At 34.4% G+C, this 127282-nt stretch overlaps 2 protein-coding genes and 2 long non-coding RNA genes across 7 annotated transcripts; all 4 read right to left on the bottom strand.

Annotated features, from left to right (window-relative positions):
- Window positions 1–16252: 16252 nt before the first annotated feature.
- On the bottom strand, window positions 16253–16999 carry LOC147384040 (uncharacterized). Its single transcript, XR_015172429.1, has 2 exons — window positions 16816–16999; window positions 16253–16499 (listed from the first exon to the last, which is right to left on the bottom strand). It is a non-coding gene; the product is annotated as an uncharacterized LOC147384040 (long non-coding RNA).
- A 9794-nt stretch (window positions 17000–26793) lies between these two features.
- AGT (alanine:glyoxylate aminotransferase) lies at window positions 26794–36350 on the bottom strand. Its single transcript, XM_086425564.1, has 6 exons — window positions 36194–36350; window positions 32861–33078; window positions 31266–31550; window positions 30114–30480; window positions 28991–29201; window positions 26794–27070 (listed from the first exon to the last, which is right to left on the bottom strand). The coding sequence occupies exons 2-6, from the start codon at window positions 33063–33065 to the stop codon at window positions 26933–26935; spliced, it is 1206 nt and encodes a 401-aa protein (XP_086281690.1). The 5' UTR covers window positions 33066–33078; window positions 36194–36350; the 3' UTR covers window positions 26794–26932.
- Window positions 36351–41040: 4690 nt separating this feature from the next.
- On the bottom strand, window positions 41041–43411 carry LOC147384038 (uncharacterized). Its single transcript, XR_015172812.1, has 3 exons — window positions 43263–43411; window positions 42294–42378; window positions 41041–41283 (listed from the first exon to the last, which is right to left on the bottom strand). It is a non-coding gene; the product is annotated as an uncharacterized LOC147384038 (long non-coding RNA).
- A 4261-nt stretch (window positions 43412–47672) lies between these two features.
- Window positions 47673–85967, bottom strand: CHR5 (chromatin remodeling 5). 4 transcript variants are annotated; one of them, XM_086425265.1, is made up of 31 exons: window positions 85603–85967; window positions 83246–84011; window positions 83012–83076; window positions 78771–79214; window positions 74970–75194; window positions 74705–74788; window positions 71433–71492; window positions 71239–71342; window positions 70098–70149; window positions 64847–64910; window positions 62622–62715; window positions 62426–62513; window positions 62194–62328; window positions 60887–61078; window positions 60689–60756; window positions 59989–60082; window positions 59742–59866; window positions 59586–59649; window positions 59171–59383; window positions 58542–58784; window positions 58267–58377; window positions 58061–58147; window positions 57647–57829; window positions 57423–57503; window positions 56725–56961; window positions 54719–54874; window positions 54429–54606; window positions 54149–54330; window positions 49366–49707; window positions 49183–49273; window positions 47673–48773 (listed from the first exon to the last, which is right to left on the bottom strand). In XM_086425265.1, exons 2-31 carry the CDS (start codon window positions 83952–83954, stop codon window positions 48301–48303), a joined length of 5244 nt encoding a protein of 1747 aa, XP_086281391.1. In that variant the 5' UTR covers window positions 83955–84011; window positions 85603–85967; the 3' UTR covers window positions 47673–48300. The 4 variants fall into 4 exon arrangements, with proteins under 4 accessions (XP_086281391.1, XP_086281390.1, XP_086281392.1 ...); XM_086425264.1 differs by having other exon boundaries at window positions 83012–83079; window positions 85603–85966; XM_086425266.1 differs by having other exon boundaries at window positions 83012–83079; window positions 83246–83940; window positions 85603–85966.
- Window positions 85968–127282: the final 41315 nt, after the last annotated feature.

Genomic DNA, 127282 nt, shown 5'->3' with positions numbered 1-127282 from the left:
AAAGGTCGTGAGGTGCTGCGAAGGGGGTTATTGGAAAGGAAAAAAAAGATAAAAAAAAAACCTTTCTCTTCGTTTAATAGTCTCCGTTTATTTTATTTTTTCATCAAATATGGAAGTGTCGTTCAATCATGTGATCAACTACAACATTGTCTTCGATTTATCTCCTCCCCTACCACCACCATTATCAACAACAACCAAAGCTCATCAAATCTTTATGGGCCCACGATACACACTATCAAAACCAAGCACTAAACTCCTCTCTTTCATCCTCAGAGGGAGCGTCATGACTTTCGTAATCTTTTTTTTTCTTCTTCTTTGTTGGTGTCGCAGCCATCGTTCTCTTCAACATCTTCATTGCTGGACGAATCATTCACCAACGCAATACCACCCAATACCCGAATTCCAATGAAGAAGAACAAATAGAAGAGAGTTCAGACAAACCTTTCATGGATTTTTCCCAACTTAGAGCAAGAACTGACCTTTTCTTGGTCTTCTGCGAATGTTTTAGCAGACTGAATGGAAATTTATTTTCAAATTCTGGAGGGATTGTTCTTGTAGGAATGAATTTGATGTTGATGGCAATATTAATATAAATGTGCATGCATATGAGATTAGGGACTTTGGAGAGGATCATGAAATTGAGGAATTGGTAGAAGCAATGAATGAATTTAGGATTGGGGAAGAATTTGCCAAATTGGGGTTTCTAAAAGAGCGAGAATTCCATTGCCTTGGGAGCTCTTACAACCCGTATTGAGAATTCTTAGACATTGCCTGTTGGTTCCTTTTAATTCATAGGATGTTAGGAATGCAAAGTTGGTTACAGTAAAAGCAGTAGCTGATGCCAATGCAACTTCAAATGTTAACATACCGAGCAAAGCAAAGAAACCAGAGATCTTTTTGGTATCAAAGGGGTGGAGAGTTCGCCAGATTTTTAATGATGCAACCAGGTTCACCATGTCCAAATGGTTTTAATGGCTCCCAGATTCAGGCCGTTTTCAAATAACCAAGACAGGTTGATTCTAGTTCAAGAAAGAAGATGGGAGTACCCTATTGCCAGTTTTTCAGGTCGATTCAACAATTTTTTGTAAGGTTAAAAAGTCAATTGCTCTTGGATCCGAGCATCACTCTATGAGGTGAATGATGCAAAAATCAAATAAGACGAGAAGGTCGGTTCCTCCTACACCCGGTTCCTCCTAGACCCGAGCATTACTCTATGAGGTAAGTAATGTGAAAACTAAATAAGGTCATCGATTCCTTTTGGACCCGAGCATCACTCTATGAGGTGAGTGATGCAAAATCTGAATAAGGTCATTGGTTCATTTAGGACCCGAGCGTCACTCTATGAGGTGAGTGATGTGAAATCCGAATAAGGTCATCGGTTCCTCTTGGACCCAAGCATCACTCTATAAGGTAAGTGATGCGAAATCCGAATAAGGTCATTGGTTCATTTAAGACTCAAGCATCACTCTATGAGGTGAGTGATGTGAAATTCAAATAAGGTCATCACTCTATAAGGTGGTTGATTATTCTATTGTTTATCAAAATCTTGAATCATTTTGGGATCCAAATCCGATCTGGGACTTCGGTCAATTCTTCTATTATCTAAGTCATCGATCATTCTAGGATCCAAGCCCAATCTAGAATTTTAGTTGGTTTTGATGTTATTTATCAAAGTCTTGGATCGTTTTGCGATCCAAACCCGATCTAGGATTTCGGTTAGTTCTTCTATTATTTATCAAAGTCTTGAATCATTCTGGAATTTCGATCGGTTCTTCTATTATTTGTCAAAGTTTTGATTCATTACGAAAATCAAACTCAGTTTGCAGTCAATTCTATTATTAAAACATGTACTTATGATGGGAGCTCAACCTAGTTAAATATCAAATTTGTAAAAAATAAGCTTAGGAAATCAATAATCATACTAGTTTGATGGTACTCAATAAAGTCAGAAGTATTTCTTGAAGGCAGATCTCGATACATCGATCTTCACCTTCGAAAGGGGGGTATGTGGAGGGATAAAATCGTCTCTCACCCTATTTATTCATCTACACTATCAACACATATCCTGCTGTAGACACATGATTTGAATAGTATTCTACCTTATTAAGGTAAATTTTCAATTTAAAAGAATTTTTCTCTTTTTTATGTAATTATTAATTTGGATAGGGGCAATGTGGTCAATTGAAACTTAATTACGGTTAAGACTCTAATTAGGGTTTTCTATTTAAAGGCCTTGAGGCCATTCTAAAGAGATGAAGAAGGTAGAGGAAGGGAGAGAAGGAAAAAGGGAAGAGAAGACTATGTAACCGTGAGATCTTATGAAACAGCTCCCCGAGCCCATGCACATAAGCACGTTTGCTGAACCATGTAAAAAATCTTTGTCTTCCCTATTATTTTCATATTTTTATTATTATTTTATAGATTGAATGTTGAAATCGTGATAGAGGCCGATCTATCACAAAATTGACCTCCACAGACACCACTAATTTTTGTTTGTATTTGGTCAAGAATGTGGTTTGAAATTTTTCTTTGAGAATTGTTATTGGCACCCCAATTTTTACTATTATACTCTATTTTCTTAAAATATTTATCACACTCCAATTAAATAGCAAGACACACTCTTCAAACATTACAAAGGGTTGGCTCAAATTATAATGAGTCGTGTTGGAGTGATCTCAAGATTGGATTTCTTATCACACATCTTGAAATGAAAGTGGATTGGAATCATAGATGTTTTTTCACTTGTATCGCGGGAAAAGCATATATGGTTCCCATTATACTTTCATGTCAGGGTATGCGATGTGAGATCCAACCTTGAGGTCACTTCAACATTAGTCAATTATAACATCAATATTATAAAACATTATGGCCGTGCTTGTTTGCAACCACGAGCGAAAGGCTGCAAAAATGCCTGCAGTTTTTCGCACTTCTACGTTTTGTGTTTTGCTTGGTTGTAGAAAATAGAAGTGGCCCCACCAAATTTTCTCTATTAAATCTAAGAAGAAATTTGATTTGTAAAAAGGATTCTCTCTCTCTCTCTCTCTCTCTCTATTTTTGTACATACAGAGAAGAGTATTTTTTTTTTGAAAGGTCAACAGGGTTAAGGCAGACCCAGACCAACTACAAACGAGGGAACGAGATACCACAGGCATCCTGATAAATAACAGAAACAAGGTCACTTGAAAGCAACCCACAATCTAATTCAGTACAACCAAAGTTATTCTGATAGGAAGCTAGCATATCGGCAGCCTTGTTGGCCTTTCTAAAGACGTGGAAGAAAGAGACTTTGCTTAAACTGTGGAGCAAGTTCCTTATATCAAGGACTATGTGAAGAACACTTCATGGGGGGTTCCACATACCCTTTAAGACTTGGATAGCTTGCAAGGAATTGGATTGGATTTGAATCTTTGAGCAACCTTTGGAGATTGCTAACTTGATCCCATGGAGAATGCCTCGGAGTTCATGGTAAATGACAAAAATCGGGACTTCACAACCTGCAATAGCTGCCAACACTTCTCCTTCACTGTTCCTAATGATTGCACCAAACCCTCCTCTACTAGTGGTGAAGGAACTATCTGAGTTAATGGCCCAAATGCCTCTATCTGGCTTAAGCCAAGTGCAATACCTTCTTGGCTTGTGGATAAAACTAGCTTGAAGGCCCCATGCATGAGTGAAGGCACGATTCACATCAGAGTCTTCAATATCTTCTAGAAATCCCTCGAAGTTGATCCTAATATCTTCAACAATCTTGCGAATAATCAAATCCGGATCAAGGCATTTATTTTGATAAATTCTATTGCAGCGCTCCCTCCAAATGTGGTAAATAAAGGCACATAAAGCCACTTGCTTCACCCTTTGAATAATCGACTTTCCTTTAAAGTTTTCAACCACCCAATCAATCTCTTCAACCCAAGTACCAGAGGCTCTTCGCAGAGACATTTCATGAGAATACCATTCCATACCCACCTCGAAAACGGGCAACCCCAAAAAATATGGTTTGAATCCTCATCTTGCACTCCACACAAGCTACACTTAGCTTCATTGATGAGACCCCACTCCTTTAGCTTGATCAAGGTCTTAAGTTTCCCTTTGAAAGCTAACCACGCGATGAAACTATGTCTAAGAATCTTGTTCTTGCTCCAAACTAGGTGAACCCAACTGATAGGAGTAAAAGGTGTAGAAGCAAGCAATGATCTAACCACTGAATTCACCGAGAAGGTACCATCCGAACGGCCTTTCCAAACCACTTTATCTGAGGACCTTCCCAAAATGGGGACTTGGGGAAGGAGCTGGATAATATCATGCATGAGATCTCCTCTTCCCCTTGGAAGCCTCCAATTACCATGTCTAATGATGGCTGAAACCTTAGCCTTCGGCCCAATTCTAGAGTCATTGATGAGTTCTTGAGGAAAATAGGTATTAAGAATCCCCAGGGGGTGCCACGGGTCATTCCAAAGATAGGTGGATGAGCCATTACCTATAAGATGAATTGTGTTACTCAATGCTAACTGCCTAGCCTTCAAGATTTTTCTCCAACTCCATGAAGCTTCTCTCGGGATCTTCATAGTCCAAAAACTCTTGCCCTTGATTAAGTGTTTTCTAACCCAGTTCAACCAAAGAGAGCTCTCGTTTGAGGCAATCTTCCAAGCAAAGCGGGCAATGGCAGAAGAGTTCCACTTGGAAATGCTCACCACACCTAACCCTCCCATCTTGAAAGGCTTGCAAACTTCCTCCCAACTGACCGCCCTGTTGTTACTCTGCATTTCTAGCCCAGACCATAAGAACCGAGTACAAACCCTTTCTAGCTCCTTCACCACCTTGGAAGGGAGAACAAAACAATTGCACCAATACACCTTGATACTAAGAAGAACTGATTTCACAAGCTCGAGTCTCCCTGCATAAGAAAGAAACCTTCCCTTCCACGAAAGAATCCTTTTGGACATTTTATCTACGAGGGGGAGACAATCTCTGTAAGAAAGCCTTGAAGATAGTAAAGGAAGACCCAAATACCTCACGCGCAAATTGCCTCTTCTGACACCAAGAGTTGTCACAGCTTCCTCAAGGCTCACCCGGTCATGGCCCACCATGAATAAGGAGCTCTTATCAAGATTGACCTTTAGCCCAGTAAGAGCAAATAAGTCCTTTACCACTGCTCGAATGGCTAAATTACTGGATCGATTCCCCTTGGAAAAAATCAACAGATCATCGGCGAAGCAAAGGTGGGTGATATTCTGGCTTTTGCACCTAGGGTGAAAAAGAAAATGCCATTCCGTTACTTTCTCTTGAAACAAAGGATTAAACGCTTCCATGATGAGAACAAAGAGGTATGGGGAAAGAGGGTCCCCTTGTCTAATACCTCTTTTACCCTCAAACCATCCAACAAAGGAGCCATTGAGCGAAATAGTGTAAAAAGCACTAGAGATGCACTTGAAAATCCAATCTATGAACCTTTGAGGAAATTTGAACGCCTTAAGGCTACCAACAACAGCTTCCCACTCCACAATATCATAAGTTTTCCTCAAATCAACTTTGACAGCTTCTTTCGGGCTAGAGTTCTTCCTATGATAATTCCTAACCAATTCATGAGCCAAGAGAATGTTATCTGAAATGCTGCGGCCTTTGATGAAAGTTGATTGGTTCAAGCCTACCAACTTGTGTGTCACCTGTCTGATTCTGTTAGTAAGGATTTTAGAAATAATCTTATAAATGACATTACAACAAGAGATCGTTCTAAAGTCAGCTAGTCCTGAAGGTAAGTCTACCTTAGGGATCAAGGATATAGCTGTGGCATTACAATCCTTAAGGAGGTTGCCACTTTTGAAAAAGTACTTAACAGCATCCAACAGGTCTACTTTAATGATGTCCTAAGCCTTTTGAAAGAAACACGCATTAAAACCAACCGACCCTGGGGCTTTGAAGGGGTCCATACTGAAGAGAGCACTATGGATTTCACTATTTTGGACATCACTAGCGAGGGCTTCTTGGTCACCTCTTTCAAGGTGGTTGGCAAAAGCAAGCTTATCCCACCCGCTGAAAGAGCAAGGGTGGTTGGCGGCCCCCAAGAAACTTTTATAATAACCGACTACTTCTTCATCAATTTCCATATGATCTGTGAGCGTCCTACCATCCCTCCCAGTAATAGTCCTGATCAAATTCCTCGATCTCCTAGCTTTAAGAGCATGGTGGAAGAAAGCACTATTTCTATCTCCCAGTTTGAGCCAGTTGACCCTGGACTTCTGTTGGAGTTCCGACTCTAGAATCTTTAGAGTTTGAGCATACCCCCTCGCTAGCCTCCTTTCCTCGTAGGTAGTAGAGCTAAATCTAGGATTAGCCTGACAAGTGACTTGGACCAAAGCGAGTCTGCTACGCACTCCATAATGAACCAGGTTACTGTAAGATCGTTTCTCCAAATTCCACACTCGTAGCCCAGCCTTAACAGCTTTGAGCTTCATTATGAATTTGAACAGCGGGTGGCCCTGAAACCTCGAGGTCCAGGCAACTCTAACCACCTCAGAAAAGTCTCGATCTTTGGCCCAGTGATTGAAAAATCTGAAAGGCGTTTTTCTCTCTGTGAAACCAAGCCCTAAGGTAACAATACAAGGGTTGTGATCCAAGAGACCACTCGGGAGAAATAACCCTTCAGCCTCATTAAAGGAGTCCACCCACTCTGAGTTCACCAAAATTCTGTCGAGCTTGCACCAAATCCTCCCATACTCTTTTTTGTTATTCCAGGTAAATCTGGCCCCAAAGGCTTTGATATCCATAAGGTAACTACAGGATAAACACTCAAAAAATTCTTTCGTAGCTGTAAGATTGATCCTCCTACCACCCACCTTTTCAAACTGGTTCTTGACACAATTGAAGTCTCCTGAAAAGACCCACGACATTCTAATAACACTAGCTGATTCGGTAATCTCATCCCATAACTTTCTTCTCTCCACTATAGAATTGCCCTCATAGACCACTGTTAAGAAAAAATCCTTATTTGTTTTGGAGTTAACAAAAACATGGATTCTTTGCTCAGTTTTACTTACTAGAAGAACATTAACCTCCAGAGGGTCCCAACAAATCCATATCCTGCCATTCATGACCGTGTCATAATTATCGAGCCTTATCCAAGAAGGACAAACCCTCCTCATCACTCTATCAGCATTCTGACTGTTCACCTTTGTCTCTACTAACCCAATAATCGACAACTTCTTCACCTTGATGAGGTCCCTGACCTCCCTATGTTTAGCGGGGTCATTAAGACCCCTTATGTTCCAAGTTGCTAGAATCATTGGGAAATAATCACAGAAGTCCCCCTGCCCCTGTTACTACCTCAGAGTAAGCTGTAACTCCTTTTGATTCTTGCATTTAACCTCAGGATTGCCCTTAGGCCTCTGTTCGTGCCCAGCTGTACTTGGAGGAGTGCACTTGCCTCTGCTTCTATCAAAGGAAGAGTCAATGGAGCCGGAAGAAGACCCCTTCTCTGGGTAGGACTTAAGCTTGTCATTGGCTTTGCCAACCCCTACTACTGATTCAGGAATGGCATCAGCAAAAACTTGGAATCTGTTGGCATTGGGGCTGCTTTTGTTCTTCTTCTTCCTCTTCTTTGGAGGGCCTGTGCGACCACCACTACCTGCAACAATATTAGTGAGGGACTTAAGAACTGAATTGGGAGGTTCGTTGTGCACACAGCCTTCAGAAAATTCAAGATCTTTGGATCCCTCTCCTTCCTCCACCTCATTCCATTCCATATCCTCATCTTCAGAAGCATCCACATCACCCTCTGACTGGGAGACAGTAGTTTCTAGCTCTTTCTCCAGCTGGCCTTCCTTGATAACTATCCCAATGTTCCTGTTAGACCTCTTCCTTTGGTGAAAGACTTCAGCCCAACCCTCCTTATCGACATGAGGAGCACAGGCTTCCACTCCACCTTCTGCATCATCTACCTCACTGCGATCATTAACCTTATTAGCATTAGCCTGTGAAGGTTTTTTAGTTTGGGTGCATTTAGTATTTGAGTGCCCAAAAGTTGAGCAAGTGCTGCATCTTGGGGGGTACCACTCATACTCGACTCTCACATCAGTCTTGAGGACTTCGTTAATCTTAACTTTAAGCACTCGGGGAAGTTCAGAATTTACCTTAACTTCGACATAAATCCTAGCAAAGGATAGTCTGTTGCCTTCATCTGTAGCATTGTCCATATACAGCGGCTTCCCCACTCTACTAGCCACATACCCCAGCCCTCTAGTAGTCCAGAACTGCTTCGGCAAATTGTACAGCTTAATCCATAAGGGAATTGATGCCTCTTCTTTTTTTTCCAGTTCCACTGTGGTGTCCCAGTGTTTGACCACCATGAGCTTCCCTCCTACAAACCATGGGCCTTTGTCCAGCACCCCAACAAGGTCCTCCTCCTCTCCAAATTTGAAGAAAAACAACCTATTGTCATCTGAGAAAACTTCAAAAGCCCTATTCACCTTCCATAGGGAGCTAACTGCATTCTTGACCAACATGTATGGAATTTTGGCATTGAAGAAGTGCCCAATCAAGCATTTGTCCCATTTGGAAACCCCTTCCTCTAGGACCTCATCTGGGCAATCTATTAGGATGTCCTTCCCTTCTCTTGAATGCTCAAAGAAAGGGATTTCTTTCAGGCTCTTAGTTGAAGCTGTCGAGCTGAATAACTTGCTCCAGGGCTTGGTAGCTCCCCCAATAGGCCCCCTGAATCCAGTGTTGCCCACTGTGCTTGCTGTTCCCTTTCTACCTCTAGCACCTTCTCTTGGAGACCTTTCAACAAACATCTTGTGGTTGCCTTTCCTGTCGGGCCCTAGCGTGTGTCTTGGCTGATGCGAAGCCTCTACAAACTGAGCATGGGGTCCCTCTCTGGCTGGACCAGTTGGGGGGTCAGCCTCTACAGCCCTTTCCATAGCAGTCGCCACTCAGATACAAATGCCCAGCGATCTCCCCACCCCAGAAAATAGGAACAAGAGGGAGAGAGATATATATATATATATATATAGAGAGAGAGAGAGAGAGAGAGTGTGTGTGTGTGTGTGTGCGAGATTTACCTAAAGAGATTCTATTCAGAAGAGACATGGCGGAGACGAGTCGAAAGTCGAAAGTTCTGTTCTGTGAGACATGGCGGAGCTAATAAGATTAAATTCTCTCTGTCGAGATCGTTACAGAGAAGAGTATATTATTATAATATATATTGATTTACAAGAGAGCATTTTTAGCTCTTTACAACATTATCCAAAAGTAATTTTAGATATTTATAACTCTATCCTAGATCTTTACAATTCTATCCAACCCACATCTCCTTCTAGAGAGGAGCATGGTAATTCATCGACTTCCGTTGTTTTGGCTCTTCATATCTCGTGGGTAGCAAGTATTTGTTAGAGTATTGCATGTCTCACACATCTTAGAGTGATACCGTGCATCTAACGGCTATGAGGCATTCTTACACCCCCTCAAACTGGGTTAAGGGCAATATATAAACCCAGTTTGATTCTTAAATCACAATATATATCTCTAGGTAGAGGCTTGGTGAAAATATCTGTAAGTTGGTTCTTGGAAGTAACAAATCATGTTACAAGCAATATAAGGGTAACCTTCTCTTGTATGATAATCAATTTCAATATATTTTGAGCGAGCGTAAAAAACAGGATTGACTGTCATGTAGAAAGCATTAATATTATCACAAAAAAGTAGTTGGCTGAGATAACACGATGACAATATCACGAAGAATAAAATAAAGTCACGTCAACTCAATAGTGGAAGATGCCATAGCTCGGTACTCAGTTTCAGCGGTGGACCGAGCAACCGTAGATTGGTTCTTGGCACTCCAAGACAAGGAATTGGAGCCACGAAAAGTACAAAATCTCGTTGTTGAATGTCAAGTAGTAGAACATTTTGCCTAGTCGGCATCTGAAAAAGCATATAGATCAAGTGTATTCTTAGCAAGTATCCGAAAATCAAAAGTTATTGTACTACTAACATACGGAGAATTCGTTTGACAACTTGATAGTGACCTATAGTAGGCTTGGCCATAAATTGGCAAGTAGTATTCACAAAGAAAGATATATCAAGTTGCGTCATAATTAAGTATTGAAGAGTACTGTAGACATGAGATTCTTGTTTTTGAAAATCTCTCCAACTTAGGCTTTGGAGTCGTCACCATTCTTTTTGGAAAAAAGGTGAATTGTCGCCCGAAAAATATTTTTGAATTTTTTTTTTTGTTAGTGACTCTCATACAAATAAGGTCCACCCTAAATCTAAGTAAGGGGGTCCATATTAGGGAGTAGGGAAGGTGTTAGGCACCCTACTCCCTCCACTATTAGTGATAACCTCAAATTTGATCTATTAAAAATAAATAAATAAGGTCAGAAAAATCGATTTTGTGCCCTCAAGTATGAGGGATTTTGATTTCGATTTAAATCAAAGAGGACTCCCTTATTGAAAAAGAGACCCTTCTATGGTACATACCTTCGAATAAATTTTGAAAAAAGTGTGGACATTTTAGTCAAGGGCCCAAGGCCTTAGTCTTGAAATTTTTGTGGTGTGTGCATTAGTGTAGAGATTTTAAAAGTGTTTTGTTTTGAAAAACTCCTCAACCTCTACCCTTTTGATCGAGCTAGATCCCAATATATCGGAAGTAGAGGAAGTTTTCTTGAAATGAAAGGAAAAAAAAAAAAAAAAAGTAAAAAAAACAAAATAAGGGAGAAGTAGAAGAAGGGTGTTTTTTTTTTGGGGTGGGAGGGGGGAGAGAGAGAGAGAGATAGAGAGAAGACTTTTCTTTCCTTTCTTATCCAAACCCTATCTTGTTCTTGATTTGACCTTATTTCCACTTAAAGGGATGAGTCTTCTTTGACTTCTCTTAGTGTACTTGTGTAGTAGAGATTAGATTTATACTTTATATACAACCCTGGTTATATGATTTTATACGAAAAGATAAATCAAATAAACTATAAATAATGATCTAGTTTCCTCTCTAATTATTTTTCAATAAGATAGATATTCTACCCCTATCTTGATGAAAAATAATCAATAGTTTGCTGCCAATGATTTCAAAAAAGGCAAAATTTTAATTTTTTATAAAACCCAAAATCAGCCCAACCCGAACCAGCCCTAGTGTAGCCAGTGTGTGGCCCTCAATAAATAATTATATAGAGAGAAATCTTACAAAGTGTAGTTGAACAGAATTGATTATCAAATTGGTAATCCAACACCACATCCCTCTAGACTTCATGGTAAAACTCAGTTTCAAAAAATAAAATAAAATAATTGGGGTTTGATCCAAGGTTTTGAAAATGAACGGCTTCTAAATTACCAAATTAAAATTTAATATTTAACTGTGAAAATAATCTTAAAAAAAAAAAAAATTATAGTTCATAGAAATTTTTTCTCTACATTCATGTGGCATCGGATCATGTTTTAAAACGTCACAAGGTGAATTCAACGACCCTCAGTAAGATTTAAAATCTTACCTAATAACGTAAAACTTAACCTTTTATATATACAATTTTGGGAAAGAAAAATTCTTTCACAGTTACACTAACGTATCATACACTTCAACAAATTGTAATTTGAAAATTCACTGATTTGAGACAACTTTATTAGGCAATTTTGAGATTCTGTTTTTCAAAATAAAAGTAATTTTCATCATAATGGCTGAGACTAATTGTTAGGGTTTATACTTAGTTCTTCTTCGCCACTTCTCCACTCTGAGAGTTTTGAGATGCAAGAAGTCAATAAACCATCATTTCTCCATTTTTAAAATCTTTCTTTAAATCCCCTTATTATTTCAAGGGCATTTTCATGGGCCCTCTGTATCAACCTCCACCTCACAGTCTCACCATCTCTAATCTTTGTCTCCACCACATTCAACTTCACCTAAACCAACCAGATTGAGAACAAGGCGACTGAACAAATACTAACTTAAATTTCATTTTATTTTTCTAAATTAGGTTCTCAAATTTTGAAGAAAACAATGGAAAGTTCCATGTTCGACCTCTCCATCTTCAGTGGAGACAATATTTTAGCAAAACTGATAGGTAAGTGTCAGGAGCAGGACAAGTCCCTTGCTCTAGACATATTTACTTATTTAGAAGATAGGGTTTTGAGACCCACATCATTTAGAAAAGACGGTGCAACTGTCACAGACTCAGCTATAAAACCTGCCTTCCAACAAGCATCCTCGAGAAGCTTCACTTGCGAGGGCCCATCGGGACACAAGGCAATAACAGCTCCTCCACTTCCAGTAAACTTTGATGCGGCACCTACCCTTCTGGCCACCTCCACCATCTCAATCCAAAACCTCTAACCCATATTTTGGATTGGGAGACAAAGTTTGTCCTATACAGCTTAAAAGCTTTGGATTAGGCTGATATTTTTGTGAGGATGATCTTTATGGAGAGGAGATCATCCTCATAAAAATCAGTCCAATCTGAAATTTCTAACTCCATCAAAAGTGATTTACAAATTAACGATAAAAAATGGACGGTCCAAGATTTTAAATTACTTTTGATAGGATTAAAAATTTCAGATTGGACTGACTTTTGTGAAGATGATCTCCTCACTATAGAGATCATCTTTGACCAAAAAAAAAAAAAAATCAACCCATTCCAAAATTGCTAATCCATATAAGACAAACGTTGTATGTTGAATAAGACCTATATATATAAGTCAGGTTCGATAGCCAATGTTAGGGAACCAACGATTTGTCCAATATCAGTTAAAAGTTTTGGATTGAATTGATTTTTTGAGGATGATCTATATGATGAGAAGATCATCCTAAAAAAAAATCAGCACAATCTGAACCTTCTAACTACATCAAAAGTGATTAGAGCAGTGGACTGTCAATTTTTACTAATAATTTGTAAACCACTTTTGATGGGTTTAGAACTTTCAAATTGGGTTGCTTTTTGTAAGTATGATCTTTGCATCATAGAGATCATCCTCACAAAAAAATGTATTATGAAAATATATGCGTAAAAGTCCTATGAAATTCTAGCAAAAATGTGAAATTTTAAAATTTTTAAGTAACTACTGATATTTGAGATATCTCCTATGTTTCATGATTTAAATGAGTTATATACGAGTCGAATTGTACTAATTAGGCCGAAAACACTACGTTAATGAAATAAAAACAGACAAGTAGGCCGACATCACTGACCTAGACATGACCTATTTAGTAAATGGGTTAGATAGACTGACACTATTATGAACCAAACATATATTAGGCTCAAATCGAACCCAGTCTTGCTAAAATTGTTACCTCTAGATAATATAGTTACAATTGAAGTGTTAGAGCTAAGTTGTCATCATGGGGAACAAATTTCCCTAGGTCTACACCGTTGGATTATTCACATGTTGAACATATCCAAAATAATGTCATCATCCGATCATCTCTTTCTTAGGGAGGACATTCTTGTCTTTATCGTTGGGTTCATGATGGTTTTGTTATGGAAAACTCATTTGAGGGATTTTTCAATTTTTTGGAGAGGAAGAAAGATCGAGTGATTGTGATCATGGTTTCCACATTAATAATTAGAGGAATTCATCATTCGTCCCTAGACGTAAGCAATCTTGACGAATCATGTAACGTCGGTGTCATGCTTTATTTATTTTTAATATGTGATTTTCTATTTTGATTATTACTTTCAATTTTCCCATAAGTTTTCTACATAGAAATATTTATAGAAGTCCAACAACTAGATATTACCAATCAAGTAGTCTATTTTTGAGAAAGACTAAGCTAAACATTCATGGAATTAATGGACCTCAAGAGTGTTATACATGACCATTTCACTTTACTAATGACCAACACCTTTGCATTGAATTGATTTCTTTTCTAATGTAGCATTTGATCGTTGCTTAGGAAATAGAATTGATCTATTTTTACTCCCTTTTTGTAATTCTACTTAGGGATCGAGATCACAAGATATATAGAACGGTGACAACTATTGGAACTTCCAACATAGGATGTTTAAAATTCCATACAATAGTAATGTTAGGAAGGATTGATTTTTTGAGAAATTTCCCAAAACATGATCAACTTTTAAAGAAATTCTTATTTTGGTTAACTGCTTGTTTTAATTCCCAAAACATGAAGAGTGAGATCGCAGGTTTTTCAATATGACAACTCGCTTGTTTAAAGTAATGAGGTAACTAATTTTTTTTAATTTTTTTTTTCAAAGTGACGAAAGCGATCTCGCTACTTTAAAACCTGCAATCTGACCTTTTATGTGTTAGGAATTAAAATGAACAGTGAGCGTAATTCAAAATTTCTTCATATTCAACTCACGAAATGGTAATATACCCTTGATTTTTCATGTCATAGTAAGAAAAACACACTATATAGATGGATTGGAACATCGAAAAAATGATATTTATGTATGCCCCACAAAGAAGTATATACTAAACGGGAAAAAAAACATATGTAATTATACGTATAAGACTACAAAATACTAGAGTATTGTATAATCTGAATGGAAAAGGATGAGATATAATCTCTTACACTATGTGAAAACTGAAAATTTTGACAAAGAAAATTCGACGGACCAAAGCCCACAAATTTTAGAAAGTGAATTTTGACGGCCTATGGGAGTTGAAATTTTTGATGATCCCCAATTCAACGGCTTAGAGCCACCAAATGTCTCTCATCCTCCATTAATTTAACGATTTCGGTTCGTCAAAAAAAAAAAAAAATTAACAATGAAAAATTTGACACTTTGGTCCATCAAATTTTATGAAATTCGACTATCTTGGGCTGTCAAATATAAGCTTTTTTTTTATATTGTGTTAGCTTGGAATGAAAAGCCTATTAATAGTTGTCAAAGAGGTAATGCGGCCGTTCATAACTAGTCTAGGCCTAGGGTTGTTAATAGGGCCCTAAATATGAATCATGCCCTATTTGGTATAGTACCTACATGGACTTATTTATACCATCCAAAACCGATCCATGTCCTATTTTAGGGATGTGGGGGTACCAATGTATCTTAAATCAAATCCATTATATGCAATGGTTTTGGTTTAGCTACTTGGAAAGGTGGATCAAGAATGAAGCTATTTGGTTATGGGTTAGGTTCCTTGACTCATGAGAAAACACATGATCCCAATCATTTAAACACAAAATTCAATGGTTGAGATTTATCCTCTGAAATATGTATTATTAACATACGCATAAATCTCAATTGTTCGATTTTGTGTCTAAACGGTTGGGATCATGTATTTTCTCACGAGTCATTCTTCTTGAGTCACTGCAACCCAACCCGTTAAGTCGAATACAAGGAAGACACGTAAAAATAAATAAATAAAGAACTAAAAAATGAGAAAGACTCTTATACTATTTTTGGATTGAGAGAAATGGAGAGAAGAGAAGAGAAAATAAATGAGTTTCTCTCCATTTATCTTCTTTGGATTGTTTTTTTTTTTTTTTAATTGGCAAGCTGAGGTTGAAGGGACCTCTCCATTAAGAAAACACTACCAATGTGTGTAAATACAAAATAGATCTTTTTCAAAAATTCTTAGAAGATCTTGAGGAACATTAGAACTATCATGAAATATAAAAAGACTATTCGAAACAGCCTCCAATTTCGCTAAATAATCTGCTGCTCTGTTTGGATTGTTAAGTGAGGAGAGAAGAGAAAAGAGTTGGAGAGAAAAAAATGTTAGTTTTCTTTTTCTCCAAAAGTAGAGAGAAGAGGAGAGAAATAGAGAGAAACCCTTATAAAATATTTTACAATTCCAATTCTGCCCCTAAATTTTTTTATGATATTTCAAAATTCCAAAACTGTCCCAACTTTTAATTTCTCCCATCAATCTAAACATGGAGGAGAGAAATTGAGTTTCTCTCCTCTCCACTTCTCTCAATACAAACATAGCCTTAAAAGAGAAAGTTGCAATCCTTAGCATCATATATGCATTGGTTTCAATTCATAGGAATTTCCCTTCCAATATTGAAATAGACATAATTAAAATTTGTAAAAGATCATGACAAGACCTTAATAAACGTGTTCTTAAAGGGAAAAAATGATTAAAATACATTATAAGTTTGGATTTTGTTAACATGTGCCCTTAGGGCACACGTTAAAGTGCAATTAATACACTTTGGAAATTGGAATGTGAGGGTATATTAATAAAAAATAAAATTTTAAGGGCATTTTCAATACAAAATCCAATTTCCAAAGTGTATTTATTGCACTTTAACATGTGCCCTAAGGGCACACATTAATAATACCCTATAAGTATTTATATTCAACAAAAATGAGATTAAAAAACATGGAACATGATAACAAAATTTAATGAGAAACCAATGTCTCAAAACAATTCAACCCATCAAACTCTAGTGCAAACCATGGTCGACTGTTTTGTAAATTCCTATCTTGCGTTCTCAACTTCGAGCTATTATTCTCTTTCTCCTCATTCGTCATTTTCATCAACTTCATTTCCTTCGATTCGCTCTCTAATTTAATACTCTCCTTTCTCAGTGAGGCATTACACTTATCCTGCACCTACCCAAACTCGATTAGATAACACTTTGTAGAAAATCTATAACAAGTTAAATATTATAAATTATTGTAAAATTAAAAAAAAACAACAACATTTGTTTGTTTTTTTGTTGGCAAAGTCTTTGGGTGATGCTATCAAAGATCTGGGTTCAAATCCCGTCGGCATTGAGTTACTGGACTCATTAAAAATAGACTTACCGATAAAATAAAATAAAAAATATTTGAGTGGTTTTAACTTAAATTGTACCATACGGAATTAAAAAAGATGAATTTGAGAGAAAATTATTTGATTCTTGCATTCCACAGAAACATGAAATACCTCGGTGGCATAGATTGACATAGCAGCGAAAGTACAAGAGAGCGACATCTGCGTGGAATCTCGAATAATCGCAAAAATACCTTATCGATTCCCTAAGAAAATAGAGATATTTTATTTTAATTTTCTTAAAATTTACATGAGTAATAGAATTTTATTTTGAGTGAGAGAAAAAAAATGCAATAATGGGTAGCGTTTTATAGGCAGGGGAGATGAGTGTGTGAAAGGGATGGATTTTAGGTTTTGAGCCAAACGTGTGTCAAAGAGCCAAACAGGAGTCAACTTTCACCTTATTTTAAACCTAAAATGTGAGATATCACGCCAAAAGAGAGGAATTATTTATAACATACACCCCTCCATGTGTGGGTAATTATTTTTAGCTACCATCTTTTCAAACTGATGACATACTCCTTGACCTCAGTCTTTTACGAGAGACTAAGATTATGAATTATTGCATGTTGAAAATGTAATTGAAAATAATTTTTCCTCGAGACTACAATTTTCAGGTGTATGATTGTGCATTTTCACTAGATCGAATTCAGTTTTTCCATCTGAAGTATTTTTCACCTTTGGAGGAAAAACTTTTCCCCACCTTACACCATGAAGAATGATTATCTTCACCCCCAAAATGAATATTTAAAAAAAAATATTTTCTTAGCAATCAATGGTGAAATTCATTTTCCATGGAATTCTTTCTTTACCCTTGAATATGTGCAAGTTTGTATATAAATATTGAATGGGAATTCGTTGGAAAATCTGTTAGGAAAAAATGAATTCTATGGAAAAATGAATTTTACAATTGATTGCACCTATGAAAATAACAAAAAGAGAGTGAGTTTTAACATAGTTTTAAAACTTGTCTAGTTGACTCGACTTGTTTGGAATGTGAGACAACTCAACCCTAGAAGTTGATAGGACAAACTTACCATATCAAGTGGGTTGAGTCAAGCCAAATACTCAATAGAGTTATTTGATTATGACGTGGATCTCCGAGGTGGGGTGCAAATCTCAAAATTTAAGTCTCACATGGGTGCTTGTGAAAGGCTCACTTTTGCTAAATTTTTATTTTATCTCTACTGTTGATTTGTGCCATTACTTCTTTCCATCTCAACCGCTACGAGTTCATGTGTTGATTGTTTGATTTCTCTAATATTCAGAAACGGGCTAATTAAGGCCAAAACAACATATCTACAATTACTACTGTGAACCGTTGGGCCTACTGCTTATAAAAATAGATTGTGTCTTAATATTTGAAATATATACAAAACTTTCTGATCTCTCTTCTTCTCTCCGATACACAATCTTGCTGCTTGTACACAGTTCGATTTAATTGAGTTCGTTGTAGACCTGCTATTTCAGAGTGCATGGTTAGCAGATAATGACTGTTGAATTTTGGAAACCAGACGTCTAAGACCGATTGCATTGAGGATTCATTCCTAAGAGGGCGAAATTGGTTTTAGGGACAACGACTTCTCCATGCCTCAGTCACCTATATGTTCTTCTAATTTCTTCGTGTTATTTACATTATACTATTGGTTATAATCTATTGTTTCAACAACACATAATCAGAATCAGTATTAACAACAGTTAAGTCTAACAATTATTAACCGATAAACTTGATTTCCTTCTATGCAAATGTTGGGTTCGTCACAACAAATGATTGTTGACCAATAATATCCATAAGAGTGGCAGAAGATTCTATCTAAAACCATAAATATAAGTATTTGTATTTATAAAAAAAAAAAAAACTCTTAGTTTTATCCTTAATATCTTAAAATTTTATTTTCTTCAACATTAAAATCTCGAATAAGAAAAGATTTGTAGAGAGTTAAAAGAGATAAATTTTGAAAAGAAATTCAAAAACATCCAAATTAACTAAATTTAAATCCCCTCCAAATAATTACTGAATCCGAACTTTGTTACTATGTGTTCTTGAGACTAAATAACGGTTGAAGGTGAGGGCTCATAAGTAGTTTAGGAAGATCAAGGCCAATGGATGCATGTCGTCAGATTGAAATACAAGGGTATTTTTAACATATAGCACGGGATGAGGAGCTAAATCACTAAAAAAATTTAAAGTTCAATGGGATCCCTGCAAGAAACACAAATCGATCAAAAGACGAGGGCCTAAATCACTTTCTTTTTTCAAAAAGTTGAATAGAAGTTGAAGGTGAGGGCACTTAAAATCATTTTCCATTGATATAGTCACACAAGATCGAGGCCAAGCTTGCATATCGTCAATTTGAAAAGCAAATGGGTCTCTCTAATATCGATCAAACCGTGAGGGGGCTAAATCACCATTTTTTTTATAAAGTTGAATGCCCAGTAAGGAATATGTATGGGGTTATTGTGAAAAACACAAGGGATGTATCTAATATCAATAAAAAATGAGGGGGGTTAATCGCTGACTTTAATTTTTTAAGCAGGAGAGATTTACTCGGTTGACCTAACTATTGCATTTTTATTACAAAATCTCCTATCGAGTTATGACAACTCCAAGAAACGTTACTTTATCAAATTTGTTACCCACCAAACCTTGGAGTGGGGTTCCACGTCATAAAATTCAAATTGACGGTTAGTTTGTTATTTAACATACACTCTAGGGAATCCTAACCGCATCAATTTGTAGCATCTAAAGATATGACCTAATCTAATACAACAGGGTTATAAAGGACAAAATTCTAAGAACTTTGAAAAAAATAATTAATTTTCATGATTGAATTTTAGTTTTAAGTTTGGGAGTTTTGCAGTTGTCCATTTTCAACACCTTCGATCAAGCCCAAAAAGAATTTTTGTTTTAGAATTTTTTTCCTTTTGAATACGAGTTTTTTCCATGAAATCTAGAAATTTGTAGTGTTTGATTGCCAATTTGATAATCCATGTGGATCCAACGACAGTTTGTAAGATTTGAAATCCTACTAAATTAGTCATGCTATCCCAATTCATAAAGTAAGGTTTGTTCGATAACTAACTTGACAAAGTAAGGGAGTTTTTGTATTAAAATTGCATCAGAGAGGTTTACTCGATAAATCTATTTTAAAAAATTCAATTATGTGGTTAGTCTAAAAATCATAGGGAGTATATCTAAAATTAAAAGAAAAGGAAGAGGGCTTATCACGAGTTTTTATAGCCCCCACTTATCTCTATGTAGCTCCACCCCTATGTACATACCCTTATGAGAAAATTTCCTAAACTGCCATAATTTTTAATTTCTAAGAGAAAACCCTTATTTTTCTATCCAAAATCAATCATCTTCAACATCAAACTTTTTTATCCTAATCTTCAACTTTTAGATCCTAACTTCTTCAATCTTCAAATCTCACGAAATAGATAAGATTTTATGGAAATAGAACACAATGGATTTGGTTTTCTTCAAGAAGTTGAAGATTGAGGTCAAGGGTGATGTCATCAGCTTGACAACAATGCTTTCTCAAAAATTCACCAAAACCCATGGGGTTAAATCACAGTTTATTATAGAGTGTAACTAACGCCACACCAAGTGTGCAAGTCTTTGGTGATTTACATAGGAATTGATGTGGCATTAGTAAAAATTGGTGTGGCAATAACAGCTCTCTAATTATATCATTTGTAATTAAATATGAGGCTTTATTTTTTTAATTGATGTCAGTGTATGTCTGGCCATGTATGTCTATCAGTTAAAAACAAAAAAATTGCAAAAAGTACAACTACATGCATTCCCTTTAGTATGGCTAATGATGTCAAAGAAGATCACTTTCTTCTAATATATCATCATCATCATGGGAGGAACAACTATAACTCGCCTTAAAATGGCTTGTATTATGTTGATGGTACGCTGAGTCGCGGGTTGTAGTGGGGAGTGGCCCCTGTTGGGAGTCCCGCTGCTCAGTCAGCGGGCAAGGGTGAAGGGGTGAATGCCTCTCAGGGGTGGAGTATCCTAACCAAAAAAATTAGGGTTACGAAAAAGGCAATTATGTAATATTTTCTGAAGGTTTTTTATTTTTATTTTTGGGGATTTCTAATTCTTTGGGAGATAAACATCTTTTAGCAACTCACAATTATATAAATAGAGATCTCTAGGTCTGTAAAACTCTGATGAAAAATAGTAATTGTTTTTATCTAATCTGTGGTGGTGGGCATATTGCCAAATCACGTAAATCCTTATGTTGATGCGATTTTTATTCTCTTTGCTGTTTCGTTTTTTCAAAGGTCCAATATGATCTTTATGTAGCCCTACAAGCAGACAAGTAATAATAGGGTATAATAATACATACCCCAAAAGAATAGAAGTTTAGAATCATCACTGACCTACAACTATTGGATCGGTGGAATGATTCCTAGATTAGATTAAACTTTGAAGTTAGATTAGGATTGCTTTTACCAGAATAAGATTATTTTAAAAATTCTAGTTAAGTTAGGAGTTTAATTTGGTTTCTATATAAAGAAACACATAGCCGTGAGTTAGTATGTGTTGAATTTTGCCTTAGAGAGAATAAAGTTTTATATTATTTTATTGTTCTTTCTCAACTTCTCTCCTTTATCTTTTACGTGTGATGTAGCATGTGATGTGCTTCTCTTTGTTTTATGTGTTCACAATAATAAAAGCTCAAGAACATGTCAATTCCACAGTGTAGAAATCTTAACAATTGGTATTAGAGTAGGACAATTCATTGGGAGAAATTTTTCGGCACAATTATGTAACAATTTTATTGAAGAATAAGATGACCAGTGACTCGGGTTTCTCGTTTTCGTGAAAATTCAACAACTCCAACTATGATTTATGGAAATCATGTAAGGAGTCGTACTGATGGGTCACGAGTCTTAGATATGATTTGTGCATACGACACGGTGCTGCCAGAAGACCCTACATCGAAGACAAAGTGGAACGCCAAGGCTAATAGAGATCTCTATACACTGAAGCAATTCATGGATGATGACATGCTAATTAGTATTTCAGATGCGAAAAATACCAAAAGAGGCATGAGATATTTTTGCAGGTCTATTCTCAAAGAAAAACATACATCGCCTTCAACTATTAGAAAAGGAGATTGGAAGTCTAGAATAAGGAAAATTCTTAGTAGTAGAGTATTTCCTTCACATGAAGACTATGTGCAAGGAGTTGTCCCTATTGGATCTAGAGAATAAAATCTCGGATGCCAAGATGATGTGATTCTTGATCAACAGTCTACGACCAAAGTACACGGCATATGTGGCAGTTATTGTTGGGTGGGCGACACAACCTTCTGTGGATGAGTTAGAAAATTTGCTCATTAGTCACGAGATGGTGCTCGTCAAAATTGGTACCTTAAAGATTGAAGACAAGAAATAAGCCATGTTTTCTAAAGACTCCAAAAGTAAGTAGCGAGGCAAATTCAAATCGAATCGCAACAAAGGCGGATCAAAGAACGGGAGAGATACCAATGTCAACGGAAAGAACAACAAAAAGGCAAGGGATAAGCAGGCCAAAAAGTCATATTATCGTTGTGGAAAACCAAGACATTTTGCATGTGATTATAGAGTGAAGTTGATTCATGCAGAAGTTAATGAAATCATTGAAAATTCTCGACATGCAAAAGCTAGTAAGCGAGGGGAAACCAGTGATGAGGAAGACTGGGATCCACAAGCAAACTATGCATCAACTACTGAAACGCAAGGTTTATCTGTAGCAACCACCACTGAGATGATCAAAGAGCATGCATTCACTGCTGTGGTGGAAGATCAATAAGATTAAGCTAATCTAACCTTAGTAAATTGCACATCTAAGTAGAATGCAACAATTGACTATGTTAAAGATTGGATCGTGGACTTGGGTTGTTCAAACCACATGACGGATGATGAAAAGATGTTCCGAACCATGCATTCATATGATGGAAATCAAGTGGATGTGACAGTTGACAACTCACAACATCCAGTAAAGCATGCGGATGATACGGAAATCGCAACGAGATTTGGCAAGGACTGATTATTACGAGGAGTCTACCATGTTTCTAACATGGTGAAAAATCTATTATCTATTCCACAAATAATTGGGACGGGATGATATGTCTTATTTAGACCCCAAGATGTGAAGATTTTTGAAAATGTTAAAGTAGATGGCGTACTTGTGATGAAAGGAATGTGAGTGAAGTCTATGTAAGTAATGTCAACAGAAGAGACGTACATAGAAAAGACCAGAAAGAATGAGACACCAGATCTTTGGCATGCATGGTTAGGGCACGCATGATACAAAAACCTTCAAGAAATGGTGAAACGTGAACTTGTTATAGGACTTCCAAAGCTTGATTTTCGTTCAGACACACTATGTGCAGGATGTTAGTTTGGCAAAATGCATCGACTACCTTTCGAAGAATTAAAGTTTCAGTCGAAAGAACCGTTGGAGCTAGTGCACACTGATGTATTTGACAAGGTGAAGTACAAGTCAATAAGTGGTAAGCGCTACATGAACACTTTCATCGACGACTTCTCAAGGTATGTTTGGGTGTACTTCTTGGGTTGAGTCAATGGTGATAACAATGTATGTGATTAACTGATTACCGCAACCTTGGCTCGGGTTTATTTCTCCGTACGAGTAACTACTTGGACAGAAGCCAATAGTAAAACATCTTCGTGTGTTTCGGATGTGTTTGTTATGTTTTTCTCACTGAAAATCTACGAACAAAACTTGATAAAAGGGCGTTGAGGTGCATCTTTGTGGGTTATGATTCCAAGAGAAAAGGTTGGAGGTGTTATGATCCGTCGACAGGGAAGATCTATGTTTCACGGGATGTAATCTTCAATGAAGTATCGTCGTGGTAGTCAAATTACAATGTTTTGTTACCAAATTCATTAGAATTTGAAGATGAAGTTCAAATTTATCTCAATAAAGATGAATCGAAGTAAGGGGAGGTTGATCAATCTAGATCTGGATCAGACACTCAAGTGACTAGAGTTGGTAATGCTATTAAGCCTGAAAGTTCTCCAAATAATATGACATTAGAAGAAAAATGTCCTTCACAACTTGAGATTGTGGAGGAAGATGCAGAACTGAAGCCTTGGAGATATTCACGTATAAGAAGACCTAACCTCAAATACGAAGATAATATTTTTGCATAAATCATTATGGGAGAGAAAATTTCTTGCAACAACTTGGAAGCCCAAAACTTAAAGGAACCGACTTTTTTTGAAGCAGCACAAGGAGTCAAGAAGTAGAAAATTGCAATGGGCGAAGAGTTTACTGGCTTAATTAAGAATGAAACATAGGAACTGGTCTCACATCCTCAAGGAGTAAAACTAGTTAAATGTAAGTGGGTATACAAGGTGAAGAGTTTGTTAGATGGAACAGTAGATCGTTACAAGGCACGTTTGGTGGTGCGCAGATTTAGTCAACAATATGGAATTGACTTTGATGAAACATTCAGTCCAGTTACAAAGATCACTTATGTATGTGTGTTGATTGCAATTGTAACGAGTAAAGGGTGGAAGCTTAGGCAATTGGATGTCAAGAATGCATTTTTGCACGAAGAAATTGATAAAGAGATATTTATGAAGTAGCCACGTGGATTTGAGGACCAACATCTATGTCTGTAAGTTGCGAAAAGCTCTTTATGGACTGAAACAAGCACCATGAGCTTGGTACGGCAAGATTGTAGAATTTTTAATTTTTAGTGGTTACGTATTAGCACCAGTAAATTCAAGCCTATTTATCAAGCAACAAAATGGGTTGATTACTATTGTGTTAATCTATGTGGATGATATCATCATTACTGGAGATGACACGGGAGAAGTTACATTAATTCGAGATAGTCTTTCAGTGAGGTTTGAGATGAAGGAGCTTGGGGAGCTCAAACACTTCCTTGGTTTAGAAGTAGATCAATGCGATAATGAAGTGTTCTTGTGCCAAAAGAAGTATTCTACAGACTTGCTAGACAAGTTTGGGATGGTGAACTGCAAGTTAATCTCAACCCCAATAGAAATAAATGGCAAGTTAAGAAGTGATGTGGAAGAGCTACTTGAGGATGGAACTATGTATCGACACTTAATCCGAGGAAACTAAACTTGGAAGCAATTCGTCGCATCTTATGATATGTAAAAGGCACAGTTGATTTTGGGATCCTTTATGAAAAGGGAGTCTCATGTGAAGTAGTTGGGTAATGTGATGTAGATTACGCAGGTGACTTATCAACACGAGATCAACTACTGGATATGTATTCAACTTGGGTTCAGGAGTAGTATCTTGGCGTAGCAAGAGACAACTAACGCTGTCACTTTCAACGATCGAAACATAATACAGAGCAGCAGCTACGGCAGCACAAGACTGTGAGTGACTCATGCAGTTGATGTCAGACATTAAGCAATAGAGTAACTATTCAGTTTGGCTACACTCCGACAATGAGAGCGTGATTCAATTGGCGGAAAATCCAATGTTTCACACTCGTACGAAGCACATTGAAGTGCATCATCATTTTATCAAAGAGAAGGTATTGAAAGGCGATATCAATCTTCTCCCAGTTAATATAGAAGAACAGACGACGGACATTTTCACAAAACGATTGTCTTTTCCGAAGTTCTCTAAATTTCGATGATAACTTGACGTTATGAGTAAAGACTCGGCGTTGAGAAGGAGTGTTAGAGTCATCACCGACTTACGACTATTGGATCGGTGGAATGATTCTTAGATTAGATTAAACTTTAAGTTAGATTAGGACTCTATTTGTATTAGATTAGTATTGTTTTTAATAGAGTTAGATTATTATAAGAATTCTATTTGAGTTAGGAGTTTAATTTGGTTTATATATAAAGACACTCATAGGCATGAGTTAGTGTGTGCTGAATTTTGCCTTAGAAAAAATAAAGTTTTATATTATTTTATAGTTCTCTCTCAATTTCTCTCCTTTATCTTCTACGTGTAGTGTAGCGTGTGACATATGTTTCTCTTTGTTTTATGTGTCCGCAATAATAAAAGTTCAAGAAAATTTCGACTCCGCTACGTAGAAATCTTAACATAGAATTCATAAAAAAAATCTCAGTATCTGGGATTCCCATAAATGGAAAGCATGAAAGGGATTAATCAAGACACAATATTAGACAATCCAAGTAGAGATCTCATATAAATCATTGCTCAATGTGGTCCAATGCTCTTAAAACATTTAAAAAAAAGAAAAAAAAAAAAAAGCCCATTAAAGTATTGGTTCATGGTCCTAACTTGGAGTTTTTTGGGTGTATCTTGTAGCCGGAGGTGCGGGGCCACAGGCCCACCCAGGATTGGCTTTTTTGGACATTTGTGCAACTTTTAAAAGGTTATTTTGCAATTATATATATTCCAACTATAGAAACCCTACAAAATTATTGTATTTTCATAGTTTTTATCAATAAAGAATTACCATCACTGCCTGTGGATGTAGGAAATTTTGCCGAACTACATAAATCTCTTGTGATCTTTGTTTTCTCTATTTTTATCTTCGTAGTTTATCAATCTTGACTGATCATTGGGAGTTTTTCCACAACAAAAAGTCCAGTTTGAATGCTTGTAATGCTTTCATGTTGCTGATTTTTGTCTTTGGAGAGCTATATGGGTCACTACTCGGTAATCTACAATCATTACACGTTAACCTACGATGTGAACCCCACCTATCCTTTACGTCTACAATGCTTGCATGGACGGGTCCAAGACAACAGCAATACGATATGATTATTTGATGAATGAAAAAATGGGTCTCCAATGTATTAATGCAATTTTCTTGCTCTAATATGAAATATCTTACCAAGACTTATGATGCCTTAAACCAGAGAACCCAAGTTACAAAATAAAATTAATTAAGACCTACAAACTCCAATTCATCAGACTTATCCTAAATATTTGGGTTATGCTGAATGCATTCTATTTTTTCATTTAAATCCATATGAAGGAATATCTTTTTGTCTAAACGCTGCAAACTTCATTTTAGATTTCAAAATATCATTTTTTTAAAATATTTCTAGGGATCAAGTAGACAATCCCTACCCATCTAGACATATGTAAGAATCTGATAAATATAACACAATACTTGATTATGCATGAAACAGTATGCCTCGAAAGAGTGCAAAGAGAGGAAATTAACCTTTTTTACATAAGTACTCGAGCAAATGAAGGAGGAAGAAGAGTTGTTACATAGCTGGATTAACATTAAACTCTAGACGGTATCATCGGGACTGTGTTCTGCAGGTATGCACAAGCCGCTGCCACTCCACTTCCAAGCTTAACCGGGTATCCCACATCCTTCAATATCATCTCCACGCCAGCCAGACAGCCAAGCAATTGCAACTGAAAATCGGGCAAAGAAAATTTTTGTTTTCCATCTCATAAACAAACTAGAGTTTGCCCGGGCCATTAAGAGGGTAAAAGAGGAGAAAAAAAAATTGGAGGGGTATTATTGGAAAAGCGGGGAGACGAGGAAAACCAATAAATTTAGAGGGGTATTATTGAAAAAAAGGGGGGAGAAGAGGAAATATAATAAAATTGGAGGGGTATTCTTGAAAAAGTGTAGAAGAGAAAATGTGATAAAGTTGGAAGGGTATTCTTGTAAAATAATAGAAAATAAAGAGAATGAAGTAAAAGTTGCCCTACCCTCTTTATATAGGGGATAAAGAGAGTGGGGTGTAGTGTTTTATTATATATAGATTATATTTATTAGAGTGAAACCCATAAAGAAACTTCTTCTTCTGTTTTTCATTTTACACATTAAAATGGGAACAAAAGAATGTAAATAGAAAAAGAAATGAGTTTGGGGATAGTATCCCTTCTATAATAAGCCACAATAACTTCATTATTTTCCAATCTACTAAGCAAGGTATTAAATATTTAGGAAATTTTCAGTAATTATATACAGAAGAGTCATGCTGGGGTGACACTAAGGGGGACAGATGGGTGACACAATGACGAGGTGGCTCGCACATAACCGTAGATTTTTTCTGCAAGATATGTGTAAAAAACCATCTACAGTTATGTGTGCGCCACGACGTCATTTGTGTCACCCGTGTTCCCCCTTGTGTCATTCCAGCATTAGTGTATACAGAATGGAAATGAAAAGTATTGTTTCTCTGTATGGTGGATGTATCTAAGATCCTAACGATAACAAATAACCATATTTTACATGACAATGAGAATAATAATATCACATAAACTACATATACCTTAATATGTAAAAACTTGTTCAAATGAAAAATTATTAAGTACTTTATTCATGGTTTGTTATATATAATTTTAAATACGTACAAATGAATTACTAATACACCAAAGAAAATATAAAAAAAGAAAGATTTTATGTATGCTTAACTGAACATGCTATATCCTATGTGTAAAATGCATCAAAAGTAAGACGATATATCAATACCAAACTAATTATAATTCATTTCTACTATCAATATATGAATATCATGTGTAACTTATAAGTCTTTTCTACAAGAATTTAGAACTTTTATTATTTTTTATAATGATTTAAAAAAAAATATATTTCAGTCAAATTTACTGTTTGTCGAAATATTTCCACCGAAATCATAAAATTTTATACTTGCAATTTGATTATTTTAATCAAAATTTATCGTTTACTGAAATATTTAGCAAAATAAATAATGATTTTTACTGCAATATATACAAAAAAGAAAATGCTGGTTAAATTTTGAGTCGAAGCTTTCAGAAATTGAAGTATCATGTATATTTCACGGAAATACAACAAAATTTAATGCCACGGTTATGGTTTGTCAATAAGAATTTGTATAAATGACAGGAAGTAGTAAAAGCATATAAACATGGAAGGGAGATGACGTGGTGGAACAACCTCCAGACATGCAATTTGTACTATTGGAGTGAGTTCGATAGTTAAGTGACCTTCAATGAAGATGGTCATAAACATAATTGCTTAGTACAAAGAAATGACCTCTTAATGAACAACAATCTACTCAAAATTGAACAGAATTCAATTTAATTAAAAACATGAATCATGATTGAAATCAACGAGTATGAAGTAAAAAACAAAATTGTCTAGGGATAAGTATGTACAAAGTTGAAATAAAGTAGGAACATTTTGTAGCAAAAAAAGGTATAATTCCATTTTTTTCGTTTTCTTATAATCCAACAGATAGAGTGTATTCCATTTCATGAAATAGTTTTACTTCTATTAAATTTTATTTAGTAACCCACTTTAACATGTATTTAAATTTTCGAGACGAGAAAATTAAACCGTACCTCATTTAGGTTGCCAAGATGCCCTATTCTGAAAACCTTTCCAGCTACTTTATTCAAGCCCAAACCTAAGCTCAAATTGTACCTCTTCCATCCTCTTCTAACAATTTCTGAACTATCAATATATGATGGAACAACCACTGCAGTGACAGTGTCACTAAACCATTCCTCCTTTTGTGTACAATTTTTCAAACCCCAAGCCTCAACAGCAAGTCTGCACCTCAAAAAAGATTGTATGGATTCAATATGCTTTAAGTACAAAACTAGTATGAGACTACGCTATAAGAGATCATAGTTTTAAGATTCGTATCATCTCAGAATGTTTCAGCCGAGATATTCCACCGGTATGGGCTGAGACCAGGATGACAGATTGATATCTTAAAGTTTCATAAAGTCTCGGTCGAGGCAGTCTCAGTTTTAGCAATTTGGAATACGGCAAAATTTTGACATGTGAAAATTGAGTTCTATTCAATTTCGAGTTGCAAAAATTCAGTGTTAAATTCCGAAAATGAAAAATATGCGGCATATGCTTTATACATATATTATACACTACACTTAAAAAAATTTGGTAAAATGGGGGTGATAATGAGGGCATTGAGGTTATTTTTCTTTGGTTTACAAAAAAAGACCAAAGTCAAGGGGCAAATCATCAGTTTGGAAAATTAAGGCGGTATTTCAAATAAATGTAAAGGGATCTATCATTATTTTTGAAAAGATGAAAGGGACACCTGTCACCTAAAAGGGTGGTTTCCTCCAAAATTTTGAAGAGTGGCTGCTTCAAAGTCGGACTTGTGTTACATGTTACAACTTACTAGTTTACACTTTACAATAGACAACATGTTACAATAGCGTGTTTTTTTTTTTTTTTTTTTTTTTTTGCTTTTAAACCAAATTTTATAAAAACTTGTAAAAACACGTGTTATTCCTTTTTACTTAAAATATGCAAGTTATTCTGAATAATTCAATAATTTGGATGAATAATACTTTCTTGAGAAAAAAAAATTGAAAAATTCCCGAGTTTGTCACGAATTAAATAGAGATAACTAACAAGGCCCGAGACAACATTTTAAACCTTGCAGGAGATAAATTCGCAGAAGCATTAACAGGAGGAAGACAAACAGCTTACCTTGTTGCTTTGGCTAAACGGCCGTGCCTTGCAATCACGTTATCGAGTCCTTCCTCAAATATGAGATCCAGAGCTGCTCTGAGGCCATACAATAGTTGGATGGAAGGAGTGTATGGCCAAAAAGTGCCCAACTTATAGAACTTCAAGTAGTCATTCCAATCAAAGAATACTCTAACTGATTTGGCCGTCTTCGATGCTTCTAGTGCTTTAGGGCTTGCACACAAAATGCCCATCCCAGTGGGGAGAGAAAGAGCTTTTTGTGAGCCTGTTAAAGCCACATCTATTCCCCATTCGTCCATGCGGAAATCAAGAGCACATATTGAGGACACACCATCAACAAGAAACAATGCGGGATGATTGTAGTAATCTGTGATTCCACATTTGAAACATTACAAATTTGCTCGGGAATATCGGTATGAAAAGGATCATTTATTGCAGTAAGCCAAGAAAGCAAATTAGACAAAGCCCGGGAAAAATAAAATAAAATCATTCAACACCATATTTCTAGGCCAGTGACGATGTAAATGCCAAAAAAATAATGTTAGCGATTTAAAATGTGGAAAAAAATTACTTCAAATTCGATAAATGTTGGTTGATCATATATTTCATTATAGTTCTACAATTCAGAGTATAATTTCCTATTTGATCCCTTTGAATTCCATATTCGAAGTTGCAATCGGATCTATTCATTAAAAAGAATCGATTTGATACATTTCTTATGTACCCATATCAGCTAGCAATGTACCTTAATAAGCATGCATGTTCCAATACAATGGTTCCTGCTATCAGTACTTCAATACCAGATGTAAAATATATACTGAAATGAAATGGTATTAGTGCATTATTGTTTTGAAGTGTAGTTCTCAATTTATGTTTATGGTTATAATGAGATTTTCCCTGTGTCATCTAAAGTTTATATATAACAAGTTGTCTGAAATTACTAATTGTGCAGTTTCAGTTTCACTACATGGAATTTTTCTCTCATTTTGAATACACCCGAATATGATTGGACAACTTTTTATATACTGCTTCAAGAGAAAAAGAAAAAAGAAACAAAAAAATTTATATCATTCAGGTTCAGCTTGAAGAAGAAAATAAGTCGATAATTTTTTTTTTAAATCATGATATTTGGTCTCTAGATTTTATGCTTACCGAGTATTTTCCTTACAGAAGCTAAATTATTGGTAACTCCAGTAGCAGTCTCGTTGTGAACAATGCAAACAGCCTTGATGGAATGTGCCGTGTCCGCTGCTAATTTTGATGCCAGAATTTCAAGATTGGCGCCTTGGCCCCACTCACTTTCTATGACATCGACATTGAAGTTGAGGCGTTGTTGTTGATCAATCCATAGAAGACTGAATTGTCCGATCAAGAAAGATATAGTCCGGTCACCGGGAGATAACGTGTTTGTAAGTGCACTTTCCCATGCACCAGTACCTAACAATGAACATTTACATCATCTTATATGAACTATTAATATGAGAACAAAGGAAAATTAAAGAGAACGGAACCATGTGCAAAATATACAATCAGCATATCTATCTGTCTTAAAGGGTGAGACTGTAAAATTGGTCATGATGAGTAAACGAAGATAGAAGTAGATTTTTAATTTATTAAAATATGGATAAAACTATAAATAAAAAATATATATGCCTAGATTAATTGACTACCTTTTCAATAAATCATACAAAGGATATAAAAAATTCAGCTATCGAAAAGAAATCAATTGTAGGATCTTAGAGACAATTCCATTTCATCTTCCTTCAACAATTATATCCATTATAAATATAACTTACAACCGTAACAATTATCAAACCAAACATGTTATGAATTTTTGAAAATGAGTAAGTTGAATATTGAATCCTTTTCTATGAGAATTGAAACAAATGATTAAAACATAATATTTAAATTGAAAATTTTAGCAGAGGACGTGACCATGGACAGAATTGAATGGAGGAACATAATTCTTTAAGCCGACCCCAAATCACATAAGGCTTCGGCAGTGATGATCTGATTTGTAAATTTTGGAATTTTATGTTTTTGAAAATGATGGTTACAAGCCTTTTCATCTGATTAACTAAACAGGACATGCACGAAGATGGAATTCTCAAGAATTATCATAATTAAGATAACCATAAGCGCATTACTATTCCTTTCATGCCCATGGTTTTTCGTCTGTCTCTTTTTGTGTAGGAATCAAACCAAGAATCAAACGTGTTTCATGATTCGCATTTTCAAATGAGATGATTCGATTGGGCTGGGTTCATCTCATTTGTATCAACCAATACATATCACCCATATCGGCCTCTTCTTGTTCATATTGAATTACAATTGACAATATTCTGATTAGAAGCTGGACACCTTCCCAATTGGCCACAATCCTTTATTTTATTTCCAACGATAATTCCACTCTTCAATCCAGTTGTCATTAACCATGCTATTCACATTCTTTATGCACAAAATTTACCTTCACCATAATAATTTCAAATACAAACAATTGGTTTATACCAAACAAGTGCAGATACTCCAAGGCAAGTAATAAATTTATAAGTACGAAAATACATAAGTAAATGCCCTAAAAACAATATGCATTACAGCTTTTCAATGTTTGTATTTTAGTTATTCCATAAAAGAATATTTCAATTGTTACTCTTCATGGAAATCTAATCTTAATTATTGATTAATTAGGACATAGATCAATCCCTGTTTTTGTTAAACAAAAAATGCATCATAATAGAAAAGGATACCTGTGGTGGGGATCATAAATGGAGTCCCTGATATCGTCTTGAAAATCTTCTTAACGTCCTCGAGAAGGGTCTTTGTCATGGCCGGCACAGCAGGGGAGCGGTAATCCTCATTGTTCCTGTTCATTGCCCGAATGACAGGTTCCGGGATATTGACGGGTCCCGGAACAAATAGATGGTTTCTCCCGGGTCCATATACGTAATCCATCTTCTCCTACAACCTTCACAACAATAGTAAAACAAAATGAAAATTTTAGGAGTTTGGGATGTGTTTTACATGCAAAACACCTCACATACACCTACCCACACCCATAAAGAAAATCAATCTTAATTTCGTTCTGTCCACATAATTCACCATGCATTTCAAACATTTTACAGTGTAAGAAAGACAACTCATGTCTATAACTTCATCAATTGCAGGAAAAAGGAGCTAGGGAAGGATAGAGTTTGTTTGGATACAGGCTTTTTTGTGCCTCCTTCTCGTTTTGGAGCCAACACACAACTGGATTTTACTGATTAGGAAATTGAAGTGTCAAACAATGAAACAGTGCCAAAAAAGAAAACATTGGGTTCAACCATTACCGAACTTTTTACACAACCTTATGGCTAAACACACAAATCGTACCCAAATCCAAGGACAAATTATAAGTAGGAAGGAAATGATCACACCAATAAAAGTTCAAATATGATCTCAGTCTACTTAGAAGATCATGCACAATGCATCAAACTCTAATGTCAAAATTGTGTATATTCGTATAATTTGTAGTTTGGCTTGCATGTAAGGATGGTTTGTGTTAGACTAAATGTAAGCTTAACCAAATAAGTTGTTATGATTCAACCAAGGCTGTATAATTTATAGACTTTACAATAAAGATTCAAACGATTACGTGGCTTCTTTTTTTCCGACATTCCGTTCCTTTCGTGGGGAAACAATTCGAGGTTCAAAATCTCAAGTGACTCTCAGTACTTTCAAAATCTCAATGTTGTCAAAGACAGAAACTATGGGCATAACATTCTAATGTGAGCCAGTCAATGACAGTTGAAATTGTGTCCAAGAAGTATTCCCATAAGTTTCAAAGTATAGGGATATTACTAGTTACTAAGGGGATGTTGTTATCTGTCCTTTGAAAGTTAACAAAACCAAGAAGTAGACTCAACCCTTTGACATCCTAAATAAAGGTTTGTGGTTCAATCTGCTTGTAAAATTACAGCAAAAGTTTATTTTATTTAGGGAAATTGTGTTAAAATGAAAGAAATACTCCAGTGACAAAGAAAGGAATGATGAATTGCTAAAATTGGTAATATAACTCAGCATTTGACTTCTTATTTCAAATTCTAGGAACTTTTACAAAAAAAAACCTTTTATCAGAAGAGAAATGTTCTCTAAGCAGTGGCTTCTTCAAAAAAAGTTTTTTTTATTTTTATTTTTATTTTTAAGCCAAAAGGTCACTGATTTAAAAGAGAAGGTATTTTCAATAATAAAAAAAAATTAATGGGTCAAAGACCCACACAATTTTATTAAAAAAATAAACTTTCTTTAAAAAAGAAGACAGTTATAATGAAAATTTCATGGTTGGGTAGGCATTTATTTTGCAAAATAAAAGAGCATGTAAATAGAATTTTGAAGGGGGGAAAAGAGAGATTCTATTGCCACACCATCTTTTTTTATGGGTAAGCTGGATTAAACCCATGACCTCAAAGTTGTTTTGTAATGTGTCAAACCAACTTAGCTATGAGTCTAAACCCTATTTTCACACCAACTTTTGCTAACAACACCCAGGGGCAGAGCTAGTAAGGAGCTGGTGGGGGGCAATTGCCCTTACAGGACTTCAAGATACCCTATGTTTTCAACTAATTACATGCCCCATCTGTCCCCACTCCCTCACCCAGGGGTGGATTTACAGTGGGGGCTGTAGGAGCACTTGCCCCCCACAAGAATTTTCAAAGTATATCAATTAGTGAACTATTGCAATAGATTTTAGCGGCGGATAAAAAAAAATCTACCACTATTGCCACCACAACTTTTTTTCCACTCTTAATTGTCCCCACAACTATTTTTTTCCACTCTTAGTTGCCCCACCCCCCAAATTTTTTTTTTTTTTACTCTTGGTTGCTCCCACATGAGCAAAATCTTGGCTCCACCCCTGCCCTCACCTCTCTCTCCCCATTTGCCCCCACACCCTCACCTCCCTCTAAATTTTGCCCCTCCCCCCCCCCTTCTTCTTCAATTTTTTGTTGGTGACATTGCCTCTTGACCGGGCCTTCTCATATACTAATTGGAAATGAACTAAATATCCTTTTCTTCAATTTTTAATAAAAAACCTCTGAAACCATTCATCTTCAAGTTCTTCAACTATACAATTAACCATAGTTTGCCCTCACAACAAGAAAATCCTGGCTCCGCCCTGACAGCACCCCAATTCATATGTAAATCACCAAACACACATCTTGGGGTGCTATAGTAAAAGTTTGTGTGGCAATAGAAGCTCTCCAAAAATAAATTGATGTAGAAATGGTTATCCAAACGGGCCTTAATTTTTCTATAACTAATATTCATTTTTTTTTAAGGAGAAGACATGCAAACAGACCTTAAACTTATCCAAGCTTGTAACCCATGTGGTAATAATTGAGAAGAAAACAAATCTCTTTTTCTATAAAAAAATTTCCCAGGAATTTGGTTTGGAACCACTTCAATAGTTTACACTTTACAATAGTCTGGAGTGACAGAACTACTTCAATCTAAACGATAAAACAAGTTTTCACACGTGGCAAAATGAGAAAGTATCGCTCCAGTTTAAAAATTCTAGGTATCTAACACGATGTACAAAGATGCTGTCTACGTGGCTAAATCCAGATGGCCATCTATCATCCCACGTGGCAAAAATTGTGTGTTTACAGGGTATGTACTCTGCAACGTCAGCACAAACTTCTTTTTTCGTCCAACGGCCAACCAAAGTTCTACAGACCACAAGCACCCGACACATTCATATCGTTAACTGTTCCCAACCCGAAACGCAACGTCACCATAACACCTTATCGTCAAATTATCTCGAATATATCACGATTAATTATTTCATCAAACTAAATCATGGAGAAGATAAAACCCGATAAATCCGAAAGGTAAAAAACGAAACGCTTCTACGGTTCAACCTACACCAATTCCGATACGTTACGGACCTTAACAATATATCAAGATTAACCAGAGAGAAGATATAAAAATCGAAACTTTTTCTAAATAAATTTAGGGAAACTCGGCTAAAATTCCTGCTAAAGCAAGAAAATCAGAAGTTTCAGAGACAAAAACTCAGAAAGAAAGAAAAATGAATTTTTATTTACCTCCTCGAATTTTCCTCGAAATTTGGTAACTGCGACTTCAACAAAGTTTTAGCAGAAACGCCTTCAAGTTTGGCGGATAAACTATGTGCGAAAGAGAAAAAATTTATAGGAGGAGGAGGAGTCCAACACGGTACCAGTGGGGACCACGATGTGTCCACGTGGCAGATTAGAGAGAACTAGTTGGAATCGTGCGGTGGAGAATGAAAGATTTGAAATTTGAAGTACAGATAATATATATGTATTTAGAGAGAGTTGATATTCTCACATCAACATTTCTTTGTAACACACCCTATGTGTGTGCAGGCCATTCAATGGATTAGAAGAGAGCTTCTATTGCCACACCATCTTTTTCTAATACCATCCCAAATGTGTGCTGATTCTCTGATTTGGGAAATTTAATAAAGAGAGTTTTTACAGCCAGACCAACTTTTACGATGAGCACCCCTATTCATATGATATTAAGAAATAATTAGCACACATCTTGGGGTGATCTTAGTAAAAATTGGTGTGGCAATAGAATCTCTCAATCATTCTTGCTTTTCTCTATTTATTTAAATAATCAAAATAACTTGATTAGATGATTTTTTTTTCTTTTTTGTGTAATATTTTCTTAAAAATTTTCTATTTTTTTGGGATTTTTATTTTTATTTTTTGTTGAGAAAAATATGTTTTAACAACTCCTGATTTTATAAATAAATATCTCTACAACTGTAAAAATGGAAAGAAAAATAGAAATTGTTCTCGATCTAATCTGTGGACTTAAACACATTATTAAGGAGTAACTACTTCGAGGAATTATGATCCTAAATATCTTTAAAAAGGGAACATAAATGAATCAAAAATGGTATTTTTCCCTTATTTAATATCATATCTAATGCTCCCATATGACAATTTCCTTGTCGGGAACAACTAGTGACCTAATAATAAAATAATTAATTAATTGCATATTGGGGGACTTGAGTATCAAATTTTCTTTGTAGGTACATGCCTTGGCGCTTTGAGAACTGGGATCGAGGTGGGATTGAGATTGAAGCTACATTGTAGATCTCTCAAGCCCTATCTTCAATCCCTTCCCAAAAATTCTTGAGTTTTTTCCTCCAAAAATCCTTAAGTTAAGCCCCTTCAACCTTTTTGGTAAAATCTTCATTTTATTTAACAACCCTTGATTTTTCTCGCCAAAAAAACAATCTTAATTTATTTAGTAAAGTTCATTAGGGTAAAAGCTATTTTATTTAATTTTAATTGATTTATTTCGTAGTTTTTAATCCTTATTTGAAATCAAAAGTTTTTTTTTTTTTTTTCTATAAGAGGTTGAAGATGAGAGTATTTCGATCATTGTTCTTTAATTAAGGAGTTTGTCATCAATTTGAAAACCTAGTATACAAAAAACTTGGATTAGAAAGTCAAAATTACCCTTTTAATTTCATTGTTGAGATGTTATTAAAAAAAATGGTGTGAAGAAATCAATTCCCAATATAATTTAGATGGTGTATTAAAATAATATATTATTTGAAAATAATTTAATTTAGAAAAGATGAGGATAAAAAATAAATAAAAAAACTGAAAATAGGGATAAAGTGATGAGGGCTTTTCACAACCACACCTTCTCTTGTGAGAGGCAAAACCACACATCCTTGTTTCTATTTCTATTTTGTTTTCTGTCTCATTTGCTTATTGCTTCTGATTGTGACCATCTTTCAAAAGTTGAACTGAACTATAGCTAGCTTTAGAAATTATAAAATCTACAAAAATCAACTTCTACCTTATGTATCTCCAATAATTTAAATTTAACAAAACCATGATGGTGCACCCTGACTTTCCTGGTGCATGTGATGTGCTTGCGTTGCACATGCCCTGAGACGAGTTCTTGGATAAGACGATGGTCTATGGACTGAGCAAATTCCAGATACAGACCTGATCCATTGTTTACGGGAATACCCACTTATCGAAAAAAAAAAAATTTACATTGAACAAAAGTATTAAATCCATAGAACTTATATGAAATGTTAACATTGTTTTCACACAAAAACAATCACAAATTTACGTGCATAAGTTTCACAATTGTTTCTGACGAGTTCTCATATTTTGATGACAAAAATGTGGCAACCAAAGCTTGGAATGGGGATTCATGTCATAAAATTCAAAATAATGTGATTAGTTTATTACTTAACATACCATGGAGTGGACTCTAACCACATTAATTTGTGGCATCCACAAACATGATCTGATACCACAGGGTTATAAAGGACATAATTCTAAAAACTTTGAAAAAAAATGTTAATTTTCATTGTTGGATTTTAGTTGTAAACTTGGGAGTTTGATAGCCATCTATTTTTAATACATTTGATTAAGCTTAGGAAATCATTTTTTTCTTTTCTTTTTGAATATGGGCTTTTAATGGAATCTAGAAGGCTGTGGTGTTGAATCTATATAGGCCCAACGACCCTTAGTAAGATTTGAAATCTTACTAAATTAGTTATGTTGGCCTAATTCATAAAGGATGATTTGTTCACTAACCAACTTGATAAAGCAAGGAAAATTTTGTAATAAAATTGCAAAAGATAGGTCTAACCAATAAAGCTCTCTTCAAATATTTTTAAATGATTCAAAAGTCCTAAATTAAAAAAAAAAATTGAGGGGAAAGGGGGTTTATAAATTTTAAATTATTAATAATCCATTAAGGTTTTTAAAATTCTTGAAGGGGCAATAAGAGCTTTTAGAAACTTTCGTGGGGGCAATCTTTGAGAAATCAATTTTCTTTTTAAATTACCAATTACTCCATAAGGTTTTAAGAAGTCTTGTGGGGGCAACTGCCCCCATTATAAATCTATCCCTTAAGTTGAGTTTGGTTCACAAAATTTTCATACATATTATAAATATACCAGAGTTTACTTGTGCCTACAACACAGGTATCCTCTTTGGGATTAAAGTGGTAAAAGTGAAAAAATAATAAAGTTAGAGAGGTATTATTAAAAAGGGAGGAGATGATGAAAGACAATAAAATGGTTAAAAGGTAAAAGAGGAAAGATAGCAAAGTTAGAAGGATATAATTGAAAAATGGAAAAAAAGAGGAAGATATTAAAATTAGAGGGATATTATTTAAAAGAGTCGTGATAAACTGACATGTTAAAAGTACATGGTTGACGTGGCAAGTGCATAAAACCATAGATCTTTTTCTTCGGGATACTCAAGGAAAAAAGATCCACGGTTTTGTGCGCTTGCCACACCAATAAAATACAAACCATGTACATTTTAGCGTCTCATTTGAAAAGGGGGAAGGGGGAGTGGGATTGATAATAACGTTAAAAGGGTAAAATGAAAAAAGTTAAAAAATGGTAGTGTGGACCCCACTCTATTGTATTGGAGTCATGGTTTTTAAATTCGTCCGAGACTGAGACGTATTACTCGAGTTAACTAGATTTTCGGAGTTGAACGAGACCAACTCACAAAGTCATTTTTTGATCGAGATTTAGGACTCATGTTCAATTTGTTGGTTTGTCTCACGAGACATCTCAAACGTATTGGAAAACTCTTCTGAGACGACTCGGTATCGGAACTGAACGAGACAAGACGTGATACTGAGTTTAAAAATCATAATTGGAGTGAGATGTTTTTATCTCCCCGCAAACTAAAATAGAGTGGAACCCATCATTGTATTTTATCATATAGATTAGAGTTTAACTTTGCCTATTGACACGAGTATCTTATTTGAGGTTTAGAGGCTAGAAAAGGAAAACGAATAAGGCAAGAGCCTTGGAGGGGTATTTTTGAAAAAAGAAGAAAAGAAAAGATAATAAAATTAAAAATTTTCATGTGAGATTAAATATCAACCCCTCTTTGTGAGGGGATAAAAATTGAGACAAATTGAAAGAGGAGGAGGGAAGGGCTGACTATCTTGTTTTATCATTAAATTATCCATACAAAGAATGTACATCAGATACCTATTTTATTAAAAATATAATTTTAAAATTAATTATACGAACTTTTTCATAGATATTAAATAAATAAAAAATGGTTGATTCAATAATTTTGGTAAAATGCATGGTGGGATTTGTCAAAATATGTATGAGGCTGAAATTACTAACATGGTCATGTTTTTAAAATATTTCTCAAAAGAGCCATATATCATGGTTTTAAAATTCGGTTTAGCACCTCGTCTTGTCCATGTCTGATACCGAATCGTCTTAGACGAGTTTTTTGATATGTTTGAGACGTCTCATCCAAAATTTTTAAAAATGAACGTGAGATATTAAATCTCATTCTAAAAAATGACTTGTGCATCCGTCTCGCTCATGCCTGATCCCGAGACGACTCGGACGATACGTCTCGGTCCCGGACGAGTTTTGAAACCATTTGTATCCAGAATCATTATAATTGGTTTTTTTTAATCAATAAAATCAACATAATTAGTTTGACCTGGATTGGTATCAGCTACTCTGCTATTGTACTAAAATTTTAAAATTTAAAGAAAAATGAGTATTAAACTACTCATAATCCGAACTTGTTATATTCCATCGGTTTATGTCCTTAATGGAGAAGGATTGTAAATTTGTTGGGATTATGTCTGTGCTAGTTCGGCCCAATAATTCGTCAACCCATCGTGAAATAATCTAACTAGTTTGTACTCCAGAAATATGCGATACAAAGGACTAAAGAAAAATAAAATTTGATGGATCTACATCTTCCTTGAATCGAATGTAATGAAGGGTAAATAAGTAAATTGCAAATGCGACCATTTTATATTTAACCAATTTGGAATTTTTTTTATTAAATTGGATACATGACCATTTTAGTAAATATTAATTTAGTCTAAATTTTTTCTACCAATAAAGCTAGTGGATCATATATCCAAAACCACTACATATATATATATTATTTCAATTAAATATCACTCACAAACAATTATTGTTACTAGGATTAAAGATAATACATAACAAGGCTAATAGAACTACTAACTCATTCCACACTCATAAACTGATTAGATGTCATCGCACTGTTAATTATCTCTCCTGCTGGTGATCAGTATCTCGAGGAACCCACCTCATCAGAAGCAGACCTCACAAATCCAACAGCAGCACAAAGCAAAGAGGCTGCATGAATTAGATTAATAGGAATTAGTTTACTTAAAAGAGTTGTAGAAATAAAATTTGATTCTTTGATCTGAATTTAATTGGGTTCTTGTATAATTGTAGATAAAATTGGTTTTCAGAAGAATAAATTTCTTGGGAAAATAATTATAAGAAAATGGATTTTCTAAGAAAAATGTTAGACTGTATTTGATTGAACCTAGGAAGTAAGAATAATGCTGAAGTGACCTCAGGCTGGAACCTCATATCGCACTTCTTGACGTGGAAGTGTATGGGAATCATATATATTTTCATCGAGATACGATTGAAAAAGTATCTATGCTTCCTATCCACTTTCACATCAAGAAGTGCAATACGAGATTCCAACTTGAGATCACTCCAACATGACTTAGGTCGTAATTGGTTACGTGGTTAGTAATGTTTAACAAACTGAACGGTCAATTGGACCGAATATTTGTCAAATTGATCTCACTAGTTCAATTAGGTTCGACCAAAGTTTGTTAAAATATCTTAAATTATTTATATATATATATATATATATATATATTTTTTTTTTTTTTCTAAAATACTTTTATTTATATTCATAAAAATAAAAATAAAAATAAAAATAAAAAATTATAACAAAAATTCAATAACTTCCGGTTTGAATCAAGGATTTGGATTCTGATAAAGATCTGATCCAATATCTTATTGGATCAGCCATGTCCCTATCCAATTTTGTATATCAAATTGGGTTTGACCTGATCCGATTGTTATTGAAATGGGTTCGGATCCTAAATTGAGAACCGACAAAAATCCAATCCTTGTCCGATATGATCTAACCCGGTCCATTGACAACTCCATTATTTCCATGAAAATTGGGCGATAATCACTCGATGATAAGTTCATAGACATCCTAAAACAAGTTTGCAATAAATATATATAGATCGGACGAAATTACTCCTTGATCAATATTCCATCTTACCAACAAAATATAAGGTACAAACATAAATAATAGAATGAAATTGACTTACCATCCCTCTATGAAACCTCTATCTCCTTTCTTTTTCATGGGTGGGCAACACTTTTTCTTCTTTGTAGGATTATCAGTTGGGTATCCTTAAAAACATATAAAAAAAAAAAGTGCAATTAATCAAAAATAGATTCAACAAAACTTTGTAGGTTTAAGAGGGAGCACTAGAGAATGAAATGAATTGTAATATAGTGCACGAGATATATCGACTTGTCATTATCCCAAGCACCATTACTAATGTCAAGAAAATTTGATATGTCATGTAATGAACTAGGGCATCTCATGCATGTAGGGTTTAAAATCTCATCTCGAGGTAATATTTCGAGATTACTAACATATATATATATATATATATATTTGTGAAAAATAACGAAATAACAAAGACAACAATCGCACAAAACACAAGAATTTATGTGGTTCGATAGTGTGTCTACGTCCATGAAACAGAACAAAAACAATCAATATTTCTCATAAGTTTTACAGTCCTAGAAATCTCTATTTATATAATCAAGAGTTACCAAAATATATAAAACTCCCCAACACAGAAACTCTTAAAAATTAGAAAAATCTTTAAGAAAATATTACACGATTATCTTTTTCGTGACTCTCGGAGGGGGAGCTGCTTCCTGCACCCTTACAGCTCTTTATGACGCAACAGAATACAAGACATTTACACAACATTTTTTACTAGATTAGGATGTTATTCTAATGTTTTTTTTTTTTTTTTTAATGGGGGATGTTTCATCAATTCTTCAAGAGTTAACCAGAATTATGATTGAGGATGTATGCTATAATTATTCTCGTTAAGTTAGTCTTTAGGGAGGGGTCCCTTCAACCCGAGCTAATCAATCAAAAATAAAAAATAAAAATATTTCATTCTAGTCTTGGCCGAAAATGAAATATCTCAATCGATATGTTTTGAGACTGAACAAAACTTATGGATCTTCATATTTTGAGAGAGTGATGATACCTGGTGGTAATTGTCCCTCATTGGGTTTCCCTCGAGTCTCTTTGTTTGGCATTTTGGACTTTGGAGTAGAGGCAGTTAAAACTGTTAATGAATGTTGTATATAAAAAACTCCACTGGGTATCAAATATATATACTTGAGATTTTGATGGGATCGGCATCGGCTCTCTTTTCAATTTTTAAAGTTGTAACCTTGTCATAGAGATTCCTTTTATATGTCCACTTGTCCATCCACTTCATTTTGATATTGAGTCGTATTTCAAGCTGAGTCAACTCAATCGATTATTTGAGTTGATGACTTGTCAAATAAGTGTTGATTGAATCAAAATGAACTAATAATTAAATAAAGAGTTGTAATCTAGAATGGTGTCCTGTTCTTATGGCAACATAGAGTGTCTAAACCCTGAGGGGGTGGCTCAAGGGAAATTTTAGATCCAATAAGTGGTGAGAATCCGTAGGTTGTAAGTTCGATACTCAGTATGAGTAGTATTTTCTCGAAGCCACCTGCGAGGGCACACCCTTACTTACCTTCACGTGCTAGGGGGAGGGACCCCTATGCCTTGGCTCCATGCCCGCATGTTTAAAACTCCAACCAAACGTGGCACGTGAAAAGGAAAGGGAGACCTTGATCTTGATTCTTAAATAAAAGGGAATACTAGTATCCAATGTTTATGAGATGTTACTATCATCTACAACTTTGATTTTTTTTTTTTCAAAAATTTCTTTTAAATGGATTTATTATGTTGTCTTTTAATGTCAAAAATAAGAGTATTTTGATATTAATGTGATAAATATTTTACAAAAGACTAATGATAATCTGACGCTCTTTTTTTTAGATGTCCCCCACATGCTCTCTGACCTGGCAGTTACAAAATCATAAATATTTTCGTGTGTATCCCAAAACAAAGGATCTATGGTTCTGTGATGGGTGCGTCTGAAGAAAGAACGTCAGATTACCACAATTCTTTATGAAATTCTCAATGAGGTTTTTGGTATTTGCAAAAATTCATGTACTAATGATAAAATGCCTATACCTTTTTTTTTTTAATTTAAAAAAAAAATTAATAAATACATTAAGAAACCAAAGTAATGAAAAATACTAACATACCTCGAAGCATTCCTCATAAATAAATAGAAAATAACTCAAAAATCTTTATATTGGTCTATATCACCTTATATACAAAATATGAATGAACTTTGTTTGTTATTTAAATAAAATTCACAATATAATTAGCGTAATCTCTCACATTTATTGGATCAAGGTCGTATTGAAACCTTATATATTGGAATCCAAATCCTCGATCCATATACGAAATTATTAGACCAGAATCGATCAGTTTTGATTTTGATCCAATCCACTTACAACCCCACTTGGATTAATATTAGACTTGATTCTAGACCGAATTGAATCAAAGAATATGATTCTTTCAACCGACAACCCCTTCGAGACAACAATTTTTTATTTATTTATTTATTTTTGAATAATGTGGTATGGAACTTAATACAAACAAGAAAATAAAAGCTTCTTTGACAGGTGAAGGATGAAGATTCTGCTGACAAATGATAACACACTAATGGATAAAATAGTGAAAGTGATTGGAATCTGCCAACTTTGGAGATTTCTTTTGAAAAAGAGTGAAAAATATGAGGGAGAGATCAAGAAAGTAAGATGAAATACATATTATATGGTTGTATTTTACATCTTTTTCAAAAGAAGAACATATGCTTTGTTTTCCATTTTATCAAGATAAAGCACCTACTCAACAAAGTGGTGAGCATCTTATAATTTTCATTATTTGGTTCACACCATATTCCTAAAGCTCGATTGAGTCACCTCCAAACTCATCCGATTCAACTCAGTTACTCACCAATGCAATGAGTCAACTCACCGAGGCAACTCTACTAGTTGACTGAGTTATGACTAACCAAGGCAGCGTTTGCACAACATTTGGGTTTCGAATTATCATTTTCGTGTGACATTGAAATAGACAAAAGGCAAGAAGTAGCTTAGATCCGCCTACGAGGTTTGTGGCAATATGTGGGATAAAAAGTAATGTTTTTGGACAAAAAGCCCCTCTTTTTAGTGTTAAGGTGTGTTTGATTGCATAACAAACTATAAAGAAAATGGTTTGCCATGGAAAACTAGAATGTATGGGTGTTTGAAAAATAAATGAAAAAAGTGGGGAAAACCATTTTCTAGGCACATAAGATTTGGCATTTGAGGTGGCAAATCTTTTCTCAACCTCCTCCCTAAGAAAATGATTTGCCACACACCTTACCAAATTTGGATCTCATAAATACCCTCTCTTTCAACTTTTACCTTAATTTAAGCAAGGTTATTTTGGTCAAAATCCAATAAAATAGCAAGCAACGACATTAAAACCAAGGTGGTTGGTTTTCAAATCTACAAAAATATCTTCTTTTTTTTTTTCTATTGAAAACCCTTTTATCAGTATTTTATATTACAAATAAACTCTTTTCATACATATCTGCTCGTTCCCTCTTCTAATTTAATTAAAAAATAATGAGAAAAATACTTTCCTTACTAACTTAGTAAAATTTCAAAATACTTGATCTAAGATTTTGAGAATAGAGGGTTATCAAACTCTTATCAACTTGATCTAATGTCTAAAATAACTCCAAAGATATTTTAAGATATGAAGTCAATGACCTAAAAGCATAGTCACCAAGTCAGAATCCTGGTTTAAAATAACAAGGGAAAACTTTGGAAAAAATGCGAAAACAACAAGCACAAAATGATAAATATACAAAATAAAAGATATATACATATATATATATATATATATATATATATATATATATATATATATATATAAAATCATGAAAAAAAATATAATTTATGTAATATTAGACATTGAGTCTTCAATATATTTTTTATCCAAAGAAATTAAAAAAAAAAAAAAAACTATTGAGAATCTATGCATGATAACATTTTTCCACGCATAATGTACATTTTATGATGAAAACAAGTCGCATCAACGTGTCTTTTGAGAAAAATAACATATCATTGAAGATATTTAAAATCATAACATCTAGATATTATCATAAAATCCCAAATAAAAAAACATTTATGAACTAAATCACAAATAACCATAAGACCATAGAAATTAATCATAGGGCTAAAAAACGTATTTAAAAACATTAAAACACATTTTTTTTTCTTTCTGAAAATTTCGTTTCTATAGTTAGAAAACGTGTTTTTTTTTTGTTACTTGCCTAAAAGTCCAAAATTTTATATTTGCCTATATATCAAAAAAAAAAAACCCTATTTCCCAAAAAGCAGTTCCTTAACAAGGTTACCAAACCCTACTCTGTGCAAAAAATTGTCAAACCTAGCAAATTGCACAATGTCAAATCATTTCTGGAAAAAAAAAAAAAAAAAACACATTTACTCGTGTTTGAATGAACCAAGGAAAATCATGAAATAATTTTTATTTAAATATAATCCTTTTAATTTTTCATGTGTACTAGAACTTGTAGCTCTTTAATTTTTCTCTTTGGAAAAAGTTTATGCTAATTTTTTCCCACATATTCACCAATTGTAAGCTCTAACCTATCAAAATCCTCGTAACAAGTTAAGAGACAAATCCAATAATCGAGGACTACTTGGCTAATGTGAGAATTCTTCACAACTCATTGGGATTTGTACCATTGCCTAATAATCTTCAAAAGGTCAAATGAAAATCTTGTACTCTTTTCAGAGCTTATATTGCCACACCTTTTCTTTTTCGTTATAACACACCACTTATATTTTTTTTTCATTATATAAAGCACCAACGAGTACATGGAAAAACCAAAAACAGAAAGGTACAATAATAGAACGAGTCAATCCATCCTTGTTTTTCTTCTCCCATCACTGATAAACGACTTGCTCCAAGAACCTCTCTCTCTCACGTAAGATACACAAATTGAAGAAACTTTAGACAAGAAATGTAATAGTTGTGCAGTCATTAAAATAAATATAACCATTAATCACTCCAGAACACATAATTTATAAAACATTTGGGTGGCCCTTTATCTTCTAGCAACCCGCTTTAAACCTAACAAACAACCTTTTTTTTTTTTTTGTGCTTATCATGGGGGTATATCCCCACCCTTCAGGTGAGACGAGCACTGCCACCTCGGAAAGTCCTACGTGCAACCGTTTGTGTGGAAGGTCAGCCAGACCCTAGAGGGTAGCCCCTAGGATTTCGCTGCTTCGTGAGGTTTCGAACACTTGACCTACCTTTCCAGAGGAGCTTATCAAGGCTCGGCTTGCTACTAAGCCAACCCCTTGGGGTTATCCTAACAAACAATCTGAATGATAAAAAAAACAAACAAAGAAAAAAGAACAAAGGATTTATCCATGCAAATGAACATTGCATTGGATATCAATAAGAGTTTGGAGAGCTATTTTTCTCTTTTTCTTATCTTTTAGGAAAAAATAATAATTACATAAAATATGTTGATAGAACCAAAAGTATACACACCAGCATTTCAGTTAAAGAGGGCTGATAAAGAGAGAGAGAGAGTCTCCATGCAGAGTTAAGACATGTGAAGTTCCTTATGCAGCATCTCTGCTGCATCATGTACAATGAGAGTTTCTAAGCAAAAAAATTACAAATAGCAAGCCCTCTTCCTTAGAGGTTGTGTAATTCGACAATGTGAGAAGTAAATCCTTACCTACTTACTTCATCACTATATATCAATATCAACATCACTTTCCAAAAACTACCAAAAAAAAAAAAAAAGACGGCACGAATTCATGCCTTTCTATTCCTTCAGGGTAGTTTCCGTTCATTACATTATCTCAGCTCTGTTTCATGACCTACTTTTGTGATCAATACAGCTCTCAAACTACTGGATGATAGTTTAAAAAAACTATATATGCAATCCTGTAGCAGAATCTGCAACTTTTATTCTCATGGGGAAAAAAATCTCTGAGTTCATAGTTGCTTTGATACGAAAAATCCCCACATAGCGAGAGCCGATCAGCTTTGCTGACTCTCGTCAGATTAAGTGCAGAAAGCTATCCGGGACATTAAAGGGTCTGATGTGTTCTATTCGGCTTTTCACTACCAATGCGTCTGTTATCAGCTGGACCCCGCCCGAGAATGCCCAAAGAATTTGGCTCATGTAACCTGTTAACGTCACTTGGAGGTTGTTGATATGGGGACGGAACTTGGGAATGTGTGTCTGTGTCGACTCTTCTCCTCCGCTTCCATGCTTCTGACTTACCCGTCTCCTGATCCCTGTGAAATGGTTCTGTAGGTTGATGGGTTGTATACCTTTGGTACCCTCTTGGGTTCGGAATGTTGTGGGTGAATGGAGGGAACTGACTAGGATAACCATCTCTGTCCACAGGACCGGGCACAGAACCGTTAAGGTAGGAGGGTCCCACCCCTGCTTCGGTGTGCTGCTGTTCTTGTTTAAGTTTCGAATAAATCTGATTTAGTCTCTCACCAGACAAATTTGAAAAGGTGGAGACGTAGTTCCATAACCGCATGGACATCCCTGTAACAAAAAAAAGGATTCTTTTATTTGAGGAAAAAAATCCATATTGGAATTGTAACAAAGGCAGAATAGGACTTGATACAGTATGTTTAAATGACGGGGACTGAAATATAAACCCCCCAAGTGCTCCATATATTAAATAGCATCAAACCAATCAAAGAGGTATGGAAGCTGACATTCTCTAAATTGAATACTCTTAACTCTAAATGGTCTTCTCTGTATTATGTTGGCGGAATGGAAATTAGGTAAAACTCTGTTACACTTCTGATTAGTTAACGGTATTACTCAATTTTTCATGACATCTCAGAAGACAGAAACCCTACAAAGAAAAACTAGCTACAAGTCCCAGAAAACATTGTCAAACTTAAGACAAAATAAAAGTGGATGTAAGAAATGAGAAACACTTAACTAGATTGCTTATATGATTCCTCATGTTCCTGCACAATTTGGTCTATCTTTCTCCCAAGAAGTTGTAGATAATTCCGAATTCTGGAAAGAACCTAAAGAAACATAAAGTTGAAGCATTAATACACTAGTCGGGCGACAAAGAAATGATGACAAAAAAAGTTGACTACCAATAACTAGAATAAACCTTTTCCTTTGGAAGATCTGCACTGGTGTGCTGCAACCTCTCAAGACGCTTGAGTGTCTTCTCCTCATCAATCATGACATCTGCACACCACTCCATCCATTTTTCTTCCTTGAACTGCTGATATAGTTCCGTATCTGACATTTCACCCTCCTCTTTAACTATGGGTTCAACCTTCCTGTGTTTCTGAAGCAGGTCTTTGTTTGCTCGGACATTAGGTTTTGAAGATTTCCCAACTGTGTCCTTAAAACGAGTAGTTGAGATTTTCAGGTTTTCACCTTCATTTGTAGGAGCCTTACGGCTTAGTTTGGCTTTTGAATTCTTTCCACCACTAGCTGCAAATTCCTGATATGTAAAATAGCTCAATAGTCAGTCCAGCTGCACACATCCCAAAGCAGAAGCAACTCACTAGGTCAAAAAGAACATCAATAAAGTGGATTTACAACCAAATAAATGATAAAAAGCAAGATCTATATTTAATGCCGATCTAAACACTACTCAAGCTACGAATCCGGACATTAAACTGTTAAAACTCAAAGCTCTCTTTTCTGAAATCCTGGTACCATTTAAACAACTCCAAGAAACTATGAAATTTGAGGCTTTGAGAGGTATAGGAGCCTCCATCCTCAAATGGTACCTAAGCATAAATCTATAGGCTGCTTAGTTTTGGGCTACAGATCCATCAATGTGCAAGGACCAAGGAACTTAATGAGGTGGTTCCTCAAGTTTACAACCTGAAAATCTCCTGTTTTTCTTTTTCTTTTTCTTTTTATTTTTATTTCCACATGAATATTCTATGACTGAAAAAGGTATTCCATAAAATTACTCAAATCAGGAATTCACAGCTGTGTAAGGAACTATCTGAAGTTCTGAATCATATTTCTAAAGATAAGCATCAATACATAGGCTTGTATATGACATCCATATGTTTTAGTTTGAAGCCTGTGAATTTTTATAGGTATGGATACTTGATCATAATTCTGTTAACATAACCGACAAGTTAGTGAGAGAGCTGTGGGGTTGCAAGGATTTAGGCTGGTATTTCGTTCCAGCGATTGGAACTGCAGGAGGTATAATTGCTCTTTGGGATAGGGGGTCTATAGTGGCTGAAACTTTGGTTGGAGCCTTCTCTGTTTCTATCCTTTGTAATTCTGTGGGGAGCAACTTCCAGTGGGTATTTTCGGGAGTATATGGCCCCCAATAAGGATTGGGAAAGAGCGCAGTTTTGGGGGAAGTTAAGGGAAGTTAACACTTACTGGAGTACGCCTTGGTGCCTTGGGGGGGATTTCAATGTTATTCATTTCTCTTATATGAAGTTTGGGGGCTCGAGAGTGTATGATAAAATGAGGAGGTTCGGGGAGTTTGTGCAGTCCAATGAACTAGTGGATTTACCGTTGTATGGGAGGCAATTCACCCGGTCAAATCATCAGACATCCCCAGTTTTGAACAAGTTAGATAGATTACTGGTTTTTTCAAATTGGGAGGAAACATTATTCAGGGGTAAGAAAGGAGTCGGTCCCAAACCCAGCTTCTGACCATTGTCCAATTCTGCTTCAGGTTGAACAGATTATGAGGTGTCCTGCACCCTTCAGATTTGAGGACATGTGGTTGCTTCATAGCAATTTTAAAGATCTTATCGATAACTGGTGGTCGAATTTGTATGCAGAAGGTAGGCCAGGTGTGGTGCTCAAATTGAAGATAAAATGCATTTAGGAAAATCTTAAGGAATGGAATAGAGAAGTCTTTGGGAGGGTGGAATTGAAGAAGAAAGAACTTTTTGCTGGAGTTGGAGGAATTGGATTGGAGGAAGGGAGTTTTATTTCTCGGGGGGGGAGGGCGGGGGTGTGGGAAGGGAAAAAAGGAGTTTCATTCAAGAGGAACTTAAGCAAAGAGTAAGCATACAGGAGGTTTGTTGGAGACAAAAATCAAGGGTTAGATGGCCTAAAGAAAGGAACAGAAACACTAAATTCTTTCATCATATCGCCAATGCTCATAGAAGATTGAATTTCATTTCCAAGACCAAGATAGAAGGAAGTTGGGTGGAAGGGGAGGAGGAGGCAAGGAAAGGCGTGGTGCATTTCTACACCGACCTGTATTCAAAAAATCATCAAACAAGGGTAAAGCTTGATGGGTTGCACTTTGATAGTATTTCTGATTCGCAAAGGACGTGGCTCAAGAGGCTGTTCGAGGAGGAGGAAGTTTTGGCATCTATCTCTAGTTTGTGTTCGGATAAGGCGTTCAGCCCGGATGGATTCACCCTGAGTTTTCTTAACTCTAGCTGGGATACAATAAAAATAGATTTGATGGCACTGGTTAAGGATTTCTACAACCATGGTATCTTGGACCAGTGATCAAATTGTACATTTATGGCATTAACTTCCAAGAAGATGGGGGGTGGAAGACATTGTCGCTATTAGACCCATAAGTTTGGTGGTTCCACATAAAATCACCTTGAAGATGCTTGCAATGATAATGAAGGAGGTGATGTCTGGGATCACAGGCCTAAGCCAAGGGGCATTCGTGAGCAGGAGACATTATGGATGGGGTTCTTATTGCTAATGAGTGTTTAGATTCGAAGTTTAAATCTCACGAGTCAGGGCTTGCATGTAAGATAGACTTGGAGAAAGCCTACGATCATGTAAGTTGGAGCTATTTAAGGTATCTTCCCAAGTCACATGGGCTTCAGGTACAAATGGATCTATTGGGTTTTCAAATGGGTCTACTCTTCTTCCTTCTCCATTTTAGTCAACGATTCTCCTGAAGAGTTCTTTAAAAGCACGGGGGGGTTACGTCAAATCGATCCGCTCTCCCCATTTTTGTTCTTGGTAGTTGTCGAAGCTTTGGGCAGGATTATCAATAAAGTAGTGGACAATTTGGAAGGTTTCAGGCCAAGTCTCAAGGGTCCTTTGGTCACTCAATAGTAGTTCACAGATGACACGTTCGTATTCTTAGATGCGGATGTTGCTCAAGTTAGATTCCTTGGAAGTTTACTTTCTTGCTTTGAAGCTGTAACAGGATTACCAGCAAATCTTCAAAAAAGTAAGGTGTTCCCGGTAGGTAATGTGTCAAATTTGGACATTTTAGCAGCTTCTCTTGGTTGTCAAGCAGACTCACTTCCCTCTTATTTGGGTCTACCCTTGGTAGCACCCTACAAGAGTAAAAGTTTATGGGAGCCGGTAGTTGAGAAGATCTCTAGAAGATTGTGTTCTTGGCAAGCCAACTACCTTTCCAAGGGAGGTAAGCTAACTTTAATCAAGAGTGTGCTTTTTAGCATTGTAGTTTATTACTTCTCCCTCTTTTCAATTCCCAAGAATCTAGAGTTGAGCTTGAACAAATTGTTTTGAGATTTCTTGTGGCATGACAAGGAAGGAATGAGTAAGATTCAATTCGTGAGTTGGAGGAATATTTGCATGGTGAAGAGTTTGGGCAGTCTAGGGTTTAAGAATTTGGGGTCGTTGAATAGGGCTTTATTAGGGAAGTAGCTTTGGAGGTTTGAAGTGGAGCGGGAAGGTCTTTGACACAAGGTAATAGCGGCTAAGTTTGGGGAGGATCACTTTGGTTGGGAAAGCAGGGAGGCAAAAGATTCTTATGGGTGTGGGGTGTGGGGTATGGAAAGGGATCCTAAAGGTTCTTCCTCATTTCAAAAAACGGATGACCTTTAAAGTTGGAAGTGGGGAAAAAGTTAGATTTTGGGAGGATACTTGGTACGGCATGGGTCCTTTAAAGGAAAGATTTCCTTCGGCTTTTGCAATCTCAAGAAAGAAAAATCTCCCCGTTGCTAGTTCCAGGTCTCTAACTCTAGATGCACAAGGTGGGACTTGAGTTTTCAAGATTTTTGAATGATTTGGAGGTATCAAAGGTTGTGGAGTAATTGGTTTGCCTTGACAGCATGTCAGGAAGTTCAAATGGGAGGACTTGAGATTTTGGAACACAAATTCCAAGGGTTTGTTTTTAGTTTGAGAGTTTTATAATGACCTAAACAAGGATGGGGATCCTACTTACCCTAACATAGTAGTGTGGGGTCCAAGGGTACCTTCTAAGGTGGCTTTTTTTGTTTGGACCATAATTCAAGAAAGAGTTCTTACACTAGATCAGTTGAGGAAAAGGGTTTTTGTAGTCCAAATTACTGTTGTATGTGCGGGAAAGGCGAGGAATCGGTGAACCATTTTCTTCTTCATTGTAAAATGGCTAGTGAGGTGTGGGCAATTTTTCTTTCTCGGTTTGAAGTAGACTGGTGTTTGTTGGGCACAATAAGAAGGGTCTTTGAAGAATGGATCCATTTGGGGACGAGTTTCAACCTCTCTAAAAGGTTGATTTGGAGTTTAACCCCTTTTGCAATTACTTGGGGTATATGGAAGGAAAGAAATGTTATAGAACATTTGAAGGAAAAGTTCAATCTAGCCAAGAGATCTTCTCGGTTCTTGGTCACATCTTTTGGTGCAAGATTTTCAAGGAGTTCAAAGGGTTTTTATTTGAAGATTTCCTAGTCCGGTGGGAAAGTGTTTGCACTATTTCGCATAATGAGTCTCTTGTTTCTGTGCCTTTGCTGTTTTTTGTAGTTGTTTTTCTTTTCTGGGTCGGTCACCATGACCTTCCATTTATTTGTTGTATTGTTCTTTCCTTTTATCAATTTTTTTAATAAATAAATAAAAAATAACCGACAAATAAATTTTTTTGTGCCTGGAAGAGTAAATATAAGATCATATTAAGTATGAGAAAGAAGTTGAAGATAAGCATAAAATAGAGTAGCAATCCTGCAGCGAAAATTTAACACATAGTCAGCTACCTTTCGAAGAAGTGCAGAAGCACGTTGGTCCAAGTTAGGAGCACGTGGTAGAAAAGTTTCACGCTGTGCAAGAGTCATTGGAGCAATCTTCCTAGTAAGAACAAGCCTTGGATCTAACCTTATCTTCTCCCAGTTTCCAAATCCATGATAATGTACTCCCAGAAGCAACCTTGCATCATCAACTAATGAAATTTTCAACAGAAAAAGAAAAACAAAACAAATGGATATCAGAGCCAAAACGTGTGAGAGAAGGATTCAGAGAAAAAGGTTAACTCTTTACCTTGATCCCAGCCACACCCTTTAGACCATGGTGGACCCCTTGAGTGCACTAAAAGTCGGAACTGCGCAACTGGATCTTTATATCTTTTAATGCGCTTTGCTAGGAGTTGAAGTTCTTGTACACGATCTAGGACCTCATAAGCCTTTACAGGGACTCCAAAAAAATCTAGAAGCGTTCCCTAAAGGCAAACATGGAAAAGTGAAATTCAACAGACTGGGATGCATTGACAGATTCCAAATGAACTGTTCAAATATTAATGTGAATTGGTAGAGAAGTACAATAAAACTGACCTTGGGGTCTAGATTTCCTCCTTTAACAGCTTCTCTACAGCCATCAATCAAAGCATTAAAAAGCTCAATCTGTGAATGAGAAGAAGCAGCTTCAATTGCACCACCTACCTCTGCAACTATTGAACTGATTTGGTTCTGGTTCCCATACTTCTTAACCTATGTCACCAAAACAATGATGATGATAATGAAATAATAAGTCACATTAAAACAAATTATGCGAAACAGCACATCTCCATTAAACAATTACGCTTTATATCTAAACAAACTCCAGTAGTTGCTAGAACTTTCCAGTCAAATACACAATTATCACAGCAAAATGAGACATTAATTAGCTTTGATGATGAGGAGGATGGCCTATATTCGTTGGTTTTCTTCTCAGATAGCACTACTTCTCTCCGCCCAGGATATCTTTTACCAGTACCACTAAAGTTGGAGCCTCCAACAATACAATGCTGAATGCTCAACCTGGAAAAGGCACTTGAGGACATTGATACATTTGTCCGAAAACACAATCCACTTTTCACTATTGAAAAAACCCCATTCCATTTCCCTTCTTCCCTCCTTAACACACAAGTCTTTTGCTTGGTCTGTGCCAAACACCCAAATCTACGTCACCCATGAGCAACATTGGCACTTATTTACTTCCAAACCATCCTTGCTTAAAGGTACTAAGATCAATGTTGTTAAATAGTATATGCGACCATGCGCAAACAGCATGCTGTTCAGATATGCCATTTCACACATCGCATATGCTGTGGCACATGTTGCAAGAAAAAAAATTTGAAAAAGAAATGCAGAAAAATCTGCCATCGCCCACAAAAATCTGCCATTGCATATTGGCAGATAGCATAATTTAGGATATGTGACTATAGCATATGCGAATAAGCAATCGCATTTGACAACACGTCTATGATTATTACCATGACAATTGTAATGTCAATCACAAAATTGCAATATTGATGCATAGTAGCGCAACTAATATAACAGTGTTGTGGCGATACTTAAATTGTGCTTCACAGGTTTTGTATTAACATTTTGAAAATTTAAATATTTTGCTTGTAGATATTCATACTTCTGTGAAAGGTATTAAATTTTGATTTCGTTGTCTATTTCGGTCATCTTGGAAATGAAAATATTGTGGAAATATTTCGACCAATGTGGAAACCAATATAACTTTAAGGAAATGATGGAAATATTATGAAATGATAGAAATGTTGAAGAAGTTTTCATTGAAAGTATAGGAAATGATACCATACATAAAAATACACTCATAAATCATCAAACTATAACAAATAGACATAATTATGGAAATGAAGATTGGTACCGTTTTGTTACATGTTGGCATGAGTATCTAAGAGTCGACACCAAAAACAATTACATGCTTCTTGGAAATGAGAATAATAATGTCACATAACTAGTAATACTTCAATATGCACTACTTTCTTAAAAGAACAAACTGTGTACTGCAGTGCCACATTATTATAATCTATAAAAAATGCATTCTCACATTATTGTATATATTTTTTATCTTTTTAACATGTATGAATAAGTTACTAATATATCTAACAAATTAGAACATGAATGAATTGAATATTTTGGACAGTTTATTATTCATCAAAATATTTCCATCGAATCTTATATCTTTATGTGTTAATATTTGATTATTTCAGTCAATATTCACTATTCATGAAAATATTGTACAAAATGAATTTGAAATCCACAGAAATATATACATAGAGAAACTATCGGTTAATTTCATGTCGGACCTAGTGAAAATGGAAATATTTCCTGAGAATATGTCAATTTAATACCATGCATGTGAAAATCGTGGCAAGACAGCTAAAAAAAAAATAATAATAAATAATAATAAAACACAGAAATTCTTTAGGAGATGATCGTAAATTTGATGGATCATACAGTGACAACGCCACGTGTGGTCATGCCACTGTCTAGTATGCTCATGCACAAGGTAAGAAAATTTAAAAATAGAGATAATATGGGTTTACCACTCGGGCAAAATGACCAGCATCTTTCTTTGATAAGTTCCCACCAGACCATCCTCTCACTTGAGCAGCTGCTCCCTCAATCATCGGTGCAGAATGGCCCAAATTATCTATTTTCCGACGCTTCGAGACTCTATCTTGAGTTTCAAGTCCCTTATTTTTCCTTTTAGAACTTTTCTCAGGCTGGATCGCCTCTGCATAACTCTTCTTATTCCGTGCAGCACGAGGAGCTAAAGCTTCCTACAAGATGATTGGAACAGAATAACTTTACAATATAGCAATTAGCGACTAAAAGGAATCGTGCCCTCAAAAATGATATGTGCGCAATGTTGAGTGTATAGTGTATATTTTCCTCCACTCTCGGAGTGTCATACCCCAGTTAAGCCTCATGACCCTCTTATATTCATAGTTCTCCCCCTCTCCAATAGATCAGTCTTTTGGAGTAGGTTGGTTGGTTAATATGGTATCAGAAAGCTAGGTTCATATAGGTCACGGGTTCGATTCTTTCTACCCTTATGGGTGAAGGGGAGTGTCGAGTGTATATTTTCCTCCACTCTTGGGTGTGTCATTCCCCAGTTAGCCTCATGATCCTCTTAAATTCATAGTTCTGCCCCTCTCCAACTTCACCTATCATGAGCATTGATGAGGAGAATAAGTGCATAATTTCATACTAAATCATGTTCCATTGAATAGGTCCATACTTCAGCTTGAGTTACAGCATCAGGTTGAATCCAACGACTCCAGAAAGTTGCATCATCTTCAGCACTGCAGATATTTGCAACCTGGATAGAGCGTCGAGTAAGAAAGACATGTAAGAGATGCATATTAGGCCCACTCCCTTAAAATACACAATTGACAGTAATTGATTTAAGGCATTCATAAAACTGAAATATCTTCACCTCATAGTAGTATTTAGCATTCCTACCTTGAAAGCGCTTAACAGCTCGTTTCCTTGCTCCCCTTCAGCTCCCTTAGGTTCAACCTTCTCTGCTCTCTCGAGAATTTCATCAATATCCATGCTCAAAAGTTTCTTCTTGCTTTCTTCATCATTTTTATCTTCCTTAAAGAGTTCTTCTGCTCCAAACCTTAAGATTGCCGAGAGTTCATTCTGCAATTATTCAAAGTACAGATAAAGGAAGAATGTAGCTGTAATACCCAAAATGGACATCAACAGAATCATTGGAAGAGAATGTCGCTATAGTTGAAATTAGTGAGACAAAAATAACAGGAGGGCTTCCAAAGTAAACCAGAAGCCTACTACAAGCACAAAAAGACACCAAAAGAAACACGCGTAAAAATAATACTAAATTTATTGGAATCTATAAATTTGAATTCTTACCTTGTCAAACAAACTCCCCTTTTTCGTTTCTTTTTTCTCCAGTCTACCCTCTGCATTTAGTTTCTGAATGACCAAATGATCAAGAACCTGCATACACAAGAATGGAAGAAAAATACAAATAAAAAATAAGTGCCTAGTCAATACATTACATATCAACATGCAATGTAAAATATGAAAAGCATTTATGAGAATTGCACTTGACACACCATTTTTTTCTTAGCACGCTCCAGGATATCTTCCTCAACACTTTTGCTTGTAACAAACCGATAAATGTTGACGACGTCTTGCTGTCCAATCCTATGAGCTCTACTCATTGCCTAAGGATAAAACACAAAAAAAAAATAAAATAAAAAAAAGAAAAGAAGAAACAGATGAAGAGATTGCCCATAATAGAAATGGTCAATTTCAAGTATCATCCATCTAAATATCCATAGAAGGAATTTTGAAGACCCGACAAGAGAGATGTTATCCTATTTCTAACCTGTAAATCATTTTGAGGATTCCAATCTGAATCAAATATTATAACTGTATCTGCCGTTGCAAGATTGATGCCCAGCCCACCAGCTCGAGTTGATAGAAGGAAACAGAAATCATCACTTCCAGGTGCATTAAAATGCTCCATAGCTTGGTGACGCAGGTCAGCCCTAGTACTACCATCCAGCCTCTGAAACTGAAACCCTCTCAGTGACAAATATTCTGCCAGTATATCCAACATCCTAACCATCTGCATAACACAAATGGGGAGAAGATGCATGTGACTTCTTCATGACATGTATCAATAAAGAAGATCAGCTATTGCATAATTGCCAAGCAAAAAAAATAAAAATCGATCCTGGCCCATTCTTCACAGTGATTTATGGATAGATGAAAAATCAACTAATAAAACAATCAAATATTAAAAGTTTGTGCACATGTAACCATAGTGGCCTTCATAAATGTTGGCTAGAAGACAAAAGAAAAGGGGCATTAGCTGAAGTATAAGACATAATAGATGGAATATAATCCCAAATGATCATGTTGAGCATGGGCATTCAAGTTGCACATCCATCACGGTGAATTCCAAAAACATGGAGCACAACTAGCTTTCACCAAAAACAATCCCAAACAAACCTGAGAAAATATTAGAACACGATGATTTGTCTCACGCAATCGTGTCAGTAGCTTGTCAAGTATTACTAGCTTCCCACTGCTTAAAATAATGCGCTCAAGTTTACTGCTATCATTAGTGAGTGTGTCCCCCCCATAACCATGGTCCGCACTTTCAAATAGAAATGGATGATTGCAGCATTTCTTCAACTCCACGACAATATTTAAAAGGGAAACCTACAAAGTTAAGAGGAATGAACTGTATCAAATTTCATCGGTCATGCTTGATGGTTAGAGTGAAGAATGCAAGTAACCTCAATGCTTCTCTGACTAGGATATTCAGACCTTGAAGCATGGTAAGTAAAACTTCTTGGTCAGGCCATTTGACTTGTATAAAAAAATTATAATCCCAGTCAACTTATTTGGAACAGACACAAACCTGATTACCACGGACACCCTTGTTCAAGTCTTGAAAGTTACGTTCCAAAATCCACTTATAATACCTTGATGTATGTAACAATACAGAGAAATACACAAGTCAGCTAACATTACAAGGAGTTGCAACAGTTCAATCGAATTAGAGGCAAGGGCTTACTGTTTCTGGAGGGAAGACATTTCAACCCTAAGAATGCGTTCAATTTTAGGAGGCAAAGACTTCTCCACATCCTTTATAACTCTTCGGAGAATGTGAGGCCTCAATTCCATATGAAGATTAGCAAGCTAAAAAATCCACTCCAGATTTTAGTGTAAGTAGAAGAATAAAAAATTAACAGATGGATCCAACTTCTCTCACAAAAGGCCATGCCATGGAAGTTTGAACGCAAGATAAGTGAGGATTGTACCTCATTTTCATTGAAAGAACTTAGATTCTTGTATTTGTTGACAAAATCATCTTTATTCTTAAACTTATCAGGATCAAGGAAATGAAGCAAAGCCCTGCCAATAACAGAAAACAAAAAATAAAAACCAATGTCTAGTGCATTCATGATGGAAACAGGATATCTGTCATATCATCAATTGCATCAGAACAAAGCAATAACTAAATGATTTCAAATCAAGGGGGAGTTATTAACTTATCTGCCAAATAACCAAACAAAACAAAACCACGTACAATCTGCTCCCATTATTCGATAGTGAAATAGATGAAGACCATACCTCATTTTTTGTGAAAATACAAAAACAGGTCCTCCATTTGACAATTTTCTTCTTTAAGTTTATTAGTAGAAACATCAAGTCAGCATTAAATTCTGATTCATTTTAGACTAGGCCTCGTACTGTTTGTGAGTTGAGGAAAGGCAATTAAGTTGGAGGGAGGTATCATTGAAAAAGGGAGAGAAGAGGAAAGAGAGTAAAGTTGTAGTGGTATTCTTGGAAAGGAGGAGAAGAGAAAAAGAGAGTTTTCCTCATTTGTGAGGAAATGAAATCCCAACCCCTATTTAGGGGGGGATAAACATTGGGTATAGAATTGCTGTGTTTGATTGTGTGTGTATATAGGGAAGAGAGAGAGAGAGAGAGAGATTTAAGATGAAAGAGAATAATTACCACAGCTCCTCAACACTGTTTTGTAATGGCGTGCCAGTGATAAGCAACTTGTTTTTGGTGCTAAATTCCTGTGACAACAGTTACAGTAGTGGTACAACAGTCACCAACCAAATAAGTAGATTCTCGTTTAGAACGCCTGCCTTGAAAGCAAAATGTAAGACAAAAACAATATCATTGGAGAAGGGAGTGATATTCTACCGAAAGTGTAGTATACAGTGATGCTTCACTATTTTTTAGCCTATGTGCCTCATCAACCATGAGATAGTTCCACTTGATCTTGGAGAATACATCCTTATCCTTCAGTACCACTTCATATGTTGTCAATAGAGCATTAAATTTAATACTCCTACCACTTGTTTTATTTGTATAAAATTCATATTGCTGACAAACCTGCAGCCAAAAGAAAACGATAAAATTAAGTATAAAAAGAGAGAAAACTGATAAGGCCATCTATTAACATCACTTTTACTCAATTTTTTCACTACATATAAAATATAAGAAGATGCAATATCCCTTCTATCCTCAAATCAAGATGAGGCATGAAATTCGATCCATTTAGGCCAACTCTAATGGATTGGATTTGTGGCAAATCTCCGTAAATTAGTGGTTGGATGTAAATAAATAGAGTAAGTCCTAAAGGATTTAGATAAGTGGAGATCGTGCTCCAAACATAACTGATGAAGGTAGTGAAGTGAAGGGATTACATGAACATCCATTCTTGGATAGAAGCTAAAATGCTACGTCCATTACCACAATTTAATAATAGGAGGCACTAATAATTAGAAGTTTTCTTCTAATAAGCTTGGTAGGCAGTGCATAAAAGTTCTTTTCCATATGATTTCAGAATGTATTGGACCCAATTATCTCAACTCATCAAGGTTGTTTGTAAGAGGAAAAAATTTCTAGATGAAGCTATAATTGCAAATGAATGCGTCAACTTTGGGTTGTGTTGTGGAATTCAAGGCACACTTGGAGACGTAGATATGAACAAGACCTAAAATAATGCAATCTGGGGAGTAAAGCAATGCCATGGACATACTGCGCAGAATGGGTTTTGTTGTGAAGTGGAGATGTGATCAAGAGATGTATATCAATTATTTATCACCAAAAAAAACAAAAAAAAAAACAAAAGATGTATATCAACATATGACCAGAAATTCAAAAGGGAAGTAGACTAATGCCTTTTCTTTACAAGTATAATGATGATATTGCAATAAAAGTAAAGTGTTTTACTGTCACTATTCAGAAGATTACTTGAATATATACATAAATAGCATGTAATGGAAGTAGAAAACACGTTATCTGTTGAGGCTACCTGCTCGAGTTACAAAGTGTTCCTCATCAAAAATTTAATGCCCCTTGTTAACCAATAAAATAGACATGAGATTCAAGGTAGTTCAATTAAGTTGTGCTTGAGCAATAAACATATCTCGTTTTCTGGTTATTACATCACTAAACTACAAATAACAGCCGTCCATTTAATTGAAAGGTAGTAACTTATATACCTCTCGACTCGCACGGTTTCCAATATACACAACAATATTAGTTTCAGGAAGCCATTTTCTAAATTCTTTCGCCCAATTTGACAAAGTGGACAATGGTACGACAACAAGAAAGGGTCCATGGATTTGTTGAACATTCTGCAGTAAGAATAAAATAACTTTTTTGAGAAGGAGAGAAATCAATGGCATATTTTATGAGACCAACACCATCAAGAAGCATGAATATGAAACATACCTGTAGAAAACCTAGCATTGAAACAGACTGAACAGTTTTACCAAGACCCATCTCATCAGCGAGAATGACATTTGTATCATTTCTCCAACTATGTATGAACAAGTCACTGATTAGTACAAAAACAACTGTTGAAAAGTCAAAGTATATCTTTTTACAAGTTACTAAGGTTGAATCTAAAAAAATAGGTATGGCAGACCTGTTAACCAGAAAATTCAAGCCCTCGAGTTGATAATCACGAAGTTTTCCTACTTTCAACCATTCAGGCTGTTCATCAAGCTTCCGCAAACTAGCTAAAGAGCAAGAGTTTTCCAAAATTGCATTAAATTTAACTTTTGGTTAAGTTAAAATTGATGAAACATGTGAAACTACTATAAAAATGTAAATGAAAAGAAAAACTTGTTATAAATAATGTACATGTACAAGTTAGAAAGACAGAACCCCAATAATGAAACACTTAGAATATCAACATCAAGATACATATCATTAAACTGAAAGCTTAATAAATAACCTAAAACACGGTTTGAACGCTTTGATACATGTTGACAAAATGTGTTTGCTACATAAAATAACCTAAAAATATGATGTCTAAAACAATCAAACTACTGGTACAATGATATATTACAAAAAGAAACAATTTTGAGTTTTGATAATCAAGGTGCATAAATATGCTAAGATACAGAACATTAAACCATGTTTAAAAACATCAAATGTTAAAAAATATCAAGGGCCATGCAATAATACTACATTTTGCAAACACATTACAAAAGTAACTTAATTTTTTGTTCAAAGAAATGGTTCTAAAAACAAGGTCAAGATACATTAAACTAAATTTGTTTGTTGCTGTGAGTCTACGATATAGTTAAAAAGGAAAGGAAGAAAAAAAATATAAGAAATCACATATTATAAGGCGATCAGCACATGAAGGAGTACAAATACGTGATGCACTTATCAGTATATCAAAGATTTAGTTAAGAGGGCTAGAAGAAACTCGAGTTACAACCGCTTGTAGAATGTTGTTGCAGCATTGGAGTTAACTCGGGTATTCCCTTACCAAGACGTGTGCAATGCCTAATGAAGACCTTGACTATAATGCATCACAAAGAGAAAGTACTACAACCAGCTAATGAATAACGACGAACAATGGCTATGGTAGGTAACTGTAGTCATAGTGGCAATAATCTGTGATTTTTTTTTTTTAATCACAATTAAAAAACATTTCTAATAGTTGTCGATTAAATCACGATTTATTCAAAAACTCACAAAGTTTTAGAAAAAATCTTTGATTTTAAAAAAATCATGATTAATCGACGATTATTTGAAATATCACAGATTATTTTTAATTTTTTAAGTGTTATTTATCATTTAATATATGAAATACATTTCCTTTTACATTTTTTATTTTTTAATTTTATTTTTATTTTTTAATTTATCCAATGTTTTCTAGACTTTATTGATCTTTTGCCGAATTTTATCGAAGCTTTCTCTTGCCAAATTATTTGCGAACACCGGCATTGTCACTATGACTGTGGTATGAATATGAAGTTGCATTCTGACCATATGCATAACTCAAAGTAGGAATGGACTAGGTGTTGTAGGAGTAGGCATTCCCCATTTAGCTTCCCAGAAGTTTTATCCTGGCTTGGCATAAATTCTTGCCATTTCTTAAGCCTACCCACTTGCATTTTCTTTTTAGTTTACTCCAATTGGTCTCACTCGAGGCCTTTTCCGGCTTGCATGTTATCTACTTTTGTTCACCCAGCAACAACTGTTCGGTGCAAATCATTGCAATCATACACACCGCTATGTATGGAGAACTTTTCATAGATAGAGATATAGCCACGTTGGGCTAAGGTCATAGTTGAGTTCAGGATGGTTTTTTTCAAGGATTTTGTGGCTTGTTGGGATTGGGTTTGTTGTATTGCTTGTTCTTAATCTTAACTTTCTTTCCTTGTTATCTTTCTAGTTGGTCTTCTCGACCACTTTATTAATAAATTTCGTTACCTATCAAAAAAAAAAAAAAGATACAGCCACACGTAAATCAAACATATATGATCCCTAAGAAATGGCATTACAGCATCACCTCTCTAAGAATCCATTAGCCATACTAATATATTCCCTTCCTAAAAACAGTAGAGAAGAAATTTTTATAAAAAATAAAAAAAATTAGAGAGAGAAATACAATAATGCCAATAACATAATGACACCCTTCCCAAGCAAAGTCACAAAACTACATCATATTTATATAAGGAAATATGATTATTTCTCATTTAAGGGATAGAATAAGAAAGGAAATAACAAAAAATTGAACACAAGTTTACTAGCACATTCAAGATATGGCTGCAGTACAAGTTTCTATGTCAGAATATAGCCTAAGGAAATTGAAGCAAACAAAGAAACTATTGCATGCATGAAAGAACACACCTTTGCTTCTTTTGCGTTGAAAATCGACCATCTTTCCTTGAACAGTCATCGCAGCCTCACGAGCCTGCTCCAATTAACAGATCAGGAAACTCTAAATGTTTATACAGAAGAAATATAATACTCAAAAAGATTTTTCACTTCTTTTCTGCCTTACCTAGAATCCTTTGGCAAGTTTTAAAAAGATAATCTGGCATGACCAAACAATATCCATGCCATATATGGGAGATAATCAGGAGCTTCAATGGATCTTTTCTTTACAAGTACTTAAAATTTTACTAATAACAAAAAGAGAAAATTAATAGGGAACAGAATTCCCCATGTATAAAGTTTAATTACACAACCTTCAATTAAAAACTTGGCCAACCTATTACATTTCTAAGCACCTCATAAAAGAAGATAGAAGATCATCAACTAGCACCCTACACATAACCAAATGCATTTGACAATCACCACGGGCCTACTACTTCACCACATTGTTATTCTATTTGTTCTGACAAGTAATAAAAGGGCCAAATCATTACCCCAATGTTCAAAGGCCCCTGTACATATGGGAGGGCACACATATAATTGTTGATCAAATTCATCCATCCCACAGAACCCCAAGAGAATTCCCATTGAAGATAAAACTTGATCTAGGTAGGCCCCGTGTGAAGGCCATGTACTCTGACACCTAGAGTTTAGGTGTAGCTCGCCCCAGAATCACCCAGGAGTACTCATGTAAACTATGTAAAGCTCACATATGAAGCCATATCAGCCCCGTGCCAAGACATATATGTTAGCTTACTGGCATTTTAGTAGTAAGGGAGTATGACCGGCCTCTACTTTCGATGTTTCCTTCTAGAAACCTAAGAAAGGTTTAGCATACACTTTGTAGGAAGAGTGTTTAGTGCTTCTTAATCCCTGGCCTACACTCACGTTGACTTCAAGCCCTCGTGCCAAGCTACGTGGAGTCCCGCGTGTCATAGATCATCAGTTGCTAGTAACACACCTATTTGATTTTTTACGTGTTACACCATATAATCAATATTACATCAACAAAGTTGCCTCCAGGCTTTGCCTCGTGTTGCCCCGTTCTCTTACTTGCTAGCTACGTATTATGTGTGTGAATATTATTTTTATAGGCTTGCTTGTGGATTAGCACCCCTTATGCCGCACAACCTCGCTTCGAAAGAACACGGCCGTGACACCCCAGCATAGACCAAGGAAAGGCCTCCCCTCAAAACCTCAATAGCCAAGCTCACACTATATAAAATGTTGCTCCATTTCTAATCAAATCCGCTACATTGGACTCCTAATACTCCAAATAAATACTCAAACATTACCATTAACCTCCAAGTGTAACTAACCGTTGATGTCAGCCAATACGAATCTTCAAGAAAAAAAAAAAAGTTGGTGAATCTTAGGTAGAAATATGATTGTCTTCCTTTTATAAGTCCCAACGGAAAAAATAAACAGCTCCAAAGACTATCGTCTGCCTAAAACATCCACCATATTCCTTGGAAATACTAAATTTACATTGAAGTAACACAAACAGTAGCTACAAATTTCTTGAACCTCCTTGCAATGGCTATATAAATGTTTAGCATTTTCCTCATTCTATTTGCGTATACACAACAACTACTTTGTTTTTACTTTTCTTTAGTGGATAATGTTGGCAACCATTTACCCCAAAAGACTTATCAAATGGGAAGGCGCAACTCTAAATATAAGAGGGTCACAAGTCAACACGATACGTGAGCACATGACACCCGGGAGCGGAGGCGGATAACACAATACTCAACACTCCCCCCTCACCCAGGAGACTAGAACCTGTAACCTGTATGAACCTAGCTCTCTAATACCATGCTGACAACCATTTACCCCAAAAGACCGATCTGATGAGGAAAGCGCAACTATGAATATAAGAGGGTTCGTCATGGATCAAACTGGGACACGATACGTGAGCACGTGACATCTTGGAGTAGAAGCAGATAACAAAACACTCAACAAATAATATGATCAATGTGTTCATAAATCCAAGAAAACGTATCCAGTGTAAGAGGGATGGGTTCCCCCAAATCTTCTCCACACAGGTAGTGTGGCTAGACTCCTCAAAAAGGGGATTTCCTGGTTCTCTTTGCTCTATCAATCAAGAAAGAATGTCCAGTTAATGACTTCAGAGGTGATAATGTATCTTGAAACGTAGGTTTCAGGAGAAATCTTAATGAATAGAAACATAGATTTTGTTGCTTCTTTAATATCCCCGATTGGAAGACAAACTTATGAAACCCATTGAATGAAGACAAGAGATTTGTATTCAAGGGATAAATAGGGTGTGTTCACAATGAGTTCCCTTGACTAATCTTTGCAACAACTCCTGTCCAAATTTACAAGCTTCTTTCATGTGAGGCTCAAAGATTCCATCAGATTTCCTATTTTTGTTAGGCCCATCAAATTAAATCATAACAACTAACAACCAGCTTCCATAATTGGATCTTGAACAATTATTGCTCTATGGACAATGGTGAATCGGCATATCGAACTTGGTGAAAATTATTTAGAGTTTTTTCAGTAGTCCAGGATTCATTGGCTCATGTAATAGATGATTATGGCATACTACTTCAACATTTGTATCAACAGTTAATGGATTGGACCATCTTACCATTTGAAGCAATTAGATTTCTTCCTATAAAACCCCATTTTGGCCAACACTAAATATAATAATTCTAGAACTCACATTTTCACTATCATTTATGGGCCTAGCATCACATCCCAACTCATTTCCACCAAATCCAATGATATCAAAAATGTCACAAAATCCCCCTTACACAACTATCAAACCGCAAAGACCACCAACATCTAGCTGTATTCAAAGATTGCAACCCCTACAACATATCCAACCATTGTCAGCAACTTATCAATCAATGATACCAAGAAATACATACACCTCAACCTGACATTTAAGACTTTGCACCCTTTACCATGGCTCCATTTCCCTAATGCCATCAAATCTCTACCTACACAATCCTTTGAAATGGACATGCTTAACACCAAAACAAAACCTTCCTCAAACAGCAGTAAAATTTACACCTCATCATGTTACTGCCTCTAAAAATCCCCATCAAATGGAGTGCATGATCCAACTCCCATATTACAATTGCATCACAACTGAGTGCGTCCGAAAAAAAGTTTGATACTAATCAAAATCTTGGTTCTTTCAATCCTCGAAATCTACGTTTATACATAGACCAAATCTAGAAAGAACTGACAATAAAGATCAAATCAAGCCTAAAACACAGGTAGACAATCTCTAAGTCTTCTCATCCTTAAACACAATGGTCAATATCCACAAGTGGTTGTCACTGTCTCAAATTCCTTTGAATTTTTCCAAAATTCACCAAATAAGGGACTAGCTGGTTACAAAGACAAATTAACTGGTGATTTGACGATTAATCAACAAATAGGGTAAATTTTTTATCCTTCAACCTCAACATTTAATCTTCTTCAAGCTTAAATAGGGTTTTTAGGCAGATTGAAGAAGATGGGTTTTCGGGAAGAAACACAAAAAAAATCATTTGTATAATTCCTGCAATTTTTCTGATTCTTTCAAAACTTCCTGCATATAACTGGATTAGATTAACCAAACTGTCTCCAAGCAGAATAATTGTCAAATCTGAACTTGGTTACCATTATTGATTTGATCATTACCATCGCAAAACCAACTACTGCCACAAGTGCAATCATATGAATTCTCACAAAACCAGGCCTCACTAATGTCAACGTTAGCTAGACAAATGGTGATCTAATTTCTTGTTGAATTCTTCAGTCATATCATCCTGCTTTTCTCGACCTACCACATACCTTTTCGACGTTATCCAACAATCACCAAATGAAACTTTTTCACAATGTAAATAAAAGATCACCCTGCCACATAATCTTCAAGGAAAGGATTTTGGCTTATTTAAGGGCTCCAAGCAATGTTATAAGATTTACACATTTTTGGATGAATGCTCTGGCCTTTTTGAATGACAATTAAAAAACTGAGCTTCACTATCCAGGAAACTGTGAATTTTATCCAACAGCTAAGCATGGAAACCTTTTAGTTGCTAGACCATGTAAAGAGAGCTTCAAAGGAATATAAATCAACTCAGGTCTTGTGTCCAAATACAAAAACTACATCACATGATGTTCAACTATGTCCCCCTTGGAGTTGGAGTTCGGCAGCCATCCATTTTCAAAGTCTTAGATCTTAACACAAAAATGTTTTTCATGATTTTTTTTTTTCAAACCTAATCCGAACCATTAATTATAGAGGAGGTGTCATTTGGACCAACATGGCAGTCCATGTGGCCCAAATTAGGACCTCAGTCCAAGCTGTATATGTATGTTCTGTATATTGAAGCAAAAGGCATATCATTTTAAAAGTGTCTCTCATATAGCAATGGAGACCCTATTACCTTGTACAAGATTCAGTTCCTCCTAAAGAATTATGAGAGAAAAGCAAATGACTTTTTCACAGGGCTACAACTTGGCCTGAACCAGCCCAACCCAAGCTTGAGTCAAGCCTATGCTGGATTTTCCCAAACTCGATTTGGGCTCGGGACGGAATTTTAGAGCTGATCCAGTATCAAGTCAGGCTTCGGTTGACAACTTGGGAAACCTAACTCAACGCAAACCAGATGTTTATTATATATAGGGTAAATTACACTGACCCCCTATGATTTAGCATAATTCTATGTTAACCCCCTAACATTTTGATAATTGCACTTACCTCCTGTCACATATGGTGTTAACATTCAAATGTAATTTTACTATTTTACCTCTCATTTTATCTTTCGTATTGCAAAAAAATAATTTTTAAAGATAAAAATGCCCTCGTCTAAGCATTCTCACACTTGTACACATGAATCCATTTTTTCACAGGGATATTTTTGTCTATGAAAAAAAATGGCATTGTAAAAAGGGCAAAATAGTCATTAAAAATGTTTTAAAAATCATTTTTTTAACTGTTTTATCAGCGGCAAGTAGACCGAAGGGAACTGAGCACATTAGATAACTATATGGGGAAGTAAGTGCAATTGCAAAAAGATAAGGCAGTCGACATAGAATTATGCCAAAGATAGTGGGGAAAGTGCAATTTACTCTTATATATTACACAACATAGAAATAAATTGAATCTATAAGATACACCCTAGTTTCCTCTATCACAATATATTGCAAAAGTAATTTTGAAAAGGGAAGGGATGCTAAAATAGAACAGAACAATACATACCTTGTACTCATCAATTGCATCTTGAGCGAATGCAATATCTACGTCCTTTTCCCTGAAAATGCACACCAATAACCATCAAAAGAAAGGTATCAAATTATGATTTCAATTTCTATTTTGGTCAGTTTGGAAATGGAAATATTTCGTAGAAATATTTGGACTAGTGTGGAAATAAATACAATTTCCATACAAATATTGGGAAATTTTTTATTGAAACCATAGAAAATGCTAAAACTAACATGAAAAACGTATTCATAAGTCATCAAACTACAATAACCATATAGAGTGTGAAAATGAAAGTCAATAGTGTTTCTCTTTGCATTGGCATTGGAATCTGAGAGCTCAACAACCAAAAGCAACGATATTCTACATAGAAATGGAAATAATAATGCCATATTAACTACATATACCTTCATATTAAGACACTTGCTTCAATAAACAAACTATTAAGTACTAAATTAACACATTATTGTAGTTTATTTTTTAAATTCTTATGAACAACTTACTAATTAAGTAACCGAGTCATTAGAACATATACAATGGTATGTGTGCTCTTACCTGTAAATATGTTAAACATAGTCAAAATAAAGGATATAATAATTTATTTCTTCTAATAAATAAATATTATGAGTAATTTTCAAGTCCTTTATACAAGTGACAGAATTTTTATTATCTTCATCAATAATTTATTATAATTTTTTTCATAAGAATATTTCGGTCAAAATTTATTGTTCCTTGAATATTCTCATTTTAAAATTTTAATCTTAACTTATTGTCCATTGAAATATTTCCCCCGAAATCTTGCATTTTTATACTAAAATTTGATTATTTTAATTGAAATTTACTATACACAGAAATATTTCATAAGATGAATGGTGGTTTCCACTTACATATATACTAAAGGAAATTATTGGTTACATATCATGGCAAGCCTTGACAATATATTGTGTATTTCATGGAAATTTGTTGAAACTTAATACTATGATCATAAGTTCTAAAGAATCCACAAAGAAATAACAAGTAAACCACTTTCAACTCATTCACAGAAGCACCAAAAGTATAACATTTTGCACTAAAATTTATATCCAATACAAATCAGCAGGCCTATGCACCATCATGAAACCAACTTTTTCTAAAAATATACCACGTTGCTTCAGCATATGAGAGCCCTTGCCACTTCACTAAATACTCTGGTGCCACATCATCTGAGCCACCTTTATTGATTCTGTCAGAAAATATCCTCTCTACCTGGTAATTACATTTCGTAAGAGACAAGGTCAGAAAAATGAGAGATTAAGGGGAAACTAGTATCGCGAATAAAGTGCAAAAATGTTGAACCTGACTGTATTGCTTGATAAGATCCAACTCCATTTCCTTGCTCACATCATGAACCTCAACCTGATTACAAACAGTTCTAAACTAAGTCTATAAAGTTAAAAGAAAACTTAAAAATTTGATGGACTAGGTGGTAAGGAAAATGAGTTGGGAGTATAGAATAAATAGTTAAATAAATAAAGCCTGCCATTAAATGGGAAGTGGATGTGCCAAAATATTCCACTTCTGCCATATGACTAAACATAACTGATTACAAAGGATTTACAATAAAAAAAACCCACGGCAGAGGAAGACTGGGCCATAGCTCAAAACAAATGCTTTAGATAATTCAAAAAAAGGACTCACTGAAAAAGGGCACTTCATCACAAAATAAATAGATTAAATAAAAAGATAAACGATTCTGTCCAACATGTTAACTACAGTTACAGCACATTACCAGAAACGCACAATCAAAAAGGTTTAGACAAAAAAGAACGACAATGAGGAACCACCATGAATGTACTATTGTGCATTTTGATTAATGGAGAGCCTCACCATAGAATTATAACAGGTATTCATATTCACTATCTACTGATTGTGTTCTTCTTTTTATTGGTGTTTCATCAAATATTGCCCAGTGCCACGATTTTTCACACTCAAACATCCTGTCTAATTACCTCCATTGAGATTTTCAATGTTCCAAGTCCAGATGTGTATTTAACATTGTCTGGAAAAATTCAATGAGTATTGCTGTGTCAGCAAGCAAGGATTAAAATCTTGTCCTGAGCCCATGTCTCGGTTAGGAAAAAAACCAAATGTTCTCAACCGTGACACTTTTTTTTTTTTTTAAAGCCAAAATTTATTGATAAAAAGCAAGGTCGGGCGAGGTGAACAACCAAGAATGACAAAATACAAAACACCTACTGTAATTGCAGGTGGCACACCCGGTCCCAATTAACTACAAAATCATCAAACCCCACCCCTCTAAATTCCTCAAAAACTTTCAACCAAACCAAAATAGAACCTGGCAAAGTCAAAGTTGATCACTTGAGCATCTGATGCTTTTGCTTCGAAGACTCTCCTATTGCATTCAATCCAGAGCCCCCAGCAAATAGCGAAGGCAAGAGACTCCAAAATAGCCTCTTAGCACCCGCAAATGCACTTCCCTGCATAAGCCAACTCTCGAAAAGCTGCCTCACTGTGGCTGGGTTACAACCAGCCATTCCAAACAGCCCGAAGAAATTTCCCCATACCTGGGATGCCATTGGACAAGGTAGTAACAGGTGGTCGACTAATTCACTGGCCTAAAGGCACGTCAGGCAGCCACAAACTCCGCAAAAACCCCTCCTCATCAGGTTGTCCATTGGGCAGCCACTAATTCTCAACCGTGACACTTAGAGAAATCCAAAACATCCCCTCCCTCCCCCTCCCAAAAAAATATTAAATATATAAATGTTTGGGAATCAATTTTTTGTTCCAATCTCAATCAAAACATTCTGAGACTGTACAAAACTTTGAATCATATTAATAAGATCATCCAAGGTAAACCAATTGTGAAGATTGTGTAAGTTGAGGATCGTGCACCCAGTTCAAGTGCTTCTTTGGCGCTCTTGCTTCCATGGAAGTTTCAAGTATGTAGTATGATGCAGGACGGTGAGATGAGATAAGAAAATAGAATTTGATTTTGGAAAAGTAGGGAATTTAGGGAAATCTGGTTGGGGATTGGGTTAAGGATTAAGGATTTGGGCGACAATTGCAAAAGGTTTCTAATTATAACATTTTGAAATTACAAAGTTGAAGGTATTTGCATTAGAGAGGAGGGTTTAGGGTATTTGGGCGATAATAGGAGAGATAAGAAAATGGAATTTGATTTTGGAAAAATAGGGGATTTAGGTTATCTGGATATAGGGTAGATTTGGTTTAGGAAATAAAGGATTCAAGAATCAAGGAAGTGGTTTCAAGAATCAAGAATTCAATAAAATCAAGAACAAATAATAAATAAAAATTAGATAAGGAAAGAGATATTGGATTCACTCCAAAATGGTCTCACACCACACCATTAATGAGAATTATCAAAAGCTTTAATCTCAATTTTATTCATCATTGAAGAAAATTACAGCAATTACTTATAATATTCTCTAAACCCTAAACATAATCTCAACCATCCAACTAATGTAAATAAACTTAAAACAATTTAAATAAAACAAAAGTAAAAATATTATCTGTCTCAATCCCGTAACTTTATTTCCCTTAAATTTTCAGCCTATGAAAACTCATTAAAAATTCAATATAAAGTTATCAAATTGCCCCTAAACACTTATACTAACACCATAGGCTAATAAAACATGAAAATAACCTCAAATACTCATCCTAAACACTAAAATAAAGTCCTAAAACAAAAATCTAAATAAAAAAAAAACTAAAATCTACTTTTTAAGATTGATGTCCCCATCAATTCTCCTTGACTGGAAAGATTTCGTCACTGGGGAAATAAAATTGTAGTTATTCTCATCATCGGTTGTGTTCCACATTACAGTAAGGCTTCAAAATTGAGACATAAGCATACCATGCACTAATAAGAAGTCAAGCAAATATTTTTCTCCGGATTTGCCAGCTACGGAGTAAAACAATATGACAGGAATCCCAACCAAGCAAGCCAAGATACTGTAGATTTCATTTCTTATCTTTACTCATGTTAATACGTTGGATGTTGTGGCCATAAAAAGATTTATCACTGATAAATCTCTTCAATTTTTTAACCACCTACGAAGGAATAGCAGAAGATAATGATATGACATAAATAGGAAGGCTCTGAAAATTTAATTTTGATCAGTGTTTGTTCTCCATCAGTTGAAGATAACTCCACCTTCTCTCAAGGGCCCAAGTAAATAGTAGGGAGCTTGGCTATTTACATCTCTGGGTGCTTACCCGAAACGACATCGCTGGTAATTTATCGACGAGATCGCTGATTATAAAAGTGACAAACTTGCTGAAAAACAGGTTTTGGGAATTAAAATGAATAGTGTACCGGACCCTGAATTTTGCCATATTCAGCACACAAAATGGTAATTTACCCATAAAATTATTCCAATGGCAGCAGACAAGTTCAAATACTCAGCTTTTAGGCACAGCAATGAAATAAACCATAAATAGGATTTCAAAAAAAAAAAACACAGCTCTAAATATCTACGTACAGAAACTGGTTCAGTTAATCCTTGGTATGCTCAAAGTTTCTATTCTTATTTCAAAACTTGATTTTACAGTCAAAAGCAACAATCAGACAAAATAGATATTACCTCCTCACGTGATAGTGCCTGTCTAAATTTCTTTTCCTCCATTACTCGTTTTGTATAATTTAATACCTTCTTAAAGCCACTAAGCTGCAGATTTATCAAAATAAAGAGAAGAAGGTATTTCAATATCAGGAACATGATAAATTTGGCACCAAAAAAAGGCAATTCTCTCGCTTGATGATGCCTTGTGAAAAAATTAATTAGAACCACCATGGAAATTCAACAAGACCTAGACGTGTCAACCCCATAGAGATATTGAATGACTTACATTTTGGAGATCGGAAAATGATTTCCATTGGCAATGTAAATACGACTGGCCTTTCCATTTAATGAAGAACTCCACTTCATTCCAGTCTACTTCAGAGTCTAATAAATGACTTAATACAGAAGGCTGTGTCGATTTATTGTTCCTTAAAGCATCTTCAGCCATGCCCTTTGGCTGGTGCCAAAGTACCTTTTCGATTGAGTCACTATCATCCTCTTCAATCTCCTCCTGAGAATACCATTTTAAAATGATGATAAATACAAAGAGGAGGATACAAAAGCAAATTATAACAATAAAATCAACTCCAAGAAATGAACTTTCAAAACTATAGAGGTAATTTTACAAAGACCGATCTCAATAAGATTATGGCAATCAACAATGAAGTAACCTTATCAAAGTGGTATTTAAGAAAATTTGGATAATAAAGATAATGGCTCCACGGGCAGGTGCGTGAGCATAAAGAACATGAATGCGTTGTAGAATTAACAACATTTAAATCAAATAAAACAAATTTTCCTCACAAAGTAGGTTTCGGCAAATCCACCTGTGTAGTATTTCCTTTAATTAACTGATCCCAAGCCCAATAAAATAGGGTTGTCAGGTTGGATTAAACAAATTTTCCTCACAAAGTAGTTTTTGGCAAATCCACTGGCATTGTGTTTCATGCATTACTGATCTCCAAGCCCAGATAATTATAAAGAAGGGTTGCGTCAGGTTGGCAGCCAGGGCAAAAAATACCACCACCTAACATGAATCCTGATCAGACATCTCACTTAGTGGAGCCAGTTGCAATGGGAAGAAGTTAAGGGCTTGGCTAAGGCATCTTTCAAAGACATGACTTTGGACAGGAACAAAATCCGTTTAGCCAACACAAATCTCTGGGATAAGGCTTTGACAATGATTATGATGATGACAAAGGGACACTAGTTTAGGCACTTGGGACATTGGTAGTTGTTTTTTTGTTGGGTAAGCTGGACTTGAACAGTTGAACAAGACTTCAAAGTTGAATTGCAATTTTTTTTGTTTAATGAGTAAAATTGTATTAAAAAAAACAGCTGGTTGAGAAAATCAGCAAAGAGTACAGCAAAAAAGAAAACAAAGAAACATGCTTACAGGGACAAGACGAAGGCCAAAAATACCCCCCAAAGTCTAAACAAACTCTTTCCAATTAAACAAAAGATCTTCTAAGAGGACACCCCTAACCTCAACGAAGACCTTGCACCAATAAAATAAGAACCCAAAAACCGACAAAATTATTTTGTTAACTTCAAGCAACTGGCCGTCAAAAATCCTCCTAATTTGTTCTTTCCAAATACCCCACAAGATGGAAAATGGAGTTAGTTCCCATAGCAGCCTCTTGGTCAAGGCGAAGGTGCGTCCAAGAAGCAAACACATCCTTAATTAAGTGAGGAGAAAAAAAATATTGAATGATGGTAAGAACCAAGTTACTAAGTATTGAAATGCATACGAGGCCCTACGCCATAAGTCCTCATGGTATAGAGTGATTTGTGGATGTTGTTTATACATTATTGATGTAGGATTTTGAGGGAAGAAAATAAAATATGGGGGAAAGGGAATCAGATTTGGGATCGGTTAAAGATTTGAGCTACTATAGAGTTATTGTAAAGATTTAGGGTAAACTCAAAAAGGTTTGGGGGACAGGGATTAATTATAGTGTTTTGCAATTATGGTTAGGGATTTAGGTTTATAGGGTGAAGGAAAGGGTTAAGGTTTGTAGGTTAAGAATTAAGGGTGAACGGAAAGAAGTTTCAAAAATTCAAGAATTCTTGAATTCAACAAAATCAATGCTGAAATAGCTAAATTTGATATTTTGCTTATTTAGAGGAGGTCTAACCAATTTCTAGTATTATGGGGACTAGTTTGTAATTCTGAATAGTTAATATATAAATAATGGAAGGTGCAAGTGGGTGTTTACTATAAAGCACAAAGCAGATGGCACAGTGGAAAGATACAAGGCAAAACTTGTAGCAAAAGAGTATATTCAGACCCAGAAGATTGATTATACAGAAACGTTTGCACCTATAACCAAGATGAATACTATTAAGGTGTTGGTATCCCTTACTACAAATTTATCTTGACCTACACATCAGGATGTGAAGAACACTTTCCTAAATGGAGAACTAGAAAAAGAAGTATACATGAATCCTCCTCTAGGTTTTCAGACTTTACAAAGAAAAGAAAATGTTTGTAGATTAAAAAAAATCCATTTATGGGTTGAAACAGTCTCCCTGAGACTGGTTCAATAGATTCAACAAAGTAGTGAAACAGGTGGGGTACGCTCAAAGTCATGCAGATCATACTCTCTTTGTAAAAAGGGAGAAGGAATTCATCACAATCCTCATCATGTATGTCGATGATATTGTAGTTATAGGAAATTGCTCGCATGAGATACAGAGGTTGAAGAAATTTTTAGCTTCTGAATTTGAAATCAAGGACTTAGGAGATCTGAGATATTGTTTTGGCATTAAGGAAGTTCAATCCAAGAAAGGTATATTTATTTCCCAATGTAAGTATGTGTTAGACATATTCATGATACTGAAAAACTCGGCACCAAACCTGCAGATACTCCAATGACTCAGAATCAGAAGCTTGATGACACAAAAGGATAATTATTAACAAATGTTGGGCAATTTCAAAGATTGGTGGGATGTCTTCTTTATTTGCAATTGACTAGACCAAAACATAGTCTATGCGGTTAATGCTATTAGTTAGTACATGAATGCTATTAGTCGTACGAAACATTACAAATCAAACCGAGATTTTGAACCAGGATGCCAGGTACACATCAAGTTTTGCCCATTCGAAAATCAGATTGCCTATTTTTTTTTCTTTGTACTTTTTTTCTTTTTGAGAACTTCTATTTCTTGGTTAAGCAAGAAAGCATATTAATGAAGAAGAAAATGTTGAATCAGACAATGAGATCCCAATTTATAATTATTCTCTATGTATATAACTGTACACCAAAGGGCCCCCATACCATTGGCTTCACAAACTTAATGAGAGAACAATAGTTTACCATCATGCCAACTCCCTTATGTATCAACCACATTAGCAAGTCCCCACAAACCATAACTCCACAGACCCACATAACAGTACCCAAAGAGTCCTCTTCAAGCGGTGAAGAACCCTCAAGGTTGTTTTTGAAATCAAAACCGCAAAAATGCCTTGTGTAATTCAGAAATACTGAACCATTATAGACATTTATTCCTTCCCTCAAAATCCAACTAGCCCTCATGTTTTGCCTATTGCTGCACAGGAGATCCATCAAAATAGAAATATAAAAAGTTATAGGACAAAATCTGGTGCAAACAAGAAGTAACGTTGTTTTTAGACCTACTGCACATTGCGCAAGTTCTGTTAACAATCATTTATCAACCAAACCCCATCAAAGACCATACCATATAATGTCAGATTGGTGGCATAAGATTATGAACAAAAAAATGGTGTAAAATTAAATGTTAGTAATACACAGGAATCTAGGTTATGAATTGGAAGACATAAAGTCAAAGGTTAACATGTAAGCTATCAATCAACAATTCACAAATCAAACTATCTATTTAAACTAATGATGTCATATTGAGTTAAAAAAATAATTTGTTTGTCCAACAAACCAAACTATCTTGTCTTATTCCCAATCTTGTATAATTCCCCGCACTTCCCAAACCATGTAAACATAATTCTTTTTAAAAGAAAATGTTAAAGTTAACTGAAGATTCTCCAAACACAAGAACAAAGAAGAAAAAAAAGGCAATATGGAAAAAAAGAATTATGAGAATGGTGCACCTTTTGGCTCTTTTTTGTCTTTCCTTCATCAGCCTCCTCACTATCTTCACTTTCAGCATATGAAACCACCTTTCGTACAGACCGACCTGAAGTACGGACCTCACCATTTTGCCCCATGATATTTGAAGAAATGGTGGATCGACCATTGGAGCTCTTACGAAGATGTGCACCTCTCTTTGATTTACCTTTGAAGTTCTCGTCACTGTCATTTTCTGAGTCCACTGCGGATGAATCTTCCTCTTCTGAAAGAGTTTTTCCTCTTTTTTGTCGACTATGAGCAAGAAATGATTTATGTTTTCTAACAGACTTTAAACTATTCCCCAATTTACCACGTCCCTTCCTCTGGGGTTTCCTAATATAATCTTCATCATTTTCATCTGAGATAGCAAGGTCAGAATCATTATCATCATCTTCATCCGAAGCATCACTATTCCACCCTGTATCCTGTAATTATTAAAAATAAACAAAAGTCTAATATTCGAGTTGTTGCATTTCAAACCAGTGCAATGAAGTAAATGGGGGAAAAAAAAAAAGAGTGAGCTGCGCAACTAAAAGTCCAAGTGATATTGATAATGATCCCAAGTGCATATGGTTTTCCTGAAACACAGTTAATAATCCAACCACCACAAGAAGAAATTGAATGCAATAATCTAAACAACCATCCAATAGATCAAATAGCATGTAGAGACTATCTCATACGTATGCTTTTTACCATACGTTAAACAGTAAACTTTAGAATCATACAAGATTGTTTTGGTAAGGAGTCATTTAAGATCTACGTCATCAACTTTAGATTAGTGGTTGAAGTAGCAATATCTTGCACTTATCAGTCAATTCTGCTTGATAAATTATTTAGGCCCATTGATGAACATGAACCCTACTAAAATTTGTAATGGATTACCCAAACTCTAAGTCCAAGTTTGAGGATGGAGATTGATGAGACCTACCAAGGAGAAAGAAAAATACCCCCAGCAAGGATTCACAAGCACATCCCCTCAGGAAGAAGACAACTACCAAAAGGACAAGCCTCCGAAAGAAAAAAGAAAAAAACTCCTCATGAAATCAAAGACTTTACAAAAAAACAACTAATCATCGAAAAACACCCCTTTCGACTCTTCATGGATCATAGATCAATAAGATTCTCAATCATTATGATTTTTGAGCAGCTGACCAAACAGAAAATGCCACTTGACGGAGTTTTTTTCACCCCAAATGAAGGCACCAAGGAAGGACGTATCAGAATGATTAAAAAACATGGAGTGGAAAGACTTAACTTAATCTCGACTCTTTAATCAGATTTGCACGTTTTTTTTCATATATGAAATCTGACAAGCCAAAAAAAGATCCATCAATCTGGTAACATGATCCACCTCCCAACCATTCAAGTTTCATCTGAGGCTAAGATTTCAAGAAGGATCCGAATGATACTTTGAATGGAGTGATTCTTCTTATAGGACAAAGAGAATAAAAGGGGGAATTTGCATCTCAGTGATGAGCTTCCACACCATCTAACCTCCCAAAGTCTGACTCTAACACCTCCAAACACCATAAAACCTAGGCCTTTTTTGAAATTATCATTCCCACAAAGGCTGTCTCACCAAACACAACCATAAGGAGATCTAGCCCTAGCACTCTCCCAACCCGTAACATACGACCAAACTTTTTGAAAATGCTTTTCCTTCAAAGATCGAAATCCACCATCCCAAATCTCAATGAAAATTTCAATATAACGTTTGATTCATAACATTCAACCTCTTAATCCCAAGCCCACCAATTTTTTTTGTTTTGGGGGGGGGGGGAGAGTACACACATTCTCCGCCTAACTAACTAAAATTTAGGCAACTTTGCCTTACCCATCCACATGAAATTCCTCACTTTCCTTTCAATGACATGACGATCAACATCAGCATAAAAAATAAAAAATAAAAAACTAAGAAATATGATCCACGAGAATATTAGAAATGATGTTTTCGATAAGAGTCAACCTCCCAAATTTTAAGAGGTACTTAATACTCCAAAAGGCCAGCATTTTGTCCATCTCATCAATGCAGTCCTCGACAGATTATATCCTATACCCAACCTCAGTAGCAAAGGAGGTGGATTAATGAAAGAGAGCTTACCAACAACCAAAACCCCATGCAAACCTCTTCATGATCTCTCATTCCAAAGAGGTGCTTTTATTGAAGTTTCTCTTCAAGCAAGACACTCTCGAAGCAACAAAAGAAGGCCTCTCAAGGATCAAAGATTACCAATAGACACATCCAAAATACAAGGGTATCATCTAAAAATGATAATTGTAAGACCATAGACCCATCATCCTTGATTTTATAACCCTTAATCTTGCCTCTCCCAACCACTCTTCAAAATGTCTTCCCATAACTTTAAGGAAGACAAGTATCACCTTGCCAAACCCCCGAAAACTGTAAATAAGGCTGTGAACTGCCATTAACCAAAACAGAGAACAATGCAGATGACACATTTCGTTATCAAACTTCTACACAGCTCACTAAAACCCATTCTTACCATTATATGATCCAAAAAAGTGATGTGCAAAAGTGCCGAAGCAATCAATCATCTACTTCTCCATTGCAAGGTGGCAAATTCTTTGAGGTGCCACTTTCTATCTATGTTCGGAGTTGTTGGTTGCTTCCCCATGCTATCACTGAGCTAATCACGAGTTAGGGTAAGTTGGGAGGCCACTTCTCAGCAACTAAGGGAATTCTTTGGAGCCTTTTGCTATTCTTCATGTGTTAAGGTATTTGGAAGGACTGGAATTTGTGTATTTCAAGAATAAAGAGTTCCCCCCCTCATGGACATTGTCATGCATATTTTCACTTTTTTTTTTCCAGAGTAAGAGTTTCAAACAGTTTAAGGGTCTCTTCTTCTTTGATTATTTTGTGAGAAGATGGGATTGGGCCTAAATATCAATGTTTCTTAGGTGATTAGGGTAGTTGTGCAGGGTTTTTTTTGTGTCTTTTTTCTTCTTGTTGTATCTTGGTTGATCTTCTCGCCGCCTTTTTTAATAAATTCTTATAATAAAAAAATACAAACTAATACAATTATATGCTTTCTCCATATCAATCTTACAAACTAATATCAACCTTTTCTACTTCACCTTAGAATCAATACACTTGTCGGCTACAAGCAGGTTATCTAGAATTTGTCTACCTTTCACAAATGATCATTACTTCGAAACCAAGGTTTGGGGCAAAACTGCTCTAAGTCTTGAAGCAACTTAGCAATGATCTTATAACTACTACCCACCAAACCAATGTTGAGTGTTGTGTTATCCGCCTCCACTCCCGGGTGTCACGTGCTCATGTATCATGCCCCAGGTCGACCCGTGACCCTCGTATATTCATAGTTGTGCCTTTCCGATTAGATTGGTCTTTTGGGGTAAAAAATGGTTTGTCAACATGATATCAGAGCGCTAGGTTCATACAGGTCATGGGTTCGAGTCTCCTTGAAGAAATTTTCCACCCTTATGGGTGAGGGGGAGTCTTGAGTGTTGTGTTATATGCCTCTGCTCCTGGGTATCACATGCTCACATATCGTGCCCCAATTCAACCCGTGACCCTCTTACATTCATAGCTGCGCCTTCCCCATCAAATCGGTCTTTTAGGGTAAATGGTTTGTCAACAACCTATGGACCTATAATCCTAACCATCCTCTACCCATTTTCCTTTTGAATCAGAACCATGAAAGGAAGGTTAAAAGGCTTCTTCCTGAAATTCAATCATTATCCTCATGAAAACACTTTTTACCACCTTCCAACAGCTTTTAGAAAAGCCTCTCAAGCCCACTACCCTGATCTGCAGAATTCCAATAGCTATCCAACTGCTCGAGGGTGGGACAGCTTCCAATAAAACTCTACCACACCCAACCTCATACTTTCCTCACCTTCCAACTACCCAACTTGTATTTTTACATGATGTTCATAATTTTTCCTTACTTCTCAAAAGAATAATATTTCACAATAATCAAAATATTTACATTTATGATTAGTCGAACTATCCACTAGAAAAAAAATTAAAACCCTGTGCAGACTAGTGTGCTCACAAGAACTGGAGTAAAGAAAGAGTAAATCTGCTTTCCCATTTCAATAAGACTATGAGATTTAAGTAATGATTGGAGGACCTGGAGGGATCTTCATTGAAGTCGAAGTTGCTGTAGGATTAATAGTTAAACACGCTCTTCAAATGCTCTAAGTATGATACAGAAGAATAAGGTCAAAAAATAACCTTGTTTCTGGTGCGGCCGCTTGTGTCTCCATAAACAGGCTCAAAATCCGCATCATCAGGGTCATCTTCTGCAGTAAAAAGCATATGGCTCCATCAATTAACATAATGAAAACATAATGTGTTCATCAAAGTCATAGAGTGGAAGAAAGAAAGATTTAGGTAAAAGCAGAAGGCGGAAACCACCAAAGATTCAGTTAATAAACTAGTAAAAAGTAAGAAGATCAACACAAGTACCGTCTTCATCATCATCATCTTCGTAATCATCATCATCGTCGTATTCATCGACATCTTTCTTTGATCTCCTTGACATATTATTATTGACAGCAACAGGTCTTGATTGTGGTCTCGAACTAGAAGCACTAGATCGGTTAAGTTCTCTATAATGCAAAGAATCACTCTGCTCCTCACCGTCCTGCTCATAGTAATCATCAGACAACATCTCATCTGCAGGTACATCAGCTTGACCCTTTTGAACCTCTTCTGCATCTTTCTGCCCATCATAATCTTCTGATTCTAATCTATCATCCTTTCCATCTGAGGAATTAACATCCGATCCTTCCTCACTTTTATAATCAGAATCCATGTTCTTCAATTCCCGCCCAGATTCAGAGTACATAGGTTGACAATCCTTCCAAAAAGAGGAACCCCATTTTCCAACCAAAGCCGTTCTCCTTCCAGGAGGACGAAAGTTTGGCAACCTGCCAGTAATGTTGCCATCCCCAGAGACATCGTTTTGTAGCTTACCCACGTCATCCTTTTCATCTTGGCTGTGATACGGAGCATCGATCTTCAATTCGACATTCTTCTCACTCGAACTTGCATCTCCGTCTGCATCTTCATTCCCCACTGAATTATTCACTCTCTCAACCCCATAGTCATTGCCTTTTTCGTCCAGGTCATTTTGTGAATCCATTACGTTTGAATAATTTCTGAAAAAGGCCATTTTTTTACAGATGAAGTGTTTTAACTCTACTTCAAATGCTTACCATAAATGCCTCTTCTGCAAACTCAAAGCAAATAGATTATTATAGAGCCTTATAATTACATGTTAATCATCAAACCACATAAATTTCAACCTATAAATATTTTCAACACCAACAACAACAAAAAATTAATTATATGTCCAGAACATTGTGTGAATCCATTAAGTTTGAATAATTTCTGAAAAAGACACGGACGAAGCTTTTTGACTCTACTTCAAATGCTAACCATTTAATGCCTCTTCTGCAAACTCAAAGCAAATAGATTATCATAGAGCATTACAGTTACAAGTGAATCTATCAAACCCCATAAATTTCAACCCTTAAATATTTTCAACACCCAAAAAACAAACTTTTTAAGTTTGTGTCCAGAACATTGTGTGTAATCCATTATGTTTGAATAATTACTGAGAAAACGCCATTTTTTTACAGACGGAGCTTCTAACTCTACTTCAAATGCTTCCCATGAATGCCTCTTCTGCAAACCCAAAGCAAATAGATTATCATAGGGCCTTACAGTTACAACTTACAAGTGAATCTATCAAAGCCCATTAAATATTGTCAACACCACCAACAACAACAACCAAAAAACAAACTTTTTAACTTCATGTCCAGATCATTGGGTGAATCCATTGTGCTTGAAGAATATCGGAAAAAGGCCATTTTTTACAGATGAAGCTTTTTAAATCTACTTCAAATGCTTACCATGAATGTCTCACTACAAGCTCAAAGTAAATAGATTATCATAGAGAATTACAGTTACAAGTGAATCTATCACACCTCATAAATTTCAACCTTTAAATATTTTCAGCACCCCAGAAAAAAACAAATAAACATTTTAACTTTGTGTCCAGAACATTGTGTGAATCCATTATGTTTGAATAATTTCAGAAAAACACCATGTCTTTTTACAGACGAAGTTTTTTAACTCTACTTCAAAAGCTTACCATTTAATGGCACCTCTTCTGCAAACTCAAAGCAAATAGATTAATCATAGAGCATTACAGTTACAAGCGAATCTATCAAACCCCATGAATTTCAACCTATAAGTATTTTCAACAACAATAACCAACAAAAAAACAAATTCTAAAAATGTGAACACAATTAAAGCCATAATGACAGTAAAGTAAGGAAAACTGAATATGAGAGCAACTAAAACTGTGAATTTGCAAGAAAATAGCTTAAATTAATACATGAACGGTACCAAATTGATTGAATTGAAATCAATCCAATACAAGGAACCATAGATGAATAAATATGTAATAGAGTCGAAATGAATCCATAACCACAACGAATTTTCTTAGACACAATTCTATTGAAATTGACGATCAAACAATCTCAAATAGAAACAAATCCAATTCACATAATTCAAAAACAATTCAATAAAGATAACAAACAAATCCAAGAGTACAAACGACGGATCGGTCACTGAACAAATACAGAACATAAAAATCAATTAAAAAAAGCCCTATTGAACTTCATCTACAACCATAAAGCATCAAAAACCCTAAATCTACAATCAGAAACCTCGAATCTACAACAAATTCAATCAAAAGTAACGTAATCAGAAGACACACAAGAATCGATGAAGCATCAGAGAAACAAACTTACCTTGAGATTCAAAAACGAGATGAAATAGGGGTTGGAGATATAGATAGGGAGTGCGCAGGTTAATAATCGTGCGCACCTTGTGCGACGGATGAGTCGTCGAAGAAGTAAAAGGATCAAAAGAGAAATAATGAATAAAATCGGGTTTTTGTTTTGTTTCGGGTTTAAGGTTTTTTGGGGAGTTTAGATGAAGATTATGGTGGCGGCTAATCTGCGCCGAGTGGTGAGGATTCGATCAGTTTCGAAGAGTGATTGTTTGATTCGATTTCTTGATGGATGGTGTTCGTGAGAGGAGAGAGAGAGGAGTGGGAAGAGAGAGGATTCCTTCAAGAGAGAGAGGTTATCAAAGAAAATAAAATTGCAGAAGAAAGAAAAAAAGGGGTTTTTAATTTCTTTTTATTTAGAGATTCTATACGCACACCGAAATTTTACTAACAACACACTCATCCTTAGAAGATTAAGTGGGTAAGAGGCTTTTTACATCTTAGATTGTGTGTTGAAAGTAAAGGCCAGTGTGTTAATAGAAATTGTCTTTTTATTTTCTTTAGAAGAGAGAGAGAGGTCTTTAATTTCTTTTATCTTTTAGAGTTCTATTCAAGCACCAACTTGTACTTGCAATACACTAATCCTTAGAAAATTTAGTGGGTAAATGGCTTTTTACATCTTGGATGGTGGGTTGAAAGTAAAAGGTGGTGTTCTAATAGAAGTTTTCTTTTTGTTTTCTTTCGGTGATTTAGGCATTACCCCACATTTTCCTAAATATTTAAGGTATCATTTGTTTTTTCAAATAATGGCATGCCCCTTGACCCCAATCTTTGGTAGTAAAATAATAATAAAATGACCTAAATGCCCTTTTATCTTCAGTCATCAACATTTTCTTCTCAAAACCAGTTATCTTGGCATTATTAGGTAAAATATTTTACTCTTATCCTCAACCTTAAAATTCTACGCTACTTTTAACATTTAAACCTCAAGACAAAATAAGATCTTGGGGGAAGTAGAAAATACATAAAAAATTAATAAGAAAATATTAGGATATTTTTTTTCAAAGAGTTAAGAATAAAGTTGAAAATGATAAAATGAATATAAAATCAAATAGATTAAAACTAATTTTTCATTGAGATTGAAGTGTTTAAATAGGATGAGTTTACATAAATAAAATGTAAAACCCCAAGTTTTTTATTCATATCTCAAGGAAAAATAAATAATAGAATTTTGAGAAAATTCTGAAAGTAGGACTTAGGGTAAAATTTTAAGATTTTTCTGGTCATTTTTAATTAAATCTGACCTCACTATTAGATTCGAAATAGTCGAAAAACATACTTTAACCTATAAGTTTGATTAAATATGAGTCCGAACGAAAAAATTGTAAAATCCTTGATTTTCGACTTAGACTAAGTTAAAAAAATAAATTTTTCCTAGAGAAAGAATTTTAAAAATTCAATCACACCATTGGGTTCACAACGAAAAGTTTTAGAAAATAGAGTATTTATTCGTCATTTTTAGATTCTAGAAAATTAAATTATTGTCAAAAACATAAACAACATCAATTTAAGGTCCCACAGAAAAAAATGAATTTTTATTAGAAACAAAATTTGTAGAATTTAGCACGCCATTAGATTCGCAACGAAAATTATATAAAATAGAATATTTACTCGTCACTTTTGGAGTTCGGACAGTCCGGTTATCGTCAAACAAAATAATATTAAAAATATCGATTTCGTCCTACTAACATATATAAATAATTTTAAAATAAATTCACTATTCATTGTCCCTTATAATCATCCAAAACCAGCCAAGAGTTCCAAAAAAAATTTATTTTTTTCCAACCTTCAACTTGAGATTTGTCGTGAATGGGTCGTCGTCGACTTCCGACGAAGAAGGGAAAACGTCTACAGCATGGACTTCTACCCATTTTCTTTTCTTTTTTCCTATTTCATCAAAAAATAGTCATAGGATACACAGGGGTTTCAAACATTCAACTTCGGATTTCATCTACTTTGAGTTCAAATCGTCCTTCGCTGTAGAAGGAAGAAAAAATGATGGCATCAAGATCTTTGAAATCACCGGGCCGGATTAAAAAATTAGTCACTTTGACATCAGATCTGTCTCGATTTACATATTGATCATCTCGATTTTCACGTACGTGCATTAATTCCATCACACAAAGATTGGTAAGGACTTTCAATTTATATTGATACCGTAGATTGTGAAAATTATATTTAGGGTTTTAATAAAATTTTGTTATGTATGTCAAAAATATAGAATTCTTTTTGTTAGTTCAAATTCACGTTAGGACCTTCATATTTGATGTGTTTAATTGTATTTTATAATAAATTATACATGGGTAGGATATTTCACAAAGTTATTTCCACCAGTTAGGTTCTGTGTACTGCTCGAACCCCATTTGGATCCAAATTTTATAATTTTTCAATTTAATTGATCAAAATGAATTTTAAAATTTGAAAAATGTTTGAATATTCAATGACCTCATATTGAGTTGATGAATATCAAAAAATGAATAATGTGTTCGAAAGATTAAAAACTATAAAAATCATTAAAAAAAAATTGGGTAAAATGGTAAAATGTTATAATCATATTCGAGGGGTGATGTCTACATTTTACATTGTGATGTTATGTGTGAGTTGATGAATGAATATCCATGATTAATTTATTTTTTGTTGTCACGAGGTGACGTGCATGTTTATTTACCTTCTGTTGGTGTGAGACGCTGATTTACTTTTCTATACTATTATTTTTTTAGGCCGGTGGGCCATAGTTTCATAGTGGAAAATTAGATATCAATTCTCAACTCTATAATTTTTCAATATATATATATATATAGGGTCCCGTTCAGCAGCAAACATTTTGGCCAACATTTTAGCCATTCATTTTTGTCCTATATGAGTTAGAAGTTTTGGAATGGGCTGATTTTTGGTGAGGATGATCTCTACGGTGAGGAGATCATCCTCACAAAAAATCAGCCCATTCCAAAACTTCTAACCCATGTTTTGAAAAATGTTTGGTGCTGAACATTTCCCATATATATACATGTAACTACTTTGTAAAATGTTAAAGAACTTGTGAATGTTTGAAAAGATAGTTTGTTATATCATGTAAAGTGATATACTAACTTGGGATGTATAGTAGGGACAATCAAACTCATACGTGGTATGGGATGCATATAAGAGTAGAGTCATAGTTGGAATTTGGGTTTATTCCTCTCTATATTTACTTGTGAATTTGTAATATAAAAGTGGTCGTATACAAATGAGACTATATATTTAGGAATCATATGCAGGCCTGATAAACATAGATGAAGATAATTAGTCAGTAATCACTAACAATCTATAGTAGTCGAATGTTCTGACACATCGAAAAGAGACTCATTGCTTACGGTCGCATTAAACGACTAGTTTGAGTTGGATAAATGATCCCACAAGTATGATAAACAGCAACCAATCACAAAATCAAGAATTAATAATTTATTATGGAACATCATATCCCAATTGGGAGTGATATAGTCGTAGAATCTCAACTCTCTAATTTCATTACTCCACCATTGTGTATTATATATCTATTATTTTATTTTAAAATAAAAATGAAATACATGTTTAATATTTCTATTTGGTCAATTAGATTTATATAAAAAGAAAATATTATAGTGAGTACTACTGATTGATGTAATGTGAGTTTAAAAAATGTTTTATTGCTTATTCTTAACTATATGTACCAATTAATCGTAGTTTATTCTGTAAAATTTTCATATGTTAAAATGATTCAGTATACTTATTCATTCATGTTAAGAGAGGTTATTGACAAGAATTGTTTGCTTCCCTACTAAGTAACCATTGTTACGTATTTTTTTTTTAGTTTCAAAGTCTATAGTTGACGAGACGAGCATAGAATCGACAAATGGGGATCTAGTGGGTTAGATAAATGACCAGAGTCCGTTACTTGGTGAGTATTGGGACTATAACTCCTAGTGACGTCAGTTAGCCCAAGTTGTATTATTGATTTTGGTAGAGCATTAGGACTTTTGTTAGAGTGGTGAATTTTTATATAATCATGTATTTTGTTTCTTTTCGCACTTGAATCTATTATACATTATTAGATATATATTTAGGCTTCCACTATTATTATATTTTGTATGTATATATACATAATATAATGTATATTATTTTATCAGGTGAAACAAGTATTTAGTGTCTTGGAATGCTAACATAAACAGAGGAAACCATGCCGAAATTTTGAGGCACCACCTAGTACCTTGAGATTTGACAAAGGACTTTGTGTTAGTGTTTCACAGGCGCCATATAAAAATTCAAATAGGATTCTTGAATAAGTAAAAATTGGTAGAATTTTAGGTAAAACAATTTAGAATTTTCTACAAATGATTAAGGTTGAGTTAAATAAGATTGAATAAAGACAAGGCTAAATAGTTTGAAAATAATTTTATAGAGGTTGAAGAGCTTGTTAATGATTGGTTCAGAAAAGAAAATCAAGTTTTGGCCCGAGGTTAAAGACGAAGTTATTTAAGTCATTTTCTATCAATTTACTAGTGAAGACTAAGGTCAAGGGGCATGTTATTACTTTGTAAATAAAGAGGTATATGAAATGTTCAGCTAACATGGATGGGTTGGGCTAAATCACTATTTTCTTCTTCTATTTTTTTTTCTTTTTTTAGATAAATGTTTATTATATACATTTATAAAAGAAGATATTAGAATCAACCAAGGTTGAAGCTATCTTGATCATTAGCATGTTAGGGATTTAAAAAAAAAAAATTATCTTATGAAAACATGTAATAATCCCTAAAATATTATAGCCAATCTCTAGAAAAGTCCATTTATAAATCATCCAATTTCCCAGGATTACCTCGATTTGACGTGGTGGGTAGCACTGATATCGTAGTTAGACAAACGAACCAATCACTTTGTCCAAAACAAGACCTCGACTGAGTCAAGAAAGAGTTAATCCAAGTCTTATTTTGATACTTCGTATTTGAAAAATATACCCCCCACAGTTGTTACAACACATGTCCAAATCAATTAATTGTGATTATTATTAGTTTTTGAGTAATTTAGATAAGGGTCAAGATTTGGTTACTCTTGAGAATGACTTATGTATATTACATATGATCTCAAGCATTAGTAAATATAAATCTAATTGTTAATAGAAATGATGATGTGACGTTAATCTCTTTAATGAAATAGATTCAATTCAACTCAACTTAGGAAAACACACACACAACAACTGAATCTCAAAACAAGAAAAGAAAAAAAAGTCGCCATTTCTCCCTTTCTTCCCCATCTCTCTTTTCTCTCATCTCCACCCTAATTTGAACCATACAACAACACCACTACCAAATGACTTCCCATCTCTTCTCTCTCGATTGAATAAAAAATAAAAAACACAAAGAAAATTTTCATAGATTTTTAAAACTCAGCCATCTAATTTCTTTTGATTATTTATCAAGTAATCTCTTTTTTTTTTATGATATTTTTTAGTTATTGTTCTAAGGATTTTGTTTGATTTGTCCTAATGGAGTTCCTTCTAGAATCGTTAGGGTTTTTATTGTATGAATCGATTCACCCATGATAGGCAGTTCAATCTTCAAATTTCAAACATAGGTATGTTAGCAAAAATTCTCAATCTGCTCTTATTTTGTTTCTTTTATTTTTTTTTCTCTATTTTTTTTATTATAGTTTCTATTTGAAATCTACATCAAAGTTATGGTTTGTCGATTGCTAAACTAACACTATGGTTTATTAGATTTTTTTAATTTGTTGAAATTTATTGACCAAATTTATGGCTAGAAATAAATTTGTGTATAATAGAAGGCCTAAATTAAATTAACCATCCCCATCATACAATAGTTTTTGGTACTTCCAGTAACTTAGGTCCAAGCCAGTCCAAGTAGACCCAATCATGTGTTCCAATATAATTCAAACCAACTAATTGACCCCTATATTTAGTCCAACCCAATCCATCTGTACCTCATGATTGCTCGATTTAGTTAAATCCAATTTAGTGGCCTAGGGCCAAGTTGATCTAGAATTTAAAACCATAAGTGAATCTATTAGAAAATATGTTTAATTCAAGACTATTCCTTAATGGTGACAATTGTATTTAAAAAAAAAAAAAAAACTAATTGATCTTGGAGGAGAATGTAAGTATATTCATAAATTTATATGTGTATTACAACTTTAGACCCAAATTCCAAGATTTTGGAATGATATTGTTACTAAGTAAGACTAGTTTTGTTATGTTCTAATTAAGTATGAACCATTTCTACAAAATTAATCGGCATGCATTTTAATAATTATTGGCATTGATGATTTGTTTTTATAATAAGATTTAACATATTGACATTGGGTGTATATTTTTTTTTCAATTTCTTAGATCGACAAGTAGACACTTCCATTGACACACAAAAATTGAGGACGGGATGATAATGTTGGTGAGTCACTTTTGGATGAAAATCATGATTATTAGCAACTTCTTCAAGTGATTAAGGAATTCGACTTCAAATTTTGTTAGCAAGAGGACGACACATAGTTTGAAGACGACCTCTTTAGTTATTCTGGATACTCTCTATTGATTAGTGAAAGGTTAATGATGAATTAATAATTATTGATTCCCTTAATAGATATGTTGGTTGGGTAAATAATATGCATTATAATCCTTGGCTTAATTGGATGGTGATTCAAAAGTGTTATTTATTTTGTGAAAGATGTAGTTCTATTCACTATTTACATTATTTATTTGTTAAATTACAAATGGTTTGGTTATATTATTTTTAATTTAAATTTTTTTTTTTTAAATCTAACCATTTTTGCACATTCTATTTCGCATTCCACAACACACTTGAAGGTGACAGTATTCTTTTGAAATTGGGAGGAGTGTCTGAGGGACTTCCGTATAAGAGTTCATCAACTATTTTAATTGTAAGAGAATTGCTTTTGTCGAATTTAATTTATCAATGCATCAGTTGTTCAATATCATGGATGTAGATAATGTCTTTTAAAAACTCAATAGGAAACAAAAAAATTAAGGACTTCTAAAATATACATTATAGTGCTCTTGTCATTGATTCTAATATTAAATTGTTCTTTATTATAAACTGCTAAACTCTATTATAAGGGTTATTATTTTTAAGAAAAAAAATTAAGCTATTATATAAACTTTAACCTTTAAAATTCATTTTTTAAATGTACGTTATGTATCGGTTAGACATGGCAAAGATCCCTTTTGTTTTATCAATCTTACGTGGGATCTTTTTTCTTTTTGTTTGGTTGATCAATCTTAAGCCTTAGTTGCACTTACACTTGCAATATGGAACACAAACAAAATAAGCCTATAATATATTTAAGTCAATGTGTTCCTTTTATAGAATTTAGGTTTACTATCTTTGACTAAGTTATGAAATTTCACAAATAAGTGAAACAAAAGATATGCAACTATTCGGTCAAATAAAAATAGGAAATAAATACATATTGAAATTCTCCACAACCACAAACTTTTTCCTTTTTTAAAAGTCTATAATAAGATCAAATAAGTAATTAATAAATTTTTTTTTTTTAAAGTAACCTAAAATCTCCAACAAACCAAACAAAATACTTTGCTCCATTTTTTTTTTTTCAACTGATCAAAATTATATGAAAAATCTGAAGCTCATCAAATAAGCAAATACAAATTCTCAAAGAAGATAAAGAGAAAAAAAGAACAAAGTCTACATCTTTGATGGCGCATCATATAGGGCTTCTAGAAACTTTGCACCGAACTATTTGATAAACTCATTTGCCACAAAAAGCTCCTACAATTAATAAACATAGCACAAAATAAGTTAGAAACTTTTACAAAGCAATGGATGAATGACCATTAATATTAAACTAGATTGTACTATAGAACCACTACTAAAAAAGTAATAATATATTTCAGGTATTGATATTTTCTTGTCAAAATACAAGTTTTTCTTCACTGTTATTTTTCATATTCATTGGTCACATCGCATCCCAAGCCCACATTTTCCTTATTGCTAAATGTTATGCAAATATTATGTGTTATTAAGAAATATTTTTTATTGGTTCTAATTTAAAAATAAATAAAATAGTAAAATCAAAAGTCACACATTCTATACTAGTGAGTGCATGTCTTCAAAAACTACTTTTATGCTCGACAAATGTACTAAGTTGTTATTGCAATTAACATACTTTCCTACATTTTGAGTATCCATCAATTAGAATAATCCAAGAAAAAAAATATATTTTTCATACATTTCATCGAATTAATTATGTGCAAGTTCAACGACTTCATAACTCACATATTAATCAATTACAGAAAATACAGTAAACAACAATACTTAGGAAAGATGACGTTAAAACAAATGAATCTATTCAACGAGACTTTTTTCAACAAGGTGAGATAGAATATTTTCTTTGGACACCCAACTAATAGAGAGAGAGATATATATAGGGAGGAGTTTATTTGGTAGTGGTGTTGTATGGTTCAGATTTGAGTTTGAGTTTGTGTGTGTATGTATACATTTTTTTTTTCTAAGATCGAATCAATTTTATTAAAGAGATTAACGCTATATTATCATTTCTATTAACCATTAGTTTCATAGTTATTAACTCTTGAGATCATGTATAATTTACATGAGACATTCTTAGAAGTAAGTCAGGATTCAATTACTCTTGAGAATGACTCATGTAAATTACATACGATCTCAAACATTGATAAAAATGGATTTATCGATTAATAGAAATGATGATGTGGTGCTAATCTCTTTAATTAGATCGATTCAATTCAACTCAACTCAGGAAAAAACACACGCATGCAACTCAAACTCAAAATGAAAAAAAAAAGTTGCCATTTTCTCCCCTTCTTCCCTATCTCTCCATTCTCTCTTCTCTCCCCTTCTCTCCAATTTGAACATACAACATCACCACTACCAGGTAATCTCCCCATCCTCTCTCTCTCTCGATTGAATAAAAAATCAGTCTAACCCTATGGTTGTTGTCTAGAATGTTCAGTAAGCTTATCTTCGTTGGATTTACTATTGAGAAAATTTTATCAAAGTTAATTCTGATAGTTTGATGTCAAAGACTGAGTTTAGTTTTTTATTTTGTGAATAGAAATTTGATGGGTCAATTAGTATTTGGTGGGCATGTGAAATCGGAGCTTAAATATATTCTTATTATCGAGCTTCAAGGGAATGAGGAAGAGCTTAAGTATGCAATCAATTCTGAATGCAAAAGAATTATCATCTCGACTGACTCTAAATATGCTATCAACTCTTTGAATCAAGTTTGCACGCCTTCATGAAAACATGTCCTTGCTTTGAGATGTATAGAGGTATTAAAATTTCATTGTGCTAGTATTATCTTTGAATTTCTTGGCGTGAGTCAAATCGGACTGTTAATTGGCTTGTCAAGAAGGGTAATTTTGATTCCAATGAAATTACTTTTATAGATATTGCTAATGTTCCTCATGAGTTGACCTTAGCTTTATTAGAGGATTCATTTTGTACTTATTTGAGGGTTTATACTCTTATTAATAAAAAAGGTAGGACTTTTCATAGCCCATGCTTACCAATAAAAAAAAATTGTACCAATTCTAGTTTTGTTTTTTCTTCTAACTAGTCAATGAAGGGATAAGAAAGTCAAAGTTCACTAGACTAGAAGTGATTTGAATTTTTAAATAATAAAATTTTCTAACAAGGAATATTGAAAAAAAGTCATCATAAAAAATGTAGGACATGAGACGGAATTTTGAAATTCATATGTAAAAAGTACATACTAATATTTGAAGAAAATATTTTCAAAAATATTTATTATTATTATTATTATTGGTGTCATTACTCATAAATTAATATGTTTGTACTCTCCTTAATTTGTGGGGCAAGTAAGGGATCAAATCAAAGAAAAAATGGGTTGTTACCAAGCTAAGCAAAAGGAAGTTAATCTAAGTTACTATTTTAAAATTTATTTTTGTACATTGTGAAATAAAATGGAGAGTAAATGTTACTGAAAAATAAAGCAATAGAAATAAAAATTATATTGAGAAATAAGAGAAGAAGGTCATTAGTGATTAGAGTAACTTAGGATTAGTTAAAAAAACAAGATCTAAGTCTATTCTTATTTTTACTTAATTTCAAGGGTTTGGTGTGAGCTCCTTAGGTTGGAAGATAGATCATGAAGCTTGAACAAGACAATAGTTATGACTCCTTCACTCAGTAATGTGTGAAGTCCCTATTATCAATTATCTAGATTAAACATGTTTTATGCTTAGTTAATATTTTATCTTGAATTTATCTAAGTATAAAACATTTAAGTTAAACATAAGAGATGTAGAGATTTATCTAAGATTTTGATCCATTAGAGTTAGATAAAACCTTGAAGATAACCCAATAATCATGAAGAACATGGAAGGATAAAGAACATAAACACAGAATTAAAAGTTTGCTCCAAGGTTCCCTTCTCTCACTAATGGAGGGAGTCTAGTTTATGATCATTATAAAGATACAAGGAGAAGTCAAGAAATCAACACTTGTATTCATTTAGTAACCAAGGTATACTATCTCATTCTTTGAGAAATTACAAAAATGAAACCTATATAAAAATAGGAAATTATAGGAGAAAATGTCAAAGACATTAAGAGGAAAAAAGAAGGGACAAGGGCCCAAAGACCCTTTCTTAATTGAGAAACGATCTATTTATAGATATTAAGTGCTCTAAAAGGTCCCAAAAATAGTTGTCATAACTCTTGCGTGTACTATCACGTGCGGAGCATACTGAAGAAATTTTAGGATGTTCTATTCGAGGTCCATTGCGCCAAATAGGATATTAATTGCGCCTTGTTCATCCTAAGATATATGGATCTCTAATTTTGCATGGTTGCTTAATTGGTCCTCTAGATTGTAATGTACATTTGATTGATTGATTTTGTGATCCATCTTGATAATCTGATATTTGATTTGTACAATGAACATATGTAATCAGTCTTCTAATAAATACATGCAATTAAACCTATTTAGCAGTAAAACATGTAATGAGATAATTTGAGGTTTAACATGATCATTTACCTAATCTAGTAAAATAAGGATGGAAATTGAGATAAATACCTGGGAAAAGTACGGATAAATAAGTGTTTTGAGATAATGATAAATTATTATTGTATTTTTCAATGAAACTAGATAAGAAAATATAGTACTATGAACTGACCCCATACTCCCCAAACATAAACAAAATATTGTTCTCAATATGAAATACACGAAGGTAAATAGGAAAGGGTTATATCACTCCTAAAATCAAATTTGGCATTAATTCCAAAATTTATTATAACTTTTTTTAAGAAGATCAAAACTTATAACAAGCATAATATTTGATAAGCTTCATAAAGTAAGTATGAACCTCTATTTACCTCTTATTCACATAATGTTTGAATGATTTTATTTTGATTTGATTGGGGTTTCATTTATTTTTTTTAAAAATATTGATCAATTGATTTTCATTAGTCCTGGTTTTATTGGTTTTGATTTGTTATACTGATGGTTTTAGTATTTCTTTTGATATTGTATTAACCGAATTCTCTATGAAATTGATTGTCACGTTATATAGAGTTGTCACTATTTAATGAGTTAACTAGGTGTGAATGACCACCCATGGCCTATCTTATTCAATTTTAGGGGTTTTGTAGCGCCCCGCCAAACGCTAACACAAATCCCAAGGCCAAATCCCAAGGTACTAGGTGGCACCTCGAAATTTCGGCATGGTCTCCTCTGTTTATGTTAGCGTTTCACGGAACTCAAACCTGATAAACCAATTTATAACAAAACCTGTATATAAAAATGTAGATACAGGAAAATAACAGCGGAAGACTAATTACATCTAACATGTAAGTAGATCAGAGTGCGGAAGATTTATCAATATACAGGCTTACCAAAACACTCTCACTCTAACATAGGCCTAAACTCTCAATCCAAAAACTACATACATCCTGGGTGAAACTGACAACACTAAGGGATGTGGCCCTAGTGCTCACCAGGCAATAAACTCTGATCGTCGATCTGATCGATCAGATACTCCTCCAATACTGACTCTACGCCTGTCTCGGTAGCTGCAAGTGCTGAAACTAAAAAAAATAGGAAGGAAAGGGTGAGTAACAATGGTTACCCAGTAAGTCCACAGCCAATTCCTACTAATAACCCTTCCTAAGTATGATCGAATAAAGCATACTGAACATTTTAATACATGCAAGGTTTTACAAGATAAAATACGGTCAACTGGTACATATAGCCAGGGATGAGCAACTAAACAGTTTAAAGATTACACATGGCATCAATCATCCATACTTATTATACATTTTCCATTCTATGCAAATACCGTTGACAACATTAAAACGATAGACATGCTTTTCAGTTTATAATTCGAAATATAACAACAGATACATAATACAAGTGGTGGAGTATTGGAATTAAAGAGTTGGGATTCACGACTGGATCGCTCCCAGTCAGGACATGATGTTACAACATAAATCTGGCTTTTAGTTCCTGATTTTGTGGCCGGTCGCTGCGCTTACCACACTGGTGACCATTTATCCGGCTCAGGCTGGTCGTTTGACGTGACCGTAAGCAATGGGTCTCTTTTCGATGTGTCAGAACGTTCGACTACTACTAGATTGTTAGTGATCACTGACTAATCATCTTCGTCTATGCCTATCAGGCGTGCATGTGATTCCCAAAAGACACTCCACTCGTATACGACCACCTTTACAAAACACGTTCACTGGTAAAGATAAGAAAGGGATGGACCCGGATTCCAGTTGTGACTCCACTCTCATACGCGTCCCATACCACGTATGAGTTTGGTGGTCTCTACCGTACATCCCAGGATAGTGCACCCCTCCGGATGATGTGACACACTATCCCTTCAGGCATTCACAAACCCTTTAACAGCTCACAAAATAGCTACGTATATATATATATATGATTTTTCATTTAAAACAAAAGAGAAATTAACAGAACAGGATTGAGAATGGATATCCAGTTCCTACCATGCAACTGTGGCCCCCCGGCCTAAAAATAAATAACAGTACTCAGCGCACGCGCTAACATAATCGGAAATAAACATGCAACCCTTTCATTAATAACCTGGATATCCTTTCACCAACCTACACACAACATACAATGTAAAATGTAGACATCACCCCTCGGGCGTGATTCTGACATTTTACCGTTCATTCCCTTTTCCCATTCTCTCAACATTCTCACTTTTCATCGTTTCACATTGACCATCCATTTTCAATATTTCAAAGTCATTATTTTGGTCTTTCCACTAAAAACCATCAAAGTTTATTAAAAAAACAAAGTCCCCGCAATACTCGGGACCAAGGCTGTTGAAAATAGAGAAAGCTGGTAAAAATTTGGCTAAGTGTCAGAAACTCAATTTTTCAAAGTTCTCGAAATTGAAAATGGATTTTTCGAAATGAAAGTCTCGATCATGAGATTCGACACCATATAGTTTTTGTAATCTAATTCAAAGTTACGCGAAAGTTATTACATTTTGAAAACTTGCCGAAAACGTCGAAAATTACGTTTTGTTCTTGAAACCAAAATTCGGGTTTTGATCCTTTGAGATTTGGATCTTAAAACCATTCCCATTGTTCCGAAATGGGGGGTAAAACCTTAATTTCATTAAAGAACTTAAAGTAAATGGAAAGTAAAAATTAAAGAGGACATTTACTTAAATGTTTTTAATGAAATAAAGGGTGGAAAATAGTGTATAAGGTGTGAGGAGGTCAAGCCAAGAGTCAGAACACTGTTCTGATCAAAACTGTGTCTATCGGTGGCTGTCGGTGGTAGAACCAGGATGCTGTCGGTGGAACCGACAGAATACACATCGGCAGGTGTCGGTGGGACCGACGGTCCTGCCGACAGAACAAAGTTTTCGGCGGTTTCTTGATTTCATCGGTGGCAGAAGCAACATTCTGTCGGTGGGACCGACAGAATGCCTTCTGTAGGTGCCGGTGGCACCGACCCTTCCCACCTACAGCCTGAACCTCACTCGCGATTTTTGGGTTTTTCAATCCCTTTTTCGATTTCTTCTTCCATTCTTCGAATCATTCGACCCACCCACGATTTTGTTATCAAAATTCGATAAAGCATAAACAAAACACCTACTTCTACCATGAATTTGAAATCAAACACCAATTTCTACGATTTAAATGCAAACAATAAGTTTTGTTTCAAAATCCTAAATGCACATTTCAGAAATCTAAAGCTACCAATAAGAATTGGAAGTCCCTTACTTGGTTGTGGACGCCAAGGATACAAGCTAGCACTACAACTCAAGGTTGGATGGCTCGAAAGTTGAGGTTGGGCTGACTTGGATGCGAAACGAGCGAGGGTTTGCAAGGTATCCGACAATGACGTTCTCCTTCGCTTCTACAATGAAGTATAGACCTAGCTCCTAACTCGATGAAGCCCTCGGATGGAATGTGTGGAGGTTTACTCGAGCTACCCGGCTGATTTTTGATGGAGGATGGAGAAAACGAACAAGAATGAACAACCAAAGGTGGTGAAGTTGTAGCTCTCGACGTGACCGACAACTTTGTCTTCTTCGTCGAGGTTCAACTCGGCTTCGTTCGGGCTAGAACTTGAAGGGAATGGGTCGAAACCCTTGGGTTGAAAGTGGCTGTCATTTGGGTTTCTTAGAGAATGAGAGAAAAATGAAATAAAAGAAAATCAGATTTTTCTTTTATAACACAGCTAAGGGCATACTTGTAATTTCCCCCTTATTTCTAGTTTCGATCGTAACTTAACTATTCGGACTCGGAAAACGACAAACGAATATACCATTTCGAATAATTTTTCGATTCGGATCTAATGGTGTCATCAAATCTTTTTGATTCTCGCTCTAACGAAATTCCACTGTTTTGGGTCCCACTTAACACGAAATTCGAGGATTCTATAACTTCTCTATCCGAATTCGAATTCGGACTTGCTTACAGGCTAATGTATATATTTCGATGCTTTTGAATCTAATGGCGAAGTTGATTTTCCTCGAAATTAATCATAACAAGATCCGAGTATTTTACTCTAAGTCTCTCCTTCGATATTTTCTTCCAAATCTCACCATTTAATTTCCTCGAGATATGAGTTGAAAATCCGGGGTGTTACAGGTTTCTATGTCGGTGTGTGTTGGGTTTGGTTGAGTTTTGAAGTTATTTAACATATGTTCTCTCCAAATTATCAATTTTTTTTTTTTATCACTCCTCAATTTTGATCCTTTCTTGATATTTCAGGATCTTGTCTTTACGATTGTGCAATATTGGGGTGTCTACAAGTATCAAGTATCTTTTAAATTTTTTTTATCTATTTCAATTTTCTCAATACTTGTTGATTATCTATGTGTGTGTTTTGTTTGCTTAATTATCATTTAATTATGCAATAGATTTGTTATGTCTCAACTTTATGAAACATTTCCATCTTTGTGATTTTTGATAGTTTTAATGTTTGAAAACTTTGGAAATTTGAAATTCAAAAATGGTTAAAGCTATCATGAAGGTAACTAGCCAGAAAAGAAAAAAGTTTGTATAGGACTGTTAAATAATGTAATTATGAAAAATTACATATATTTTTAGGTTTGAGTTATATGATTAATTGATTCTCTTTTTTTTTTTTTTTCTCAAGGCATTTGAGGTGGAAATTAGTTCAGATTTGGGTGTCAATCTTTTGTAGTTCTAATTTCTGAGTTGGTTGGTTGAAATTGATAATCATTATTCAGATGTCAGTCTCATATGGAAGAGTTTAATTTGTAGTCATCCAATTTGTTTAAAAATTCTATAGAGTCTATTATCATTTTTTATACTTTAAACAAGATTTTAAGAAAAAAGATGATTTTCCAAAAAAGAAAATTATGTTTTTTATATTTATGGAATAACCAAACACTCTAATCATAAATCAATGTAAAACTCAATAATTATAAACTTTGTAAATCAAATTTTTTGTGTTTACGATGCTTTGTGGCGCAAACAAGCATCACCTTTAATTAAATTTTTTTGTATGAAGTGTAAAAATCAGGTCTGAAAATTAGTTTTTTATTACCTTGTAAAGAAAATCATTTATTGTTTTGGTGAAATTAAGAGATATTTTTTTATTGAGTTTTGATATTTTCTAAGGTTTTTAGAATAATAATATTTAATGAAATTATGAAAATTTTGCAATCTAGGTCATTAATTTTATGTACATAGAAACAGTGAGCGTGCAGTGTTAGAAAAGCCACTTTTGTTCGTTATTTTTATTAAAGGGCAACAAGTGTTTTAAAATTCTTTTTTTTTTTTTTTTCAAATTGGGGTATTACCCTTAAATAAAAAAAGAATTGATTGATTTATGAATTTTTTTTTTTTAATCAAAGATGTGTTAGTTTGTCTTAGGTAAATATGTTTTTATTTAAAAAAAACGTCAAGTTCATAATTTTTCCTAAATCCAAAATGCCTTTTAATGTACGATGAGTGTAAGTATGTTACTCTCAAATCATCTCTAGGTCATGGATCATTGTTCGGACCATAGTCATGGGTCGGGTTGCGGATCATACAACTTGGGGTGTGAAAGCTTGGTATCAAAGCTTTAGGCTTTAGGTCTTGAGCGATCGATTATATTTCAAGGCTTAGTTTGGAGGTCCATATCTATTGGGGTAGTAATGTAGTTTTGTGATTGTAATGTAGGGAATTGTTAGGACATAAACGATAGTACGTAAGGAATGAGGTTCCCTAGGACCTTCCATTTGGCAGTTAGGAATGCGAGATCGAATAGGGTCTCTTAACACCCTAAGAAGAATCTAACTAGTAAATACTATCATTCCCTTAGTTATAAGGCCCAATTAAGTTAAGAAAGGCCAAGGCGAAGAGGGGAATGTCACAAAAACTAGTATCAAGAGCTCCTAGTTGTTGTATATGAGGGAAACATAAGGATATAAAAGGGATAACTCTAAGTTTTTGAGTGGGAGGGACAGAACTAGGGTTGGGTTTGGGTAGTCTTCCTATGGGGATATTTTTGTGAATTACTCAAAATGAATGATTGAAAATAATGAAGTGGTTGTCATTGCCTTATCAATATTATTGTTTAATATTTCATATTAATGTGTGACTAATGCTTTAATTTCGATGTTGAATTATTATAAAGGAGGTTTTAGATGAAAAATGGGAAAACTACACTATTAAATTAGATCTGAATAATATTCCTTAGGGTAATTAAAAGAAAATCGAATATTATCAATTGAAGCACAAGCACTTGTTAGGGCAAAGCTTCGTTAGGCTTAACTTTGAGTTATTGACGCAATAAATTGTGATGAACATCAGAAGTAGTGTACCTAGAGTTCTTGCACAATAGGAATGAGACAAGATAAGCAAGATGATACGTACATTTAGGCAAATGATTGAAGAAATGCAGAAATAAAGAAAAGAGTTACGATAACAAAGGAAGGAACAACTACAACAATAACAAACCGCTACTGAAAAACATGCTGCAAAAATATATGTTCCAATAGCACTAATAAGGATTGAATGGGATGTTAGCTGAATGGCAACGAAAGACTTCAGGGGAATGAATCCCCCATTATTTAGGGGTGAATTAGACTCAATAGCAATAGAGGGATGGCTCAAGTTGACCTGTGAGATCTTTAGGACACCAAGGAATAGTGAAGGAACAGTAGGTATTTTTGGCATTATTCATGTTTGATATGGATGCAAATTTTTGGTGAGATTCAATCATAAGGACTCGAGATGTGGAACATATGACATGAATATAATTCAAGGAAATATTCTACAATAAGTACTTTCCAAACATGATACGAGAACAGAAGACCAGAGAATTAATGGACCTACTTAATTGAGATATCAATAACATTGGTCAGTACAAGGCCATATTTGTAAAACTATCTCGATTTACACCACACTTGATTTCTACATAGGATTTAAGGAATAAGAAATTTTGACAAAGATTGTGATCATTTATTAAAGGAAAATTCATTTCAATGGATATCACACATTACGCAAGGATGGTTAATAAGGCCTTACTAATAGAAAGTGAAGCATAAGAAATTAAGAAGATTAAAAAGCAAGGAAAAACTCAACGAAAAGAAGTATACCAACTTGGACAAAACAAGAGGTAAAAAACCACTCTGCAATAGCAAAAAGGCTAAGGACAAATTATAGAAGACTAATGGAGTAGAGTTCAGAAGAATAAATGCCATATTTGTGATTGAATCGGTTATCTTAGGAAGGAATATCCACATAGGAGCACTTAATATCCCCAACAACAACCCTAAGTCCAACAACAACAACTTCAGCCTCAGTACCATCAACATCAATAGGAACAGAACCCAAGGTGTGGATAACATGGGCATATCTGAAAATATTACTCAAACGAAGGGACACAACGAAGTCAACATCATTAAAACAATAATCACTTTTGTTCTAGTTGAGACCACCTCAATAATGCCAACAAGTTTGAAATCGAGGATTTTCACATGACAGAATATGTGCATTAGTTAGATCAGGGGAAGATATTCAAAATGCAATCGTAGAAAATATTATTTTCATATCCAACTCATAAACCCGAGTATTATTTAATTTAAATTTATTTCATAATATCTTTTAATAGGCTTTAGTAATAGATAATATAAGTCAGTAAAATGAGTAAGTGGGTGTAACTCATATTCAAATAAAGTAGCGATATATTTCTACTTAGGGGATGACTTATGTTCCCTTCTTTCATACTAAATATTGAATCAAAAAGCACGGATATGAGGCTTCTAGCTTGGGTGCAAACATACCATCAAGGACCTAGTAACGTGGCTACCAAGGGTGTGGAAGCAGACTTGATGCAATATATGCGAACTAAAACAACTAACTTTAGTGGAAAGGTGGTAGGATTACCATATCATAAAGAAAATGACTTGAGAGTTGGAGTACGAATCTTGGGAAAAATTACTTAGAGAAATTTTAATCAATGAAAGTCTGTAATTTCAAGGGCGAAATTCCGTTACAGAGTATAAGCGGTAGAAAACAAAAAAATACAAATATTAATATTATCTTTGTAAGTCTTTGTTTTCAATTTAAGTTTTTCTAATGAGTAATTTTCTGACTCCCCCACGTGGCATACTTAAAATACTTTACTGATGTGGCATGTGCTAGAACCATACATCTTTTTCCCTCAGGATACACAACTACACATATTTATGAGGATGTGTATATGAGAATCCCGAGGCATGGCTCTAGCACATGCCATGTTAGGAGAGTATTTTGAGCATGCCACATGGGGGAGTAAGATTATCACGACTCTTATCTTATTTGAGTTAACTTTTATGAGAAATTAAAGTTTAGTAGGCCCCACTCAATCAAAATTGTTGCAGTAATAGGAAGTCATTTTAGTCTCAACTATTGTGTCTTGATTAGTCATCAAGATTAAATTAGAATGACAGTTATTGGACATTGGATAGAGCAAGAGAAATTGGTTTCCTTTCCTTCTTTAGTTGGATTTAAATCCATGTATTTTAATTGAAATGTTTTCAAATTGGGGAAACCATATTAGGCAAAAATATTTAAATTCAAATATAATTTTATATCTTTTGATATTCTTATTTAAAAAAAAAAAAGGAAATTGGGATGGTTTTCATGAAAACTTACCTTTGTGGGATTTATGATTGGATGACTAATATGGTAATTTAGTTGTTTGATGATAAAGTTTAGAGAAAATATGCTATATATATTTTGTTTTGAAATTTTTTTTGCTCATAGAAATACATGATTCACCAATCACATGAACCTATGTGTATTGATTGGCATCCCTAATTTACAAAACTACCCTTGCATGTTTGATGTGGCACGCAATGAGGGGTTTATGAGTAAAAATTTTATGATCAAAAAATCGCTTTGTTTTCTCTTGATATTTGATTGGTTGTTGGGTTAGGGAAATGATTAAGGTTTTGGAGATTAGGTCTGAGATTTTTCAAAAATAAAATGTATAAAAAGTAAGGGAAGGACAAGGGAAATTATTATAATTTTGTGTCAAGACAACAACTAATGAAGAATGGATCATGGTTGACTAATTTAAACTATTTTGACTTTTTTCTTCTCACATCTCTAATGTCATCTTCATCTTAAAAACTTTGCTCTATCTCTTCACCTTCCTCTTCATTTCCATCAAATTCTTGCAAGCAACACAGTGTTAGTATATATATTGAGATATGGTATATTAGTATATATCATTTATTTTTATTTAAATGTGCATTATAATTCTATTGGACCATCTCTTATGATGTTTACCATTTTTCACATGTTATCGGGGATGTGACGAATGAACTAAGGCTTTAACTCGTCATTTTATTTTAATTAATATTATCATTCATAATAGGTGTACTGGGGTGTGGGGTGCAATTTTATATCATTGTGAACCCTAAATATTGGTTGAAATATAATATTTTGGATAACATTGTTTTCTATGTTTTATGGTATTCTCTAAGTAATTTGTGATTAGAAAATCATAACACATTCCTTTCTCATAAAAAACCTATGAAATCAACAAGGTTGGCTTACTAACTAAAAGAATGAACACCAAAATTATGAGGGTATTAAATTTAAACATTTGATTTGTTAATATGATTTTTTTATTATTTATGTTTGAGTGTTGTCAATCTGATTTTCTCTTGGTGGTGTATTTAGACTCGTGTAAACCCCCAAAAAATGATTAACAAAGACCTTATATTTGATTAAAGAGCTCTGAGTTGGCTTCAACTACGTTTTTGGCTCATGTCATTTCGATGATCAAGCAATTTTAAATTGAATTTTTCATAACAAGTGTCAAAATCAATTTTTTGGAAATCTATTTTCTATCAATTTGTAAAAAAAAAATCATTTTCTATAACTTATTCTCTTGGTGGAATCAAGAGAACTTTTTTTTTTTATTGAGTTATCATTTTTTTAAGTTTTTCAGAATAGTTAAATTTAATGAATTTTGTTAAAAAAGAAAATTATAAAAATTTACAATCATGGCTACAATGTATTGTATGCAAAAATAAAGAACTTGTTAGAAAAGTCATTTTTATTCATAAACTTTATTTTTATCATAGGCGGAGTAATATTTTATTTCGTTAAAATATCAAACTCCCTTTCCAAATTGAGGTATTATATTGGAATACGATATGGATTGATCGAGTTATGAATTTTCGATCGAAGATGAATTTGTTTGTTTCATTTGAATGTTTTTAAGAAAAATGTTAAGTTAATGTCCGATGAGTTTAAGTAGGTCAGTCTCAAATCATCCTTAGGTCATGGATTGGATCGCAGATCCTAAAATTGACGGATATAGAAGATTTCTTGAGCCCAGTAAAGGACTCTTGGAATGTTGAGATGGAATGGTCATTTATACCTATTCTTTTCAAAGCTAAAAATATTAAAATTAGCATTGGAAAATTTAGAATAAAGGAGTGGTAGATAATGTTGGCCTAGAGATTAAATAAGTAAATCAAAGAGGTCCAGAGTGCAAAGATAGCCTAAAAAATACTAGGTGGGAATGAAAAATCTACGATGACTACCAATAAAAGAGAAGAAACTACAACACCAAATCAGAGTACAATGAATCCTTATAGAGATAGAAGTCTAAAGTTGTCCAGTTGAAGAACATGGATAAGAATATAAAAAAAAATTCACATGACGACAAAAATTAGAGTCTCTTGCAATATTATTAGGAAAATAAAAAAGGAAGATGGATCGTTTATAGAAGATTCCTTTGAAATTGGCCAAGTCATTGTTCAGGAGTTTAGTACCTTTCCCTCTATAAAAAAAAACTTATTGTTGATGTTGGTTTACTTGATGGGATTGGGCATAAAGTTTTAAATTTTCAAAACTAGAATATTTGTGCTTGTCAAACTACGGAGGAAGTACTTGATGTAATCAAGGATATGAATATCTACTAAGTTGTAGGATTTTTAAGACTTTTCTACCTCAAGAGTTGGGATATAATTAAGGATGATCTTCTCAACGCGTAACAACTTCAAGGAAGGTTTTCATCCCAATAGTTGTCAATGCTACTAATATTGCATTTATTATTTTTTATTTTAGACCCATAACTTTGTGTAACTTTTTTTTCTCTTGAACAAGGAGCCTTGGTAAAGGGGAAAAATATATACGATAATGTTTTTCTTATACATGAGGTTATTGATGATCTGAATTGGAAAGTTAGAGGCAAAAATATAGCTCTAAAATAGACATGAAAAAGACTTACGTCAAATTCAAATGGCTCTTCCTATTTGTTTTGTTGAGAATGATAAGATTTTCTCAAGATTTTTTATAGCTTATCTAAGGGTTTCTTCAAAGTGTTATCTTCTCCGTTTTGGTAAATGTAATGTCTAACAGCTTCTTTCTTGGTACTAGGGGCTTAGGCACGATGATCATTTATCTCATTCTCTTATCATTTTGTAAAAGAAGTTCTGAACCAAGGTTTGGATCATCTAGTATGTAATATCTCAAATTTTTAACTTGTATCTCGAAGAAGTCAAATGGTGATATTTTGAGGAAAATGCCGAAGAAGAAAATTAGAGTAAAACACTCGGATATTATTCCGATCATTTTTAACGAAAATCGACTTCACCATTGGTTTTAAAGAGGTCGAAATATATACTTTAGCCTGTAAGCAAGTTTGAATTCAAGTTCGGATGAAAAAGTTATAAAATTCTTGAATTTCGCGTTAAGTGGGATCCAAAATAGTGAAATTTTGTTAGAGCGAGAATTAGAATAATTAAACTTCACCGTTAGCTCCGCAACAAAAAATTATTCGAAATGGAATTCTCACATGTCATTTTCCGAGTTCGAAGGGTCAGGATTTCGTCGAAAATATCAAAAATGCCTCCAGCCCTTATTTAAAAGAAATATAACTTTCTTTTATTTTATTTCTTCCTCTTTTCTCTAAAGAACTCAACTTAGCCATTCTTCCAAACCTAGGATTTCAACCCTTCCCATCAAGATCTATCCTAATCAAGTTTGAGTTGAACCTCGATGAAGAAGGTAAAGTCGTCAGCATTATCGAACTTCACTTGCTCACCCTATCCAATCTCCATTTCCTTTTCGTTCTCTTGGGTTCTCACCAAAAATCAACAAAGGAGTTTTGATTCTATCAACTTAGAAACTCACTCATTTAGAAGGAGGGTCGTTCATCGTTGTAAGTGGAGGAAAAACACTTCCATCGAGGGTTCCGCAACCAATCCGATTCGTTCGACACTCAAGTTCAATCAAATTCAAAGTTTTGGATCGCCAACCCTTGATTTTCAAGCTAACTTATCGTGTCTAACAACCACAAGAGTAAGAGACTCTTGATTCTTATTAATAATCATAGATTTCGAAAAATTGCATTTAGAGATGTTTCGAAACTTGTGTATGTTTTAAATTTATAGAATGTCGCTTAAATTACTTCAAATTCATGCTATAAATCGTTATGTTTAATGTGTTTTATCGTAGTTTGAATATTTAATTCATGGGTGGATTATTAGAATCGAAAACGAGTGAAAAACTCGAAGAAACGAAGAAAAAAATGAAAAAATTCGAAGTTCTCAACGTTCTAACGGTTCGACCGTGAATAGTCACGATGCCACCGTGAAAATCAAAAAGTGCCCGAAATTTTTTTCTGATATATTTTTTTGGATTCCTCATGCTTTTAACACGCCAAAACGACTACATATTGGCCCCGTAACTTTTTCAAATGAGCCGGAAAAAAATAAATAAATTTTCGTCACGACAAGAATATTTTAAGTATTCATGTGATATCTTTTGTATTGCTTTAAATTAGATTACAAAATTACATGGCCCTTATCATTTTTTCAAGGGCCTTCATTTGAAAAAACTCATTTTCAATTTTGACAATTGTGAAAAATCGAGTTTCCGACACTTAGCCAAATTTTCATCAGCTTTTCCAATTTTGGTAGTTTGCCTTCGTATACTTATTGGGATCTCGTTTTAACAAAAATTGGATAGTTTTTCGATCAAATGATTAAAATGAATTTGAAAGTTTGAAAAATAAATATTTGATTTGAAAAGTCGAGAAGTAAAAACACGATAAAATGAGAAAGAGATAAATTGATAAAATATCATAATCACACCGAATGGTGATGTCTGCATTTTACGTTGTATGTTGTATGTAGGTTGGTGAAGGGATATTTAGGGATAAATGAAAGGGTTGCATGTTTATTTAAATTTATGTTGACGCAGAGTCTCCAAGTACTGTTTTTTATTTTAGGTCGAGTGGGCACAGTTGCATGGTAGGAAACTGGATATCCACTTCCAACTCTGTTTTGTTAATTTATCTTTTGTTCTTAAATAAAAATGATATATATACATAGCTATTTTGTGAGCTGTTAAAGAGTCTGTGAATGCTTGAAGAGATAGTGTATTATGTCATCCGGAGTGGTGTATTATCTTGGGATGTACGGTAGGGACCACTAAGCTCATACGTGGTATGGGACGTGTATGAGAGTAGAGTTACAATTGAAATTCAGTTCCATTCGCTTCTATTTTTACCAGTAAACGTGTTTTGCAAAGGTGGTCGTATACGAATGGAGTGTTTACTTTGGGAATCACATGCACACTTGATAGGCATAGACGAAGATGATTAGTCAGTGATTACTAACAATCTAGTAGCAGTCGAATGTTCTGACATATCGAAAATAGACCCATTACTTACGATCAAGTCAAACGGCTAGCCTGAGCCGGATAAATGGTCTCACAAGCATGGTAAACAGCGACCAGCCACAAAATCAGGAACTACGATTTATTGAGGAATATCATGTCCCGACTGGGAGCGATTCAGTCGTGAATCCTAACTTTCTAATTCTACTGCTCCACTATTATGTATTATGTACCTGTTGCTTTATTTTGAGTTATAAACTGAAAAACATGTCTACTGTTCCAATATTGTTATTTAGATTTATATAAAAATGAAAATGTATAATGAGTACTGATGATTGATGTGATGTAAACTTTTAAACTATTTAGCTACTCATCCTTGACTATATGTACCAGTTAATCCTATTTTCTCTTGTAAAACTTTGTATATTTTAAATTGTTCAGCATGTTTACTAGATCATGTTTAGGGGAGGTTATTAATAGGAATTGGTTGTGGACTTACTGGGTAACTATCGTTACTCACCCTTTACTTTCATTTTTTTTAGTTTCAGAGCTTGCAGTCGGAGAAGTAGTTGTAGAACCGTCGAGTGAGGATCATCTGGTGGGTCATACCGACAACCAGGATCCGTTATCCGGTGAGTACTACGACGACATCCTCTAGGAGTCTGTTCGTCCTAAGAGAATGAAAGTTTCTTTTTGTAATCATGTGTATTGTAAACTTCCGCGCTCTGATATACTCATATGTTAGATTTTTTTAGTCTTCTGTTGTTATTTCCATGTTGCCTTTATATATAGTCAGAATTTGTGGTATATTAGATTACGATGTTTTCAAGTTCCGTGGAACGCTAACATAAATAGGGGGAAGCCATGTCTGAATTTCGAGGTGGCCTTAAGATTTGTGTTAGCGTTTGACGGGACGCCACATAGTAACTCCAGGTAAAAATGAAATATTCTCGATTTCAAGAAGAAAAGTGACTCATAGTCATCTTTTATTTGTAGATGATTGGATAATCTTCACCAAGACGACAAAAACTTCACTTTTGACAATTAAGAGTTTCCTTACATGCTATGAAAAATCTTCAAGTCAACATGTTAGGATGAAAAAGAGAAAATATTTTGTGGCTAATCATGTGTACAACAAACGTATTAGATGAGGAAGCATTCTTTGTGATTCTATTGATGGATCTCCAAAAGAGTATAAGAGAAATAACTTTTTAGGTTGATTTAGATTCAGGCTTGTTTACTTTCAAGAAAGCTTGGGATTCATAATAAAATGTACCCCAAATCGATTTTGGAAGACTCTAGTTCCTACAAAAATGAATTGTTTTGCTTGGCAATTATTTTATAGATCCTATCCAATCGATGTGGTTCGAAATAAGTAAGGCAGTAGCCTTGATTCAAGGTGTTTTTGTTTCACTTTGGCCATTCGAAACTCGATATGCTTAATGATGAATCAAAGGCTCATTTTCTTATGGATTGTTTGTTGACTTATTTAGTTGTCAAGAAACACTATGATCTTTGACAAAAAACTTTCCCATGTTAGAACAATCAAGAGTTCTTTCAAACAAGGAAATGCCATACATCTTATTAAATAAATAGGTTGGCTACTTTACAAGTCTACCTAAAGCCTATTGTGCCAAGAAGAATATTAATAGTCTGTTAGGAGAAATCTACAATAGGCTGGTTAAAATTGAATGTGGATGGAGTCTCAAAATCCAACTCCAGTTCTGTAGTGGTAGGGGAATAATGGGAAACGATCATAGACGGTTAATTTTCGTGGCCTCTTGGCATTCCGAAAAAGTAACGAATGACATGAATGAATTCTTAACTCTTGTTAAAGCTTTGGAGGAGTTTAATGTGACTAAAAGAAATTTGATTATAGAGAATAACTCTTATTTAATCATTAAAGGTTTACTTCGGGAAAAGTTCTACTAAAATCCTTATCATTGCTTGTAGTGAATTAGGAACAATTATTGAGTATCAATTGGAGAGTCAAGCATGTTTAGAGAGAAAGAAATTATATTGTTAACCTTTCATTTTTTTTTGTTACTGACACTTTAGCTTAATGTGTAGGCACTCATTTTACATCCGCTTGATTCGACAAACTATCACCCTGACTATTGTAGAATCCTAATGATTATCGCAGAATAAATTTGAGAGATCAAAAGTTCAAATGAAATCTCTACCAACTTTTCTCAATTGTCTCGTTTTCCTTACACTTTCCCTCAAAGTATTTTCAGTTCCTTTCTTAACACACCCAACGTAAAGACTACTCACGATTAGGATCGCTGCCACATTCCTATACCGACATAGAGACCACGCATGCTTAGAGTCGTGAGTATATTTTTGTACTTGATATAGAAACTGAGCACGATTAAGATCACGATACATTTTGATAACCCTAGAAATCTTACAACTTAGAAAAAATAGAATCTCGAGACTTATAAATAATCACATTAGAATTGAAAAAAGTTTTACACAAAATAAAATGATCAAATTACTCTTGAAATTAGGTACCTTTACGCTTAAAAATGATGAATTTTTGGCATAAAATATCGATTTTCATTACATAGAATGATAGCCATCAACCACATGAAATGATGAATTTTACAACATAAAATGATAATTTTTATTACATAGAATGGCGTCCATCGATCGCATGAAATGATGAAAATTTTCAATCTAAAATTTTAGACACTAATTGGGAACTTAATTTGAAAATTTAAACATTAGTTCAAGAAAATTTAATTTTTTTAAAATAAAATGTTTTGATTGAAATGAATCTATTTAACAATTAAGCAAATTAAAATTTGATCTGTCACCCCGAATTCAACCTTGATCAATATTAAATCATTTTAACCAATCAACGAATTAATGAACGAGATTTAACTTTAAAAATCATAAGTAACAACCCCCCATTCAATCGCATTGATTAAATCGATTAACCAATCCCTAATCCCGTCAGTAATCAAACCAATCAAATATCTCAAGCTGATAATTGATTAGGATTTAAAACTAAGCAATCCTAAGTCGATTTGTAGCTAATCCATTTCGCTGATAAAATAGGTTTAGATCAACATGCGAGATGTACAATATCACTTCTCCTATAAGTCAACTAAGCAAAACACAAAATGAAAAACTTCACACATATTTAAATCTTGATGAAAAATAGAAACCTAACTCAAAAACTCATAAAGGATTAGCTTTGATCTGGAGTCCCCATGTGGCGCCCCGCCGAACGCTAACACAAATCCCCATGTCAGATCTCGAGGTACTAGGTGGCACCTCGAAATTTCGGCATGGTCTGATCTGTTTATGTTAGCAATCCAAGGCGTTTAATCAGCACCTGATAAACGGTATACAATCCTGCATACAAATATAAAATATAATACTAGCGGAAGCCTATATAAGTCTAATAACGTACGAAAGATCAGAGTGCGGAAGAATAACCAGGATACAGGATTATACAAAATTTCTCACTCTAACAGAAATCCTAACACTCAGAACAACATGTATAATACTCTCGGATAAATCGACACCACTAGGGGTAATAACCCCAATACTCACCAAGTGACGAACTCTGGCTGTCTATCTGACCCACCAGATGATTCTCACTCGTGCTCTATATCTGCCTCGCCAAACTTCGGATCTGAAACTAAAAAAATGGAGAAAGAAAGGGTGAGTAACAATGGTTACCCAGTAAGGAAACAAACAATTTCTGCCAATAACCCCTCCTAACATGAACGAATAAGCATACTGAATCATTTTAAAATAGTCAAAGTTTTACAAAAGAAATTACGATTAACTGGTACATATAGCCAGGGATGAACAACTAAACATTTTAAAACTCACATTACATCGATCAGTAGTACTCACTAGAACATTATCTTTTTATACAAATCTAATTGATCAAAGGAAAATAATAAACATGGATTTCATTTTATATATCAAAATAAACAACAGATACATAATACACAATGGTGGAGTATTGGAATTAGAGAGTTGGGATTCACGACTGGATCGCTCCCAGTCGGGACATAATGTTACAATTCTTCTCTGGTTTTTAGTTCCTGATTTTGTGGCCGGTAGCTGCACTTACCACGCTTGGTTGACCATTTATCCGGCTCAGGCTGGCCGTTTGACGTGACCGTAAGCAATGGGTCTCTTTTCGATGTGTCAGAACGTTCGACTACTATAGATTGTTAGTGATCACTGACTAATCATCTTCGTCTATGCCTATCAGGCATGCATGTGATTCTCAAATATACAAACCATTCGTATACGACCACCTTTACATTACAAGTTCACTGGTAAAGATAGAGAGGAATATCCCGGATTCCAGTTGTGACTCCATTCTCATACGCGTCCCATACCACGTATGAGCTTGGTGGTCCCTACCGTACATCCCAGGATAGTACACCACTCCGGATGATATGACGCACTATCCCTTCAGGCATTCACAAACTCTTTAACAGCTCACAAAATAGTTACATATATATATTATTTTCATTTGAAAAACAAAAGAGAAATTAACAATACAAGGTTGAGAATAGATATCCAGTTTCCTACCATGCAAGTGTGACCACCAGGCCTAAAATAAATAACATAACAGAAACGTACACAGCGCCTCGCGCTAACAGAAAGTAAATAAACATGCAACCAGTAACATTATCCCTGGATATCTGTTCACCAACCTACACACCACACAACCACGTAAAATACAGACATCACCCCTCGGGTGTGACTCTGACATTTTACCGTTTCATACCCTTTTTCCCTTTTTTCGATTTTTTTTTTTTTTACAATTTTCAATCTCTTCAATAAAATATCCATTTTCTGATATTCATCAACTCAATATGAGTTCATTGAATTTTAAATCACATTTTCCAACTAAAGAATTTATTTTTATCAATAATATTGAAAAAATACAAATTTCATATCAAAACGGGGTCCGAGCAGTGCACAAAACCCAATTTATGGAAATAACCCATTCAAATACTCTACCCACGTATAATTTGTTAAAAATACAATTAAACATATCAAACATGCAATTTCTAGCGTGAATTTTTGAAATAACAAAGAATTCTACATTTCGGAAATACATCCAAATTTTTTTTTTCAATAAAATCCTAAATGCAATTTTCACAATCTACGATTATCAATAGAAATTGAGAGTTCCTTACAATCACTAGGCGACGGAATTGACGCACGTGCACGGAAATCGAGGCGAACGGCTCAGAAATCGAGACGGACCAAACTTCGAAGCAGCTGATTTTCGAAACCGGCCCGGTGGTTTTGAAGATCTCGATGTGCTCGTCTCTTCTCCTTTCTACGATGAAAGACGGTTTGACCCCGAAATTGATGAAAATCGAGGTTGAAGTTACGAAATCTCCGTATAAAAATACGACTAATTTTTGACTATACGGGGTGAAAAAGGTGAGAAAACGAAAAGAATTTGGGTGGGTTATGTAGAGAATGAGGCTGCGGACGTTTCTCCCTTCTGCGTCGGAAGACGGTTTGACCCGGAAACGGACGAAATCCGAGGTCAAAGTTTCGAAATTTCTGTATCCAAATACGGCTGATTTTTGACGATAGCGGGTAAAATAGAAAGTGAAACAAAGAAAGGTTGGGTGGGTTTTGTAGAGAACGTAGCTGCGGACATTTCTCCCTTCTACGTCGATCGTCGACGGTGAACCGTTTGTGAGAGATCTGAGATTGAAGATCGAAGAGAAAAAAAAATTCGTTTTTTTATATGTCTCGGCCGTATGGACGCGTTGGGGAAGATGACATATAAAAAAAATTAAAATTATTATTTAAATAAAATGTGGGACGAATTCGATATTTTGTCAATTGTTTCGATCGATGATAACTTGATCATCCGGACTCCAAAACTGACAAATGAATACTCTATTTCACCTAATTTTTCGTTCCGAATCTAATGGTATAGTCAATTTCTACAAATTATGTTTTCATAAAAAATTTACATTTTTAGCCTGATGTGACCCCTCAACTTGATGTCGTTTTCGTTTTTGACGATAATTCGACTTCCTGATCTCCAAAAATGACAAATAAATAGTTTATGTTGAATAATTTTTCGTTATGAATCCAATGGTGTAATCGAATTTTAAAAATTATTGTTCTAATAAAAAATCACTATTTTAGCCTAGTCCGACCCGGTAATCGAGGATTTTGTAATTTTTATATTTGGACTAGCATTTGAACGTGCTTATAGGCTAAACTATGTTTTTCGATCATTTTGAATCTATTGGTGAGGTTAGATTCCATTAAAAATGATTAGAAACATCCTAAAGTTTTACCCCTAAATCCCACTTTCAAGATTTTCTTAAAATTTCACTATTTATTTTTTCCTCGAGATACGAATTAAAAATTCAGGGTGTTACACCCCATTCGTGTTTCTCTTAGGCAAAAATTAGAGAAAAGTTACATTTTATTTGGTAGTATTTCTAATAAGGTTACCAAGAGTCTAGGTTGATTAAGTGAGTTTTTTACCTCCTTTCTACCTAAAGTATAATTAAAAACTAGGTTTGATGAACTTTGAATTTTTTATTCATTTGGTTGGCTAATTAAAAGAAAAACATAATTGGGTTGAATATGTCTTGAACAATAAGTATTGAACTAGACTAGGGACCTTGAAAATGGTTACCAATTTTTTTTGAAAAAGAGTAAAAATAAATAGAAAACAAAATAAAAAGTAAAAGAACAAGAAAAGAAAAAGATTCTTTGAAGCGAGAAAGAAAGAAAGAATCAATGATTCAAAGTTTATAAGTTTAAAGTTTCAGTAAGGAAAAAGTTGTAAAGCCCAAAAATGTGAGTACACTAGAATATTACAAATAAAACCCTTTAGAGATATTAAAGTGAACGTCCACACTTCCACTACCCCAAGCAGAATGCTAAATTTCGAATTAAACCCCAAGTTAATCCAATTATTCCTATTTAGATTGAAGATTTTTTCAAACTCACTCTAGGAAATCGAATATTTAAAATATCTCATTTAGAATTACTATTTCTTAAAGGTCAATTTACGTTTAAATTTTGTCATAGAGAAATAAGAATTGGGACTCTATACCAAGTATTACATCCAAATGTCTGACAAATCATAATTGACACGTGTTTTTCAATATAAGTTTTAATTTTGACAATTTTTACCACAAAGTTATTTTGAATTTTGTTGGTATATTCTCTGCAAACCCTCACAGATCAGACTCGTCCACCAAGGATAATTTACTGATTAAAGGTCTTACTGCATTCGCAAATGCAGTCGAGATTCTTGCGAAAGTGACAATTTTATTTTCTTAGGACTAGAAAATGGTAAGTTTGGGGTATGATCAATGTCTCAAAATACTGATTTATCTACACTTTTTCTAGACATTTATCTTAGTTTTTGTTTATATTTCTTTATATTAAGTAAATAATTATGTTAAGCCCTAAAAAATATCAAGTTGCATGTTCTTCCATGCTAATTAGGCTTAATTATGCATAAATAATTATATTTATCAGAAAATCTTGATTACCCGTGTTCATTGTGCAGATCATAGATCAAATCATCAAATTGGACTCTAAAATCATAAAATAAACATTGCATTACAATGTGGAGGATCAATCAAACATCCTGGCCAAATTTCAAGACCCAAGATTTCAACCCAATTGCGACGCGGTGAGCCATTTGGGCGATACGATGGATCTCCATTGGAGTACCCTAAAATCATGAAAGTATGCTTTGCACGTGATATTATCCGCAAAAAATAAAGCAGCTAAGAATAAATCCTTTCAGAACCTATGATTTTTATAAAAAGAACATTTCTCAATAAAAAAAAGGACCCTTTTTTTGATCCCTTCTTTGGTCCATCTTCCTTTAACTTAATGCCTTTGGTCTTTTCTTTTTATTTTCTATTTCTAGCTTAAGTTTTCCATTAAATTTCTGTAATTCTTATAAGTGAGAGAGTGAAAAGAGAGTATAATTATCTTTTTTCATTGAAACAAGATTTATTATTTTTCATCTATCTTTCTCTATCACTTGCAATGACCTTAGACTAATATCCCCTTAATTGGAAAGTGGAGAAGTCTAGAGCAAGATTATTTTATAGTATTTAGTTCTTTACCTCTTAATTTCCTTTAATGTTCATGAATCCTCTTTAAGCCGTGTCTACTTCTATAGATTAAGGTTAGAGATGAACTCTTACACTTTTTATACTTAACTTAGATGCTTTATTCTTATATTAACTCAAGATGTAGCATGTTTAATCTAGATATTTAGTAGTAAAAGATTCAAATATTCGAAAGTGAATGAATTTTACTTTAGTGTTCTTTAAATCTGATTTTATATTGCTAAATCTTCCGATTTAAGGAACTAACACCAAACCCTTATGATTGAGTTATCAAAGATGTTACGAGTTGGATTTTGATTTAGTAATTTTCTTTATGTGGATCATTTTCTAATGGTATTTACATAGTTTTAACTTTATTTTACCTTCAACTAGTTTAATTTCTAGCAAGTTTTATTTCCTTTTGATTACTTCAAAAATACAAAAATATATTTATTTGTTGGCATAGATTAATTTTGTAATCCTAACTTAATTTTATCCCATTTTTCTTGAGTTCAATCCCTTACTTGCCCCACAAGTCAAGAAAATTTACATTTATATTAATTTTGTGGGAAGGACAACGATAGTCCCATCAGATGGCTTCCTTGATTTCTGTCGTATTGGTCAAGCTGTTAGATCAACATTTAATTGGTGACTCACAATGTGAGTAGTTATCCCAGGCATACCCTTGAATGACCATGTAAAAATGTCTTTGTTGCCTTCTAGAAACTGTACTAACTCTTCTCACCCTTCTCTACATAAAGAGGTCCTGATATTGATTATCCATTGTCCATCTTCCCTGAGATCCACCTCTTCTACCCTTTCAACAGTAGCCACTCAATCTTATCGTAGTTTCCTCTGTAATTGTTATTATTGTGGTCCCTCCAAGGGATCATCTTTCATTTTCATCTTTAGTACTGCCTCGAATCCCTTTCATGCCTTTAGTGATGTTGCGAGGCACCTTTGTGATCTCCTAATCCCCCTGATCTCTATTGGCCCTTCATTGCTCGAAAATCATACCACTTGATGGTATGTTGATTGGATTGCCTTCATCTCATGTATCTACCTTCTCCAAAATATTGTGTTATAAGTCAAATTTATTTCTATCACAATAAATCTTATCATGACTACCTTAGGCCTAGCGGTGATGTTGTCTAATTTACGCACGCAAGTATATGTATCGAAATATGTAATAAAGTGATGAGAAAGTATCATTCCCACGGAGACTAAATACCAATCTATTACTAATTACCAATCTATCTCATTTTAATTTTATCCAAACAAAAGTAAAAAATAGGATTTAAAAATAAATAAGAAAATTAACACAGATATTAAATTTAAATATTAAAATCAATGAGTGATAAAACCTAGGCTTATAATTTCCCCCAAACAATCCACTTGATTAAATTCTCCTTCTTTCTATGATAAATTAATCCATTATGATCATCAATAATCATGTAAAAATATCCTTCTAGACTAACACCCTATATGTTTATGAGAATTAAATCTAGAAGAATTCATTAAGAATAAGCTCTCATAAAGAATGCACACATAACGTGAGTATATGTTTATCTCAAATTAACAAATGTTATTCTATCTAGGTCATAAACACAAAATAACTCTGTCTATATTATTAAGATTCATCAATTTAATTCAATCAATGACCAATTAATTAAATCACATTAAATATAGGATATAATAAACAATCCCATGTAGAAATAATCAAAGAAAGACAGAAAATAAATCAAACATCATGAATGGGTTCCATTATAACCCTAGAATATAAATTAGTTCATCATTGAAAATAACACGCAATCACAAAAATATTCAGTTATTTTTAGAGATTACAAAGATTAAGAGAAGAGATAAAGTTCAGAAAAATAAAACTTTAGGGTCGATCTCCAATTTTCGTCCTCTTTCTCAACCTTGTGCCTCTAAGAAAATCCAAAAATTGTGAACCCTCTAAAAGTCTTAATTTTTCCTATTTATAGGTATGAAGTCATTAAGAGACTCAAAATTCACCTCTAATTCAACCTTAAAAATCAATGAATAATGTTGGAAATGTAAGTAGGCCATAGCCTCAAAATATGTCATGCTGCGGTCCGTATTTCATCTCCGTACTGTGCAATTCTTGAACTCGTGCAGCGGTCTCGCTTGTTATCAAGCTGCATTTTGAAGACTTTTTAACTTGTATGCATGTCTTCTTTCTTCTGAGAGTAAACTAATTTAGAGCTAGAATTTCTTCTAAATGTTAGCAATTATCCCAATGTTCCATATTGCTCATAAATTTCAAAATTGAGCATAAAACCAAATAAAAACATAAAATCATACAAAAATATAAAACAAACTAAACTTAAATAAAAATAATTAAAAAACTCTAAAATTAACATAATATTATACCTAAAAGTGGTTAATTCGCATGTATAAGACCCACTCGTCAAATATCCCCAAACATAACATTTTACTAGTCCTCGAGTAAAACAAAAACAAAGGAAAACCTAACTAAGGGAAATAAATCTAAAACAAAAAAAATATAAGTGATGATACTGGCCTGATTCTCCACACTTGCCTTAAAGATTGCACAAATTTTGCAATTCTCATAAAACTTTAGAAATTGAAACAGTCTAGCTTTTAAACCCCAAATGTTACTCAACCTCACTTTGAACCCCCAACATACGTGCAAATAACCCCTTATCACTTAATCAGTTTTCAACCCAAATCAGTTTATGCAATCAAAAGTAAACACAGGTGATTTCCAGATATTGACATTGATGAACTCTATAGGCTTATTTTTCACGTTATTTTCCACTAATATAGGTCATCACTCAATCAAGAATCAATATGACTTTTATTCAACTTGTAATATGTGATTGGGTTAAAGGTAAGATAAAAGAAAATTTTGTGGCTCAGATTACGCTTTAAACACATTAATCTCTTAAGATTCTCGCAAAATGCAAACTTACATGTCAACATCAAGTTACTCCGCATTCTCAATCTCGTTTCACTTCATTCCCTTGACAACCTTTTATTCACCAAATTTTTTTATTTTTCACTTTTATTTTTCATACTTTTTTCTTTTTTTGTTAGAATAGCCTACTACACCCCCAAACTTATTAGAATCAAAGCATTCTTTAACAAGAAGGGATGTAGTAATGGGACACATTTTTTTTTCAGCATAAGTACTTTCCGAAACCTCAACTGAATATCCTTGAAACTTCACCTTCCACCCTTATTTGCATAACTCAATATTATTTAGTAAATATCAATATGCCTAAGAGGTGATGGGTCAAATTTTGGAAAAAGTAAACAAAAAGGTTTGGTTAACACTGTGGGTGCTAAAGAAAATGGGAAACAAGGCTCAATGGGGAAGACTAGGGATAAAATCAACACAAGTAAGCTTAAAAAAGCTCAATCGATCCAATAATGGCCTAAACCATATCCCTAATCAAATGCAACCTAGGATTTCGCCTTAAGTAACAATCAAATAAGTTTAGAGTTCATTGAAATCATGAAAAACACTCAAATGCATAAACATTCTCTAAGTGTATCAAACAACCAAGTGCATCAAGATTATAAGCTTAATGTAAAAGAATTCAAAATAAGACTAAATTTCATCAGAGTTAAGCACACAAACAAATTCAACCTCCATCATTTTCCAAGAACCATCTATATACTCAATCAAAATCATTATCATTGGTTGTAGATTATCACGCAAAAATCATCACAAAACACAACTATTTTTTTTTAACTGACTTAAACATACCAATACCTAAACTTAAACACATTAAAGCAAATACAAAAATCGAAATAGTTTTCAAACAAATACTACTCCTACCCCTAAACTTAGTTATTGTATTGTCCCCAATGTAATCAATTAGAATTAAAGGTAGGTGAAGGACTTTCCTGGAATTTTTATTGGTAGTCAGGAGTCATTAGCATCATCCGCGCCACCTTCATTGCTATTGTCATCTAGTCCTGGTGGTAGTGATGAAATGGTGAAGCTCGTGTTCTATTACTTTTCACAAGTGGTGGCCAAAAATCAAGACTCCAACAACAAGTAATCGTAACCCAATCACCAAGAGTCGAAATGACAAGTCCAGCAACTGCACTTGATTATATCCAGCAAACACCATGTATATCAAACAACCCCCAAAATTTTCAACAAATCAACTTACCCAACGTCTCTCATTGTCATTGAACTTTTCACAAATACCTAGTATCCACAAAAAGATAATGATGTAAAAAAATCAAGTAATATTAGCCACTGTTACAAAAGTTCATACAAATTGTAGCACACAATACTCTACCCACTCCAACATCAATTACTCCACTCAACCACTCAACATCAATCACCAATTAAATCAATCAAATATTTTCAAATAGTCATAATTGCAATCAAAAGTCAATTTTCCAATCCAAATAGTCAAAATTTGTTCACAATATGCAATTTAGGCTAATTGAATGTAACACTTACGGACAAAACCTGATGGTACCTGTAGACAACCCATTTTTGCACTCACCTGATTAATCAACTCGTCAACCCGATTGCAACGATTCCCAATGATGGATGTTTATTCTAATGCTTTATTTTGTTACCAGATATGTTTCAGAAATCCGGATGAGGTATCTCAAATTACTAAAATGATAGAAATCACGTTACGCTAGGAAAATATAACCTCAAAAGCTTAGAAATCATCATTTTTCAAACAAAAAAAAAGTTTCACGACAAAAATCACTAAAAAATGACTAAATTATCAAAATACCCCTAACCTTAAAATATCCCTAGAGTCTACATTACACTTAGGAAAATTCTTTCGAACACATAAAACAATAAATTGAACCAAATAAATCATTTCGTCAAATTTCACAGAATTTGACAAAATTATGAAAATACCCCTCATAAAGTTCATGACCATTCCACACAAAATTTTTTATAAATGATAAAAACCAACATTTCCATTAAATTAAAAGCTTAGAAATCATCATTTTTCAAACAAAAAAAAAAGTTTCACGATAAAAATCACTAAAAAATGACTAAATTATCAAAATACCCATAACCTTAAAATATCCCTAGAGTCTACATTACACTTAGGAAAATTCTTTCGAACGCATAAAATAACAAATCGAACTAAATAAATCATTTCGTCAAATTTCACAGAATTTGACAAAATTATGAAAATACCCCTCATAAAGTTCATGACCATTCCACACAAAATTTTTTATAAATGATAAAAACCAACATTTCCATTAAATTTATTATGAAAAATAAATTCTAAAATATCCTAGAAAAAAAAATCGACTTATAACGCGAAAAGTCCTCTCCGAGGGCAAAACGGTAATTTCATAATTTTTATAATTAAAATTTTTAAAATTAATAAATAAAATATTAAATAATTAAATTGAAACATTAATAAAATTAATTTAAAAATTTAAACTAAAAAAATCGATCAATCAGGCTCTCAGGCAAAATTGTTGAGGGTTGCCAAGATATTTCTTTAAAGACCCCTCTATTTGGGGGTCCAAAGAATTAAAGATATGATAGAGGGGGGTTCTCCAAAAAATTAAATCAATCAAGCAAGACTAAAGTCAATCAAGTAAGACTAAAGTCAAAATTGAAGTCAATTAAGTAAGACTAAAGTTAAGATATTAAAAGTCAACCAAGTAAGACTAAAGTCGAAATCTTAAAGTCAATCAAATAAGACAAAAAGTCAAAACCTTAATAGAGTTCTAATTAAATAATAATTTTATTTAATAGAATTCTAACTAAAATATAACTCTACCTAAAAAAATTCTAATTAAAATACAACTCTACCTAAAATAATTATAACTAAAATATAACTTTAATTAAAAAAATTATAATTAAACACTAATTCTATCTAAGCCAACCCCTAAAAAAAATCTATAAAGAGGAGCCTCCACACCTTATTTTCGTTTCAAATTAAAAATCCTAATAGAAGTAGGTCAAAAAGCTTCCCTAGCCTCCCACAAACCCTAATTTTGAAGTCCCAACTTCTTACCTAACACTCATATTTCAATTTTAGCTTGAAAAATACCTTAAAAACCCTTCAAAAACATCCCAAAATTCATAATAAAAAATTTAAAGAATCCAGATCTAAGAGAGAGATACCTTGCCTCGAAGATCAGAAATCAGATCCGGAGACAGAACGAAGTATAGAGTACGGTACAAGGAGCAATTTTATCAAATCTGAGGGAATAGAACCGTTGCGTTCGAAGGTAAAATCTCTTTTGTTTTTTCTATCTAGGTTTTTGTTAGCAATGTAGTCTTACTTGAGATAAGTAGAGACCGATATTGGCCGGGCATGGTTGGTGCCTAACATCTTCTAACCCCGTAATATGATCCCCGGATTTAGTTTTTCTTTAGTAGATTAGTTTCTTTATCCGTTTAGAGTCAGTATTCTGTTCCTAGACCATAATAACTAGGTGGCGACTCCCAAACCTCAAAAGTCAAAAGTGGATCCACACACCCCGCGGATCGAGGGCGCTTTTAGTGGCGATTCCAGTGGGGACTATTGAGGATCAGACTTGAAAAACCCCAAGTATGGGAGTATTGCCATGATGACCTAGTTTTTGTTGTTGTTTAGTTCGATTTATTTTATTTATTTATTTTTTTTTGTGATTTGATTGCGGATGATTTTGGGTATTGCATTTTTGTCCAATTAAGGATCACTTTTTGATGACCCCTAAATAATGAAAGATTCAAATTGACATACGAAAATGATGGAATGATGAAGGTTGAGACAGTAATGTTAAAATATTTTTACAGAACATTCTAGTGAGAATTAAGTCTGGAAATCTTTAATAAAACGTAGATCTCATCGAGTAGATTAATTTAGAACCTGAGCTCACTCGATTTCATTATCCGGAACTTTATATATCATCGATGCAAGTTCAATCTGTAAATCTGGAATTGTTGCTGAATAAAGGTTGGGACAGCAATGTTAAAATATTTTTACAGAACATTCTACTGAGAATTAAGCTTGGGCACCTTTAATAAAATGTAGATCTCATTGAGTAGATTAATTTAGAACTTGATTTCACTCAATTTCATTATCGGGAGCCTTGGATATCAACGATGCAAGTTCAATCTGTAAATCTGGAATTGTTGCTAAATGAAGGTTGGGACAACAATATTAAAATATTTTTACAGAACATTTTAGTGAGAATTAAGTTTGGAAACCTGTTAATAAAATGTAGATCTCATCGAGTAGATTAATTTAGAACCTGAGTTCACTTAATTTCGTTATCGGGAGCCTTGGATATCATCGATGCAAGTTCAATCTGTAAATCTGGAATTATTGCTGAATGAAGATTGGGACAGTAATGTCAAAACGTTTTTATAGAACATTCTAGTGAGAATTAAGTCTGGGCACCTATTAATAAAATGTAGATATCATCGAGTAGATTAATTTAGAACCTAAGTTCACTCAATTTCATTATCGAAAACCTTAGATATCATCGATGCAAGGTCAATCTATAAATCTGGAATTGTTGCTGAATGAAGGTTGGGATATCAATGTTAAAACGTTTTTACGGAACATTTTAGTTAGAATTAGGTCTGGGCAACTATTAATAAAATGTAGATCCCATCGAGCAAATTAATTTAGGACCTGAATTCACTTGATTTTATTATCGGGAGCCTTAGATATCATCGATGCAAGTTCGGATTATATTTTCCTAATTCACAGAAAATCCGAATTTATCTAGTGTTAGCATAGTTAATGTTCCTGAAAGTAAGCTCATCTCAAAAATTATCATCCTATCATCAATGTAACATCTATTGGAATCTAATTTTATTTTGGATCACCAAAAAGTGATCATTGATTGGACCTTAAAAATTATAAAAATCATGCCTATTGCAATGTTTGTTTGATCAATTATTATATGCCATGCTCATTAATTGATTTACCATTGATCTTGATCAGATGTATAGTTGATGTGCTTATTAGTGATCTTAATGATTTTATTGGACTGATACTTGTTTTGGCTAATATTCATATGGTACCAATGTGTGATGGTATGACATGGGCCCATTTGTTTGGAAAAGGCCCTGGGCACACCCCACCCTGTTTTGCTCACACCACTAGCATGTTTATATTATTGCTTTGCACACTTACACGTCCCATATAGCCAATGTGGCACTAGTGCGTGGCTCGGTCTCTTCGAAGATGCGACGTCATTCATGAAAATCACAACTCCAGTCACGTACCTTAGGGTATATCAAACTGGGACATCAATATCGTCTGATCAGGTGATTCTGAGAGGTATATTGATGCACCCAGGCTGGAGCGACCTGAGCTTTTGACCTATTGTGAGTCACACAGTCACATGTCCTGATTGCCAACGTAGTACTAGTACGTGATCTGTCCCCTCGTGGGATGCCAAATCATTTATGAAAGCTACAGCTCTTGACTTGTACCCGTAGGTATATAAAAGATAATCCAAGTATATCAATTGCATTTTTTTGTCAAAACGGTGCTTAAGGGAGATCCTTCCCCACTGTACCCTACTATACGAGGAGGATAGACTATGTCTATTGATCGATTGTAGATCTTGCTAAATAAATGCAGAGATTAAGATGTGAATTAAGACTTTGGGCAAGTCGAATTCGTTCCACAGGGACAATGAAGATTCAAAGATTCATTCGGTTAGAAACAAACAGAATTATAAAACAGATTTTTCTTAAAAACAAAATTGATTTGTTGTACAAATGAAATGGAAATTAACTTGCAATTTGAAATAAAAACAGAAAGTAGAGATTGAAGATATAAGAAAGGAGGTTTAGAGAAATCAAATCAGCTTTTGCAAACTATCCATAATGCAGATCAATTCCAAGAATAACTCAATCCATGTAGCAAGTCATTGCTCATGATCGGAAGGTGGAG

Source organism: Akebia trifoliata, chromosome 15, assembly GCF_017979445.1.
Source record: "Akebia trifoliata isolate Shusen 1 chromosome 15, ASM1797944v1, whole genome shotgun sequence".
Classification (NCBI taxonomy): Eukaryota; Viridiplantae; Streptophyta; class Magnoliopsida; order Ranunculales; family Lardizabalaceae; genus Akebia; species Akebia trifoliata.
The sequence above is the reverse complement of the archived record's forward strand: the minus strand, read 5'-3'. Positions and strand labels throughout refer to the sequence as shown.

What these genes read in the sequence shown, in the direction of transcription:
- AGT (XM_086425564.1), bottom strand. Translation starts at nt 33,065, where the DNA reads ATGGATTACGTATATGGACCCGGGAGAAACCATCTATTTGTTCCGGGA. An exon ending in CGTTTAGCCAAAGCAACAAG is followed by an intron (nt 29,202 to 30,113) that starts GTAAGCTGTTTG and finishes TTTGAGGTGCAG; the next exon opens with ACTTGCTGTTGAGGCTTGGG. An exon ending in ATCTTGGCAACCTAAATGAG is followed by an intron (nt 27,071 to 28,990) that starts GTACGGTTTAAT and finishes CCCGATTTTCAG; the next exon opens with TTGCAATTGCTTGGCTGTCT.
- CHR5 (XM_086425264.1), bottom strand. Translation starts at nt 83,954, where the DNA reads ATGGCCTTTTTCAGAAATTATTCAAACGTAATGGATTCACAAAATGAC. An exon ending in ATGCAATTGATGAGTACAAG is followed by an intron (nt 64,911 to 70,097) that starts GTATGTATTGTT and finishes TAATTGGAGCAG; the next exon opens with GCTCGTGAGGCTGCGATGAC. An exon ending in ATGTCTTCCCTCCAGAAACA is followed by an intron (nt 59,650 to 59,741) that starts GTAAGCCCTTGC and finishes ACATACATCAAG; the next exon opens with GTATTATAAGTGGATTTTGG.